The 143,341-nt window shown below is 40.2% G+C and overlaps 2 protein-coding genes across 3 annotated transcripts; one reads left to right on the top strand and one right to left on the bottom strand.

The window, feature by feature from the left end:
• Positions 1-74,268: 74,268 nt before the first annotated feature.
• On the top strand, positions 74,269-127,053 carry ptgs1.S (prostaglandin-endoperoxide synthase 1 S homeolog). Its single transcript, NM_001097920.1, is given in 11 exon segments — positions 74,269-74,316; positions 74,405-74,470; positions 98,487-98,603; positions 101,574-101,714; positions 104,280-104,423; positions 120,081-120,262; positions 122,576-122,659; positions 123,008-123,254; positions 124,260-124,546; positions 125,865-126,012; positions 126,663-127,053. Coding segments are annotated over 11 exon segments (1,764 nt in total). The 5' UTR covers positions 74,269-74,309; the 3' UTR covers positions 127,004-127,053.
• A 3,676-nt stretch (positions 127,054-130,729) lies between these two features.
• Positions 130,730-136,041, bottom strand: pdcl.S (phosducin like S homeolog). Of its 2 annotated transcripts, none has more exons than XM_018232889.2 (4): positions 135,858-136,041; positions 134,505-134,695; positions 133,798-133,979; positions 130,730-131,940 (listed from the first exon to the last, which is right to left on the bottom strand). In XM_018232889.2, the coding sequence occupies exons 2-4, from the start codon at positions 134,650-134,652 to the stop codon at positions 131,392-131,394; spliced, it is 879 nt and encodes a 292-aa protein (XP_018088378.1). In that variant the 5' UTR covers positions 134,653-134,695; positions 135,858-136,041; the 3' UTR covers positions 130,730-131,391. The 2 variants fall into 2 exon arrangements, with proteins under 2 accessions (XP_018088378.1, XP_018088379.1); XM_018232890.2 differs by having other exon boundaries at positions 135,744-136,020.
• Between the last annotated feature and the right edge of the window lie 7,300 nt (positions 136,042-143,341).

Below are 143,341 nucleotides of genomic sequence, written 5' to 3'. Positions count from 1 at the left end.
TTTTGCTATATTCTCTGGGGTTAAGGAATAACTTGGGAAGTTTATTCATTCCGCCATGTGCCCTAGGGGTATTAGGTATGAGTTTGGCAGTGTATTTATTCTGCCATGTGCCCTGGTGGTAGTATTTGTTAATGTTCCTTGGGGGCATAAGGTATGATTAGGGCAGTGCACTTATTTTTCCATCTTTCATTTATTATTGAAGACAAAAACCCTCCAAAGTCCTATTTAAGTAAACTAATTATCAGTAGAAACCACAATTAATCTTAAAACTATTTATTAATTAATGACCAATTAAGTTCTTCAACTTCTATACATAATTAATTCCAAAGTAAATTACAATTAATTTGATAAAACCTAAGCAGCACATTAGTTCATACCCCCTTTTGACTTCAGAAATGATTTTTAGTAATAGATAAGTTTGTTAGTTCATAAGGGGTACTAATACAAAAAGAGGTAGCCGGAGAGCACTTGTTTCTTTAGTTTAAAAGATCATTTCTTTATTTGCAGACATTTACTGCACAACATGTTTCGGCTTCACAGGCCTTCATCAGGTGCATGAAGGCCTGTGAAGCCGAAACATGTTGTGCAGTAAATGTCTGCAAATAAAGAAATGATCTTTTAAACTAAAGAAACAAGTGCTCTCCGTCTACCTCTTTTTGTATTAGTAACCTTTGGCACTCCAGCACGGGGATTGCAGCGCGTAGAGAAGCACACTCATATGGATGGATACATAAAGGACTCTTTTATAGTTGGATAGTTCATAAGGGGTGCTTAATAATTCATAAATTGGATCATTACCACACTGCAACCAAAAAAATATATACAGTTCACAAATTATCTCCAGTCTTGTGATTAGCGCATACGTGCCTTTGTAAGCCTTACTATGAACTCAAAGTTCCATGATTCGATGTTCAGTGCTATTTGTAGGTAATGTATTAATGCACTTCAGGCTGTGGCAGTCTTTTAATAAGATGCAATTATATACTGATGCTTCCGTGTATTAGTCCATGGCCTCAAAGTCTGATGATATACTCTGTTCGGTGGGGAAAAGGTGGATTTACTTTACCTCCAAGCTGCCAATAGTAAGGCTTACAAGGCTGGAAATAATTTGTGAACTGTATAAATTTTATGAGTGTGGTTTTGGGGGTGGTAACCCAGTTTATGAATTATTAAACAAGAACTTACGCACTTCTCAGTTACTTAGCACCTTTTAAGAGCTCAAAAGGGGTATTGTTCCACCTTATACCCTGAGGGTATTTAATATAACTTGGGACATATATTCATTCCGATCATGTGCCCTGGGGTACAGGCAGTCCCTGGGTTAAGTACGAGATAGGGTCTGTAGGTTTGCTCTTGCGTTGAATTTGTATGTAAGTTGAAACATATACATTTACTTATTAAATGCAACAAGACAGATGTTTCTCTTAACATAGTATTTATTGTTACCTTTCTGTGCTCTGCAGTAGACAACACACACCAGAGGGGGTTGAGGCAAGCGGTTTATTAAAGCTTAATGCTAATAAAGGTCAAGCAAACCACAGTACATTACTGTAATAGCCTCTGTCTGTAAGTATGAGTTGTATGGATGTCAGGTGGGTGTATGTAACTCGAGGACTCCCTGTATTAGATATTTGTTGGGTGGTATGTTTAATCTGCCATGTGCCCTGGGGGTATTGGGTATGAGTCGGGCAGAGTAATTATTCCGACATATTCCCTGGGGTATCAGCAGGTGTATTTACTTCACTTTGGGGCTATTAAAGTAAAGTCTAAAATAGAATAAGGCTAGAAATGCTGTATTTTGTATACTAAACATAAACATGAACTTATTGCACCACAAGCCTAATCAAACAAATGATTTATGCTTTCAAAGTTGGCCACAGGGGGTCACCATCATGTAACTTTGTTAAACATCTTTGCAAGATCAAGACTATGCACATTCTCAGTGTGGTCTGGGCTGCTTAGGGATCGTCATATATTATCAAAACAGCACAAGTCAAATAATATCTGCCAGAAGCTGATACAGCAAGACTGATTAATAATCAGAATAGGACTGCACTTGGTTCTGTGTTGTCATGTAATCTAATGTGGATTTTATAGTTTTTGTATTGTTTAATACAAGCTTTGCAGAACCAGTGGCTGCACCAAAATAATCCTCCAAATAGAATCCCAGTTTATCTGTTTAAATCTGGCTCCATGATCTTTGTCCCTGCAGTTGGAGTTGGAAACATAAAGGGGATGTAAAGGCAAAAATAAAATCCAATACAAATCTCTACACAGTCGCTGACTGCTCTACAGGGAAACAAACAAAGCTGCTTGAGTTCTGCATGGCTGGGATTAAGGCTGGGGCTCCCCCTGCTGTTCTTAGTATGATTGTTTTCCTGCACAGCAGTATGGGACAGTCTGACAATTCCTATCCACAGCAGTAAATGAACTTCACTGCATACAGTCAAGTTTCTTATTACACATTTACACATGTATAGAAAATAATTTAAGTATAATAGAGATTGGTTTCTTTTTCATTAAAGAAAGTAAAAATGGGATTTTATTTTTTGCCTTTACACGGCCTTTAAGTATGATTTGGAGTCTGTATTTATTCCAACGTGTACCCTGGGGTTATTAGCCATAACTTGGGAATAGTGTGTGAATTAGCCGAGGTTTAACCAAGATTAAACTTTGTCTCACCTGTATTTTTTACTTGCTGTACCAGTATCAGTCTATTTCATTTCTAGTTTTTACAGCTTATAACGGAACTAAAACTTAATTCACGAGGGTGTGAGTGTGATTGGTTTCACCTTTGGTTTGTTAGCTAAAAAGACACAGCATTGTTGCTAAGTGCAAGAGATGGACGGAGAAACTGAAGAACCATAACTAAACAGACAGTAGCATAACTAGGGGGGGGCGGGCCCTGGTGCGTGACGCGCAGCCGGGCCTGCCCCCTCCGTACCGCCCGCATTTTCAGTGGCGCGCGGGCTGCCGGGGGGCCCTGAGGGGGTGCGGGCCCTGGCCACTGTAAACAGACACTAAAGGAATAGTATATGTAGCACACCTGTGAGTGCACATTCACTGTGTTTATTGTAGTGTGTGAACAGGTCTACTGCTACTTGTAATGTGCCAATGATCCACATGTACCTGTGCAACTCCCTGTACCTTGTGTAGTTCCGTGCAGCAAAGGATCCAGTCACAGAGATGATTTCTTGCAGCAAAATCACTGGTTCATTTACAGTGAACAGGTGCAATGAAGTAGATTACAGGCACTTTGATGTCAAAGAGAATGATAACAGCAGGATCTCCTTTCAGAAGTGAAATAGCAAGAATAGGCTACCACGCTCCTGGGGCAAATCCTCCCATAAAGTAGAGCTCTTTGCACAAGGATACTCAGCCTGGGGTCTTGGATCTCAGCACCCTCACTGGTCCTCACCTCACCCACTGATTCCCTCTGCTAGTGGTGGACTCACCATTGGGTCCTAACCCCACTACTTCTCCTTGTTGGAGCAGAAATGTTCACTACATACCCTGTGCTTCTCTTTTGCTCCTAGAGCAACTATGACAGAAATTTACTAATCTTAGATATCTCTAAAGCTGGCCATAGACACAAAGATGTCATCGTACGAATCGAGGATTCGTACGTTTTTCGGAACGTGTGTGGAGAGTCCCGACATTTTTTGTCCGGCGGAGATCGGTCGTTTGGTCGATCGGACAGGTTAGAAAATTTCTGTCGGCTGCGGGTAATATCTCTGCGTGTATTGCCGATCGTATGATTTTCAGTGGGAGACTGTCACTAGCTTTGTCTATCGTACGATTCCTGTCAGGGGCAGAACATTGGCTGAACTACCAATTTTTAACTTAAACTACTTTATTTTGTCGGAATGGTAACACTTTGATCTGAAGGTTAGTGGCAGGTCGGGAGATAGGAAAGTCCGATCGTACATTGATTCGTACGATCAGATCTTTGCGTTTGTGGCCAGCTTAACTTTTACCACTAACAGACCTGGACCTGTAATAAATCACAGTGAGGTAAGGTCCCAGGAAAGACCCTTAGCACATGGTGCCATATCCTTTTAAATGCTGCAGTGATCCCCAACCAGTAGCTCGTGAGCAACATGTTGCTCTCCAACCCCTTGAATGTTGCTCTTAGTGTGCTTATTTTTGAATTCCAGGCTTGGAAGCAAGTTTTAATTGCATAAAAAAAAAGTATAGTGCCAAGTAGAGCCACCTGTAGGCTGCCAGTCCACATAGGGACAACCAAACAGCCAATCCCTTATTTGGCACCCCAGGAACATTTTTCATGCTTGTGTTGCTCCCCAACTCTTTTTACATTTGAATGTGGCTCACGGGTAAAAAAGGTTGGGGACCCCTGGCCTAGAGTAAATCCCAGTGGACCCATGATGGGAGACATAGCTGCCTGGGTATACTAAAGGACCACTTAGGCATCCACATACAAAGGAAGACTCTAAGTTACTATACCTAAAACTCAGGGTCCCAACATTTATATTATTGTAGAGGGAATGGTGAGGAACAGAAATTGTTCCAGAAACAAGCAGACTATATTCTATATGGAATGTCTTAACCTATCTGGAATGGGTTCCTGGTGTGGCAAGAAACCTTGGTTTGCCTAAAGTGAAGTTAATAGGGAACCTATTATGTTTTATTTTAAATATCATAGTCTTACCATTCTGTTACTATTTGAATAATCGGGCTAAAGTTTTGTCCATCTGGGGAAGTGTATATTTGGTCCAAAAAAAGTTTGCAGGGTGTATCTATTTTAAGTTCCATTTGTGCCTATTTAGACCAATAGACCAAAAGGCCAATATTAATCGAGAAATTATGCTGCAGTGTAATACTGCTCAAAGTCAGCAACTCCCAACCCTCACATTTTTTATTTATTCATTTTGATGGCAGCTATTTTCCCTTCCACAAGAGAGAGTACATTTTCCAAAATTGTAGCTCTGAGTACATTTTCTTAAACATGGATGGGTACCAACTCTGGACTGGCCATTGGGCCGTTTGTGCAAATGCTGGTGGGCCGCTCCATTTATGGGCCAGGAAGCAGGCTCTGATTTGTTGCAAGGCCAAAAAGGCCCGGCCTATGGTGGCAAGACTGTGGGAGGGCATGCCGCCCAACCATATTCTAAAAAGCACTAACTGCCAGCAGTCCAGGGTGCATGCATGAACGCCCTCCAGCGGGAAGGCAGGGGGTTGTGCATGAAAATTGTCAGGCGCTAGGATCCTGCGGTTCAACAACGGGCACTAGGACCCTTGGGCGCAACGTGGCCTCGGGCGCCGCAGAAAAGAATCTGGGCTTGCCAGGAAGTGTAGTTGCAGAATGGGAGTCAGGGCCAGAACTAGGGTTAGGTAGAAGAGGCATCTGCCTAGGATGCTATGAAGGGGGGGGGGGTCAGGGTAGGTGCCTCTTAAACTGCCTACCCTTAGTCCAGACTCTGTAGCTCTTGTTGCCACTCTCTGTGCTTGCTTGCTTGCTCACCCCCCCACAACATCAAAGCTCAGACGTAAGTACGTTTGGTCGCGTACACATGGGAGGCAAGGTGGCTGGGTTGCCTTGGGCTCCTTGGCTTGGCCTGCCTCTAATAGGGGCGGAAGCTGCTGATGGTTTTTTTGTTTTTTAAATCTCTGGCCAACGTTGGTATTTTTTTTCTTTTCAAACTTTTATAGGGGAGACCCCTGACCACCTGTCCCTGTTTGTTTTTGTTTTTTTAATGTAATGGGGGACCTTGGCCACCAAATGTTTTAATCATTTTATTAGGGGGACCCTGACCACCAATGTTCTTATTTAACTAGGGGGTAGGGGGATGGGGCTGGCCACCTATGTCGCACATTTATATGTGGCTGCTTTTACCTTTGCTCCATTAGGTTAATGATTCTCCTTAAATTGTCTCCTGCTCTGCAATTCTTAATAAACCCCAACGTGGTCCCATTCTATACATTTAGGGAGATTCATGAAGATTTTTATGTCAAAGTTGAGTAGTGCAGTTGGCCTGTAGTTTTTACATTTAGTATGGGCTTTGTCCTCTTTGGGTATAACCATTATATGAATGAACAAAAAGGTTGGTAGAATTGTGGCCTTCAGGGAGACTATCTTGCAAGTGATGTTATTTGTTTTATAATATATATTATGTATTATTATGTATTATGTAATAATATTTTGGGCATATCCTTCAATATGTATGCAATTTCCTTTTCTGTAACTGGAAGGATGCAAATTTTGTTTTGGAAATGGTGATTTAGTAAGAAATTGACACATTGGCACACCCATTTCATGGGTTGTTTGTATGTCCAGGTTAGGGTTTGTCAAGTAATATTGCATAAATTATTTTGCTATCTCTGTCGGCGATGTAACTGTTTTATTTTGGGAATGTAGTAGTTGTGTACTGAGTGCTCTTGGTAGTCTAAGATTTTGTGTGAATAAAGTATGGCCTTTGTTTTAGTGTTCATAGTAGTTTTATTTAGTCAAGTTAAGTGATTTTTCAGCATCTAATATTCTAGATCTTTAATCTTATTTATCAAATCTGTGACTTGAGCCAAGAGCTGTATTTTAGGGTAAAGCCTTACTATGTTTTTTACTTATTGTTTATTTTTGCTCCAATAGTTTACATTGGTAAAGTCTGTTTTTTGTGCATTGTAGATTGTAGGCTGGTAAAAAACCTAAAAGTTAATGTTATAGAATGGTAAATTCTTAGCAGTTTTTCAATTGGCCTTCATTTTTTGCTTTTTTATAGTTTTTGAATTATTTTCCACCTTCTGACTCTTACTGGGTTTTAAATTGGAGTCACTGAAAAATCTAAAAAAAAACAAATGCTATATAAGGCTGCACGTGTATTTTTATTGCTACTTTTTATTAGTCATGTTTCCATTCAGGCCTCTCCTGTTAATATTCCAGTCTTATTCACATCAGTGCATGGTTGCTAGGGTAATATGGGCCCTTAAATTGCAAACTGGAGAGCTGCTGAATAAAAAGCTAAATAATTATAAAAAAAAACAATAAAAAATGAAAACCAATTGTAAATTGTCTCATAATATCACTCTCTACATTATACTAAAAGGTATTGTAAAGATGAAAAACTTATTGTTGGAGTTGTACTTTTTTACAATTTATTTCCTAAAGTTTGGTAACTCCAACAATAATTCATTGTCTCCAGTGGTTTGGTTTAGAGCAGCCATGGTTTGGACCTTATATGATGCCCTCATTTGTAAAGACTATTGGGGGAGTGTAACAAAAGTCAGTAACTGAAAAAATATTAGCAATGTGAACATTTTCCCCAGTGTGCAGTGAGTGTAATTAAAGTTATGTTTGCTTTAAAAGATTACAACACCATCAAGCACTTCTTAAAAGTGTGCAATTAAAATGTGCAATGCAATAACAATTTAAGCAAGAATATTTCATTGCGAAATGCAAATTTTTATTATTTTTTGTGCAAATTGTTTTTCTCTTTGTAACTTTTACTACATTCCCCCATATGTCTGCATGGAGAGTTTTCAATTATTCTTTTAAATATATTTAGAGAGATGGGAGACGATGGTCTCTACCACAAAACTGTTTTAGGGTGCAAGTTTATTGTGATTGATGTTTCAGTTCCGGTGTGGACTCTGTATAAATAAATATTTATTAAAAAAGACCTTTAAAGAAGACCTTAGGGCATCCTCTGAGGTTAAAAGTAGCAAAGTTATGTTGGCAGCAGTGAGTATGTGTTCCCCCCCCACACACACACACACACCTTAGACAGTTGCAGTGGCAAATACAAATAACACGGATTTACATTGTGAGGCCAAGGGCACATGGAGCATTAAAGAAAAACTCCATTCGTGCGAATCAAATACAATTAGAATTTTCGGGTCTGATAGTCTGAAAAAACTTGCAGTTGCTTTTCATTTCTTATCTTTTTATTCAGCAGCTCTGCAGTTTGCAATTTAGCATTCTGGTTGCTAGGGCCCAAATGACCCTAGCAACCATGCATTGATTTTAATAAGAGACTGGATAATTTGCAGTTGATTTTCATTGTGGCTTTTGCATTATTAAGCTCTTTATTTTAGCGGCTCTCCAGTTTGCCATTTCAGCAATCTGGTTGCTAGGGTCCACAATACCCTAGCAACCATGGACTGATCTGTATAAGAGCCTGAAAAAATGAATAGTAGAGGGCAACTTCTTTAGATGCACATGTTTGTAGCAAAGCGCTATAATAAAGTGCTCTAGAATCTGAACTGTGCTTCACACAGTACTCTTCATATAATCCAAATGCCTTTATTCAGGGCCGGCTTTAGGCCTATTGGACCAATTGGGCCCAATAGGGCCCCGCACCTCTGGGGGCCCCGCACCACAGGGCAGCACAGATAATATTTCCCTCAGCAATGATGCTGCCTGGCCTGCCCCCAACTTTGAGAGTTCAGCCCATCCCCAAATCCATAGGTCCAGCCCACCCCCAACTCTGATAAGCCAGCCTATCCCCCAACTCCATAGGTCTAGCCTGCCCCCAACTCTGATAGGCCCAGCTTTCCTCCAACCTTGATAGGCCCTGGCTGCCCCCAATCCAACCAAGCCTGCTCCCAAGCTGAATCGGCCCAGCCTGCCCCAAACTAATTGGCCCAGTCCACTCTCCTATTTCCTCCCTCTCTCTCTTACCCTGTGTGCCCCTATTATGTGCCCCTATTTCATCCCTCTCACTCTCTTACCTTGTCTGCCCCTTTCCTTTCTATTTTGTGCCTGTATGCCCTTATTTTCCTAAATACTTGATGTGTCAGTAGCCAGCAACACTTTGTCTAGGGGCCCCGCCAACATGGTCCCAATTGGGCCCCACATTTGATAGGATCAGCCCTGTCTTTATTAGTTGGCACAGTCCAGCACAGTGACATTTCAGGTGATACAGCTTCTCACTACTATATAAACAATACCCTGTAGAAAAAAAACAAAATGGGGGTTATTATATTTATTAAAGTCCGAGTGCCAAAATGCTCGAAAAATTCTAGTTTTTTTTTACTATAAAATCCAAATTTTTAATGGAAAAAAAACTTGAATTTGTCGCGATTTAATATACACTAAGGATGGAAAATTCAGAATCCGAAAATCCGGCATCTCAGACCTGCCGAGGTTGTATATAAATCAATGGTACAAATGGTCAAAGTACCGAAGATATCCTGGTCTGCGCTGGGTTTTGTGCAAAAATCGGAAGATTTTGTGGTTTTCAGGTGGAAAATTTGTACGATTCGAATTTTCGTACAATTTTCACACAGATTGTATTGATAAATAAGGGGAAATAACCTGTCAGAGTATATTTCAGAAAATGAGATAAATTCTGATTTTGTTAAATAACCCCAATGACTACTGTGTTTGATGTATACATGGTCTTTAGGTGGCCATAGACACATATATCCGATCGTACGAATCGAGGATTCGTACGATTTTCGGATCGTGTGTGGCGTGTGCCGACATCTTTCGTCCGGCGGAGATCGGTCGTTTGGTCGATCGGTCAGGTTTGATTTTGACCCGACCGATCCCGCCGGAGCCCATGGCACATCGTAATCTGATCGTTCGGCCATAACAATCAGATTACCCCCGATATAGCCATGCCTGTTAATGGCATATCGGGGAAAGATCCGCTCGTTTGGCAACTACTACTGTGTTTGATGTATACATAGTCTTAATCTTTGTAACCAATTGTATCTGATGAGTAGCCACTAGAGGGTGGTGTGTTACACACTATAATTAGGAATAAGCAACATATGTTTATCTTGAAAATAGATCAAGGTAGACCTGAAACATTGATTGCTGCGCTGGTCTGTGCCAATTGACGAATAAAGGCATTTTAATTGTAGAAGACTACAATGTCGATTGATGTCCGGATTTTAAAGTTGGTTGATCCTGTGACGTGAACACAGAGGGACTTGAACACGGTAAAGAAATGAAGGTATTTGATGTGGTGCTGACATGTAGTAAAACTGTTGACCTACTCCTACACCTGAAATGTTCTTTCAACTTATTTGCATATTAGCCTCTGAACAAACTCATTAAGAGTGGTAGTGAACTTTGCTCACCTCCTTATAGCTCCATTTAGAGCCTGCATGCACAAGGTTATATGACTCAGTAGAACACATCATGGCAGGGCCGGAACTAGGGGTAGGCAGAGTAGGCACGTGCCTAGGGCGCAAAGCTTGGGGGGGGCACCCGGCACATACCTTTAACTGCTGCCTACCCCTGTCCAATCTGGCATTCTGTTCCTTGTGCGCATTCGCCTATCTGACAGCAGGGTGGCGTGTCATGTTCCATGTGCGTATATGCGCATGCGCCTATCTGACGGCAGGGTGGTGTGCGCAGTGAGGCTGTAGCCAGCGCGCATGCGCATGCTCACGTCTGCGCGCTCAGTGAAGGGGGCGACATAGCTGGCCATTTGCCTGGGGCGCCTGGGCACTCTGGCCCGGCACTGCATCATGGGATTCAGAAGCTGCGGATTAATCCAAGCCAGCGGCAAATTTTGAAATGAGACCTTAACAGACTGGTTTGGGCTGTGGATCATACCAGTTATAAGGTGCCTTGGTTAGTTCGCTCTGCATAGTGGACTACAGTGCATTATGGGACTTTGAGTCCAAAAATCGTGGATCGTGACAATTGGAATTGGCTCAACACAGTGGACTATAGTACATAATGGGGCTTTGAGTCCATAAAACACAGCCATAAAAAAATACAAATGCTCCATTAATTGAGCTGAAATTAATTGTAAAGTGTCATTATTTTTTAGCTGTGGCAATTTAAAAATAGGAATTATCTATGAATTAATGAGTATATCAATTACCAAGCACCATTTATGGACTTAACAGGGGTATGGAATTGTGCTGTTTTGGGTTTTATGAAAATGATTACAATGAATTGCCATTAATGATCAGTGATGGGCGAATTTGCGCCGTTTCGCTTCGCCGAAAAATTCGCGAATTTCGCGCGTTTTTGACGCCGGCGCCCGTTTTTTCGACGCCGGCGCACGTTTTTGACGCCGGCGTCCGTTTTTCGAAAAAAAAAAATTTGACGCCGGTGAATTTTTTCGGCGAATTTTCGCGGGCGTTTCGCGAATTTATTCGCTGGACGCGAATTGCGCAAATTCGTCGCGAATTCGTGACTGGCGAATAAATTCGCCCATCACTATTAATGATGGATTATGCTTAGAAGCTGATGAATTGTGGTTTTAAATTGAGAACAAATAAATTAATTGCTGTCATGATGTGATTGTGTTTTCCACTTATACTTTATTAATATGAGACTATGAATTGAGTGTGATTGTGGAGATTCTCTTTTTTACCTAATTAAAGGGGAACTAAAGTCTAAAACAGAGTAATGCTAGAAATGCTATATTTTGTATACTAAACATGAACTTACTGCAGGTCTGCTGCAGATTGCAACAAGCTGGTAACAGCAATTGGGCTCCCGACATCAGACTCCTGAGCCTCTATAAGCTAAAGCCCTGATAGAGGAAGGACTGTCTGCTGCATGCAGGCCCGGACTGGCAATGTCCCTGTTCGGGCGAATGCCCGAAGGGCTGCTCCACTAACTGCTGAAATGGGCCGCTTCTGTTGTTTAATGCAACAGACTACAGCACGCAAGGCAATTATTGCCTCTCCTTTGCTTCTCCCTTCACACGCAGTCATGCACTCAAACACATAGAGAGCAGCCTTGTGTTCCTCCCACCTCCTTTGATTGGCCATCAGTCAGGGAAAGGGGAAGATCACGCCCCTCTCATTGGCCAGCTGACTGGTTGTGGAGTTTCCGCCCTGTTTCTGTGAAACGAGAAGCTGGGGGAGGAGGTGTAGAGATAGAGAGTAATGAACAGCAGGGCAGGTTCCTTCCTGGTCAGAATGAAGCAGCTGGGAAGGTAGGCAGATGATATCCAATTAGTTGCTGAAAGTACCAGCAGAAATCTTCACTGCTGTTTGCTGCTTATTTTGAACTTTTTCAATTGATTGATTTGTCTATGAATAAATCCGTTGATAATGTAAAAAAATCAATTTTACAGTGTTTTTTCTTTCTTTACATTAGAAATATTGCCTAGTGTGTGTATGTGTGTGTGTGTGTATGTGTGTGTGTGTATATGTGTGTATATATATATATATATATATAAAAACGTGTAACCTGCTCTTGCTGTTGTGGGGTTGTGCAAAGGCAGCAGTACAAAGGGCAGCACCAATCCTTTCCACATGCTTCACAGGGGTTTCATTTTATGACAGAATCTAGAAAAAAGAACCTCTGAAACATATTTTTTAATGTAGTTGCTACCAAACAGCAGGATTCGTTTAGTAACCCTTTACCTCATCAAGAAGGTTGATTGTGCAGGATAAAGACCATGAGAAAAAGTATCTCTGAGTTGGTCCCCCCTCACTCTAAACCTTGCCTTCTGGTTGGTGCCTGCAGGTACTGCATATGACCAGCACACTCTAGCTTTCACTATGTTAAATAAAATGTTGTATTACATTTGTCCTATAAATCAAATTTTCAGCACAGATATGTGCATCATCTGTTATTCTGCATTGCTGTACAATACTGCATATATAAGTAGTGCCTGCATATTAGTGATTGTCTCCTAATTTAAGTGAATCCATAAAACCTCACACTCACGGCCAGACTGGCAATCTGTCTAAACGGGGCAAATGCCCAAAGGGCCACTCCATTTACTACTGAAATGGGCTGCTTCTGTTTTGTGTAGTTAAACTGTAGTCAATCTCCCCAGGGCCCACCAAAGCTACGACAGACTACAGCACACAGCTTCCAGTACAGGTATGGGACCTGTTATCCAGAATGCTCGGAACCTGGGGTTTTCCGGATAACCCATCTTTCCATAATTTGGATTTTCATACCTTAAGTCTACTAAAAATCATATGCGCTCTGTGTGTATAGCTTTTGGGCCTGTAGGATAGTGTATAGATGCTTTTTGAGATAACTTTTACTTTGATGTAGAGAGTGATATTCTGATACAATTTGCAATTGGTTTTTATTTTTTTGTTACTTGTAGTTTTTGAGTTATTTAGCTTTTTATTGAGCAACTCTCCAGTTTGCAATTTCAGTTCTGCCTATCCCCTGTCAGTGGTGTAATTATAAGGGGTGTGGGGGGGGGGGTTGGGGGTACCTAGGGCCCACAATCGGATCAACCCAAAATCGCTCACCTCAAGCCATTGATTTATTTATATAGGCAACTGCGCTGATGAATTATAGCATCTATAGCAGTATATCACAGTTATTTTGAGGATCATTTTTATCTGCATACACAAGAGGGTGAATAGACCTACGAGGTGCACACCAATATGCAAGTTTTAACCCAATATATAAGTGTGGCTGAGTACAAGAGCATTGTGTGTTTACATGTGGGCTGCTTTGATTTTTTTTGCCCGGGCTGCTTTTTACTCCCAGTCCGGCCCTGGCTGCATGTGAGCTGCACCTAAACATATATGTATATAGTTGGGGAAATTGACCAAGATGGTGGTCTGAACAATACCTTCTTCTGGTGCTTCGCACTCAGCTCAGCCTCCTGAATATATTCCAAGGCAACATTAGTCCCTGCCTCCGTCAAGAGACAACGCTGTACTCAAACATGGGGTCAGATCTAAATCTGAAAACAAAATGGACCAATATCTCCATGCCTCTCAAGACACTGACAGGGCTGCGGAGGATGGCCTGTCCTCTCCAGCCTCGGATTCCACTGCTTCCGACACCTGAACCGTCAAATGCTAGGTCACTATATTCTGGCAGCTATATAGTAATATAAACCTCCACAACCTACACACATTGGGCATCAAATACATGACATAGACATCATTTTTTTATATAGTTATCTTTGAACCTAAGGGCACTTGGGTGATAAAATATTGTAAAGTGAGACCGACAGGAATCATTCTGATAATATAATCTGTCTCTAAATCTAGTACAAAGTAGTGACCACTCCATATGTGTATAGAAACAATTTATTCCAGAATCCCTTTGCATCTCAATTTCTGATCTATTTCAATCTATAATCATGTTTACTGTATGAGAAGCGCAGGTATTAAAGGAGAAGGAAAAGCATCGGACACTTGGGGATGCCAAATGTTAGGCACCCCCAAGTGATTGTACTAACTTACCTGAAACCCCGCGCCAGTGCTGCTATCAGCATAAAACTGCACCGGCCAGGGGTTATACCAGTGAGCACCACGGAGCGTTCCACTTCCGTCTTCTTCTTTCTTCGGATTTCCCGGAGCAAACGCATGCGCAGTTTAGGGAAATAGCCAACCTTTTCTCTAAAGTTTGGCTTTTCATTTGCGCATGCACAGCTACACGAGGAAGATGGAAAAAGATCATTAGGGATAAATTATGAGGGTAGATTGTCACGGTTGGGGTTGTTTTCTCTGGGAAAAAAGGCGCTTGAAAAGGGGACATGATTACACTTTACAAGTACATTAAAGGACATTATAGACAAATACCAGGGGACCTTTTACCCATAAAGTGGATCAACGTACCAGAGGCCATCCCTTTAGACTTTTGAAGCAACGTAGAGGGTTCTTCATAGTGAGGTTGTGGAATGCCCTGTCGGGTGATGTTGTGAGTGCTGATTCCGTTAATGCTTTTAAGAATGACTTGGATGATTTATTGGACAAACATAATATTAAAGGCTATTGCGATACGAAACTCTATAGTTAGTATAGATATGGGTATGTAGGAGGGGTGTGTGTATGGATGCTGGGTTTTCATTTGTAGGAGTTGAACTTGATGGACTTTGTCTTTTTTCAACCCGATTTAACTAAGTAACTATAGGGGAGCCCTCATCACCAATTTTTTTTTTTAACTTGTAGGGGGGCCCTGACCACCAATGTTTTTTGTTTGTTTTTTTTTAAAAAACTTTTATGGGTGGCCATGAAGCCACAGTTTTTCTTTTTTTTTAACTTATAAGGGAGCCCTTAGGTCCAGAGTGTTGGATTTACAGCTACCGTTCCTAATCAGCCAGGGGCGTAACTACAGAGAAGGCACTGCGACTGCTGGGGGTGGGGGAGTGAAGGTATACGGAGCCCAATGAGACCCTAATTATTGAGCAATTTCAATATATATTGGTAAAACCAGACAACCTCTGGATATGTTGGGGGCCCTAAAAATAATCTGCTGTGGGACCCAGTAACATCTAGTTACAACACTGACCCTGGCCGTGGTTAGTTACATGGTTGTATTTATCATACAAAGCTTATGCTTTTTTTTTTTTATCCTGCTTTAAGATTAAAATAAAATGTGTTTTTTTTGTTTGTTTTTTAAGCTTTTAAAAAGGGATTTTGCATGAGCAGCTTGAAACTCTCGGGAGCAGATTGTGAAACTATTATCCTAGCAACCATGCACTGATTTGAGACTCGAATAGGAGAGGTCTGAATAGAAAGATGAGTAACAAAAAGCAGCAATAACCATTAGAAGTCAGAAGAAGGCAAGTGTTTCAAAAACAATTTAAAAAAAAGACCAATTGAAAAGTTGCTTAATAAAGTTGTTGATACTGGCACCAGAAATTAAATTATTTTTTACATTTATCATAATATTGGCTTTGAAAGCTACTTATAACTTTGTCATAAAGTATTTGTAGGATGATTTTATATCACCCCTGTATGAGGGGGCTGCCATATTTGTGCAGCAGGAGTCCGTTAGCATTAGAAACTTTAACTGACAGGCTGAGATGGGTCAGGTTGGCAAAACAGTCAGGTTAAGGAACTTCAACTAACAATAACTTACAAAAACAAACCTCTCAACAAAAAATGATCAACATGACCTATAGGTGATTTTTAATGTACATTCATATTTTAAAAATTCGTTTTTTAGTCTCAGTATCACTTTAAACTTGACCATTCTATAACATACTAAGAGTTAACCTATAGCTGAACCACCCTTTTAACATGTACAAATAAAGCACAACATTTTTTGAAGTGCTATAACCCATAGCAACCAATAAGATGTTATCTTGCAAACAGATAAATTAAAATGCTACTGCTGATTGGTTCCTATAGCAATCTGTGCACCTTTTATTACAAAAGTTCAAAGTTGAACTGAAGAAGCTGCTCGGATGAGTAGTGAAACGTCTTCATTGATCACTCAGCCAGTCCAGTTGTTTTTAGATTTACCTATACTAGATATACCATGACCTGGATGATTGATTCAACCTCTGTACTTTAAGGTCAAGTATACGGGTACACAGCCATATTCAGAAGTCTAGTTGATGCAGATGGGTGGGGGCAGTTCTGAATTGAAACAATAGAGATGTATTAAGATCATTTTCTACACTAATAGTGTTTACCTGGTTCAATAAATCACAGCAAAAAATTGCTGCTGCTACTGTTGCAAATTTTACTGAAAAATCAATTTTTTGGGGCTTTGGTTCATTTTATTGTGGCCTTTGTTCTGTATTGCTGTTCATAACTTGTTTTTGTCCTTAAAACCCTTGTTTTGCAGTGAGACTAGTTGATTGGGTTTTATCTAGCTGAGAAGCTTGGAGCAGTTTTTATTTTTTGTTTTTTTCAATTGCATATTTTGTAGCTCTTGATTATTGAGTGATTTGATTGCATGCTCCTTCTGGGGACTCCTAGGGTTTACCAGGAAACTTTCTGTGGAAGAAGCTTGTGCCGATGCCTCTGAATTTTGAAGATTTAAGAATATTGACTTGTACCTCAAAATCATGATAACCATGCAGGAGGACAGTAGATGTGGGGAATGTGGTCAAGCGTAAAACCATTTTTGTTAAAATGCTTGAACAGGAATATTCATAATGAAGGGAAAAACCATTGTGATTCATAATGTCTTTGATGGTGAAGAGATATGGGGAGATTGCTAGCAAAACATAATGTTCTTGCGAACGGAGCCAGAGTCCCAAACCTGAAACAATGGATCAGGGCAGCAAAATTGTCAGCTACTGTTTCTGATAAGCAGATGCTTTTGGCAGAGCTTGAATGACACAAAACAGGGAGGCACATTTATCAAGGGTCGAATTTCAAATTCATGAGTTTTGTTTTTTTTGTTTTTTTAAAACTCCCATAAACTCGAAATTCGACTAATAGAAATGTATTAATAAAATCTAATTTTCTCAGCTCAGACTAATTGAATCAACCCAGAAACTTGAATTGAATTCGATTTGAATTAGAAAAAACCTGAATCGAATTAAAAGAACTCGAGAAAAAAGCTTGAATGTCAGGAAGGCTGCAAACATCACCAAATTGATCCCATTGACTTATAAAGCAATTCGGCAGGTTTCATGTGGCGAATAGTCTAATTAGAATTCTTAAAGGGCCAGTGTATGATAAAGCTCGAAATTCAAATTTGAATTAAAACTCAAATCGAGTTTGAATAATTCAAAATTAATTTGCCCCTAAATATCCTTAAAATCGTTTACTAAGCATTCTGCATCAAGAGACCTCAATCTTGAAAAAAGCCAAACCATGCAGGACAGTGCTTTATTTTTGCATTAGCTGAAAAAGCTCATGCAAATGCAATGGTAACTACCACAGGTGGCTTTCAAGGTTTCAATATGTCACCAGCAATTCTCAAAAGAATGTGTCACTGCTCATTATGTGGAGCATGTTACCTTTTAATTTTGTGTTGCCCTGTATCATTCAGTTTATGTAATTACACCAACCTAATTGGGTACAAGCAGGGCCAGACTGGCAATCTGTCTATACGGGCAAATATCCAGTGTGCTGCTCAATTTTTTTGGTAGGAGGGCCAGGGAAGCCAGAAACCAAGGAGCTGCTGAATGGGAGCCAAAGCCACTGAAAAGAGCAGAGGAGGATGAAGAAGACTACCTGCCAAATTTTAAAGATAAATTTCCACTGAACACCATTTTTTTATTTTTCCTAATACCTGGCCACTAATGTCCTTTTCAACTTTTATGGGGGGAGAGCACTGTCCACAAATGGGACTCTGGTCACCAATGTTTTTGGGTTTGGGGGTTTTTTAACTGGGGGGGCTGGCCACATGTGTTTTTCTTTTTCTTTTTTTAGGTTTATGGGGTGCCCTGACCACAAGTGTTTTTTTTTGTTTGTTTTTTTGTGGGGGTGGGGGTGGCGGCCGGCTGCCACTGTCACACGTTTATATGTGGGCACATACATGTGCTTATAGGTGGGCTGCTTTTTATTCCTAGTCTACCCCTTGGTACAAGAAATTACTCATATTCGCAATGTAATATGGGAAATTTAGAAGAAAACGCCTTTCCTAAATCATCTTAATTCTGATTTGAGTTTATGGCTTTGGCATTATGCTGCTAAGGAAATTTATAAAAACACAGGCCATGTGTGGCATTAGCATAGTCCTTTAACATAGACATTATAGAACTATACCTAGAACATATAGACAGATGCACCAAAACACAAGCTGCCTGACAACACTGAAGGTTCAGTGGGAGCTCCTCTGGGTATAAGTGGCAGACAAAAATAATTAGAAGACAGTACGGTTACTGTTGTATTGGTATAAGCCAAGTTTAGGGACCATAAGCTGGTATATTCACAAATGCATCACATGAAAAACAAAATTATGCAATCAGTTCAAAGGCAACATTAATTAACATGTGTGTGTCCTCATGTTCCCAGAGCATTGCACTCTTTCAAGCTAAGCCAATTTTTCTAAAGTGTTTTCAAATTCAGTTAAAGATATTTGTTGTGTAAAGTACAGTGTGTTCAGCTGCAACAGTTTAAATGGCACAGCTATTTTTTTTATATTCTTGCAAACTTTTTTATTTAGATCCCTTTATTACGCTAAATAATAGGAAACGGTGAGTCTGTTCCTAAATCACATTTTAATATTTTTGGAATGTAACTATTTACATCAGACATAGCTGCTCATACATAGTTTGAGAAAAAATCTTCAGCAAAAAAAAAAAAACCCAGTTGCATCGATATATATGCAGTGTCGGACTGGCCCATCGGGATACCAGGAAAACTTCCGGTGGTCCCACCTGTTTCTAACTATATGGCCTGTTTCATGTTCATTACCTACTTCTCTATGGGAACAGAGAGGCTAAATAGATAGAATAATAATAGAATAGAAAGAAAAGAGACTTGAATAGAGGTTGATTGAGGTGAGAAAGAGGAGAAATCTTTTAGAGCAGTGCTGTCCAACTTCTGTGGTACCGAGGGCCGGAATTTTTCCGCCCTACGTAGTAGAGGGCCAATAATGGAAGCCAGTGTTGACAACTCTGTTTTCAAATGCTAACAAACCCCCAGAACAAATACAAGGCTTATGTTCCACAGGCAGAGCAGGGCAAATGCAGGCAGAGCAGGGCACACACAGACAGAGCAGGTCACAGGCAGATCAGGGCACACGCAGGCAGAGCAGGACACACACCGGCAGAGCAGGGCACACACAGGGAAGGCAGAACAGAGCAAGAGATGGGGAAACCCATCAGGACCACTCTAAGATGTACTACTACATACATTAAAATTACATCCAAGGTTAAAATGGAAATCGGAAGCCAATAAAACCAGCTCAAGACAAAATTGATCCCACTTGGGTTGCAGATGAAAATGCAGAACAAAGAGGAGGTGGTAAATGCATTTCAGAAAGAGACTTTTGAGCCCTTAAAAGGGTTGTTCGCCTTTGAATTAACTTTTATTATGATGTAGAGAGTGATATTCTGAGACAATTTGCGGTTTTTATTTTTTGGGTTTTTTGATTTATTTAGCTTTTTATTCAGCTGCTCTCCAGTTTGCAATTTCAGCAGTCTGGTTGCTAGGGTCCATATTATCCTAGCAACAACACACTGATTTCAATAAGAAGCTGAAATATGAATAGGAGAGACCTCAATAGAAAGATTAGTAATACAAAGTAGCAATAACAATACATTTGTAGCCTTACAGAGCATTTGTTTTTTAGATGGTGTCAGTGACCCTCCTTTGGAAGCTGGAAAGAGTCAGAAGAAGAAGGCAAATAATGCAAAAACTATAAAAAGAAAAAATGAAGGCGAATTGGAAAGTTGCTTAGAATTCGCCATTCTATAACATACTAAATGTGTGCGAAGATCCAAAGGTTAGGCAAAAGCAAGGTATTTGTAGACTGTGGTAGCGATATTTTATTACAGGCAATAAACATCCTCATCTGCCAATGCTCTAAGAAGTAGAAAATATTATAGCATCAAATTCCAAACAAATACGATAAAGAGAAACTGTCAAAGTGATAGATTGCAGTTGTTGGGTTTCCCAAGGTATTGGTATTAAGTTAAATTAGTGGGAACTGTCTGTATGGTTTTTATAAATAATCTTCTATTTTGTTTTAACTGTTTAGGGAATGAAGCCAACCAAGTGACAAGTGGGCAGAGACACAATAGAAAGAAGAGTGTCACTAGTACTAATATGGCTTTATTTTAACCTTCTAAAGTCAACAGTATACTACAGGTATGGGATCCGTTATCCAGAAACCCATTATCCAAAAAGTTCCGAATTACTCTAATTACGTCTCCCATAGACTCCATTTTATCCAAATAATCCAAATCCAATAATCCAATAATCCAAATTTCTAAAAATGATTTCCTTTTTCTCTGTAATAATACTTGATCCAGAAATGTAATTAATCCTTATTGGGTTTATTTAATGTTTAATATGATTTTCTAGAAGACTTAAGGTATGAAGATCCAAATTACAGAAAGATCAGTTATCTGGAAAACCCCAGGTTCCGAAACATTCTGAATAACAGGTCCCATAACCTGTAATACAATTATCTAATTTCAAATACGACTACGATATTCCGTTGCTCCAAACGGTTCTCTTTTACTCCACCTGCTCTGTTAAATAAATTTTGAAAAAGGTATTGTCCAGTTAACAACTAATGCTACGCTGGTATTAGACACTCTTGAAGAGCTGTGGGCTGAATCCAATGAGGCTACGAGTGAAACTAATAGTTATCTGATAGGCCATTCTAGTTTAAGACTGATTACATTATATTCTACTCCTGTAATCAGTTCCAGTTGTAAAAGCTTTTGTCACTGCTGTAGAAAATGTCATTAAGGCATTGGTTGTGCAACCAGTATATTAGGACAACTTGTTGAAGTAAAAAACTTATTTTAAAAGTTGTTGATAATGGTTGCAGTATGGTATTGATGGGTTACATCCTTCCAAAAAATACATAAAAACAGCATGGGATCCTCAAAGCAACTCTCAAAAGATCTGTAAGGAATGGAAGGCCACAGGCACAGTTGCTATAAAACCCAGGTCTGGCAGGCCAAGAAAGATACAGGAGCGGCATATGCGGAGGACTGTGAGAATGGGGAACGAGGCCTGCATAGGGCCGATGTGAGGTTAGGCAGGGTCCCTCCTCCCCCATAGATGTGGACGTGCAGTTTCGGTCCCTCTCAGCCCCCCACCCCCCTGCAGGGGGTAGAACAATGGCCAGGGACTTTCGGCGGGAAAAAAGTGGGAGGGTTGGAGGGCCGAGCCAGGGGGCTGGTAAGCCAGGAAGGGGTTCTTAAGGAGAGGCAAAGCAGCTGCAAGACAGATAACTTTTTCTTTTTCCCACCCTCCCATACCCGGTCAAAAGGAAGAAGTTTACGAAAGACAGTGCTCCAGGGTTCTCGCAACCGATCGCCTTGAAGGGGTCAGGAAGGAATTTTTCATCAGGCTGCTAATTGGATGAAAGCACCTGAGTTTTTTGCCTTCCTCTGTGGTAACATTATCTGTGTTGGTCAAATAGGTACTCCCATGACACAGCTGCGGGTCCTAGGTTTTGGCATCAGTGCGGCTCCAGGAAGATGGACGGTTTCAGTGAAGTGCAGGCCTACCCATGGGAAGTCACGAGTGTGGAGCAGAGTTTGGCTCGGTCTTATCTTGTCATGCGAGAGGCTGGGTTAGCGCCATTATTGCACATGATGGGGGAGCAGGAGGATGGGCTACTCGTTGTTCAACAGAGGGCGCTCTGCCCCATGATCCCTGCTCCCTTAAAACGATTGGTTACGGTATGGGCAGCAGTCCCATGTTTTCTATGAATATAGGAGCCGCAGCTGGTGGTCAGGGTGTTACCTAGTCCTTTAAATATAAGATTGTTAAATAAAAAATGTGGCCTTCGCAGATTTTGCCACCATAACAAGTCTCTGTGTTTTTATTAGGTTGGTGGTAAACACAATCGAAGGGGGTAGGGGGATACTTTGCCTATGATTACAGACAACCCAAAGATCACCTCCAAAGACCTGCAAGAACATCTTGCTGCAGATGGTGTATCTGTACATCGTTCGACAATTCAACACATTTGCACAAAGAACATCTGTATGGCAGGGTGATGGGAAAGAAGCCCTCTCTGCACTTTATCGGAGTGCCTACCTATTTTTGTTTTCAAATATGTGAAGACAGTGGGGACGCTGTGGACTGAGCACCCGGTCACTAATTTGAGATGGAGTATTGGACAGGGTCGGAACTACAAGAGCATCCCTCTGATGGTGGTTAAAGGCTCTGCCAACTGAGGAACTGGCAAGTGTATATACTGTACCAAAAAAAGTTGGCGTTCACAAGAAGCCACTACACCGCCTGGCAGTTCCCGTAATGTTCATGTCTTTTTACATTGTTTAAAAGTCTCAATGTTATCTTAAAGGGGCGCACCATCTGAAGTATAATCTGTTGGCTGGATTATATATATAACCAGTACCGAGGGAATTCTATACGTGCTATAGCCCGCACCAGGGGTCATAGTAAACTTTGGACATTATAATGAACATTAAGGACTTGGGATCTATTAATTATCCGCGCCAGCGACATCCACATTAACTGCATTCTCTTTTGTATGAACTTTTCTATATTGCCTGCAACATATACACAGCAGAGCAATTAATTATGGCAGGCAGCAGGACCGCAGAATCTGGGGAACCAATGAGGTTATGTGCCTTAGAAACATTGGAGGATCGGAAGCATAGATTTTCTAAATTTGAAATTATGCGGGGGGGGGGTTTGGCGACGGAGTATGAAGGAGTCAATACTTTGCATATATTGTTCAAAACATTGGAAAAACAGATGACATATGAACTATTATTATGTTGGGACTTTTTAACTCTTGAGAAATATATTTCCCTAAATTGGATACCTAGGGGATAAAGATTGAAAAAATACCCAACATTTGCCAGGGATGATTTGGAGTTTGCTAACAAAAGGAATAATGCCCTGTCTAAGTGCTCTATTGAACTAAAGGGCCTTATTATAAATCACAGAAGACAGGAACTCTCCAATATCAGGGATGGTATTAAAGAATCCCAAAATTGTCTAACTACACAAGGCAAGTCCCCTGACTTTGATAAGTTGGATTCTAAATTGAATGAACATTTGCAAAAATTGGAAAGCTCAGTTAGTACTCGTAATAAACGCAAACTGAAGAGGGACAGAATGGACAATAATATGGTCTATGCATGGAATAAACCTAAATCCATCCTAAGAAATAGGTCCAAAAAAAATAATCATAATAAATCTGTCTCTTTTTCAAGTATTTCAAGTGACTCAGGGGAGGAAACCTCCTTTTGTACAGAAGATATGGAAGCGACATCATTACGGACCACTAGAAGAAGCCAAACTGAAGACCTAAAGAGGCCAAAAAACTACTATGGCCAGGACACGCTTCCAAAACGCAAGAAAACGGAAAGAAAGGATTGGTCCAGACGGGGCCACCAGAGAGAGGACAAGGAGAGGAGGTAGATGGACACTACAGACTAAGGACAAACCCGAGAAGGAAGGACAGGGCTTACTGAATGTGGTTAATATATCATCAGTAACTCTCACTTGTTCACAGAAGAAAGTTTTGAGTAATGGGTTGTCATTTGCACCTACACACCATTTTAGTTTGTTTAACACTCTATTGGATGTTAATAAGTTTGTACAAAAATTAACCTTATGTAAGCATTTTGGCCATGTGGGGTTGGTGTGGATAGTAATGATTAAAACAAACAGAGGGAGTGCCACAGGGAAATAAATAGAGATGAGTCAAGGGGGTCACTAAACCTTTTTCAGGAACAGTGTTGTTTATCGGAGTGAAAGTTTACCTGAGGCCCATAACCAAAGAGATCTTGTAGACCATGTGTTTTTGTCCAAAAAAAATGTTTTCCAGCTTTAATCCTCTACAATCCAGATGTTCCTCGATGGACACTTTCCAGGACCTTGTGGAAAGTGATTTAACGAAACTTAGTCTGAATAGAGTTCAGAGATGTCCGGAGAACGTCTCCATCAAAGAAAAGATAGCTATAAAATCTTTGAGAACAGTGATCACTATTCGGCAGGCTGACAACGGAGGGTGTGTCGTGTTCATGGATACCACAGATTGTTTATCTGAGGCCAAAAGGCAGTTAAATGACCCCGACACATATTCAAAATTACCTTGTAATCCACAAAATGATTATATGGATATCATTGAAAAATTGGTGTCATATGGTGTCTATTGGTGGATTCTCGAGATAGAGACTATCTAGTGAGAGCACAGCCTATCATCCCTATTTTCCACCAACTCCCCAAGATACATAAATCACGGACTTCCCCTGAAGTGGCTAGTATAGGGTCTTTTGCACTTGGTTCCCCAATTGGAGACTCAGGACACTTGCTAAATAGATTGTCCACCATAAAATGGTTGGACACATACACATGGGTTACAATGGACGTCAAGTCGTTGTACTCCATGATACCACACAATTTGGGCTTATTAGCCATCACTAATATGATAAGTAGTACACAACTCTACACGGCGGACTACACACTTTTGTCTTTGGATTTTTTGCCGACACAATTTTTTCTACTTAAGTAAAAGGAACCTATAAATGTGGTGACACCACCTGTAAGACATGTATGGTCATATATATAGGGCCAAATTTTAAATCAAGTGTTACGGGAAAGTCATATCAAAATTTTTCTACAATTGTAATACTAAAAGAGTAATATACCTGCTAGAGTGCAAATGCTGTAATAAACAGTATGTGGGACGGACGACCCGTAGTTTAAAAGAAAGTATTAGGGAGCATATAAAGGCCATTGAGAAGAAAGATGAGAGGTCCCAGTGGCGAAACACTTTTTTTTATCATATTTATATCATATAAATGGACCTAAGGACACAGTAATGCAAGGATAGATAAATAAGCTAACTGAAATAGTGGGGAGAATAAGAAAATTATTTATGGAGAACAGTGCTCAAAGATGGATAAAATGTAAAATGATGTAAGAATATATTACACATTGGTTCCACAAAACAATAATTAGTTTTGTAGGGAAAAGATTTTTAACTAATATACCATATGGTTTTAATGATTCAAATAAATTGTGTTTTAACTGTGATATATACAGTTTTGTACATGTGTATAACATGCATGTATCATTGACTCTGTAAGCCTATGATTAAGGGATTTACTCCCGAAATGCATAAGGCGATTGCTATTTGCAGGACACTGCAATAAACCTGCTTTTTATCGGAGTGCCGTCCGATTTTTGTTTTTCGAATATTTGCAGACAGTTGGGACGCTGTGGACTGAGCACCTGGTCACTTATTTGAGAGCAGTAATGGGAGCTGCACTCACGCCACAAACAGTCATTTGTTGTATTCAAAAGCCCATTTATACAAGCCACAGTCATTTTGAAACAAAGTGCTTTGAACTGATGAGACAAAAATTTAGTTATTTGGTCATAAAAAAAAGCGCACACCGCTTTCCAAGAAGAACACCTGCTACCTACTGTCAAATTTGGTGGAAGTTCCATCATGCTATAGGGCTGTATGGCTAGTTAAGGGACTGGGGCCCTTGTTAAAGTCAAGAGTCGGATGAATTCAGTCCAATATCAACAAATTCTTCAGGATAATGTTCAATCATCAGTCACAAAGTTGAAGTTACGCAGGGGCTAGATATTCCAACAAGACAATGACCCTAAACACACTTGGAAATCTACAAAGGCATTTATGCAGAGGGAGAAGTACAATATTCTGAAATGGCTCTCACAGTCCCCCGACTTGAATATCATCGAAAATCTATGGGATTTTGTATGAACGAATAGTCAAAAATACCACCATCCAGAATCCAGACACTCATCAAAGGCTGTAGGAGGTATCTAGAGGCCGTTACATTTGCAAAAGGAGGCTCAACTAAGTATTGATGTAATATCTATGTTGGGATGCCCAAATGTATGCACCTGTCTAATTTTTTTATGATGCATATTTTCTGTTAATCAATAAACGGTGTCACATCTAAAATACTGCTGTTTCCATAAGGCATGTTACATATTAAAAGGAAGTTGCTACTTTGAAAGCTCAGCCAATGATAAACAAAACTCCAAAGAATTAAGAGGGGTTCCTAAACTTTTTCATATGACTGTATTGTTTTCCTAAAAAGACTATAGAAGCCACACAAAAATAGTTTAAAAAGAAAGACTACATGGGTGGCATATAAGTGAGTTGAAGTGCTTATAATCTAGATGAGAGTAGACAAGCCAAGTCTTGAATGCGTGTATGTGAATGATTGATCATTACGTTAATGGAGCCTACCCCCCCCCTCAGGGTCCCCCACCATCAACTTTGTTTCTTGCTCGCAGCAGCAACTGGGGACCGGAAGTTCTGAGAGTAACACTAATAGCAGATCTGGGCCACCGGGACCCACAATGGCCAGGGGCCCATTGGGTTTTTCCCTCAGTCTGTCTGATCCTGTCTATAACTATTTCCTTCTTGTTTCCTTCCTTTGAGCTGTTCCACCCTCTCTGGAACCAGTTGTTTACCGACCTCCTTCTGCCAAATCTTTTTTCTCTATGTTCTGACAGCCCTGCCATTACTGTGGGTGATTCAATTGTCATATTGATGACCCCTCTTGGTTGTAACACACACTGATAATATCCTTCCCCTGATCCTGATTCACTGGTAAATAGATCCAACTTTGTTCTGTCTGCTGCTATTGATACAACACAGTTGTGCCCACAATCCCCATCCCTGGATAAACTCTCAGACATGATTACTGTGCTCCTGTACACAATTACAAAATGCATGTCGAGGAAATCATGTACAAAAGTGGACTTCCTCCACTGTAAATTTCTTTCGACCTGCCCTGGTACTGTGTTGCACATAGGAAAATGAATTCAGAGTGTGAGGGTAGGGTAAGAGAGAAGTTATTCCATTTATTGCTGGGAGCTGAACGACAACAGGAATATTTTCTTAATCCTGCACATGGGAACTGGTGCATCAAGTAAGGTTTTGAAACTAAATAAACATATATACTTCTATACAAGCAATTCAGAAATAAAATTATGCTGCACTAACACTGTTCTGGAAATACAAATAGCAATCCTATAAATATACTAGTGTGGCTTTTATAAAACAGTATAACACAGGATCTGTAATCAGCATAAGCTACTGTGCAACATGTGTACTGATTCTGCAGGTGTAACTGTCTGTCTGCTTTAGTTCACTGCAGGCTGTGTGTGCTGTAGACAGTATAAAACTACTTTGCAGTGGCATATAAACAGTTTTTAACAAGTTTATAAAACATTAAACTAAGGATTACTACCTAAAAGACAACAGGAATATTTTCTTAATCCTGCACATGGGAACTGGTGCATCAAGAAAAAGTTCCTACCTTGGCTGTGCACATTAGTTCCCTCTGCGTAGCAGAACAGAAAGTGTTCCTGGAAAATGCAGTCTTACAGGACACAAATGTAAGTATTTGCTGAATTTGTTCTATTGCACAAATTTTATTAGCGGGTGTTTTACTTTATACCTCTTACACTCTCCCCCACAAAGTTCTGGTAGGGTCTTACCATTTGTCTGTGGAGCCTTGGGTCAGTATCAACTTATATTGAATTATAGAACAAACGATGAAGACGCGATGCCAATTCAATTGGAAAAAGAAAACCACACATTAAAGATTTGGAGGTACTCTAAGTACACCAATTGAATTGGCATCACGTCTTCATCGTTTGTTCTATAATTCAGGATATCACACTGAGTCACGTGACTGGGAGACACGCCTAGCCTTTACTTCACAAGTTATTCAAAGTATCGTGAGTGTATTTGAATATTCAACTTATATTGACACTTGAGGAAACATCCTCCTTGTGACATTTGCTCCATTATATATTTTGTCACAAGTTTACACTAGGCCCATTGCGCACTCTGGTGCGCCCAGTGAAGTATACTTGCAGTTTAATGCAAGGGGTAACCCTTTAACACAAGTTTTGTGCAGACTATAATACTTAGACCCAATGATGATGGAAACTAGGGAGCACATATGTGTTATCTCTGTGTTTCTTTTGTGTATGGCAGAATACTTATGCATAACATCCAAAAATATTATCTCCACCTACACCATATTAATATCGGCCTACTTAATCTTACCTAGCATCCTCAACATTCAAAATACTATGTCATATCAAAGAAAGTAATCATTTCAAATGCATATCAAACAATGCAATATAAACATTCTTATCTGTTCACATACAATTGTTAGTTCTATTACCACTGTCTAGAGTCCTCTGAAAAATAATAGGGTGATAGATACCACATTGGAGTGACCTTTGTCAACTTTTCACAGTCCATGCTCTGTATTTTGGTATCTCTGTATACAGTACTTGGTAGTCTTTGACTGTCTCCTGGTTCTATTGGGTTGTATCCTTCTTAGAGGTGTTGGATCACAAAAGTCATCACCTTCATCTTGGTCACTTTCAAGAGTTTCTGGTACCTCTTCAGGATTTATCTCTTCTTGCTGAGAGTTTTCTTCTATAACAGTCTCTGCTGGATCTTCTGTTCTTTCCATATCACAGGTGTAGAATTTAACTCTACTGTAACTTCAGGTGGTTGGTCATCCTGAGTTAGAGGAATCCGTGATCTCCATTGCTCTTGTTCTTCATCTGATTCACTGTCTGAATCTTGGTTTGATCTTTGAGCAAACTGCTTCTTATTCTGGACTTTGCGCTTTCTTGTTTTGCTGGGGTATTTCTTTGGTGTTACTTCATTATTTGACTCTGTTGGTAGAAAGTCACATGGTAGTAACAAATTACTGTGTAAAATTCTTGTTCTGCCTTTTTCAGTTTCTGGTTTGACTTCATAAACTGGGATGTCATCATAGATTGTTTCTTCCCAGTATGATCTTAGCTTTCCAGGACCTCCTTTTTCATTGAGATTACTTACTAACACTCTACTACCGGGTGTTACTTCAGCTCCATGAATTTTTCTATCATAATAGTCTTTACCTTTACTAGCTCCTTTTCTTGCAATTCTTGAAGCAAGTTCATAGGCCTCATTCAATCTATTTGTCCAAGTTTTTACATACTCTGGATAGTTGTCATACTTTCTGTTGCTGGGGTGTGTCGAACATATGGTCAACTGGGTGATCTCCCAAAAAGAAGAAAGAAGGGTGAAAATCCAGTAGCTTCACTTCTTGTGCAGTTATAGGCATGAACTACTTTTGCTAGTGAGCTTTTCCAATCCTTCTTTGATTCTGTTGAAAGAGTACGGAGCATTGACAGAAGTGTTTGATTGAACCTTTCAACTTGTCTATTTCCTTCTGGATGGTATGGAGTAGTATGAGAATTTTGGATGTGGCAATATTCTCCTAAAGCGGCAAAGAGTTGGTTCTCCAATTCCCTGCCCATGTCATGGTGAATCTGAGTTGGAAATCCAAATTTCAGTACAAAGTCGTTGAATATTTTGTCTGCAGCCGTCCTTGCTGACTTGTTCTTGGTTGCATAAGCCTGAGCAAATCTTGTAAAATGGTCTATAACAACCAAAATATATTCATAGCCTCCTTTACATGTTTCCAGGTGTAGAAAGTCTATTGAGTCTATCTTAAATGGATATGTTGTGACTATATTGTTCAGTGGTGCTCTGGTAGGCTTGTTTGGACGCTTGTCCTTCAAACGACACTGATGGGTAATATAGTGTTCTATATCATGCTGCATATGTGGCCAATAAAATCTATCTCTTGCCAAATCAACAGTTCTTTCCACTCCTAGGTGTCCCATTTCTTAATGAAGCTCTTTGTACACTAAGTTGTGGTACGCTGCAGGCAATACTAGTTGAGAACCTAAGGATGTTTCTTCTCAAAATCTCTTCAGAGTCTAGACACAGTTTATGCCATTGTCGCATAAGTGCAGAAATTTCCCGAGACTCTTCTTTTCTCTGATTTCTTGTTCGAAATCTGTTCTCCTTTTTACATTGCCATACTTTCCTTATTACTGAATCTTCCTTTTGTGCATTTCCTATGGTTTCCTTGGAAAACTGAGCCATTGTTGGAACAGACCACAAATCCACATTGGCTGTTGTGTTACATATTGTCAGTGGACACAAATATGGTATTCTTTCTTCTTGCTGCACTTGAATACCTTGTGCTGTACTGTGGATTACTTTGGGGTCAATTTCCTTACATCATTGTTCCATATACTTTTCAGAAATTAATGGCATGTGGGAAAGTACATCTGCATCAGTATTTATTTTACCTGGTTGGTATTTGATGGTGAAGTTGAAATCAGCAAGTTCTGCTACCCACCTATGGCCTGTTGCATTGAGTTTTGCTGTGGTGTAGGTTAGCGGATTGTTATCTGTGTACACCAGGAATGATGGACAGTAGTACAGATAGTCTGTGAATCTTTCACATATTGACCATTTCAATGCTAGGAATTCAAGCTTTCCTGCATATTGTAGTTTTTCTCAGCTGGTGTTAGTGTTTTTGAGCCATAAGCAATGGCCCTTAATTTCCCATCTTGTTCTTGATAAAGAACAGCACCTAGTCCATCTTGTGATGCATCACAATGAAGTACAAATGGTTTTGCAAAGTCTGGATAACTCATTACTGGTGGATGAGTCAATACTTCAATCAGCTGGTTTAACACTTCCTGGTGCTGGCCTGTCCATATGATGGGGTGATGGGAAGGTAACTGACCATTCTGTTTTGGTTTAGGTTGAGATGCTTTCCGTGATTTGTTCACAGACCTAGGACTGGATGTAGGTACTGAGTCTGCTGATATCAAGTCATATAGTGGTCTTGCAATTCTGGAGAAATCTTTACTATAGGGGCGATAATATGAAATATACCTCAGGATTCTTCTAAGTTCTCCAATATCCTTTGGCTTTTTCTCTTTTAGTGCTAAGACAGGTGCAATTTCAGCCGGATCCATAGAGTGACCATCTTTTGACACAACTTTTCCAAGATATCTGACATGGTCCTTAAAAAGTTCACACTTTTTGACAGTGAGTTTGACTCCAAGTTTCTGATAATGCTTTAATACTGCTCATACATCTTCCAATAACAACAATATATAGCTTACAAGAATGCAGCAAAATGAAAAAATGTCAGTCTCTTAGAATATTTCTTGCCGACCCCTTTCACAGTCTCTCAACTGTATATGAATCCACAATCGAATATATATATATACCCCCAGAGGGGATATGTATAGGAAGCGGTCAGCGCCTGTGGCAACAGAAATAAAAAACAGGCATAGCGCAATATGTTTAAAATATAAAATATCACCCTGTGCGTGCACTAGGATGTTGAATAGGTGTATTTTCCCCTTCTCCTTCGTGAAACTACTAGTGAGGGTATGAAATGACAATACAGGTGAGAGGAAAAGAGGTAAGTGCTTTCCCTGTATGGATGAGAAGATCTTTCCCAAGGAAAAAAATGCCTCCACCTTCTGTACAAAATGCCTACTTACAAACCACTGCCGTGGTATGGTGCATGTAACATGAAAACCCTTCTGGTTTTCTAGCCACATATAAAAATAACGATCAAGGGGGATCATGGGAAATGTAGTTCTCCCTGTTTTTTTGCAGATCCAAAATTTTTTCATTATACATGTATATATATGCAGAAGTACATGTTTTATAATAAAAAACAAGTATAAAAAAAGAGGAATAATGAAATAATAATAAAAAAAAAGTATAAAAAGGGGAAGAACATCAAAAATATAATTCATATTTTTTCAAAAGCCTTCATTTCGTGTGTTTTTTTGAAAATAAGGAGAACACTACAAGAATATTCTCATATTTTGATCATATATTTCTCAATTTTTTTCAATCTTTTAATTTGTTATAAAAAAGCTCTTAAATTTATATCTGCATTTAACCCTTGTGGTATGAAGGTATGCATTTTATAGATCCATTTGCTCTCTTCTTGCAGTGTTTTCCTTACCAAATCTCCCCCTCTCCAATCTCTTTGTACTATACTTACACCCCAAAATTTTAAATCTTTAGCTTTCTGATTGTGACACTCTTTAAAGTGTTTTGACACACTATGGGTTGTGACTCCCTTCTCTATGTTCCTTACATGTTCGTTGATCCTTTCTCTTAATTGCCGGTTAGTTTTGCCAATGTATTGGAGGCCACAGGGGCATTCCAAACAATATATCACATTTTGGGTTGTACATTTGATACATTGGTCAATGGTGTATTTTCTTTTTGTTGCATTTGATATAAATTGTGTCCCTTTTTTTCCATACCTACAGGCTTTACAGAGAGCACAAGGGAAGAAACCCTTCCATTCACCCTTCGGTTTCTTGATCTGTGTTCTCTCTGTGGGGATGAAATTACGTACTATCATTTGGCTTAGGTTATTTGCTCTTTTGTATATAACCTTTGGTTTTTGGGGAATTTTTCCTTTCAGATGTTCATCTCTCTCTAAGATGTTCCAATGTCGATTTAGGATCTTTTTTATTTCTTGTGCCCCAGGGGTATATGAGGTGATGAATGATAGACTTAAATGTTCATTGGTTAATTCTTTTTTCTTTTTTTCTTTTAATAAATCTGCTCTATCTATTTCTCTTAGTTGTTTTCTCGCTTTTTGGATGAGTTTGTTTTTATACCCCCTCTGTTTAAATCGTTCTGATACGTGATTCAACTGATTTTCTAACTCTATCGGATTGGAGCAGTCATACATCTTCCACATGGTCATAAAAAGATTTGCTATGAACCAAGTTGTCATCTAGATAGGGTTGACAAATCTCATCTCTTAGTCCTGTCAGACATTCTTACATGCTCCTTTGGAATTCTGCTGGTGCTGAGCTGAGGCAAAAGGGGTTACGAACCCATTCATACAACCCCCATAGTGTTATGAAAGCTGTTAAAGGTCAGCTGGATTCTTCTACAAAGCCTTGATGATAGTCCTTCCCTTGGTCAAGCACCGAGAACCACGAGTGTCCTCCCAAACTATCAAGCATATCTTGGATTCTTGGTATTGTGTGACGATGAGGGATTGACTTTTGGTTCAATTCTCTGTAGTCACAACAAATTCTTAAACGGCCATCCTTCTTTCTTACACATACAATGGGTGAAGAGTATGAGGATTTGGATGTTGTGATCCACCCAGTTTAGTAAGTCCTGCAGTTACTCCTTCACCTCCTTGTGCAGTGGCTTTGGGACTGACATATAAGTTCGCTTCACAGGAGTGTTATCCTTGAGCCAGATACTTAGCTGTAAAGAAGGGATACATCCAATGTCTGAATCATCTTTTGCAAAGGCATGACACTCCTCTCTTAACATCTGCCTCACAATGTCTTGTTGCTCTTTTGTTAAGTGCTCTAATGACACTGGTGGCTCCCACAACTCTTCAGTAGGGCTTGGTAGCCTAAAATTTAGTTTTCTGTCAGTAGGCTCTTTTGAGAGTACTGTAGAATGCCCAGTCTCCAGTCTCCTGACTTACTGAGGTGACTTGTACCACTGGACAACCTCCACTTCTGCAGGGTAAGCTGTCTTAATGTGTTGAACACTTCCAAGGCTAGTTTTGCCTTTTACGCAAACAATCTTACACCATGCATCCAATACGAGGAATCTGTAAGTTTTTCTATAAGCTCTATCCATTCAGTTCATCACACATTTCCCGTGCTTTCAATTAGCTCACCGTTATACTGTAGTGGTTTGGGTGCAATATGCCCCGAACCCTGCTCTTATTGGTGCCCCAAACTAAGGGGGAGAAAAATATTTCTTGCTTGTAAAGTTATACAGATAGGCTTACCCTTTCGGTAATGTGACCCGGGTGCTGCCGCCCCGAGTCCGTCGCTAAGGAGACAATCAGCCGTGTAGAATCCCAAAATGTGGGAGCGCACTTCCAGGGTCACAGATTGGTCGTTTCAATTTTTCAGTAAAAAATTACATTTATTTAAACATTGGTTAAAAAAGAATTATATCAGTTTATGGTCTGATATGCGCTCCCACATTTTGGGATTCTACACGGCTAGTTTTGCCTTTTAGGATGGTGTCATGTTTGCTTGAGTTCCACACTGGTATAGTCTGGAAAGGGTACCTCTGTGGAGAGAAGTCTGGAAAGGGTACCTCTGTGGAGAGAAATTAAAGTTTCACTTATGCAGAGCCCCTCAGGTAACTGAAACAAATCATGGAGTGTGAACAGCATAGTCTGGTTTTGCTGGGATGGTCCTGTGCGGAGAGTACATTTTATTCTGATGGCAGACTTTGCAGGTATCTTTTGGTCTCTGGTGCCAGTCTTTACCACTGAACCCATGGGTTCTTTACAGTTTGCTGTTACTAGTTTTAGGAAACTATCTGCCTTTACTTTGGGCAGAGAAAAGGACGTTCCTATAGTTTCCAATATACTTGGAACTGATTCAGCTATCTCTCTGGAGTCCTTTATGATTTCTTCAATCACATTGTATGCAATGATTGGCTGTTCAGCAACTTTTGGGTCTCCAGACACTAATATTGGCACTAACAATTGTTTGGTGCAGTTCACCTTTGAAATGAGCTGGAACTGGACTTCAATCCATCCTGTGAAAGGAATTTCTATTTTGTTTGCTGCTCTTCCACACAGGGTTACAGGTCCTAGTAGTTCCTCTATGGCTCTCACTTTGGTGTGTGGAAGGACTATTTTCTTCCAGGCATCATTGATTGTGGTAACTTGGGAGCCTGTGTCCCACAAAGCCTGAACAGGAATTCCATCCCTGTGGAAGTTCACAAGACGTCTTTTTCCAGTGAGTTGCAGAAGCTTGGATTGGTACTTGGGAACAATACAATTTACTTGACCTACTATACTAAACATTTCTCTTTTTGAGGGATTGTGAGCACTGGAGTGTTGCAGATCTGTACTCCTGGCTTTCTGGCTCCCCCCTGATGTACTGCTGTTTGCTGGTTGAATAGTGTTCTGGGACTTGGATGTTTGGCAGGCTACTGCATGTCCCTCTGCAGAAACCACCACCAGTTTCCCAAACGTTGCTTTGTTACTCTGCATCCTCTGGCTAGATGTCCACACTGGCCACATTTAAAGCAATGGTTACAATTTTGCTCCTGACTGACTGCAGGCTTCACAACTGTTTTGAAAGTTCTTTGCCTGGGTTCTAGGCATTTAGCTGTTTGTCCTATTGCCAACAGAATTTCTAATGAGTGACTTAATCTCTGCCATTTCTTTCTGTAGCTGTATGATTGTATTCTGCATGTCAGACTTGGTATCTTGATGCAACTGCATATGAGCACTAAAATTTTGCTTTCTGTTTGGCATTGCTGGAGCAACACTGGGAGCTGAACGTAAACCCATAGAACTGGATTGGGTAGTCACTTGGCACTTGTTTTTGCTGATTTGTTTGGAGGTGCTTTCTTCTGCTTTTGTTCCCTCTCCAACTCAATATTTGCTGCTTCGTTCATTTTCAGTAGCTCATCAGAAGCAGACAGGTTGTCCAAGTATGGCTTTAAGTGAAATTTAATATTGTCACTGATCAGTCCAGTTCTTACAGACCGTAGAAACTTTTTCTGTATGAGCTCAGTACTAAAATGCTCCTTTGCTCCAACCCCTTGGGATGCAAACAGTAGCCTATCCTTTAACTCAATAGCTCTGAACAGAAAGTCTTGAGGAGATTCTTTGCAGTCCTGTGCAATATTCACCAACTTGTGAAACAAATCAGAAGCACTCTCTTCCTTGTAGTGACTCTTTAAGATGATTTTCAGTTGTCCAAGGGTTAATTCACTTTTCATTTCAAGCATGCCTCTCAGAGCCGGGCCAACCCTGCCAGGCGCCCTAGGCAACCTGGCGGGCCACGGCGCTGGCTCAGTGCGCATGAAACTGTGCATGCGTGAAACTGTGCTCCAGCATGCATGCGCGAAACTGCGCTCCTGTGCGCATGCGCAAAAGCGCATTTTCCGAAAAATTACACTCGCCAGCTTGGGACCGGACACGGGGTAGGCGACAGAGCAGGTACATGCCTGGCACCCCCCCAGCTTTGCGCCCTAGGCACGTGCCTACTCTGCCTACCCCTAGTTCCGGCCCTGCTCTCAGACTTAGGCCTGGACTTATGGCTTTAACTACAGCCTCTACAATTTCAGATTCAGTATAGCCTCTTTGCAGTCCAATGTCAATCTGATGGATGAGGTTAGTATAGGACAGTTTCTCCTTCTGCCCTCTTTCACCTATCTGGCCACAAAGTCTTTCCGTATAGTGACTTCTGGTAACTTACTGTAAAGGGATATTCTGGGAGCTGTATCCGGTTCTCTTTGCTCCTGGTTGCTCCCTGTACACTTTACATTTTTGCTTTGTACCTTTATCTCCTCTTCAATTAATCTGGTTGCTTAGAAAATAATTTTGCAAAGTATGGTACTGGCTCTTTAAATTTTCAAGCTGCTGTTGTTCTGCTTGAAGATCACTATTTCAGTCACTGTGAGCTTCAGCTGGCAACTCTTTCTCTAAATCCATAATGAATTGCTTGGTTTGCTTTAGGAAGGACATTGCACTATCCTCTTCCTCTGTATCAACCACCGCATCTAGTACATTGTTAATCAGTCCCATGAAATGTCGGCCAGACTTCCTCTTTGCCATGCTCTCTTCTGTAACTTTGACAAACTGGCATGTCTTAATTAAGTCCTCCACTGCCATCTCAAATAGCAATTGACTGATTTCATTCTGCACTCTTTCTAACTCCATTTTGGATTTAATTGCTGAAAGCAGCTGATGTTTCTCTGGTTGCTCAGTTACCCTTGCAATACACACACTCTCTTGACTGTGGAATTTTACTTCTAGACTGAGTGAATTTCTCTCTATGATGCATCTTATTTTTCACCCAGTCCCTGTTCGGGCGTCATTTTTGTTGCACATATGAAAATGAATTCAGAGTGCGAGGGTAAGAGAGAAGTAATTCCATTTATTGCTGGGAGCTGAAAGACAACAGGAATATTTTCTTAATCCTGCACATGGGAACTGGTGCATCAAGCAAAAGTTTTTAAACTAAATAAACATATATACTTCTATACAAGCAATTCAGAATACATGTAATATAACATTATGCTGTACCAATACTGTTCTGGAAATACAAATAGCAATCCTATAAATATACTAGTGTGGCTTTTATAAAACATTATAACTAGGGTTGCCACCTTTATGTCGGGCTCAGACCGGGCGGGGGGCGGCCGCAGGTCCATGGCGTCAGTGGGCGCACCCGTGATGTCAGTGGGCGTTACTATGACGCGGCAATCAGCGATTGGCCGATCACCGTGTCAATCAAGGGAATCCCGCCGGTTTTCCTTATTTGGAAAACCGGGGCAGGAAGTATAGACCCGGGCAGCTCCTCAAAATACCGGGCTGTCCGGGTCAAAACCGGACAGGTGGCAAACCTAAGTATAACACTTTATATTAGGAAAAATACAGGATCTGTAATCAGCATAAACTACTGTGCAACATGTGCACTGATTCTGCAGGTGTGTCTGTCTGCTTTAGTTCACTGCAGGCTGTGTGTGCTGTAGACAGTATAAAACTACTTTGCAGTGGCATATAAACAGTTTCTAACATTAAACTAAGAATTACTACCCGAAAGACAACAGGAATATTTTCTTAATCCTGCACATGGGAACTGGTGCATCAAGTAAAAGTTCCTACCTTGGCTGTGCACATTAGTTCCCTCTGCAATAGCAGAGCAGGAAGTGTTCCCGGACAATGCAGTCTTATAGGAAACAAATGTAAGTTAGTGCTCAATTTGTTCAATTGCACAAATTTTATTAGGGGGTTCTTTACTTTATACCTCTTACAACTGCTCTATCCCAGGCTAAGCAAGAATCGCATAGTACACTCATAAATAATAATAAATCCAATCCACAATGCTTACGCCAACATGTACTTATATTTTCAATTCCTCGCTAACTTCTGGTACTTTCCCCACATCATTCAAACAAGTCTGTATCAAGCACATTCCTAAAAAGGCTAAATTAGCCCCATCCTGTTTATCTGTTAACACTATCCACTTAACTTCTTGAACATCTTGTGTTTTCTAGTACTATTAACTAGCTCTGAACACATTATCTGCTTGACCCTATGCAGTCTGCCTTTTGACTCCAATGAGACTGCCTTATGTAGATTTGCAGCGAATCTCCAGACTGCCGAGGCCAAAGCACATTCTTCTCATTCTCTTGGATTTATCTTCTTTTTTTGTTACTGTTGGCCATTCTGTTCTGATGCAAATTCGCCATTCACTTGGTATCCGTGATCAATTTGCATCATGGTTCTCTTCCTACCTTTATAATAGCTCCTTCTCTGTTACTTTTGCTAAGAGATCCTCTTCCTTCGTTAAGCTTAGTGTTGTGTTCCTCAATGTTCTGCACTCTGCCCTCTGCTGTTCTCTTTGTACACTCTCTTCAATAACCACTGATGATCAGCCTCAGACTGCTAACTTTCTCCTCCTTGATGAACCAACACCACCTCAAACTTAACCTGGCTAAAACTGAGCTCATGGTCTTTCCACCCAAGCCTAACCCATATCTTCCTATCACCATTACTATTGATGACATGACCAGAGACCTTGTTAATTCAGTACTCTGCCTAGGGGTCAACTTTGACCAGTCTCTCTTCTTCTCTAATCATATTAATACTAAAATACTGCCAAAACCTGCCGCTTTTTTGTCAGAAATATAGCCAAGATACACCCCTTTTTTCACAAATAGCCAAAACACTAATTCATCTGTTAATCCTATGCCATTTAGACTTTTGCATTCTCCTACTAACCAGTCTTCCTGACTCCGACCTCTCTCTCAATCAGCTTACAGAGGAGCCGGAAGATGGATGTTTGGAACTTTGCTGGAAGAATCTGCGCTGAGGGGCAAGTATGGAGTATGGGGCATCTCGCCAGGGGGGTAGTTAGCCTGGGGGGAGGAGGGAGGGCTACCTGGGGTGGGGGGTACTGGCTTTATTCCCCACAGGTTGATTTCTCCTTTAAATGGGCGGTTCACCTTTAAGTTAACTTTTAGTATGTTATAGAATGGTCTTCTCAGCAACTTTTCAGTTGGTCTTCATTATTTATTATAGTTTTAAATGATGAGCCTTCTTCTGACTCTTTCCAGCTTTCAAATGGGGGTCACTGGTCCCATCTAAAAAGCAAATACTCTGTAAGGCTTCACATGTATGGTTATTGCTACTATTGATCTTTCAATTCAGGCCTCTCCTATTTATATTCCAGTCTCGTATTCACTTCAATTCCTGGTTACTAGGGTAATTTGGACTCTAGCAACCAGATTGCTGAAACTGCAAACTGGAGAGCAGCTGAATAAAAATCTAAACTCAAAAAGCACAAATAATAAAAAATGAAAACCAATTGCAAATTGTCTCAAAATATCACGATCTACATGATACTAACAGTTAATTTAAAGGTGAACAACCCCTTTAATAGAATATTACAAGGTCCAGTATTCCAAGGGGCTTGATGGTAAGTATATTCACTCATTATCTTTAAACCCTTAGAATTACACAGAGATAGGACAGAATAATAGGTAAATATGCTTTTGACATGATTCTGTTAAAGTTTAAGTAACAAGAAATTACTGACAGAGAAACACATTTGTATTGGAAAAAATTCTTAAACATCCCATTGTTTCCAGTCCATTAAAAATAATTACATATTGCAGAGAAATTGAGGAAATGTAAAGTGTCATATTGAGGAGAGTATGTTCAACGACTACGAGCTGACCCCAGGAACTCAACCCTACCCGAGACGTTATCAGAGGGAGATGAAACCGAGAGAACAGGAAACCATTGAATGAGAATGGGACATCTCCACGAGTCGCGAGTGCCCAGACAGACTCTGAATCACTTCCCTCTTCAGCACCCTCATCTATTTTTTTTTTTTGTAATGCCTGGGCACAAAGAAAAAGATGGGGTAGAGAGAAACATCATAGGGTGCACATAGGAATGCTGAAGGCAACCAGGGTTGGACTGTGCCAAAAACATAGTGCATGTGTGCGCGGCAGTGAGGGGCCTTGATACAGCAGCCTCGGGACCCCCAGTCCGACCCTGGAGGCAACCCTAGTGGGAAATTGTTGCCATTTTGTTTGTTATATTCTTTTAAATAATAACCTTTGTTTTATTGAGATAAAGTGTGTGAAAAAGAAAAAATACAGGCTTGAAACATGAACTGCTAACCACAAACGGCTGAAAACCACAAGACATCCTGCTTGCTGACCAGGGTTAGCTGGCAGTAGATAACTGTAAGAATATAGCTTTAAATAATTAGGATGTTTTACCATTACTTTCTTTTTTTATACAGGATGAGGTCATGCTTAAAATGCCTTATGTATATAGGGGTGCAGCTTGTGCTTTTCTTGGCAGTGCATTGCGCTTAAAACCACTCATTAAAGTTACTTCTATCAAGATGCACTTTTTGTACTTCTGTATAGTTGCACTTGGTGCCGCCTGCCTTCCTTTCTGAGTCGGGCACTGTTGTACCTAATGACACAGGGGAAACCTGGTCAGGGGGTGGTAGATCCAGGGTTTCCTTAAGTGCTCATATGTTACTTGCCCTTAAGTGTTCATATGTTACTTGCCTGCCAAATACCAGAAATGACGGCAGGTAGAATATTCGTCAATTTTAACGAATCAGATGCAATTGCGTCAGACGCAAGTGCTGTCAAGAGAATCTCCAGGTTGCAGCCACAGCAACCCTGGGATTCTGGAGAAAAAACTCTTTTTATTGCGGAAAAAAACATGGCAATTGTGCCTGAAATTACACTTTGCACACTGTGTCAGGGTAAGTGAATGCGACCTCTGGGATCTTTGCAAATTATTATTTCACTTAGCTCCAGACATAACATTAACATCAAAGATCTGCACCAGTGATCCCCAACCAGTGGCTCAGGAGCAACATGTTACTCGCCAACCTCTTGGCTGTTGCTCCCAGTGACCTCAAACAGATGTTATTTTTTTAATTTCTGTCTTTGAGGCAAGTTTTAGTTATAATTAAAACCAGGTGTACTGCCAACCAGAACCTCCTGCAGGCTGCCGGTACGTATAGGGGCTACCAAATATCCAACCACAGCCTTTATTTGCCTACCCCAGAAACTATTTTCATGCTTGTGTTGCTCCTCAACTCTCTTTACAGTTGAATGTGGCTCATGAGTAGAAAAGGTGGGGGACTGCTGATCCTCACTATCCACTTGGGTGTTCAGTTGTAGCAAGTAATGTTTGTATGTGGAACCCTACTCATAGAGCCTATGAGTAAGTGCCCATCTCAGGCACGAAACGGGTCAGGCCTACATATGTCCTAATAAAGATTTTTTTACTTTTATAAAAATACCTAGGCTACTGCTTTACTGCTGGAGGACATCTTACTACAGCTGAATGCTTTGTCTCTAGATGCTAGTCAACGCTACAGCATGAGTTTCAGTAAACCAAGTACAGTAAATTTCTTTTTGTTTTGTGATGAATAGAAAATGCCTGCTATGCTTTAGAAGCACCTAAGAATATTCTGCCTGTACCCTAATTGAGGTAGGCCAAAAAGAATCGCTTTGCATTATATATATTGTTAGGGTGCAGCTAATTTAGAAGCTTTTTTGCACCAATTTATGATGCCTACCTGCTAGAGGGGTCTTTCCCACCATTGCAGGAGTGTGTTGAGTAGTGTGTGGAGGTGCAACTATTGATTTATTATTTTTTCATAGGAAGATTTTTTGATTTTCAAATATACAACATAGAAAACCAAAACATAGGGAAGGGAAAGACAATTTTAACATATTGTTGATGCATATACAAGTACAATGATGTTTACTAAGAGCAAACTGGTCTACTTTATTACATTGGACTGAGCAGCATTACAGACTGTTCACAATAAATAGTGCACTCATTATATGGTATCTTTATTTTATGTGTTTCCCAGACTTGCCTCCCACCAGGCACTCCATAGCTTATCAAAGTGTATGGTGTTTATACGAATGGCCTGTAGATGTCACTGTGCTCAAGACTTATACTGTGCATACTCTATACAGCTTGTGGTGTTAGAGTTGCTTTCTGTTGAAGTGTAATGACTGCATGAGCCTGCTAATAAAGCACTGTTATACTCCTCCTCAGCTACCAAAATATAACAAAGTGCTTGGAAGTCTCCTAGCTATCAGAGTTATTTGGATAAGTGAAAATGGTTGGTTAAACAGGGATAGCCATTGTTACCCTGTTGGGGGATTAGGTCCCTTCCATGATTTGGCAATGGGCTTCCTGATGTAAAATAGCTCTGTATCACTGCCTGGCATAACTGGTACTGGCTAACTCATCCACAGTGCTGAAAATGTACACTGGAGGAGTCAATATGTTAGGGAATTGTAGTTTTTCAGCCAACAGTGCATTGACACCTTTCCAAAAGATGGGCTACTGGTGGACATTGTCAGTCCATATGCATAAAATCTTCTCCTATGGTCTTACATCTGTGACCTGTAGTTTGTGGGTTTGCTCCATAGCTTTTTGCTCAACGGGTATAATATAGAACTGATGAAGCCACTTTTAAACCGAATCAATTTTTCTTTTATGGAAATAAGGTAATAATAGGCTCTATCGGTGGTTTCCTCCCAGCCCTTGCTTAAATCTGGAACAGTTTGCATCTGTTTATAGTAAGCTAATTGGAAAGGAGAGGGAGTAATTTGCAGGAGCATTTTATACAAAGTAGATGTTGGTTTGGGAAATTGTACCACCCATAATGCTTTTTTAAATTTTGTCTCAGTCAATGCAATCTTTAGCAAACCAAACTGCACCTAGAATGCTTGTTTCAGTGCTTGTTTCAGCTGAAAATATATAAATTGGGACAACTTGGGTTCTTTTGTTGGAGGTGAGACTATTTAATCCTGATGGCAATATAGAAAGGACGACATTACACTCCTTGACTTCCTGATATATCTTATTCTGTGCTTCTGTCAGACGGAGCCTAATTGCAGAAAGAGGTTTGCTCACCATGTTTAATTAGATACACATGGTAAATTAGCTTAGGCTCTCTTATCCATTGCTGGTAAAACTTTTAGTTTACCTCACCCACTGTCTCAATTACCTTTGCTAATTTGCTTTCTACAGTGGATACTAACACCAGTACTTTGTTCTCTGGCTAAAAGGAGCAAGCATTAGCTAACTAATATACACCATTCTGGGCTCCCTGTGTCTGCTGGAAGTGTATTTTGAAGACTGGCATTACAGCAGTGAATCCTGCTTAGGTGTAGTGTGTTCTGTTACAGTTTGGTAAAGAGTCGCCCTCTTGTTTCCATGTTTTTTGCAATAAGTGCCTCACAAGATGAAAACCAAGTAGTGGGTTGGGGACAAAACATTAAAGGAACAGTAACATCAAAAAATGAAAGTGTTTTTAAGTAATGAATTTATTGTTGCCCTGCACTGGTACAACTTGGGTATTTGCTTTAGAAAGATTATTATAGTTTATATAAACAAGCTGCTGTGTAGCAGGGGCAGTTATTCAAACACAAGACAAATAGTAGATCACAGATAAGCTATGTAGAATCACATTGTATACTACAGGGTATCAGCTGTGTATCCTGTGCCTTTTCTCCTTTTTCAACTTTGAATGGCTGCCTTCATGGCTACACATCAGCTTGTTCATATAAACTAGTTGTGTTTCTGAAGCAAACACATCCATTTTACCAGTGCAGGCTAACAGTGCATTATATTTTCGTTAATTGAATACACTTTCATTTGTTGGTGTTACTGTTCCTTTAAATAAGGTAACAACCAGCCCCACTCATTTCCATCTTTTTTACAGCCCTTTTTAACATGCATTTTTTGATTGATAGTGTGTGGCATAATTCATACTACTAAAATATATTGGTTTCCTTTACAGGTGACCCACAAAATCCATAACCTCTTTGATGAGCTGAGGTACCAGTGAGCTCTTAAAATGTAGCATAGAAGCAATTAACTGGGGTAAAACTCAGTAAAGTTTCAGTATATAGAGTACACATGGCCTGAAAGGCCTCTGTTAAATACATTCTTTGGTTTTTCTTATGGGTCATGTCTTCTGTGGAAAAATGTGGACATGTCAAATGTTAGCACAAGGAAATTCAAGGCCTCTGTTTAATACTTACTCACATAGGGCCATTAAAATGAGCAGAAACCTCTAAATCAGACATACAGTATACCCCCAGGGCCAGAATCGCTGCCTTTAGTTTAACATGAAATCCTGCTCCCTTAGGTCATAGTAGACCTTTTTAGGTTCAGCAGTTAGATATGGTAAATTAATATGTAAGGGGTTTGGTGCGCTCAGTCGATACTCTGTCCCCAATACCTAGATAAGAAAAAGGTATATAGTGCAGTACAGCCAATGTATCCTTATTAAAAAATGCTAATCGGAGCTACTCACAATTTTGAATTGGTTAATAGGCATTGGGTTGGCTCACTCGCGCTGGAATCAGTCTTTGGTTCACACCTGCGACAGACAACTATAATGGTGCAATATTGTTACAGTAACAAAGGTTTTTTTGGAGTTGGTAGTACTCACCGAGTGTCGGTTACGTATAAGCGTTTCTTAGGTGTGTGTTTACAGCGCAGAATGCCGTCTCGCACTAGGTGTCTAGCGCGCGGTGATGGAGTCTTCACTTTCCGCGTTGTTCCTTGGCGTTATGGATGTTAATAGCCGCAGTGCTCCGGTATAATCAGTGAGTGCAGATCGATAGCTCCAATTTAAAACTAGGCTGTCAGCACGATGAATGGTGCGTTCCTAGATGTCACTTACATGCGCCTCTGTAGCTGGGAGTCTTTCGGCGTGCTGGTGTAGATTCACCAGCGGTGTATTTGAAGCAGTGTATAAAAATTCTTAAGACTTCGAGGGGGATAGTAATCGACTTGGCTAGCAAATATAATAAAATTATTTATTTATTTCAACAAATAAAAGCCCAACGCGTTTCGTATATCATATACTTCTTCAGGGGTAGACGCCATGTTTTTTCTTGGTGTATAAGTAGCTTCCATGATTGCTCATTTGCCTAATTACATAATTGATTCAATGCAGCTGTAATGGTATTAACAAATTGCATATAAAATTGAATTAGATTTATACATTATTGAAAATAGTAAAAATGTTAAATATAGTAAAAATATAAAACTGTTGTAAACTTCAGATAATAAGTCAGTCAGTTAGAAAACATTTCAAATCGATGTCTATATTTAGACCTTGTGGTGTCAGTGTTTTTAATCTGTGTATCCACTGAGTTTCTTCTCTCGAAATTACATTAACAATGTCGCCTCCACGCCAGTGTGTTTTTTTCAAGGCGATTCCAATGAATTTTAATAACGAAGGGTCAGAGTTATGATGAACTTTGAAGTGTGCAGATACACTATGTGCCATTAGTCCTTTTTTAATATTATTCATATGTTCCCCAATTCGTATTTTTAAAAGTCTGTTTGTTCTCCCTATATACTGCAAATTGCAGGGACACTGTAGTAAGTATATAACATTGTTGCTGTTACAAGTAATTATATCTTTCATAGTGAATTCGACATTAGTTATATTTGATTTAAAATTAGTAACATTTCTTTCATTCACTTTACTCGTTTTACAACCTTTACATGTTCTACATGCAAAAAATCCATTTGATATTCCAGTTTTGAAGGGATCTGACAGTTGTTTTTGTTTTATTGTCGGTAAACAGCTTGGTACTAGTATTTGTTTAATTGTACGTGGTTTTTTGTAAATTATACATGGATTAGCAGATAGATGTTCCTGAAGATCCTTATCTTTAAGTAATATGTGCCAGTGTCTCTGAATTATTGTTTCCAATTCTTTGTTAGAATTATTATAAGTTGTAATGAATTGAATAGACTTATTATCCAGTGTAGTTCGTTTTTTCTCTTTTTTGTTTTTATTCTCTAACATTTCGTTTCTGTTTTTCTTGTCACATAATGTCTTAGCATGTTTTATAACATTATCTTCATATCCTTTTTCTTTGAATTGTTCGGTTAGAATTACACTTTCTTTTTCATAATCTATATTTTTACTACAGTTTCTCTTTAGCCTGTTAAATTGGCTATATGGTATATTTTTCAACCATTTTTTATGGTGACAGCTAGTTCGCAGGATATAGCCGTTGCAGTCGGTGGGTTTTCTATAAAGACTAGTTTCGAATTTGCCATTTTCTACAAAAATATTCAGATCTAAAAAGTTTACACTCACACTGCTGTAATTACTGGTAAGTCTAATATTTAAACTGTTGTTATTAAGATCCTCTAGAAATGTAATTAGCTCTTTTTCAGGGCCTTTCCAAATGAACAGGCAGTCATCGATATAACGTTTCGTTAAACAAAGAGTTAGATATGGTGCAACACTCCCTTCCCATTGCTGTTGTTTTCTGTCTCTAAAATTCTTTCAAACACCATTATGTTTGCTTTAATATCATCTGCAGATGTCATCTTCTAAGGCAAAGTCTGTACTGCAGCCAAGCAGTTATTGGTGCCTGTACTAGTACAATACCAGCCTCTTCTTTTTCAGACATGGGGGCATGTTTGCTGACATTGGAGATAAATATCTGGAGAGATTTCTGAAGATGTTGCTCATAGCAACCAATCAGATCTTTGCTTTTGTTTTATATTAACTTATATTTGGGTGTTTAAATCTAGTTGCTGATTGGTTGCCATAGCAACATCTCCAGAAATCTCTCCATATATTTATCGCCAATGTTAGTAAACATGCCCCATGGACTTCAATTTGTGTTGTAAATGTAGATATATACAGTATGTAAATCTATTGCAAATATATTAGATGGTATGCAGATGCAGTTTACAATTCATTTTTGAGTGGGAGGTGACACTCCACAGGAGTGAAATTAAACACATAACAAAAATGCAAGACAAAATTGCAACACTGATCCAAACCCATGCTGATCAACAAAGAATATACAACCCTAGTGCTCAAATGTGCATTTTATTACCAGTGTTCTGGTGATGAGAGGGAAAAATGCTTGCTACGGGTGATTAAGGAGTCCAATAGTGCCTGGCTCAGCCCAATTGTCCTTGTTCCCGAGCCAGACTTAATTAATGTAAGATTAATTCTGTGACCAAGTTTGACAACCTTAAGCTGACCATAGACCTGCAGATTTTAGCCTTGTATCTGACGAACGATCATACATTGCAATCTTCTGACCTGCCATATACCATTCAGATTAAATAAAGTAGTCAAAGAACAAATCAGACACTGTTCTGGCCGTCACAGCAATTGTACGAAAGTTATGCCCGACAAACAGTAGTGACAGTCAGTCATTGATATTGTCAGATAGACAATACATGCAGAGAAACTATTTTCAGCTGACAAATCTTCTAACCTGTTGGATCGACTCAACGACCGATCGACATGATAAAAATATAATGTTGGGACAGTCTGAAAATCGCAGGAACCTTCATTTCGTACAACTTTATCTTTGTGTCTATGGCCAGCTTAATCCCCATGGTAGACAAGCTCATACACAGATTAGCTACCACAAGGCCCGGACTGGCAATCTGTGGGTTCTGCTATAAGGTGCCATAGAAAGTCACTATTTAGTGGGCTGGTTGGGCCTCTGTGTGGGCTGGTTGGGCCTCTGTGTACCTGAAATGCCAGGGCCTATTTTGACTCTCAGTCCAGACCTGGGTACCACTCTGTATCTGTCAACACTGGATTTGACAACAGGGGTATTGAAAGATACCACTTAATAAAGAGTAAAGTGAAGACTGCTTTGTTTGGATGTATTATACGGAATGCTTGGGCCCAGGGGTTTCCCAGATCTTTCCGTAATTGGAATTGACATACCTTCAGTCTGCTAAAAACAATTTAAACATTAAATACACCTAGTAAGATTGTTTTGGCACCATTATTCATGTATACAGCTTAGTTACCATCAACTACAATGTACTGTATTATTACTTCAGAGAAAAAGTAAAAATTAGTATTACAGTAGAACCCCCATTTTACATCCCCTGATTTTAAGTTTTCCCTTGTTTTACATTGTTGTTTTGTGGTCCCACCTATATATTATGCATAATACATTTCCCTGATTTCACATTTTCCTGGATTTTACATACTTTTTTTTGGATCCCCCTGAAAAACGTAAAATGGGGGTTCTACTGTATTTGTTAAAAATAGAAGGGATATGGCCACTGTAGACCTATAATTTATATAGGTCCCTAGAGCCTTAGAAAGCCAGCAAGTTGTCTATAGCCTAGTTAGTGCTGGAAAGGAACAGAACAGGATATATAGCAGGAACTTAAAACAATACAAATGGAAATAAGAGTTGTTGAAAGGATAGGTGGTCTAAAACAGATACATTTGAATAGATTGGAATTTGGGAGCCAGTTACTTTACCACGTTGTCTTTAGCTAGAATTGAAGGGATACAGTTTGAAGTTTTTAGCAACTAACCATTTCACAAATCACTGTTTATACTGAATATACTTGCCTGGCTACATTAAAGTGATTCTGTCATGATTTTTATGGTCTAATTTTTATATCTAAATTATACTTTTTAAACTGCAAATAATTCACTCTACAATACGAAATTAAATTCCTGAACCAGTAAGTATATTTTTTATTTATTATATTGGTGTGTATGCAGCCATGTGCTTTTAGAAAGAGCCAGCACTTTAGGATGGAACTGCTTTCTGGTATGCTGTTGTTTCTCCTACTCAATGTAACAATGTGTCGCAATGGGACCTGGATTTTTACTATTGAGTGATGTTCTTAGATCTACAAGGGAGTTGTCTTGTGTTAGGGAGCTACTAATCTGGTTACCTACCCATTGTTCTGTTGTAAGGCTTCGGGGGGGAGGGTGATATCAACTTGCAATACAGTAAACAGTCCGCATGACTGGGGGCAGCTGGGAAACTGACAATATGTCTATCCCCATGTCAGATTTCAAAATTAAATATATAAAAATCTGTTTGCTCTTTTGAGAAACTGATTTCTGTGCATAATTGTGCTGGAGCGGCGCTATTAACTGTTTAAAAAAAATGTTTCCATTTAAGGCTATGGGCACACAGGCTGTTGGCTTTGGCTGTTGTCAGGCTGCGTACTTTTGCAGGCTGAGAGAAGCAGATCTGCTCAGTGCCCCTGCTCTATTGATTTGAGTCTGATCAGCCTGTGTGCTCACACTCTGGTGGAGGTGAGCCCAAATACTGACCTCAGCTTCAGCTCCACTGTGGCTGATCAGATTCAAGTCAATGGAGCAGAGGCACTGAGCAGATCTGCTTCTCTCAGCCTGCAAACTACACTGGAGCCAACAGCCTGTGTGCCCATAGCCTAACAAATCAGAAAAGGGAGAATTTTTTATACTTAATGCAATTCTCCTTTCCTGGCCACTCTCCATATCAGCATTACACCCGGGAGTCCCCTCCCATTCCTGCCCATAGACCAGACAGTCCCTCCCCCTCCAAACCTTTAAAGGTACCCCCAAGACTCACCCAGCTTGTCTAATACCAAGTTTGTCTACTAAGGGTAATAAATGTTGATATGGAGAGTGGCCAGGAAAGGAGAATTACGGTAAGTATGCTACAATTCTCCCTTTTCTTGGCCACTCCATATCAGCATTACACCTGGATCTACCAAGCCATACTAACTCTCGGGGTGGGCCAAAAATAATAAGTCAAAACACTCAATATGAATGCAATAGACTTTATTTCTAGATCTGAAAGTAAGGTGAGACCCTGCCGCAGAAGCATGACTACTGGATACAGCCACGTCCAGAGAATAATGTTTGATGAAGGTCAGAGCAGACCAAGAAGCATACTCGCAAATTTGTGAAGTCAGTACCTCCGCCAATGCTGCCTAGAATGCAGCAACAGCACTCAATTAATGAGCCCTCTGGAGCTAGCTTGCCTTGGGACTGGTAAGCTCTTGAGATGCATAAGAAAATCCATCAACTGATAGTAGAAGGGGAAGCTGCCTGCCCATTATTACAACCTGCTGGGACCACAAATAGCCCTTCCAATTTTCTGAAGAGGCTTGAAACTTCCAGGTAATGAGACAGACAACGTACTAGATCAATCTTGCGCAGCTCTTCCCCCCTCCCTCCTGATAATCTGACTTAAATACAGGAAGAACCACCTCTTCAAATGAAAGGATGACACTAATCATGCAGAAAGAGGAGAGAGCCTGGAACTCCCTAGTCTAGAAGCCGAGGCCATCGCCACAAGGAAGATAGTTTTGAGAGTCAGAAGCCATGCTGAAAAAGTCTCCAAAGGCTCAAAAGGATCCAAGGAAAGGGCCTTCAGCAATAGAGGAAGACTCCACACTTCAGGGGTATTTTTTACTGGAGGTCTTAGCTTGAGAGCGCCACAAAAAACTTCTGCCAGTCAGTCTGGGTCCTCTGCCAGTCAGGGCTGAAAGAGCGGACACATGTACCTTCAATGTCCTATACTGAGCCCCTTCTCCAGACCATCCTGTAGGAAACCTAGGACCTGAGATAGCGAAATATCCTCTCTTCCTTCATGTTGACCCTTCCACAACAGAAATCTCTCCCAGATTCTGTAATAAGTTGAAGATGTAGAAGGCTTACTGGCTCTTAGGAAAGCACCACTGCTTCTGATAAACCTAAGGCCAAAAGTCTCTTGCTCTCAACCTCCAGGCCTGAAGAGACAACGGGCCTTGTAACAATAGGCCTCTCCTTCTGGGAAGATGCCAAGGAGGTGCTATTGCCAGTCTGAGTAAAAACGGGTACCATAGACTATGTGGCGATTTTGGAGCAATCAAGATTAGATCGACTTTGTCCTGGATAACCTTTTGAAGCATCTAAAGAATGAGCGGAACTGGAGGAAAGGTAAAAGCCAGCCTGAAGGACCAGGTCTGAAGAAGAGCATCCAATGCCTTTGCCTTGGGACAAAATCTCCTGGAGAAGACCGGTTGCTGGGCGTTGAGATTTGATGCCATCAAATCGATCTCTGGTAACCCCCATCTCTATACCAACTTCTGAAAGACCTCCTGGTTCAAGGACCACTTGTGTACTGACAGCACATTCCAACTTAGGAAATCGGCCCTCAGACTCTCTACCCCGAAAGATACGATGCTTGATCAGCATCTTGACCAAGGAACCCTGCAGGACCCTGGCAAAGGAGGATTAAGCTAGTTTTGCTGCCCTTATCTCTATCACATTGGAAGGAACATTCTTCTGTTGAAAGGCCTATCTCATCCAAGCTCAGGTGTGCACCCCCCAACCCCATGTGGAGGCATCTGAGATCACTATCTCCCACTGAGGTTGAGCCAAGGGCAGACGCCTGCTCAGATTCTCCTCTGATAACCACTACCTGAGAGATAGCTTGAAGCCCTGAGAAAGCTGGATCTGCTGATTCCAATCTCTCCTCCTCCTGTCCCACTGATCCAAGAAGAGACATTAGGCAGGCCTCATATGCCACCTGGCCCACTTCGTGACCGAGATAGTTGCAGCCATGGAGTCTAAAGAGACATTAACTACTGGACTGAGACCCTCAATCTCTCCAACATTCTTGACAATTGCCTGACTAAAGCTTGAATCCTTTGAGGTGAAAGCGAGACTGTCTCCTTCAAGGTGTTGAACACTGCTCCCAGGTACAGCAGAGAATGATAGGGGGCAAGCTGGCTTTTCTCCCAGTTCACCAACCAACCGTGGGCCTACATGCATTCCAGAATTCTGCCCCAATAAGCCGCTCTTTGCTAACAACAGATAATGCCAAATGGAGATCCCTTCAAACCTCAGGGAACCAATCAGGGTTACCAGTACTTTGGAAAAGACCCTTGGTGAGGTTGAGAGGCCAAACAGAAGGCAACGGAATTGGAAATGCTTTCCTCCTAAGGAAAAGAGAAAAAGGCGCTGATGAGCCTCTATTACCAGAATATTTAGATAGGAGTCTTGTAGATCTATGGAGAGGAGCCAAACCACTGGACATACTGATCCAAAGCTCTCCTCTTTTCTCCCGAACCCAGGTAAGGGGACCCAAAAATCTGTCTCTCACTGGGACTAAATTGAACTATAGTCGATAGCCTCTTGTCAGGATGTTTAAAACCCACTGAACCGAAATGGTAGCATGCCAAACATGACAAAACTCATGATAAACCCCACTATACCTGATATCTGTCCTAAATGTTCCCAATCCCCAGCAAATGATATGCATCTAGTCTGGCACTGGCCCCTAATTGAAAAATTCTGGAAAAAAGTTTCAGAAGTAATTAGTAACACTCTAGCGCTTATTATCCCTTTAAGGCCTGAAGTTCTACTACTGAACCAGGTTGAGGAGACGGCCCCCACATCTGCTGAGCAAACCCTTCAAGGATATCTTTCACCCCTCGAACTTGTCATTACTTCTTGACATCGACTTTTCCACTGGATGGGACTTCCTGGAGATGCATCATAGAGTAAAGTCTCTGTAGCTTTGTGCCTGTCAAGCAGGCTGGCCTACTATTCTCGACCGAAATATATATACTGTTGATATCTCAACATAAAAGTACACGTAACAGGCTCAGTTTGAGTATATACACACTACAATAAATAAAATAAATAATACCAATATATTACCAATGTTAACCTTGTAATCCAAACATTAGATCATGTTCACATTTCTAATAAAATTGGTTTCATATCCTAATATATCAGCATGTAATTTAACATGGCAAAAAGCCTTTTTTATTACTGTTGTAGTAAAAAAGTTGAAGCCATAACGATCAGCTGTCCACCAAAAAGGTCAATAATGGAATAGAGACAGAATCTTGGGGTGCACGTTTGCTGTGACATTTGACACAGGATGCCATGGGACTACTGCAATAATCAAAGGGTCCCCTTGTATCAATGGGCCTACTAAACATAAAATGGAAAACAAAGGGACAACTTTTGGACCTTTAAAAAAATTACATTTATTTTCTGCAAATGACTGCAGCATATTTGTGAGACCAACCCTGCATGTACAAGGATATTGAGTTTAGGTTATGTGCTTTTAAATTTCTCTCCATTTTCTGGTGGCACCATATCCTGTCATTAGTAAGTTTCCTGTATATACAGTCTGTGCTGAGTAACATCACATATCCATCAAATGCAAGCTGTTGGGGTATACTGTATATTTGTGTCTAATTTAAGGTAAATCACAAGGTGAAAGGAATGTAAAGTGGCTAATTTAGTCGGACAATCTTCTTTTTTGGGGTGTAATGTTAATAGTGCAGAGGCAATTTATTTTGCATACAGATTATAACGAGATTATCAACATTATACCCGGGAGGCCCCTCCCATCCCTGCCCATAGACCAGACAGTCCCTCCCCCTCCAAAGCTTTAAAAGGTACCCCCAAGACTCACTCAGCTTGTCTTTTTTCCTTTCTGTTCTTGCTATAGACCTTGAGGGAGCTTGCCTAGTCTCAGATAAGTTCCCTGAATTGGTGAAGAGCTTTTTTACAGTTGAACACAAGGCAGAGTGGGGACCCATTCTCACTTCTGGGCAATGGATAAGAGCGGGCTGACTAGGGGCTATGTGGCTCATAGTCAAACTAAGTGGCCAATTTCCCTTTATCCCTAAGGAGGTGTGATATGTGGGTGACTTGAGAGGTTGCTCATATCAATGGGGATTCATGATGTGGCTGAGGTGCGGTTTCTCTATCTGATCGCTCCCACGGGTTAGACTACTTTAGGGCCTCTCTCAGGTGAGGTTTTACTTTTTTTTTTTCCAAAGTTGTTTTTTATTGAGATTTTCCATTTTGCTTACAACAACTTAAATAAACTAACAATACAATCTGCATCTGTTCAGCCATCATTCAAACATTATTATCAAGTACAAGGCATGCAGAGTGTAGTATAGTAGAACAGTTGCATTGACTAGCCTTTACGTATAAACTTAGATATTTAGGCAGCTGAGATGCAAACAAGAAAATAAATGTAATACCCATCTATTTATGTGTTTTGTTGTTATTTTCCCTGGCATTCTGGGAAAGGATAAGAAAGGAGGGGGGTTTAGGGGGGATTGCATAGCTTTGATTCAGAGTGAGGAGGTGCTCTGATACCCAGGGTGACCATATCTTATCAAATTTTTTAGGGCAACCTCTCTGTAAATAGAGTAATTGGTATGTAGGAACCGTGCTGTTGACCATTTGAATCCATTGTTTTTGCTTAGGGCGATTGTTTAGCTTCCATTGCATGGCAATAAGTCTTTTAGCCAGTATAAAAAGAAAATTGAGAAGGGGTTGTTCACCTTTGAGTAAAATTTTATGGAGCAATATTCTGAGGCAATTTGCAATTGGGTTTAATTTTTTTTATTATTTGTGGTTTTTAAGTTATTTTAGTTTTTTATTCAGCAGCTCTCCATTTTGCAGTGTCTGCAATGTGGTTGCTAGGGTCCAAATTACCTTAGCAACCATGCATTGGTTTGAATGAGAATATGAAATATTAATAGGGGAGGTTTAGAACAGAAACATTAGTAATAAAAAGTAGCAATAACAATAAATTTGTAGCTTTACAGAGCATTTGTTTTTAGATGGGGTCAATGACCCCCTTTTGAAAGCTAGAGTCAGGAGAAGAAGGCAAATAATTCATAAACTATATATATAAAAAAAAATAAAAAAAATAATGAAGACCAACTGAAAAGTTGCTTAGAATTGACCATTCTATAACATACTAAAAGTTAATCTGAAGGTGAACACCCCTTTAACATAAGCAGTTCTGAAAAGAAGCCAGCTGCTAAAGCATGGCCAAAAATGCTAGGTAAACCTAAACAAAGCCCCATACTGGTCAGATACACTGTCGGCAATGCAATGAACTCAGACATGGTTGTGATCTGTTCCCATTTCTACTAAATCAGGCCACACCCATTATATACACATCTTGCGTGTTCTGCCAATCTAAGAGATTAAGGAAATCTGTGTGAAATTAAAACAGAGGAATTCAGTGTTGCTCTACTCTGGCAGAATTGTATTTCATAGACATAGGGGTAATGTGTCTACAGGGTAATATGGACCATTTTCCCCTAGCTGTACATGTGGAGAGACTGATGAGCATAAGGCTGTTCCAATATGCCCAATTTAGAGGTTTTTTATATCATAATTTTGGGATTGTTGACAAGAGCCTGGGAAATTAATTGTTAACCCCAATTTGCTGGGGCTCAGAAAATATTGGCTATAAACCGTGGTTTTTCTGTGCCAAGTGGTTAACTTCATGGTGATGTAGCAGATCAGTTACTTTTACCTCAGCCCTATTGAAGAATGGTATTGGACATAGCACACAAATGGTGGGAGGGCAACTGGACTGAGGTTAAACCTAAAGTTCTCCATAGACGCAAAGATTTTTCTTGCCAAACGACCGATTTTAGCGAAGTCCGACCAATCCTTCGAAATTATCGTGCAGTTAGTGGGATTCGATCGATCGCACATATTACGATTTTTCGTCCGACATCTGTCAGAAAATTGATCGACCAGGTTAAAAAAATGTTATCGGTCCCAGTGCAATCTAGCCAGGGTCGGACTGGCCCACCGGGAAACCGGGAAATATCCCGGTGGGCCCCAGGCCTAGTGGGCCCCCACTGCCACTAGCCCACCCACCTCCAAACTTTACTGTCAGCCCTTCTGTCCCTTCTCTTTTTGTGCACACGATGATACTTATATCCCACAGATGTATGGGCCCTCTTCCCAGTCCTAATGGAACCCACTGCCACTACCCACCTGGCACTGTCACTACCTGAAACTGTCACTTCCTGTCACCTTTGTCCCATCGGTCCAATTATGCGCGAGTATTTAGCAGCCGTAAAAGAGTCTGACGTGCTCTTGTGATGATATTAGTGGCTGACGCGTCACGTGTTAATCAAATAGAAGAGAGTTAGGGAGGGATCGGGTGCTGCTCCAATCCTAGTGCTTATGTGATCCCTGTCTGTGGCTGAATTGCTGAATCGATATATGTGGATGACGATGTTTATCTGCCCTGCCTGGCTCCTATCTTGTGAGCAAACGATAACAATCTAGTCTTTGGGTTGACTGCACCCAGGAAGAGGAAGAAACTTGCCGGGAGTAGTTGGCAGGGAGGCACTTTGAGGATCCAGCAGGGGTCTAGCATTATATCTGGCAGTGGGAGCTATGCAATGTCCAGTGTGGGATAGAAGGAGCAACTGCAAAGGAGCATCAGGACAACTTAAAGACAGACTACCACTTTAATGAAAGAATTACAGCTGGTCATTATTTAGAAAATTGATTATATAGGTGGGCCCCTGAGGTCAGGTTCTCTGGTGGGCCCCATGTGCCCCAGTCCGACACTGAATCTATCTATGTCTGCAGGGCCAAGCAGGCAGCTACCCTTCAGTCTTGCTGGCAATATCGCCTGAAATGTTCTTTTTTAGTTGATGGACACATCGTACATTTAAACGATTGTTTCAAAATATTTGTGGTATCACGATAATGATTGGATCTTTTAAAAATATTTACATCTAAGAGCGCCATACGAATAGATTCCAAAGAGTTTTTTCTGACTCAGTGTACATACTGATGTTAAAATGTATTGTAAATCCTCCACCAGGTGTTCCTATGATATATTTTTCATTATCCCTAACCACAGAGGGTCCTTTTGAAAGAACAGTAATGGACTTAATTGGTCCATTAGTAAATCCTTTAGAGGACACCGATATATTTTGAAAGTTCTCAATTACGGTAACACTGGTATTCCCTAGCATTCCCAATAAATCCTTACTGACCATATATGCATATCGAATAGTCTTAAAGTAGTGCATCCCATAATTGTGCAAAATCAGGCACAAACAAAACCTATATAACTTATATAGCAAGAAGATGATCACTCCATGGTACTCGATGGAAGAATCCCGAGCCGGTGCAGTTTTTTCCTGATAGGAGCATGACTTTCCGTCTCCTTTAAGGAACTAAATCAATACCAGAACACATACTCAAACAATATTGCAACTTGAATCAGGAAGTAACCCACATGAAACTTCATACACTAGGGGGAAAGTCACAATAAAGGAGTAAACTTAAAGGAACCGTAACACTAAAAAATAACTGTTTTAAAGTAATGAAAATATCATGTACTATAGTTCATATATTCAAGCTGCTGTGTTGCCATGGCGGAAATGAAAAAAAAGACTATATGGCACATCTTAGATAGTTGATAACAGATAACCCAATTATGCTTTACAGAGCTTATCTGTTATCTACTGTGTATCATGAGCCTTTTCTGCTTTGAATGGCTGCCCCGATTGCTATACAGCAGCTTATTTATATAAACAATAGTAGTGTTTCTGAAGAAAACACGGCCGTTTTACCAGTGCAAGGCAACAATGCATTATTTTTTTATTACTTTAAACCACTTTAATTTTTTGATGTTACTGTTCATTTAAAGTGTGCAATGCTGTGCAAGTGAAATGGTAAAAGGGATGGAAGAATTAAACTGTGAGAAAAGACTATAAAAGTTGGGGTCGTTTTCTTAGACTACATTATAGACTGAAAGCGATGATCTTTTATCACAAAGAACCAGAGGCCACCCCTTTAGACTAGAGGAACAGAATTTTTATCTGAAGCAGTAAAAATGGTTCTTCGTGGTGGTAAGTGCAGTGAGGTTGTGAAATGTCCTGTTGAGTAATGTTATGATGGGAGATTCTATTAATTTCTTGAACAAGTATAATATTAAAGGCCACAGTAATATTAACATTTAAAGTTAGTATAGGTATGTGTATTTATAGTTTTATATATGAGTGTTTTGAAAGGTCTACATTGGTATGTTTCGATAATTTGGGTTGACAAAACTAAAATTATCCACAAAGTAACTATGCAACTGTAATTTGAGAATAAAAAGGGGGAGAATCTTGCCATGTTGCAAAGGGAAAAACATCAGTTCTAGCAGTGGCATTAATATTACTTGAGAAGGGTAGGGGCCGGTCAAAGATAACCCCCCCCCCAGACAGCATGCCATCAGCATGCCATCAGGAGTAATAGTACAAGAGGAGAAGGGCCAAGTGTGAGCTGAAAGTCTATGAGCTCTGATTTAGCTCTGCTCAGTTTATAGTGGTATTGATTCATCCAGAAGGAGCTAACATGGATTATAAATACAGCAGCAATTTCCTGTAAATAAACAAAAGAGAGAATGTGCAGTGCACATTGATGTATTTTGGAATGATTTACCCCGCACTGCTCCCCATTGTGCTGCTTTCCTCAAATTATGTCTTAAAAAATATTAAGACAGAAGCAGGCTGTTCTTGGACACCTTACTGGAAAATGAAGCTGACTGCAGCTAGTGTATATACATATTCATAATTTGGCATGTTTAGAAGCATTAATAAAGAAATTGCTCCTTTTTATGATTTTATTTCAAAACTTATTGGGTGGATATTGTATGCCTTTAATGGAGAAGGAAAGCACTATTTACTACTGGGTGCCAAAATGTTAGGCCAGGAGAAGAATGTGATGTAAGGTAAGTGGTGCTAGAGTTCATCCTTCCTGGCCGGTGCAAGAGCACAGGTTGTGCATAAAAACCTAGGTATTCTATTGTCAGGGAGCTGGGAGCTCCCTCCAGGGAGGTAGTCAGGATCAAGGAGGAAGCCCTCTTGAGGGTGCAAGGTCGTGGTATCCAAAGGGTTAAGCAAAATACAAGGTCGAAGTCCAGGCAAGAGTTCAATGGCAGGCAGATCAGGATCAAATAACAAGAGTCCAGGCAAGGGGTCAAAACCAAGGCAGGAGCAGGAATCAGGATAACAGGAAACCCAGGTTCAGGGTAGCAGAACCTATTCTTGGGCGCCCTTCTGGTGTCCTGGGTGCCCTTTTATAGTTGAATTTGGCGCCATAGTGACGTCACTGGCGTCCTTACGCCGGCGTGCTTGCGCCGGCGTGTTTGCGCATGCGCGTTTGCGCATGCGTCGGCGTTGCGGCGCTGGCGTCCCAGCGCCCACGTGGGCCGACTGGGCGCCGCCATCTTGGATTCTTCGCCGCCGGGAGCGGATGCGTCCCTTCATGCTCCCGGCGGCCTTGACAGTACCCCCCCCTCACGGGGGGCCTCAGGACCACCAAGACTTGGCTTCTGGGGAAACTTGGAATGGAAATCCCTAACCAGACGAGGAGCATGAACATCAGAGTGTCCTTCCCAGGAGCATTCTTCAGGGCCAGAGGCCTTCCACTTGATGAGATATTGAAGAGAGCCCCTGGAGATTCTGGAGTCAAGGATCCTTTCCACCTCATATTCTTGTTGACCATCCACAGAGATAGTAGGAGGGTGAGACTGGTCCATAGAAAAGCGGTTGGAAGTAGCGGGTTTCACCAAGGAGACATGAAACACGTTGGGAATTCGCATCTCAGGGGGAAGCTGAAGTCTGACAGCCACAGGATTGATCACTTCTGAGATGGAGAATGGACCCACAAACTTTGGACCCAATTTAGGAGATGGCACCTTCAATCGAATGTTCCTGGAAGACAACCAGACTTTATCACCAACCTTGTAGGGAGGAGAGGGTCTACGTCTTCGATCAGCGAAGGTCTTGTGCACAAGAGCACTTTTCTCCAAATTAGACTTGGTTGCAGCCCAAATAGCGGACATATGGGCCGCATGGTCATCAGCGGCTGGGACATCAGACAAAACAAAGTCTTGCGGAAAGGCTTGAGGATGTTGGCCATACACAGAAATGAATGGAGATCTTCCAGTGGATGAATGACAGGCGTTGTTATGGGCAAATTCCGCCCACGGGAGAAGGTCAGACCAATCATCTTGGCATAAGGAGACATGATTCCTCAGGAATTGTTCTAAGGATTGATTCACCCGTTCAGCTGCCCCATTAGTTTGGGGGTGATAGGCAGAAGAGAACTGGAGAGCAATACCCAAATCCTTGCATAAGGAACTGGGAACCTCTGTCAGAGACTATCTCCGCTGGGAATCCATGCAGACGGAAAATGAATTGAATGAACAATTGAGACAATTCCACCGCAGATGGAAGCTTCCGTAACGGGATGAAGTGGGCCATCTTGCTAAAGCGATCAATGACAACCCAGATGACAGTGTTCCCACTGGAGGGAGGAAGTTCGACTATGAAGTCCATTGCCAAATGAGTCCATGGACGAGAGAGGACAGGCAATGGCTGTAGTAACCCGCTAGGGCGAGAATGGCTAGGCTTGGAAGTGGCACAAACAGTACAAGCAGCAACAAAGTCTTTGACATCTTCACGAATAGTCGGCCACCAGACTAGACGCCGTAATAGTTCAAGAGTCTTAGCAGGACCAGGATGTCCAGCTTGCTTGGAGCTATGAGTCTGTTGCAGGATAGGCAGACGAAGTTCAGGAGGTACAAATGCCATTCCAATGGGGGTATCAGGAGGGGCAGAAGATTGACCGGCCAGGATTTGATCAGCAAATTGAGGGTACAAAGAAGCGATGATCTTGACAGGAGGGATAATTGGCTCTTGTCTTTCAGGAGAACGATCCACCGGAGTGAAACTTCGGGACAGAGCATCGGCTTTCCGATTCATGGAGCCTGGGCGATAAGTCAAGACAAAGTTAAATCGAGAGAAGAAGAGAGCCCACCTAGCTTGTCTGGGATTCAGCCTCTTGAGAGATTGAATGAACTCAAGATTCTTATGATCTGTGTAGATCGTGACTGGAATCAAGGAACCTTCAAGGAGGTGATGCCACTCTTCAAGAGTTCTCGATTCACTACGTCATAATTTTGTTCGGCAGGAGAGAACTTCTTAGAGAAATACGCACATGGGTGCAACTTTCCATCAGAGGAATGTCTTTGGGACAGGATAGCTCCAGCTCCAACTTCAGAAGCATCCACCTCGATGAAGAAAGGTGACCCCGGATCAGGATGGCGGAGAACCGAAGCAGAAGTGAAGGCATCCTTCAAGGATTGAAAAGCTTCAATAGCAGGTGGGGGCCATGAGCTGGGTTTACCCCCTTTTCGGATGAGGGCCAGGATAGGTGCAATACGGGAAGAGAACCCCTTAATGAATTGCCGGTAGTAATTGGCAAAACCAATGAATCTCTGGATTGCCTTGGTGCTCAGCGGTAGAGGCCACTCTTGGATAGCAGACACTTTCACAGGATCCATCTCGAAACCCTCTGGGGAGATGATATAGCCCAGAAAAGGAATCTTGGACACTTCAAACACGCATTTCTCCAACTTGGCAAAGAGGGAGTTCTTCCTCAAACGAGAGAGTACTTCCTTCACCTGGGAGCGATGGCTTGCAAGGTCCTTGGAGAAAATCAGGATGTCATCAAGGTACACGACCACAAACTTTCCCAAGAGATCCCGGAAAATGTCATTCACAAATTCTTGGAAGACAGCGGGGGCATTGCAGAGACCAAAGGGCATCACGAGGTATTCATAGTGCCCATCACGAGTGTTGAATGCTGTCTTCCATTCGTCACCCTCACGGATGCGGACAAGATTATACGCCCCACGGAGATCCAACTTAGTAAAGATTTTAGCCCCCTTCAGTTGGTCGAAAAGTTCTGCAATCAGAGGCAATGGATACCGGTTCTTAACTGTGATTTTATTAAGCCCCCGGTAGTCAACAGAAGGACGTAGGCCTCCATCCTTCTTCTCTACGAAGAAGAATCCAGCCCCTGCAGGAGAAGTAGAAGGGCGAATAAACCGCCGCTGGAGATTTTCTTGGATATATTCCTTCATGGCAGTGGTCTCGCCTGGGGAGAGAGAGGATAAGTGCGACCTCTAGGAGGCATGGTTCCAGGCAGGAGATCAACCGGACAATCGTAGAGACGATGAGGAGGGAGAAATTCTGCAGACTTTTTACAGAAGACATCAGAGAATTCCTTGTAAAAGGAGGGAAGCGTCTTCAAATCAGATGTAGAAATATTCACCCTCTGGATGGGTTCAGCAGGAAGGCAGTGCTGTTGGCAGTATGGACTCCAACGGGAAACCTTCCCCCGAGGACCAATCAATGATAGGGTTATGCAGGCGTAACCAGGGAAGCCCCAAGACGACTGGAACAAAAGGACAGGAAATAATCAGGAACGATAACTTTTCTTTATGTAAAGTCCCAACCTGCACAGGCAATTCCCCAGTCGTCATAGAGATAAACTCTGATTCAAGGGGTCGGTCATCAATAGCAGTTACTCGAAGTGGAGGAGTCAAAGGAAACAAGGTGTCAGTCCTCTGGTGCTGATGTTTGCCCTCGCGAGAGGTCGCGTCATTTTCGCGCATCGGCGCGTCCGCGTCGAGTTGGACGCACGCGCGCGCGAAGGTTCGCGGGCGCGCGCCCGTTTTTGACGCATGCGCACATCGCGTAAAAGGACGCCGAGGCCTGCAAATCACTGCGAAGTGATCTTGCCCTGACACTAAGCGTTCCTGAACTTTTGACTGTCTGATCTATTGGTTTCCTGAATATTTTGGCCTGTTTATCGACTCTTCTTTCGGATTCTCCCTCGGTACCGCAGATCCTGTTTCCTGACCTTGCCTGGCTTGACTACGTTTTCGTTTTACCCTATTCGGCTACTTCGACTCGGTTTCTACACAAGTGCTGCTGAACATCTATTACCGGCACCTCTGTTACTCTCTACCTGGACTTATTCCTGTCTCCATTCGGGCTCTAAGTTCCAGTAAGAGGCATAGGGGAGGCTATTAATTCGTCAGACCTACCACAGCGCCTGATAGTATCACTTCGCCAAGTATGGAGTCTGACGGTGATCAAGCCTCTAAGCCATTTGATGCCCTCGTGCAGCAAATCACTTCTCTCACCAAGGCGGTGCGAGACCTCCAAGGGGGTTATCAACAGATCCAGGTGCAGCTTCAAGATCTTGCTTCTCCTGCCAACCCTCCTCCAGCTCCCGCATCTCAAGCTCTACCTACCGCTTCTGCTCCTGTATTTTCTGAACCCAAGGTGGCGCTACCCGAAAAATTCGCTGGAGATAGAAAACTTTTCCGGGCTTTTTTCCATGGCTGCCGCCTGGTCTTCTCCTTAAAGCCACAGACCTATGCCTCCGAACAAGTCAAGGTGGGAGTGATTATTTCTCTACTGTCTGGGGAACCACAAGCTTGGGCACATCGCCTCATGGAGAGTCAAAGTCCACTCCTGAATGACTCTAGTACTTTTTTCCAGGCGTTGGGTCAAATCTATGATGACCCTAGACGTGACGTATCTGCTGAAGCAGCTATTCGCTGTCTTCGTCAAGAAAGACGACCCGTGGAAGAGTACATCTCAGACTTCCGTAGATACGCTGCAGACACGGAGTGGAATGATAAAGCTTTAAGACATCAATTCCGTATTGGTCTCTCTGATGCCTTAAGAGACGAATTGTCTCGTGTAGCAATGCCTACTGATCTGGAAGGCCTTATTGATCTGGTGATTCAGATGGATCAACGCCTAAGAGAAAGACGTGCTGAAAGATCTTCTTCCTGGCTTCTTCCCAAGGCTCCTTTGCTCCCTCGTTTTTCTTCTTCTTCATCTGCTGTGGAATCGGGTGAGCCCATGCAAATTGGTCTTTTGAGATCGGCCATTTCACCTGAAGAAAGACTTCGTAGACGCCAATTAAATCTCTGTCTATACTGCGGTTTGTCTGGCCATTTCTTGAAGGATTGTCCCACTCGTCCTTCAGGTAAAACAAGACTGTCTTTTTTGTCCGTTAACACTTCATCTAGGGGAATTTCACCATTAATTCTTCCCATTTCTCTACAGTGGCTCCAAGGAAGAATTAAAGCTTCTGCCATCATTGACTCTGGGGCTTGTGACTGTTTCCTTGACTCTGAGTTTGTTAAGAATCACGACATTCCCATTCGTCTCAAACAAGATCCCTTTTCTGTAAGAACAGCCGATGGGTCACCACTTTCTTCCGGGCCTGTGACACATGAGACGATTCCCCTGAATGTTTTGATTAACCCCTACTATTCAGAGTCTATTGTATTCAATGTCATTTTTTCTCCTTTGTTCCCCGTTATTTTTGGATTACCCTGGTTGAGACGTCACAATCCTTCAATAAATTGGTGCACTGGTGTTCTGCAATTCAACTCAAAGTTTGGTGTCACTCATTTAGCCACTGAGAGTTGTGAAAATACTTCCCTAGCCCTATATACACCCGGTGATGCTCGTCTGACAACAATACCTTCCTTTTTACGAGTTCCTAGACGTTTTTGATGAGAAGGGGGCTGACAAGCTTCCCCCTCATCGGGTTTATGATTGCCCGATTGATCTTCTTCCCGGAGCGGCTATTCCCTTCGGACGTATCTACCCTCTTTCAGAACCTGAACTATTGGTGTTAAAGAATTATATTGACGAGAATTTAAGAAAAGGATTCATTCGTCCGTCAACTTCGCCAGCTGGGGCTGGCATATTTTTGTAGAGAAGAAGGATCACTCTTTACGTCCATGCATTGACTATAGGCAGTTAAACCATATAACTGTCAAGAATCGTTATCCTCTTCCTCTTGTTCATGAACTATTTCAAAATCTTCGAGGTGCAAAGATATTCTCAAAGCTCGACCTACGAGGGGCCTACAATTTGGTGAGAATTCGGGAGGGCGATGAGTGGAAGACAGCATTTAGATCTCGCTATGGGCATTTCGAATACCTTGTCATGCCGTTTGGTCTCTGCAATGCCCCCGCGACGTTTCAGCACTTCGTCAATGATATTTTTAGAGACATCCTCGATCAATTTGTTATTGTCTATTTGGATGACATACTTATTTTTCTGCATCGTTAGAAGAGCATATTCAACATATGAAGAGGGTTTTCAACAGACTCCGGACCCATGGTCTTTTTGCTAAATTGGAAAAGTGCGAATTTAATAAATCTTCTATCGAATTCTTAGGCTTCATCATCTCTGACCAAGGAATATGTATGGACAAGAAGAAGGTTGCGACGATTCTTGAGTGGCCAACGCCGACAGTCGCAAAGCAGTTCAAAGATTTGTGGGTTTCGCCAATTTCTACAGAAAGTTTATTAAAGACTTTTCTAGAATCATTGCCCCCATTACAGATTTAACCAGCTCTTCTAGACATTTTTTCTGGACTCCTCAAGCTCAGTCTGCTTTTCAAAGATTGAAAGAATTATTTGTCTCGGCTCAGATTCTTAAACATGCAGATCCTGCTTTGCCTTTTGTCCTTGAAGTAGATGCTTCTGAGGTCGCAGTAGGGGCTATTCTTTCTCAAAGGTTTGGATCCCAAGGTTCTCTTTTTCCTGTAGCTTTTTTTTCCAAGAAACTTTCATCCTCTGAGAAGAATTATGATGTTTCCGACAGGGAACTCCTCGCAATTAAGGCTGCCTTTGAAGAGTGGAGACATTTGTTGGAAGGAGCTGCACATCCTGTTTTGATTTTCTCGGATCACAAGAATATGGAATATTTGCGTACAGCCAAACGTCTCAAGCCTCGACAGGCGAGGTGGGCCTTATTCTTCTCTCGTTTCAATTTTCACATTACTTACAGACCAGGAGCCAAGGATGGCAAGGCTGATGCCCTTTCCCGTATGTTTTCCGAAGAAGGTGAATGCCCTGAACAGACCCATACCATCCTCTTACCACAAAACTTCCTTTTGTTACAGTCTGAACTTATGTCCAGAGTCAAAGAAGCTTCTTCTGCCTCTGATATCGCCCCGGATCTAGAACCAAAGGGTGGTTTTCTCTTCTTCAAGAATAGAATTTTTGTTCCTGAGAAACTTCGTGTGGAGGTTCTTCAATTTGTTCATAATCATCCTTTGTCTGGGCATTTGGGAACAAAGAAAACCATTGACTTAGCTAAAAGACTTTTTTTTTGGCCAGGGATAAATAAGGATTGTAGGTTGTTTGTCCGTTCTTGTGAGACCTGTGCTCGTTTTAAATTCTCTCGTTCACGACCCATGGGACTTCTTCATCCTTTACCAGTCCCTGACAGGTTTTGGGGATCTCTTTCAGTGGACTTTATTGTGGAATTACCTCCCTCACAGGGTTTTAATACAATTTTTGTTGTGGTTGACCGTTTATCCAAGATGGCGCACTTTATTCCCCTCATGGGTATTCCTTCTGCTGCCTCTACGGCTGAGGTCTTCATTAAAGAAATCATCAGACTACATGGAGTTCCTGATGAGATCGTGTCCGACAGGGGAGTTCAATTCACATCCAAATTCTGGAGAGCACTCTGCCAGTCCCTGAAGATTAAACTTCTTTTTTCCACAGCTTTTCACCCTGAAACTAACGGGCAAACAGAACAAATCAAACCCTTGAGCAGTATCTTCGTTGTTTTACTTCCTTCCTACAAGATGATTGGTATCAACTTCTTCCATTTGCTGAATTTTCATACAATAACTCTGTGCACTCTTCTACCAAGGAGACTCCTTTCTTTGCCAATTACGGCTTTCATCCTCAGGTATTACCCAACCTACCCAGAGAAGTAACAGTACCCCTACTACAAGACCGACTTGCCTTTTTGTCAAATAACCTTCAAAAGATCCGGCAAGCTATGACTTTGTCACAGAGATCGTACAAGTTTTTTGCTGACAGAAAGAGAAGAGGAGGTCCAGAATTTAAAGTAGGGGATCAAGTATGGTTGTCCACTCAGCATGTTAAATTAGACTGCCCTTCCAAGAAGTTAGGACAGAAATTTCTTGGCCCATTTATCATCACTCAACAAATAAATAAAGTGGCTTTCAAGCTGAAGTTACCGGCATCCTTCAAGATCCATCCAGTATTTCATGTGTCTCTTTTCAAGCCAGTTGTCAAGAACACGTTTCCTGGTCGTTCTTCTTCTCCTCCAGTGCCAGTGTCTATCCAAGGGGTCGAGGAATTCGAAGTAGGTGCAATTCTGGATTCCAGGTACCGCAGAGGTCGGTTACAATATCTTATACATTGGAAGGGGTATTCTCCTGAAGAGAGGTCTTGGGAACCAACAAACAATGTTCATGCTCCTCAGCTTATTAAGCTGTTTCACAAACGCTATCCTGCTAAGCCTGGGCCCGTCCTGAGGCCGCGCCTTGAGGGGGGGCAATGTCAGTCCTCTGGTGCTGATGTTTGCCCTCGCGAGAGGTCGCGTCATTTTCGCGCATCGGCGCGTCCGCGTCGAGTTGGACGCGCGCGCGGGCGAAGGTTTGCGGGCGCGCGCCCGTTTTTGACGCATGCGCACAGCGCGTAAAAGGACGCCGAGGCCTGCAAATCACTGCGAAGTGATCTTGCCCTGACACTAAGCGTTCCTGAACTTTTGACTGTCGGATCTATTGGTTTCCTGAATATTTTGGCCTGTTTATCGACTCTTCTTTCGGATTCTCCCTCGGTACCGCAGATCCTGTTTCCTGACCTTGCCTGGCTTGACTACGTTTTCGTTTTACCCTATTCGGCTACTTCGACTCGGTTTCTACACAAGTGCTGCTGAACATCTATTACCGGCACCTCTGTTACTCTCTACCTGGACTAATTCCTGTCTCCATTCGGGCTCTAAGTTCCAGTAAGAGGCATAGGGGAGGCTATTAATTCGTCAGACCTACCACAGCGCCTGATACAAGGGAACATTCATATGCTTGGCAAAGAGAGCGTCCATGAAATTTCCGGCAGCTCCAGAGTCAATAAAATCTGAGCCAACAATGGTCTTAGAGGATAGACGGATCTGTAAAGGCAGAAGAAACCTGTGAGAGTTTTCTTGTGACTTCGGAGTAATACCCCCCTACATGAGTCTTTCCAAGGTTACCTTGAAGAGGGGAACTCTGAGGCTTCACTGGACAGGAGTTGGCAAAATGAGATTGACCCCCACAGTAGAGACAAAGTCCAGCCGTACGTCTCCGGAGTTTCTCCTGATCAGAGAGACGAGCTCTTCCGACTTGCATAGGTTCCTCTGGAGGAATAACAGAAGGCTGCTGGGGGGTAGGAGGTAATAGGGGTCTTTGAAAGCGAGGAGCCAGCATGGGTTGAAACTTCTTGACTCGGTCCCTATCAGCTTGATGTTCTCTCTGACGGGTGTCCACCTTGACAGACAAAGCAATGAGGTCTTCAACCTGTGTAGGTAATTCACGGGAGACCAGGTCATCTTTGAGGCGAAGAGAGAGACCATTGTAGAAGGCAGCATGATAGGCATCATTGTTCCAACGAGTCTCAGCAGCGAGAGTACGGAATTCAATGGCATATTCCACTACACTACGATTCCCTTGGCGGATCTGGAACAGACGAGAAGCAGCGGTCGCCACTCGACCGGGGGCATCGAACACAGTCCGGAATTCTTTCAGGAAGGCTTTAGCATCATCAATTAGAAGAGACTCCTTCTCCCAGTGTGGAGATGCCCATTCAAGAGCTTTCCCCGCCAGACGGGTGATCACGAAACCAACTTTTGCTCGCTCAGAATTAAATTCTGCAGGTTGTAGGGCGAACCGAATCTGGCACTGATTCACAAAACCACGACAGGCTTGAGGGTCGCCACTGTAGAGAGGCGGTGCAGGAATACGTGGACCAGAAGTGGAGGACTGTGTAGCCATATCGGCAACAACTAGCGTGGGCGTTGTCGGCGTTGGAGTAGTCGGCGTCAGCATAGATAATTTTTCTAGAATTTACTCCAGCGTGTGTCCAACATAATTTTGCCGAGCTTCGTACGCCTTCATGCGAGTATGCAGACCTCGAAAGGCCCTGCCGAAATCTGGCTGAGCTTCCTCAGTGGGATCCATGGCCCAAGAATAATATCAGGGAGCCGGGAGCTCCCTCCAGGGAGGTAGTCAGGATCAAGGAGGAAGCCCTCTTGAGGGTGCAAGGTCGTGGTATCCAAAGGGTTAAGCAAAATACAAGGTCGAAGTCCAGGCAAGAGTTCAATGGCAGGCAGATCAGGATCAAATAACAAGAGTCCAGGCAAGGGGTCAAAACCAAGGCAGGAGCAGGAATCAGGATAACAGGATAACAGGAAACCCAGGTTCAGGGTAGCAGAACCTATTCTTGGGCGCCCTTCTGGTGTCCTGGGTGCCCTTTTATAGTTGAATTTGGCGCCATAGTGACGTCACTGGCGTCCTTACGCCGGCGTGCTTGCGCCGGCGTGCTTGCGCCGGCATGTTTGCGCATGCGTCGGCGTTGCGGCGCTGGCGTCCCAGCGCCCACGTGGGCCGACTGGGCGCCGCCATCTTGGATTCTTCGCCGCCGGGAGCGGACGCGTCCCTTCATGCTCCCGGCGGCCTTGACATCTATTCACTGGGAAGTGCATAACATTTTAGCACCAGGTTGAATAGGGCTTTACTTGTCCTTAAATACATCTATAATATACTGTAAACTTGATGCACTTCTGGTGCCTTAACCAGACCCCAAAGGGCAAAATATCTTTTGGAGGGAGGAAAACTGAAACAGAAGGTAAGAAAACATTTCTTTGAAACAATGGGAATAATTCCACGGATTCGTTTTCCTGCATTGTTGAAGAGAATTATATCAATAGATACATGTAAAAGTTCATAGAACAGAATATGAAAGGACTTAAAATTGGACTTAAGTACTTAAAAGTGAAAAAGAGGGCCAGCTGGTACTTTTCTGCCATCATATGTTATGCTTCTATGTTTAATAATATTTCAAGCTGCTGACAAAATCATTTTTGATACAGTGTGAATGCTTTTAATCTCATCTACAGCTATATGTTGGGGTTCCAGCCAGAGCACTGCTAGGAGTTTACAGTATTTGTTTTTCCCAGGCTTGTCCCAAGGCACTGTGGGTTTTTTTCTGTCTTTACAAATTCAGGAAGGTTAAATGGCTGCTGATAAAATGACCATTGTTTATGAGTAATGATATTCGACTGAAATTCCTCTAGGCAGAAATAGACACATATGAATGTACTGCAGAATACAGTCATATGAAAAAGTTTGGGAACCCCTCTCAGCCTGCATAATAATTTTTCCAATTTCATCAAAGAAGATAACAGTGGTATGTCTTTCATTTCCCAGGAACATCTGAGTACTGGGGGGGTTTCTGAACAAAGATTTTTAGTGAAGAAGTATTTTTTGCACAGCCAGTTTTAAATCAAATGTGAAAAACTGGCTGTGCAAAAATGTGGGTACCCTTGTAATTTTGCTAATTTGAATGCATCTAACTGATCAATACTGATTACTGGCAACACCAAATTAGCCCGTTAAGTCTTGAACTTCATAGGCAGGTATGTCCAATCATGAGAAAAGGTATTTAAGGTGGCCACTTGCAAGTTGTCCTTCTGTTTGACTCTCCTCTGAAGAGTGACAGCATGGGATCCTCAAAGCAACTCTCAAAAGATCTGAAAACAAAGATTGTTCAGTATCATGGTTTAGGGGAAGGATACAAAAAGCTATCATTTTGGCCACAGTCATTTTGGAACAAAGTGTTTTGGACTGATGAGACAAAAACTGAGTTATTTGGTCATAACAAAAATTGCTTTGCATGGCAGAAGAAGAACACCGAATTTTAAGAAAAACACCTGCTACCTACTGTCAAATTTGGTGGAGGTTCCATCATGCTGTGGGGCTGTGTGACTTATTTGTGTGCTTATTTGAAGCAGGCTGTCCATGCTCGGCAGCCATCAAATTTAACTGAACTGGAGAGATTTTGTATGAACAAAATACTGCCATCCAGAATCCAGACACTCATCAAAGGCTATAGGAGGCGTCTAGAGGCTGTTAGATTTGCAAAAGGAAGCTCAACTAAGTATTGATGTAATAACTCTGTTGGGGTGCCCAAATGTATGCACCTGTCTAATTTTGTTATGATGCATATTGCATATTTTCTGTTAATCCAATAAACTTTGTCACTGCTGAAATATTACTGTTTCCATAAGGCATGTTATATATTAAAAGGAAGTTGCTACTTTTGAAAGCTCAGCCAATGATAAACAAAACTCCAAAGAATTAAGAAGGGTTCCCAAACTTTTCATATGACTGTATGTCAGCGGCAATTAATAAAGTATAATGATAAATAAAATGTTGAATGTTACAAAGCACAACATATTAGATATTTTAACTGCAAATAATATGTAAATATTTTACAGTATATCAAATTTGTAGCAAGAGCTACTAAGCAGAAAACACTGCTACTGACCAAGTAAAATGTAAAAGAAGTTTGTATCACCAGCCAGATACATTTTGCTTTTCATAGAAAACAACTTGCTTTTACCCCAAAACATATATAATAATAATGACATTTTGAGTGCTGTACTTCATGGGATTAATGACATTATGCTGATATACATTATATCAAATACTCATATTTTTCTCTCTGTGGACAGAGGTCTGTAGAATATGAAAATGTTAAAGGAGACAATTTGTATAAAAAATAAGAATGCATACCTCCCAATTGTCCCTTTTTAGGAGGGACAGTCCCTCTGTCAGGGATCAGCAGAACAGCTCCGGGTTGAGCTGACGTCTCCTTCTGAATCGGCCGGTGTCTCTGCGCCGGCGCCTGTTGTTGGCGCGGGTGTGTGTGCTGATGCGCGCGTGCGTTTTAACGCCTGATTGTCTACAGTGTATGACCCGGCTTGTTCCTGACTTCGTCTCTTCGTTTGCAAATAAGTGCTGAGTCCTTATTCACAAACTGTTATTTTCTGTGGGCTCCATCGGCACTCCTGCTATTCCTTATCTGGGACCGTCCTGTACCAACCCCCAGGGCGCAGCTCAGTGGGAAGTGTGGGGGAGGCTTATACCTTCAGACTCGCCCTGATACCTGACACCCTCTTTTGTCAGCTCAACCCAAAGTCCCTCATTTGTACTGGAAAGTCCCAATTTTCTCTGCACTGAACAGCCAGAAAAAGAAACAAAGTTTCTCACTTAATTGGCTTTTAGCAGAGAGCACAGAACAGCTAACAGGTGCAAATAAGATACTTTGTAACAATTTTGAGACACAAAAAAACAGTTTAGATAAGGAGAAATATTTTCAAACTTTCCTTACCTGCCAAATTTTGTAAAATCAACATGGTAATTATGGGGGGTGGCCACAGAAAGGGGCGTGCCCAAAAACTTTTTTTGTCCCTCTTTTTACTTCCAAAATGTTGGGAGGTATGCAAATGTACCAGAGACTTATACTCATTTAGATATAGAAGAATTGTGCTTAAAAAAATGTAGTGTTTCAGGCTGGTTAATTGAATATTTCTGCAAAAACCCTAATAATCCCTCCATCCTCTTCCACTTCCTGTTTCCTGAATTCCCAGGCTGTGCAGAGAAGCCGATGGCTCTCAGCTCACTGCACTGTAGGATAGGAACCAATCAGCAGCTAGCACGACCTGAAAGGGAATTGAAGCCTGTCTGTGCTTGTGTGACTGCAGGGCTGTGATTGGCTGTCTCCCTCCTACTGTGCTTCAGGTAGGGACTGTTAGGACACACACACCCTTCATTTGGAACACAGACACTGACTGTTACTGAATTTTGGGGAGCTCCAATAAAGGGGCTATTTTTAAACATAATATTAAAGATAATATTAATTTTTAGCACCATGTAAAAGCAACACCATATATTACTCATAATTGCCTACAAAATTAGGGTTTTTTACATTTATCCTATATGCCTCCTTCAAAATTCTGCTTCTTATACTAATACAGTAGAACCCCTATTTTAAATTTTTGAGGGGACCAGAATAAAATAGTGTAAAATCAGGAAAATGTATTATGCATAAAATATACTGTAGGTGGGACCACAAAACAACAATGTAAAATGAGGGAAAACTTGAAATCAGGGGATGTAAAATTGAGGTTCTACTGTATTTCTCATGCAATGGAAAAATCCATTATCCAGAAAACCCCAAGTTCCCCAATTCTGGATAATGTGTCTCATACTTGTTTATAAACACACACAATGAAATGTAAATCAGGGCCGCCCTGCGAGCTGGCTTGCACCCGAGCACACAGAAGACAGACTGGGGTAGACAGAAGACACTTTAACAGATACCTGCTCAGCGCCCCCTATCATTGCGCCCTAGGTAGGTGTCTCTTCTGCCTACCCCTAGCAGGACTGAACCTTGGGGTAGGCAGAAGAGGCACCTGCCTAGGGCGCAACGATAGAGGGTGCTAGGTCGGTACCTCTCAAATTGTCTCCTGCCTACGCCTAATTGCATTTTTGCAGCCCTCTTCATTTTTCGCCTCCATCCCTCTCTTACCCTTCCCTTCCGTCTCTCTGCCTTCCCTCTGTCACCCTCAACTCTGTTCCCTGTCCTGCCAGCTGCGGATGGAGTCACACGTGGGAGCAGGGTGGCTGACCAGCCGGGTTGCCTAGGCCCTGACCCCTAGTTCTGGCCTTGACGTGAATGCAATAAAATGCAACTCTTAATGCACATGAGTACAACCACGAAGAATAGAATGGAATCAAAAGGCCTTAAACCTGCATACCAAGCATGCATAAAATCACGCCTGTGTGTAAGAGCCTTAGGTTAGGGCCAAACAATAGAAGAATCCGCTCCACTGCTCCTGCCTGCACCCGAAAGCATAGTCTCCACTTGGGTGCAGGCCTGCACAGCATTGAGATTTTGCAACATTTTTCATTTCTTGCTGAAAATCCGCTCTGCCTACCGAAAAAGAAGGGGAGCAGCCGGGCAGTGGATTCTCCAACTGCAAGCAATATGCATTGTCTGGCCCTAGCCTAAAGGTGAATAAAATTGCCCCCTAACTGTGTCAACTCCTAACCCATATTAATGTAGACATCTGTAAATCTACATACATTTTATCCAGATCTAAAAACACATTCTTCATTCAAAACAAGAAAGGGATCTTAGTTAATTTCTTTCATGTTGACCAAGTGAGCTATGGAACAAATGTAAGCAGGAAACAAAGATTCCCACCTGCCCTTCATTTTCTTGTCATCTTGCTGCTCCCTCACCTTTTCTTCTGCTGCCTGAAAGGGTGGCTGGGGGGGAGGGAAGGACCCTGCTCACAGCCTACAGTGCTGCCTTTGGGGGATGGAGATCCCTCTGCCACAAAAAGTACATCAGCCCTAACATTTTAGTTATTGGTTTTAGATGTGTATTTTTTTCACCCAATCTGTGAACACTGCCAATATTTGCAGAATATAAACACAGTTGAGAAAATCATGCATTGCCATTTTTCCACCAGCATTGTGCAACCACATTTCCCAACTTTCAACTGCTAGTTTTTCCCTGTGTCAGATTAAGTTTAAAAGGCAGGAAATAGGAATCCTACCATGGGCTTTGCATATACAATGTGTTCTAACTTGTCTGGGCGTTTTTTCACTAAGTAACATTGGGCAGCACTTCCCTTGCAGTGAACACGGCTGCAGGCTAAACATTTCTGTAACCGTTATCCTTATTGGCTGCAGATAGGACCTGTAAGTGTGGGAGGGGAACATTCTAGGGCTCTTTATAAAATGTGAATAGGTTAGAAAGCAGCTTTCCATTGTAAGAAACCATAAGTAAACTTGGCAATATGGCTGGTAAGTGTGTGCATAGTCTCCGACAGACTGGCTTCAGATTACAAGTAAGGCGAAGCAAAATGTTCTTAACTATGTGCCTACATTTCAGGACTCTGTCTTACTATGCTGTTTATGATTGTCACCAGTTCATATTCCCTGGAAGTTTCAACTAAAGGTAAGTGTCCTCTTTTTTTTCAATTATATTTTTTTCTTTCATTTTATGCTACATTTCAGTTGCCTTAATTTCTTGCACGTGGAAAAAGTACAAAAACCTTTAATGAATGCATAAAAAGGGCACAGAGAAGAGGCATATTTTTATCCTCCTGTTAAGGAAAATGTCTTGGGGTGGGGGGACCTGCAGCAGTGTCATATCTGAAGTTTTTCACCCTGCAAAGAATCCAGGCGGTGCTCTCAGAGTCTTCCATTGATTTCAGTTATTTATAGAGGTGTACTTTTATCTTCTTTTGCCTTTGTTGAATGCTTGTAAAGTATATTAGATAACTTCAAGTTGTAACTTGCACACCGCACATCTGAAAAGTACTGTATAACAATGCTTTGAAAACAGCACAATGCAATACAATACTCTAAATCCTTTGTACAACAAGGGATAGAAAAGGCAACTTACTGTTAAAAACAGATGCTGGTATCTATTCCATATTGCAGTTTCTGATTTGATCAGCTTGCTTTGTTTTCCTTGAATTTTATGCTTTATACATTTTTTTACTTACTGTTAGGCAGATAAGGACTTTGCATCCTACACTGTAAAGCCAAACACATTGGTACTTATATCTAGGGCTTGTTTACAAAGCAAGTGCAGTGTGCAATCTGCCATGTTCTCTTACCCATAGTAACTGTGGAACCATAAAAAGAAGTTTGTGCCACAAGTAAATGCGTCCGCTGGTGAATTGCATAAATTGCTGATGATTTCTATATCAATAAAGAAGCAAATTGCATAATTTCTGGTTGATGTGCAAGACATTTCCTGGATTAGCATGCAATTCAATAGGTTTAGGTTACTTGTTTATGTTGGTGCAATATGGGAAGGGATCTCTGACAGTAACAATTTATCAAGGCAGTTGTTCCAGTACTTACTCATGTCTGGATTTCCAGTACAGGTATGGAACCTGCTATCTAGAATGCTCGGGAACTGGGGTTTTCCTGGATAACGGATCTTTCTGTAATTTGGATCTTCATACCTTAAGTCTGCTAGAAAATCATGTAAACATTAAATAAACCCAATAGGTTGGTTCTGCTTTCAGTAAGGATTAACTATATCTTAGTTTGGATCAAGTACAGGGTACTGTTTTATTATTACAGAGAAAAAAGAAATACTTTTTTAAAATTTGGATGGAGCTTATGGGAGACATCCGTTGCGTAATTTGGATAAGGGATCCCTTACCTGTACTTTGCTTGCACTTTATTCAATAAAATGAAAACATTTGGCACAAGGTCTGTGAACTGTATTTAAAGGACCAGAACAGTGCAGAATCGTCAAATACAGGTAGAATTTACCACCTGGGCTGATCGATGATGATATCTAATGATATCTTCTGCCAAAATCGGTCAGCTTGTCTTCTACCATACACACACCTAATATCGTACGAAAATTAGTTTCAAAGGATAATATCTGTACTTCTATGGCCACCTTAAGTCAATGGAGCTGTTGTGGAGTTTCACAGCATTTTGCAGCAAAACATCACTAAACATGTACTTTCAGACGAGGAGACTTGGTTTCAGGCTTTGTTGCCGCCTGTTTGGTTTATTTAAAAATGCTGAATACTAAAATTGCTTTAAACTATAGCAGTAGGCAATAGGGTATATTTATCAAAAAATTAAGTTAGAGATCGCCACAGTCCTCTAGAGGGAAATTCCACCACTTTCCATTTATTTCTATGGGATTTTTGAAAGATTATTTATTAATGGGTAAAAGTAATAGTTCATCTACCTTTAAAAAAAAAAGTGATAGTTCATCATTTGATAAATACGTCTTTCAAAATCCCATAGAAATTTAATGAGAGTGGCGTAATTTCAATCTAGCGGACTGTGGCGATCTCTAACTTCACTCTTTGATAAATATACCCATATGAGTGTACTATAGCATGAAATACCTAAAGCTTTCTCTTAGAGATGTGTTTGTAATAAAGGATCTTTTACTGATGACTGTCCATGGGATCTCTGAGTTTCTGCCATATATGCTCAGTATGGTTGATCTTTTTCAGATGTAGGTCTGTACTATGTGCAGTTTTCTACTGTTTTCTTAAGATCTAGAGTACATTAGTATAGAAATAGGAATCTATATAGTTATATATGTGAATATATATATATATATATATATATATATATATATATATATATATATATATATATATATATATATATATATATATATATATATATATATATATATATACTGAGGATTATTTGGAGGGGTTGAACTTCATGGACTTTGGTCTTTTATCAACCCAACTTAGCTATGTAACCAGTGGAGTAACTAGATATTACTGGGCCCCACAGCAAATTATTTTTCAGGCCTCCAAAATGTTTAGAGATTGACTTGTTTTACCAATATTTATTGAAACTGTATATGAATTAGGGCCTCATGGGGCCCTTATACTTCATGGCCCCCCTGCAGCCACAGGGTCTGCTTCCTCTATATTTATACCCCTGTATGTAACTATGTATATAGTAGCATAGTGTACTCAATGTAATTGTTAATCTTATAGATAAAAGTGCTGTCAACAGTTTAAAATTATCCAAGCTGCTCTCCTCTCCCAGAATTCTCAGACAGCCGTTGTCAGCTGTAGAGCTGAAAATTGAATAAGCTCCATAAACAAATTCTAAAACTAGTTCATCACTGTAATGAGACAAAGTAGCAAGCTGCTTCTTATTAATAAATGTTAGAGGGATTTGTAATATTAAACAGAACAGATGCTTCATGACCTGTGAAAGCCTGGTTAATAGGAGAGATGGAACAAATCCTAGTACGAATAAACACATCAGGAGACTCATACACAGAATGGCTGATAAAAGAAAAACCTGGGTAGGACAGCAGCCTATGGAATAAATATATATACACATACATGCAGGTATGGGATCCGTTATTTAGAAATGCATTATCCAGAAAGCTATGAAGTTCTGTTCCTCTAATCTATGGGGGGTGGCCTCTGGTACATTTTTCGTTTTTTATGGAAAAAAAGATCCCCTGCTATGTGTCTATAATACCCTCTAAAATAATTGTAAAAAGTAATATTGTTCCCATTGCAAGAGTCTTTTCTCCAGAGAAAACAACCCCAAGTTTAGCAGTCTCCGTTTAACCAGTGTAGTTGCACATCTCTGCACTCTCTCTGGCTCATTATTATACTTATTAAGGACTGGAGCCCAAAACTGCACTGCATACTCAAGGGGAGGCCTTACGTGAGACGGATCCTGCAAGGACCCGTGGGTTTGCCAGATAAATGATCTTCCTGTAATAGGGATCTCCATGCATTGTCAACTTGAAATTAAATATGAATTTAACCAATTAGAATTGTTTTGCCTCTAATAAGGATTAGTTCTATCTTAGTTGGAATCAAGTACAATGTACTGTTTTATTATTCCAGAAAAAAATTACATTTTAAAAAATCTGAATTATTTTAATAAAATAATTTGGAGCTTTTCTGGGTTACCGGGTAACAGATCCCATACTTGAACTGAAAATAGCAGTGTCTGGGTATAGGATTGTCCAATGTCATTTATAATAAATATATATATGCTGTTTTATGAAATATATTTTTATATATAAAACCTGCAATGTTCATGGGTTTTTCTTTAAGCAGTAGCCAGCAGTATTGCTGACATATGTTTGCTTTTTCTCAGGCAGAAGCAGAAACAATAGAAAACTGATGTATAAGCAAACTTCTGGTGTTACTGAAATAAAATAAAGTAGTAAAATGAGGAATAAAAAAATAAAGAAAAAAACTATTTATAGTTTGTTAGTTCTAAAGTTTTACGTTTCTCCTAATGTACAGGTATGGGATCAGTTATCCGAATTATGGAAAGGTAGTCTCCTATAGACTCCATGTTATCCAGATAATGTAAATTTTTAAAAATGATTTGAAAAATCATTTACATTTTGTCTCTAATAATAAAACAGTAGCTTGTACTTGCTCCCAACTGACATATAATAAAACCTAATTGGAGGCAAAACCAGAATATTGGGTTAACATGACATCTGTTATCCGAAAAAACCCAGGTCCTGAGCATTCTGGTCCCATACCTATAATTAACTTATATGCACACATGGGGAAAAAAAAAGTTAATTTGGTGACACCACTCAGAATTTAGGTGTGGGTGGAACTTGGAGCAATTACTGTCTGGGCTGAAAGCATAGAAAACTCTGAACATAAATAAGCAGCAATTATAGTCCAACTTCCCAGGTCTGGGAGGAAACTGCAAATGATGTCATCCCGCAGGGGCCCCATTCTGTTCCACTTCCACTAAAATTGTGAAGGATGTTTTCAAGAGTTATTCTCATGATTCAGTTGAGTAGGATACTTATATTTTGACATTGGCAAATAATATTATATAATTAGAGATAAGCCATTAGGCTCCCTGAATCTAAATAACATATAGTGGAGTATACATAGTATACATATACCTATCCTATACTACAGATGATTAAATTAAATGTATTCAAATAGCAGAGTATCTACATGATCTCACTTATGTAGTCATTTAAAAGTAATATGTTGCAGCTTAGACACCAATTTGTTGCAGATTTTCTTATTACGCTGCACATAAGCACTGAACACAGGTGGAATTGGTTGTTTAGTCCGGCGCTAAGGTAAGGTAAAGTTTGCTTTATTTAAAGAGGTGGTTATTCTCTAAGTAAAATTTTAGTATGTTATAAATTTTTTAGAATTTTAAGCAAAGTTTCAATTGGCTTTCATTTCATTCTCTAATGGGTGGGTCACTGACCCCATCTACAAAAACAAATGCTCTATAAGGCTACAAATGTATTGTTATTACTATGTTTTGTTATTCATATTCTAATCTCTTATTACAATGGAGTGTTGCAAGGAGAATGTGTACCATAGCAACCAGATTGCTGAACTTGCAAACCAAGGAGATGTGCTGAATAAAAAGCGAAATAACTCAAAAAACACAAATAATTAAAAAATGAAAAACGACAGAAATTGTCTCGGAATATCACTCTCTATTTCAAACTAAAAGTTAATTTAAAGGTGAACAACCCCTTTAAGGTTGCACCTTAGAGAGAGATTTCCAGTTTGCCATAGATATCATGGGAAAATGCAAGCAACTCAGCCTAGACCTCAGCAAACAAAATGATAGGCCTCCACATATTTCATATTAGGAACAATTTCCAAAATGCTCCTGACTGCTAAATAGACCATAATCTTTCTAAACAATTACTTTATGGACAAAAGAACTGAAAGGGAAGTTTTAAATGTCTTTAAAGGTGCTTAGTGAACCTGGCTTACTATTTCTGTGAAATTATGAGAAATGCCCACAGACTGGGACATTCATTGGGATAGTAGAGATTATGGCTATATATAATATTTCTTCATCATCTCAATTTTGTCATTTAATATAGATGTGGCATTCATAGAGCTAATGGGAAGTAAAGGTGGGCATATAGTCGTATAATAATTTTATATGTATATATTATATAGTGAATAAAGTATCCCCTCTTGTAAATTATAAGGATATTATAAGTTACCGGGGAGTTTCAAGACCATATAAAAACACAAGTGGTTTTATACAGGTCATGGAACTCCGAGGTAACTTCTAATATGCTCATATTTTGCAACTGGGGGTACTTTATTTATTATAATACACTGGTTTCAGTGAGTCATGTGACAGAAATGACATCAGAACTCACCGTTTATAACTGATGACATCAGAACTCACCGTTTATAAGGATATAATTTACAAGATATTCATGGCTTTTGTGTATATATATATATATATATATATATATATATATATATATATATATATATATATATATATATAATATATATTAAGAGAAACACTGGGAAATGGGTTAATGCAGTTTATCTTGCAATAGGGAAAAATCCAGTGTTTTATTTTCCTATTTTTCAGCTTAAGTAAAAGCTGGTTTATGGAGTCCCTGGAGTTAATGGTTTAGAGTGGGTGAGTAGGCAGCTCCAGGTATGTTGGGTTCCCAGACAGGTAGATGTATGGTGATTAGGCTGCAACAGTGCAGGCAGGGGTTGGTTCCCTAAGGAAAGGAGCCCTTGGTGAAATTTGGAGCTGCTGCTTTGTCTGATCTCACTGCCATGTAAGTCTGAAAAATGTATTTTTTGCATTTTGCTTTGTAAGGGATTGGGGCACAAAGCCCTTGTCCTGGGTTAGTTAAGGGAAAACAACTCTGTATAAGAGCTGGACAGGCTTAGGATTTTGGAAGAGCCTCCATTAAATTGGCTGATCCTAAACATTCTGGAAAACAGGTCCCATATGGTACAGGTATGGGATCCTTTATCCGGAAACCCATTATCCAGAAAGTTCTGAATTACAGAAAGGTTGTCTCCCATAGACTCCATTATAATCAAATAATCCAAACTTTTAAGAAGGATTTCCTTTTTTTCTTTAATAATGAAACAGTACCTTGAACTTAATTCAAACTAATATATAATTAATCCTTATTGGAAACAAACCCAGTCTATTGGGTTTCTTTAATGCTTAAACATTTTCTAGTAGACTTAAGGTATGAAGATCCAAATTATGGAAAGATCCATTAGCCGGAAACCCCCAGGTCCCAACCATTCTGGATAAAGGGTCCCATACCTGTACAACATTTCTGCCCTACAAGAGCTAATTTATAGTAGAGGAAAAACTTTTCCAGTTTAGCCACAGGACTAAGCATTCATCATAATCCCAGTTCATGGAGCATTGTTGGAAGAAGCCTAAAGAGATAAACAAATCTTCTTTACTGCATTAACCCACTATGGGAGACAAGGCAGCTCACTCTGACCCAGAACATACAGTTCTTAGGAATGTAAATGAGTTCAAAGACAGTACCAGACACCAAAGAAGATATAGGAGATAACACAAGCACCTCCACAAATATGCACACAGCTTACCCCAACAGCAGACCAGTGTCTTAAAGCACTATACTATTTTAGCCACCTGAGATCCCATTAGTGTCAATTTCAGAGTCACTTTTTGAGATGCTAGACAGACACTAAACATATTTTATTTTAATCTATGCCAGATTACTTTAACAGATGAACAGGGAATCCATAATATGGTGGACACTTCCACATATCCTCAGAAAATGGCATTACCACCATGGACAAACATCATTACAGTCACCAGTCTCAAGTTTGGGGGCAATCTTTTCATCTCTGACTTGTCAGGGAATATGGTCAAAAATGCAGATCAGTATTCTATAAACACTATTCTTGGACTCAGCAGCTGATACTACAGTCCGACAATGCTTCATAGTTACAGTAGTAGTAGTAGTAGTAGTGGAGCACAAATTTGGGAAGCAGACAATTTAAAGATTTAAAGGGCAGTACACACCTATAGATGGCCTTTAAATTCAAGTTAAGAGCAAATGGTTTTTTATTCATCCAGAAGACTACAGTCAAATTGTAGGCAGGCGGGGGCAGCCACACATAGAAATGTTAGCCTCCAGCAACCCAGTACCGAAGTATTGTGCCAGGTCACATGATCCAGAAGCCTCATACATAGATGTCTTGGTGATGGCTCAACAGTATTCACATTTTGATGGCTTGCTATACTTAAAGAGTAAAAAGGCAAAGTTATACTTATAGTACCAAATGGAAAACAAAAACATGTATCTTTAAACAGGCTATTGAGCAACAACTAATCTTAAGGTAGCCCACTAAAGCAATATCCAACTATAAGTCAGAGAGAGCATTCTGAGCATTCTTGGTAGGGTGCCATCAGACAGGTTCCATGTTGAATAGGGTTGCCCCAACAACTAAATGTAGCAAAGCCCGGTGGCTACAAGACTCTTAATCAAGCATACACATTAAAAAGGCCCTGCAATCCTTTCTCATTCCTCTGTTAAGAATGAAGTGGTTGCTGTATAAAACAGTATTGAAAAGAGAAAAAGACTGGCATGCATTGTGCAAAAATAAGTTGCCATGGGAAAAAAAGTTTGCGGTCACTGTGAAAAACGGCTTTTAACTTTAATTCACTTTGCTATTTTCGCTGCTTCGTGAATTAATTTGCACAGCCAAACGGGACAGATCCACCTATAAGATCAGATTTTCAGGGCAGCCACTTGGAGCTCCCATCTTTGTTCACTTTTGTAGATAACACATCTTCTACTCAGCTTCAGATGCTTTTGGCAGTAAGATGCTCATTGATAATCAGAAACATTTCACTAGAGCAGATGGTACCGAGGGTCGGAATTTTTCTGGCCTATATGGGGAGGGCTGATAATGGAAGCCAGTGTTAGCCACTCCCTATTTTTTTATATTTATATATTTTTATTTTCAAAGTGAAGGTTGACATCATTCGTGTGTGCTGACCGGGAACACCCCGGGGCACAGTTTTCATTGTCACAGATAGTGCTGATACATACATAAGGTAAACAAGAAAGCATATCCATCAAATTGTCAACCAAAAGGGAAAGGGAGTAAAAAATAAAAGGAAAAAAGGAAACATGAATGCAAGTTATAAGAGAAAAAGAGCTGTTGGTTAGAATGGCATGGCTCAACATCACAACCCGTAACAGAAAGGTCTAAGTTAACAAGCCTTGAGAAATTTGTCAGCAGGAGAGCCAGAGGGACCAGGTTTTCTTAAAAGCCTTGGATTGGCCGGTTTCGATGCTTGTTAGTCTTTCCATTAATAGTAGATTGTCCAATCTTTTTTTCACCTCTCGTATTTCCAGGGTGTTCGTTTTCCAGGCTTTTGCTATCGTTTGCTTGGCTGCGGAAAAGATATAAGTGATCATTCGTCTGGAGTATTTATTGCCACCCGGTATATGTTTGTTTAGTAGGGCTTCAGCCGGGTTTTTAGGGAGAGTGAGTCCCGTGACGCTGGTAATTAGAGTATATACCCAAATCCAGAAACGGGTTGCCACAGGGCAGTTCCACCATGTGTGGAGAAATGAGCCGGATTGGTTACAGGCTCTGAAGAATAACTTGGAGGATGTAGGATACCATCTCGCAATCTTCTCCGGGACCAGGTACCATTGGTGCAGCACCTTCTGGGAGGTCTCCTGTATTAGAACGTTGACTGAGCACTTGATGGTATTTTTAAAGATGTCTGACCAAGTATCCTCATCCAGACATTGCCTCAGATCCTTTTCCCAATATTGGACGAACTTCAATGTTTTTATAGGAGTGATATGGATCAAATTATCATATAGGTACGACAATGCTCCTTTGGTGGAGACCAAATGTAGGCAAAGTCTTTTGAAAGCCGTCGGAGGGGGGAAAGCATTTCCCCCTTGTTGAGATTTTATGAAGTGCTCGATCTGTTGGTATCGTAACCATTCCCCCTGAGGAGCCTTGTATGTTTTCTGAAGTTGGGAAAACGACAATATTTTGTTAGACCGTGTGAGGCAGTAGATTGTCGACAGATGAGACTGTTCCCACCAAGCGAAAGCTTTAGATGACTTACCAGGGGGGAAGTCAACATTGTTAAGAAAAGAGGTAGCCGGTTTATGCGGAGAGTATAGGCCGTAGGTGTTTTTCGTGTGGGCCCACACTTTCATGGAATGCGCCACTACAAGGTTATTCGGGACTTTGTTAGTAGAGTTTGTAATCCATAGTATATTCCGTAAATTAACCTCCTGGAGAGAGTGTTGTTCAATGTGAACCCACAACGGGGTATCGTATTGCTGATGCCAGGAGACTATTTGAGACATTGAGCAGCAAAAAAGTAACATTTCCAGTTCGGAATTCCAAGGCCCCCTTTGTACCGACTGCAGCAAGCTGTAGAGAAATTTAATCTGGCTCTCCTACCGTTCCATACAAACTTGTTAAAAGCCTTTTGTAACGTGTCAATCAAACCTCTTGGAGGGTAGGTTGGCAAAGTGTGGAAAACATACAACAGAAGTGGGAGAGCAGACATTTTCAAGGCCGTAACCCTCCCCAACCACGACAGGTTAAGTTTACACCAGGATGTTGTCATGGCTAATACTTTATGACCAATTTTAGTGTAATTGTCTGAGGCCAGAGTAGATAAGTGGGAAGATATCAGTGTCCCTAAATATTTAATGGTTTTTGGCTGCCATTGGAATTCAAAGTTTATTTCCAGGAGCTTCCTTTGATGGTCAGGGAGGCAGATGTTCAGTGCCTCTGATTTGGAGGAGTTCACCACTAGGCCGGACAGTTTAGCATATGTGGAAAGTGTATCATACAGAAAGGGCAGGGAAGTCATGGGCTTGGTCAGGGTCAAAATAATATCACCGGCATATAAGGCACATTTATTTTCTGTCTCCCCCACTGTCACCCCCGAAATTTTGTTATTAGCTCTAATGGCTTGTGCAAGCGGCTCAATCGCTAAGGTGAACAGCAGGGGAGACAAGGGACATCCCTGTCTAGTGCCTCTCAGTATAGGGAACTCTGTGGAACTGAAGCCCATATAGTTGACTCTTGAGCCACTCCCTATTTTTAAACCACATTCATGTTACCACAAGAACATGTCCACATTAATTGTGGTAGCACACCAAAAAAACAAATGGTTGGTGTTCACTGCAGGGATATCACTTATCACCCCTCTTAAAAGTGTCAGGGGACAGATAATTCTTTTGGGACTAAATACTACAATACTAAAGTGTTGTAAAGCAGCATTCAAGAAGGCAAAAAATGGAAACTTAAGAAATTGATACTAGTATCATTAGTAAAAAGGTGTGGGTTGAATCCATTTAAAAAAAATAGTAGATATCTTGGTAACGGGATTCTGAAAAAGCAAAGGTGCGTAATCTGTTATATTCCTCAACCCACACAATAAAGGACCAATTGTGTAAAGCACATATGACTCCGCTTTGGTTACAGGACATGGTACTTAACAGTTTAAGCAAAGTTAATGTGAGCAAGGGCCCAGTGTATCATAGAATAAACACTCAAGTACAGTTTTAGCCAGGCCATTTTTTTTAATTTCTCCAAAATTAAATTAAACTTTAATTTCTGATGTACTGTATTATCTGAAAATAACTAAACTGAAAAAAAGTTTAAAAGCTGAAGTCTTGCCATCGTAATACATTACAGCAGTCCCAACCAGTAACTCACAAGCAACATGTTGTTCACCAACCCCTAGGGTGTTGCTCTCTTTGTCTGTTAAAGCAGGACATTTTTTAATTTCCATCTTAGAGGCAACTTTTGGTTGCTTAAAACAAGTGTAATGCCAAACAGAGCCCCCTGTAGCCTGCTAGCCTCCACATAGGGGTTACCAGCAAATCACAGCCCTTACTGGGCACCTCCAGGGAACTTTTGCATGCTTGTGTTGCTCCCCAACTCTTTTTACTCTTGAATGTTGCTCACAGGTTAAAAAAAAAAAAAGGTTGGGGACCCACAGGGCATCCACTCATATTAGATAGGAGGTTTGATTTGATGATGAGAAATGTTTTTGCAAGAGAGTTTAGTTGTCTATTTAAAAAAGTTATAAAATAGAAAGTTATGGAAAGAGGTATACAAATATACAGAAAATGATCACATGGGGTTGTTTCTGGCTTTTATCTGTTAGGTAGGTTTCAGTTAGACAAATAGACAACTTGATTGACACATTTCTGTCTTCAACCTTTATTCATTATAAATATGTTATGGTAAAAGCCCATTTGGGGTGCTTACCCATGTTAGCATTGTTTCTTTAGATTGCAATTTACTTTGGAAGACCCTTAGGGGCAAATTTATTCAAATTAGAGTGGGTTTTCTAATTTTTCTGCAGATTTATTGATTTTCAGAATAAAGGTTTTTTAGAAATTCAATTTTAAAAAAAAGTCTATTAAACTCAACAGCAACAAAAACTTTGACAAAGTTTTATTTAAAAAAAAACATATTTGCAAAAAAGAAATCTGCCCCTAATGATAGATACCTAAACAGGAAGTACATAGGAAGAGCTTGGGTTCCCACCTGTTCGGTTTTGACCCAAACTACTTTATCTTTGGTTTTTAGCTTTGTGATACCTGAACAATAATCTGCCCAATAAATGAAAAACATTTAAATATTAAGATACTCAACTCAACAATCAATCAAAAATAAATTGTTTTTCTAATATAGTATTGCTGTATTTCAGAGCTTTCTGTATAACTAGTTACAGAAATTGGAATTTTTATAAAGAAATCAAAGGATTGGGCTTACTCCTCCAGCAGAATATAGATAGAAATAGGGCTGCCTCCCATGTGGTTTTGAGCTGGACATTTCAGTTTTTCAAAGGTTTGTCTGTTCAAAACGTTCTGTCCAGTTTAAAACATTGAGAAAACTGGAGAGAAATCCAGTCATTTGTATCTAAGTGATGCAGTAACCCTTCCCCCTACATCATAACTCCTTCAACATCATTGTACCCTTTTATGACATCATAATGCCCACCACAACATCTCTGCCCAATCCCATTTGTTTGGATTTAGCTGCTGGCAAATGTGGCAACCATAGAAAGAGCTAAAAGCCTTGTAATAGACGCATAAAAATGCCTATAACTGTATATTTGCCGAAATGCTCCGACTACTTTGAGTCATTCAGTCATGCATCAATTAATTTTTTTTTGGGTTTAGTTTGCCTTTAAGAAGGCATCCTATGTAATTCAATTCACTGGATAACTAGCGTGCATGTCTTTTTGCCCAAATAAATAACATTACATGCAGTCAGTGTTGTGTATCATTTGCCAGTTACTTCCCAATTATGGAACTTACTTTTTATGCACAAACTCGAGACAATACCATACTTCCAGGTGATTTATAAATATGTTTAAGCAGTGGACAATGTACAGACCTCCGATGCACTCTACTAACAATACTGATCTGTTCCATTTATCTGTGGAATCTAAGTTATTCCATGTATCTGTTCACCTCCTCATAGAAGGGAACATCGATAACATACAGTATGCTTTTACATACAAGAATTGCACACCCTGCTGCTTAATTGTTAATTTTTTTTATACTATCACTATATACTATCATTTGATATTTGCTTTACAATGCCCTTTTTATTCTGCTTTACTGATTGCTTGTTTTGCTAACCTCTTTGTACTTATATATATATGTTTTTGTTGGCTAAGTTCAACATTAAGTGCATATTTTTCAGTCTCAAAGCTAAAATTTATATTAAACCATAGGGTTTTTGTTTAGTCTTTACTTGTTTATATGATATAATGCAGGGATCCCCAACCTTTAGAACCCGTGAGCAACATTCAGAAGTAAAAGAAGTTGAGGAGCAACACTAGCATGAAAAATGTTCTTAGGATGCCAAATAAGTGCTGTGATTGGCCATTTAGTAGCCCCTATGTGGATTGTCAACCCACATTGAGGCTCTGTTTGACAGTATACTTGGTTTTTATACAACCAAAACTTGCCTCCAAGCCTGGAATTCAAAAATAAGCACCTGCTTTGAGGCCACTGGGAGCAACATCCAAGGGGTTGGAGAGCAACATGTTGCTCACGAGCTACTGGTTGGGGATCACTGATATAATGCATTGTCATAGTGATCATATCCTATGTTGATCTGTTTGACCTGTAAGCAAACTATATTAGGTCTAAGGTGTCTAGTTTTAAACTTGCAAACAATTTTAGTTTTTCAAAATTTGAATTACTACTGAAATGAGTGTGAGGTCTGTAGCCACTGAGGCAAGCAATTCTGATTCCAAGCTGAGACTGATGGCTATATATCTCTGCCGTTGCAGGTCGAGGGGAGGTTGTATTTGGATTCACTAATTTAGAGAGCTCAATTACCAGGTGCAGCTTTTTCCTGCCCCTGGTAATTTGCAGGCTGCTGAAGCCTAAGGCGAGTTTCTCGACTCTTCTCATTGGTGCAGCGCCCCTGTATCTCTGTTTTCAAGCTTCAATAGAAATAATTAAGCATGTTGTATTGTATGTCTTGTTTATGAGCTCTTTTGGTTAGCATATTTATTAATTTTTTTCAGCATTTTCAGGGAATACAAAAATTTCTACTTGAAGTTTAAGAAAGTTCTGGGCAGCAGTTTAACTAACTGGCGCCATGTTTTTTTCTCTGTCTTCGCCAATATGGCGGCCGTGCTTATTGCGTGCATACCACACACTTTCTTGTGCACTCTCGATCACTGGCGTAACTATAGAGGAAGCAGGGAGGGGGGTGGGTAAAAGGGGGGGCTCAGATCACAGGGTCGGATTCCTCTATAGTGTTGAAATCCCCCCTCCCAGATCGCCTCCTTTCCTGCCAGATATAGATACTAGCTTGGAGTTCTGCACATGTACTGGTTGCCTGCTAGATTCAAATGCGCAGATTTGTGGCCATGGTCTTGGTCCTGTCTGCTGCTTTATGGGTAAGCGGAAATTAACTAGTTGGTGCTATTTTTGGAAACCAGCTTGTAGTGCATGAAAATAAATGCAGTTACAGGTAACTCATGAGATCTTAAAGTAGAAGGAAAGCTTACTCCATATTCTTTGCAGGAAGTGTGCTGAATCAGTAAGGTATTTTTTGTTATAGGCATTTGTATAGTTAAAATCTACCTTCCTAAGTCTCTTAGTTCCATTCATCATGGGGCTGGAGTACTGGTAACCTGTTGCGCATGCGACTCCATAACATCATCAATCAAGGAAGCAAAGCAGCGCTTATAGGTGGAATGCGGCTGTGCTATAATGTTAGAACAGAAAATGCTGCCTCGGGCAATGGGAGGATGGAATGTAAAGAATTTGGTGACGTCAACCTAGTGCAGCCGGCAGGTTTTCAACAGAACAGCATACGGAGTGAAGGGAAGCACCAATAGGAGAAACAGTTAGTGATCTGAAAACTGTATATAGATGCAGTTAGAATGTACAACACTTTAATTTAACCTTTGCTTGTCCTTTAATAATGTATTGTAGCTAGGTTTTTCATTTAAGATATAATGTTTTTGGTCTTTCCTTGTCCTTTAAGGAGGTTTTGAGAGTCTTTCGAGAGCATTTTAAAAGCCCTAGTTAAACTATTGTGGAGCAGATTCCACTATGTTGGGATCGGAAAGGTGTTATGTACACCTTTGATGTTAGTATAGCACTAGTCTAGTATGCAAATTCAGGAGATGACTTTTGACACACCACAATGGTTTAAATCACTGTCTCCTGTCAGTGCAGCATCTGAGTATCTGATTTTTATTTTGGAAATTACATCATGTAGCTCATTTAATGCTCTACAGCAGGAATCCCCAACTTTTTTTTACCCATAAACCACATTCAAATGTAAAGATGGTAGGGGAGGAACACAAGCATGAAAATAGTTTCCGGGGTGCCAAATAAGGGCTATCAGGTAGCCTTATGGAATGGCAGCAAACAGGAGGATCTATTTTCAGATAAGTCTGTTTTTTATGTAACCAAACCTTGCCTCCAAGCCTGGAATTAAACAATAAGCTTTAAGGCCACTGGGAGCAACATCCAAGGGATTGTGAGCAACATGTTTCTTGCAAGCGACTGATTGGGGCTCTACAGTATGTTTTCAGTAATTATATTGGATTTCTAGAAGCTACTAATTGCCAATAACATCCTAAATTTTCACCCCTAGGAACTTTTTGCATGATTATGTTGCTCTCAACTTTTTAACATTTAAATGTGGCTCACAGCTAAAAAAGGTCCCCTGTGATAAATGCTTCTAAATATCCCATAGGAATGATCAGAAAGTGGGTGCATTTCAGTGGTGAGCTGTAATCTCACATACCATGATAATTCTGCCCCTTAGCTTTATATGGTCTTTACAAGCATAGGACTGAGCATATGATTAAAGGGGACCCGTCACCCAAGAAAATTATTCAAAATCCTATTTTATCACATTAGTCAAGCAAAATGAGCTTTAATTACACTTTATAAACTATTTGAATCATATTTCCTGGGAATTCATAATTATAGCAAGCAGACAGGAGCCATTTTGTGGACACTGTTATTAAGACAAGCCTTGCATCATCTCAGAATCTTGTTTGTGCACCAGAATGGGGGACCCGATGTCCATCCCCATGCACTGGCTAAACGGTGAAGAGAATGGGGGAATGTGTGGAGAGCACTAACATCTAGGAAGTGCTGAATGGAAAGTAATTGTCTGCCCCGCTTCTATGCCCAAGGCATAGAGGAGGGGAAGACAATATTTGATTGACAGCTGAGATTTTTTGAATGAGCTTACAACAGCTATGAATGCTTTAATAAAAAATAGAAACTGGATTTCATGTTCAATTTGAAAAGGATTTTTATTAAAACAGCTTTTTGTGTCTGGGTGACAAGTCCACTTTAAGTCCTGCTGTAGGACAAATCTGCTGTGCAGGTCTTTTAATTTGTTTCCAGGGATTGTACATTCGTTAGGAGAATTATAGACAGAGACAGTCTTCCCTTCCTAACCAGCTGCTTTGCCAGTTGTTAATCTACCTCGCCTACCTCTTTTTGTTTTACGATCATGAGTATGATTTTTTGTATTGTATGGGTGCAATCTGGAGTGGTGGACAATGTATATGTGGCAGCAAGAGCAGCAATCTGAAGTGGTATTATTTTTGGTGGTGACAGCTCTGTTGATAGGGGGATGATAAAGTCTGGGGTATCTAGCCTTTTACTATTGTCATCGGTGAAGATGATATCTGCGAAGTTGGGTGCAACTTGTTTACATAGGGCAGTCAGGTCCCTCTTCCACTATTCTATTTTTGCAGTTGCTGCCAGTATAATTGGCTGAAGTGGTAGTGACGTGAAGGGTAGTGTCACTCCTTTTGCAGTGACAATGTGAAAACTTCACAGGGGGTTGGTTTGGGCAGTGCCACCCCCCAGTATAAAGCGTGTTCTTGCTGACTGTACTGACCCATAAGGTGGCACAGAAGAGGAGAGTATCATTTGATCTTGTATGTGCTTGAAGATGGAATGGCCCACATACATCATGTACATCTTCCCCCATCAGTTGCCTGTTTAGCCATCTGCAAAATAAGGTTAGGACTGTTGAATCACCTTGCCCATTGGGGCCTTCTGTTGGATACAAGCCCCAGGCCAGAAGTGCCATCTTGGGGGAAAAACTCAGACTTTTTCTTAGAGCACTTCCATAACATGTAAATTAGTCTTGGCACTGTCAACCACTTCAAATAGCAACACATATTATACTTCTATTTGTGTTTGGATAATACCCACCTCCTTGGATTTTAATTTCTACTCTCATCTTTATTAACATCATTTAATGTAATTGCATTTTTGTATTTATATTTGATTATTGTATTAATTCCCATCCCATAAATGTATTGTTTTAAAATATAGTGTTGCATCGTGCTTTTTAAATTAAAAAAAAAATGCATATACACACTTGTAAACATTAGAGTGTTTTTCCCCTTTTGTACTCTATTTACATATGAAAAATAAGATTCAGTTCTGGATTCAGCCAAATTCTCCATGAAAGATTCGGGATTGGCACCCTATAGGCCAATCAGCATTAGCTGTGACTGGCACCATCACAATTCTGGGACAAATTGGTTCCTGTGATGGGCTGTCTGGAATGCAATGTGATTGGCCCAATCTGAAAGCTGCCATTGTGGTCAATTAAAACAAAGAGGGATTTACAATGTGTAGCTAGGGTTGCCAACTGTCTGGATTTGACACAGACATAGACAGCCCAGCTTTCAGAAGGGCTGCCTGGGTCAAAACAGTCTACCCGTTTTTCCAAAAAAAGAAAACCAGGCAGGATCTCCTCTGATATGACGATCAGCTTATTGCTGATCGCATGTCATAGCCCCACCCATGTGACATAGCACACTCCTTCTGCAACGTCGCTGACCCACCCAGTGATGTCATGGCATGCCCCCTGCCGGATCGTGAGCTGCACAAAGGTGGCAACCCTATGGGGCACATTTACTTAGCTCGAGTGAAGGATTAGAATGAAAAAAACTTTGAATTTCAAAGGTTTTTTTTGGCTACTTCGACCATCGAATTGGCTACTTCGACCTTCGACTACGACTTCGAACAATTCAAACTAAAAATCGTTTGACTATTCGACCATTCGATAGTCGAAATACTGTCTCTTTAAAAAAAACTTTGACTACCTACTTTGCCACCTAAAACCTACCGAGCACCAATGTTAGCCTATGGGGACCTTCCCCATAAGCTTTCCTAGCAATTTCTGATCGAAGGAAAATTGTTCGATCGATGGATTAAAATCCTTCGAATCGATTTTTCCTTCGATCGAACTAAATGCGGTAAATCCTTCGACTTCGATATTCGAAGTTGAAGGATTTTACTTTGATGGTCGAATATCGAGGGTTAATTAACCCTTTGATATTCAACCCTCAGTAAATGTGCCCCTAAGTGTAGCTCTGTGTGCAAAATGCCAAAAAAAAGGAGCAAACCATAATTTTTACAGTTTATACCCTGCATTGCACCCTGGGTACAGGTCTTTGGGTTCCAGTTTGCTTACCCCATGAATACATTGCTGCTTGCATTCAGAATTCATGAAGAGCACTGCAAATGTTATCATAAAAAATGCAAGCACTGAATATCATCACAAACTTAATTCCAACCAACCCAGTTTAAACCTTCTGGCTTTAAGTAACAATGTTATTCAATGCCCATTAAAACCTCTTTGCTTATGCTCCCCCAGCTGTGTTTAAAGATAATACAAAGGGGGCTGTTTATCTGCTCTCCCATTCATTCTCTTTATTTAATTTCTGCGGTAGGGAGACTGCTTTATCTAAATACACATTTAAACATAACCTCTTAAAAACCAGGACTTCCTTTTTCTAACTTCGCCTTCCCACCTCCCTTTTTCCAAAGGAATGTATAACCAAGACACTGACACTTAAATGTTACTTTAAACAAAAATATGTTTGTGGTGCCAGACTGTAATGGCCATCAATATCCAGTATCAGTGTAGGCAGCAATGCTTTAGCACACATAGCATAGACAAACTATATAGCCTTACTGCTTTATTAGTTTCAAGATTGGACAAACTTTCTTTGAAACTTCATTTTTGCAGTTACACAATGAAATGCTTTCAGTGATGTGCAAACCTATGTACTTTTGGTCAATATGCTCACGAAACATTTTAAGAACTCTTAGCAAATTCTGATCAACATTTTTTCATTCTGTGATTTAGAATGCACAGAGACCTCAACCCTCAGTATATTACACACTTCTGGAAGTGTTGGTGCTAATTCAGAAGACCACTGACCTGCAGAGTGGCCAATAATACAATAGAAAAAAATTCAGTAGCACACCAATTAATTGCAATGGTGCAAAAATGTTGTTTTATTTAGCCTATATACACATGCAACATTTTGGCTACCCCTGGGCCCTTTATCAAGCCTGATAAAACAACAAATAAAACAACGTTTTGCACCATTGCAATTAATTAGTGTGCTAGTGAAGTTCTCTCTGTAAGTAAGAATGTTACATATAGAAAAATTAATATTGGATATTTATGGATTCATCTATTTTTCTTATCTAATGGGGGCTGCTGTGCAGGGTATTAAATTTATCAGAAAGAAAACCTTAATTGATTACTGGTGAACTCGGAAATTACAATGTATTTAGTATCTACCTTTGCACCTTCCTAGTAAAAGTCTGTGTCCAGGCACAGAAACACCAGAAGAGCCTCAAGGGCAAAATAATTAAAGCATCACAAACTTTTCCAAAGACAATGCAACCAGCATGTAGGCCCCAGTCTATGAAAAACCAATGCATTGATAGCAATAGATTAAGCACACTAACCCTAGATCTGCTAGTAACATCACTGCAGATATAGACAATGAGCATATGAACCACAGGAACGTCTGTAAAATCATTGCAGAATGATATGCCAAGTAAGATCACTGCTTAAAATTCAAAGATCAAAAGCATTACCTAACCCAGAATTGTACAAGCAAAATCAAATTTTTCTCCTGCCGTCTTTCTGCTCTCATGCTGCTTGTCCCACATTTCCTCATTAATATCTGAAACATGAGCATAACAATTAAAGTTAGCAATGCGTTCCACAGAGGAATGCACAACCATCTTTACATTTATTTTCTGACTCCTTCCAAAGGAGAGAACGAGTTTAGAGACTGAGCGGAAAAAACAAAGCACCCAGGGGCATGAGCAGATGCTCTGGACAATTGCCCTGTAATCTGCCCTTCTAACTTACCGTATGCTGCCAAGCAACCTCCTGGTGGGAACCCAAACCACTCCTCTCCCTGCCCGGCAGATACTGACCCATAATGGGAAAAAACAAAGGAGCACCATCACGTTTCCAGGGCCACTGTACTTAAGTTTAATGAGCTAAAGCTTGACTTTAACATTATTTAACCTCAGAACCTAGGGGAACATACAAAGCACAGAAGTGCATACCTGACTTGGAGGACATGGAGGAACATGCCTGGAAGATTACTGCTTTAAAAGCCAAATCAGTTGATTTGGAAAATCGCCTGAGGCAGAACAATATCTGAATAGTGGGCATTCCTGAACAGGCAGAGGGCAAACACATGGAACTGTCTGTTGAAGGCTGTCTTATTCAATCATTTGGTAGGGATCCATTTTCTCCATGCTTCATGGTAGAGCAAGCTCACAAAGTTCCCAGTAAAACCCTGCCTATTGGTGCCCCACTGCCAGGGCCAGAACTAGGGGTAGGCAGAGTACTCACGTGCCTAGGGCTCAAAGCTGGGGGGGGCTTCAGGCACGCACCTTCTATGCCACCTACATAGCTGGACCCCTCTCTTCCCAACTGGCTGTCCTCTCTCCCAGTCATTTTGAGATTCCACTTTAATTTACACATGCACACACGGTAACCAACTCATGTTTTCGCCCAGTTGGCTGTGTGTCTGGCCAGGTTGCCTAGGGGGCCTGGCCCGGCTTTGTCCGCAGCATCTAATCATAGCAGGGAATCAGGAACATGTTCCAATCAATATGAAATCCACAGATGATCCATATTCCCAGATTCTTTTATGGAAGTGCACAACCAACAGCTCAAATTCTCTACCGTGAGCGAAAAGCTACAACTACCATATTCCATGCCCCTTTTCTGCCAACAGGTTGTGAAATTTTTTTCACTTCACCTGAAGCAATGTTCCCTCTCATTTTTTCTTGGCCGTGTACGAAAAAAGTTTTTAGAATAGTTAACACAAAAAACTGATGTGAGCACATCAAAATTGTGTTTTCACAGAAAATTCTTTGTGCGCACCACAAATTAATGTGTGCACTGGCCTCACAATTTGTGTGTGCAAACAGCTTAGAGGGAACAGTGACCTGAGGATACATTAAAAAATGTGTGGAAGCTAAAGGTGCACCTCCACCACCTCATCCACCAGGAAGGTCCAGTTCACCAAATGCCACCCAGAAAGGCACCTGACAGGGGGCACAGTATCCTTATGTCTGCCTTAATATAATGCAGAGCCAAGCAGCGTCCTTATAAAGAAACAGCAGCTTTTCAGCACACTGCAATTTACTTTATTTGCTACTACCTCTGAACCAATGAACTGATCTTGTTGACCCCTTATTCCCCTCCAACTGGACAAAAAACCCAGACAAATCTGCATGTCTCCCTATGTCACCCCTATTGTTTTCAAAAGTAATAGAACCTCTAGTTTCTCTTGAAACATAATAATTCAGACAGGGGTCTCCAACTAGGACCTATTACTGTAACAGTGACAATGTATGCTGATGACGCTGTCCGGTTTCTTGATAACCCTTACTTAGCCGTTGCATAATTAATAAACACAAAATATTATGGTGTATCATGCCTTCCTTCAATGGTCCCATACACTTAAATATCTGGGGGTCCATATTCATAAAGATCTTGAAAAATGACTAGATGTCAACCTCACACCTTTACAGACCCTAAATGAAAATAAGATTAGAGTAATATTTTCTGATATTGCTTGGTAGAATAAACTTATGTAAAATTATGCTACTTCTAAAATTGACATACTTGTTATGTCAAGTTCCTAATTTTACCCAGGGGATTCTTTCACAAATTCAACTCTCTGTTAACCACACTCTCTTGCTGCCAAGGACAGTGCTGGTAACATTACAACATCTCTGTGACATGGGAGGCTTGGCTGCCCCCAATCTGTTTTGGATTTTTTTTTCACTATCTTGCCACTAAATTGGTGAATGCCTGGCAGTGGGATACCACGTCCACCCAAAATGCAGCAACCAACCTAAAAACCCAGATAGCTGGTTAATATGAGGCCTTGTGGAATCTATTATATTGTGGTACTACTGAACAAACCTGGGGATCCTATCTTTCTTAAACTATATGAAAAATGCGTAAGGGACATAAACCTTATACATCTGAACAGCCCTGATGTTTGCCCAAAATGCACTTATTCAACCGTTTATAACATCCACCTAGTCTGGCAAAGCCCAACTATTATTCGGTTTTGGTCATGTACAACAGGGGAAATCAGCAATCTCCTCACACTTGTACCTCTAGACCAGTGGTCCCCAACCAGTGGCTCTTGAGCAACATGTTGTTCTCTGATCTCTTGGATGTTGCTCCCAGTGACCACAAAGCAGGTGCTTTTTTTCCCTAGCTTAAAGGCAAGTTTTAGTTGCATAAAAACCATCTGGAAGCCCCAGTAAATTTCTGCATGCTTATGTTGCTCTCCAACATTATTTTACACTTGAATGTGGCTCATAGGTAAAAAATGTTGGGGACTTCTGCTCTTGCCTGCCTTGTTACTAAACCAGGTAGAGGACACAGCTGCCACCACAGCCAAACACACTTTATTATGTTCGCTATGTATCCAAAAAAAGGCTGATAACCCTTAAATGGAAATTGGATCAACCACACCAAAAAAAGGCATTTGATCGATTGGTTCCCTCACCCCCCAACTAACATCTACTGTACGTAGAGGCTATCCAAATACTTTGGCAAAAATATGTTCCCCTTGGATAACAGAACATATTCCCTGCTTGGTGCCTCAAAATGTACTGAGCCCAATGAACAGCCCCAGATCTTCCCCTTAAAGGAGAAGGAAATTTTAAAACTAAGTAAGCCTTATCAGAAAGGCCCATCTAAATATACCAGTAAACCCCCAAAGTAATGCTGCTCTGAGTCCCCTGTAAAAAGAAACATCACATTTCTTTCCTTCTATTGTGTACTCATGGGCTTCTGTATCAGACTTCCTGTTTTCAGCTTAAACCTCATTGCCCTGGGCAAGAGCATGCTCAGTTTGCTCCTCTTCCCCCACCCCTCCCTTCTCTACTGTAATCTGAGCCCAGAGCAGGGAGACTCAGGCAGGAAGTGATGTCACACCATGTTAATACTGCAGCTCCTATTCTAAACAAACAGAGAGTTTCTAGAGCTTTTTACTCAGGTATGGTAAAACATTCTACAGAATAAATATAGCATTCTAGCTTGCACTATTGCAGCTAATCTATTGGCAATAAAATCCCTCCGTAGCTTTCCTTCTCCTTTAAACACCTCCCTCGGGAAATGACAGTTATACAAAAGAGACCGAACATGACACTCCTGAGGTCCGCTGCACTACTCTACAAATTTAGGTCAGTGCTGTTGGATGGGGCATGTATTCTTTTTGAACACTATGCGGGGTGGGAGGGCAATTGTAGAAGACAAACGGGGGCTTTTAGCTGTAAGGGGGTCGAGTTCTCTTTTAAGGTACTTTGTTTCACTACTATATAATGAAACCTTGTTGCATTACCTTGCACAAATACTTTCCCTGATTCTGTTGTATAATGTCAACTGCTGCATGTAGTTAAGTCTGATTGCTAATGATTGGGAGTAAATGTAAAACTCAATAAATAACCAGAACCAGCAGTGCAGATAGTAGCAAATTACAGGTACAGTAGATACTACTTTCAATAGCAATTGCATTTACAAATAACACAGAATAAATGTGCTTCTAATATGCCATATTGTTTGTGTTCTTTTCCCCATTTGTAATAAAAGACGCAACATTTGGCCAGGTGTGCTAAACACCATTTCCATTCTCCGGCTGTAGGAAAAAAGGAGGGCATGCGCGCAATTTTAGGGAATATTTCCGGGCCACATGAGTAGAAATCCAGCCCTGTAAATTGCTGATAACTCCTTGTTAGAATTATGAATATTTTACTATATGCCTTCTCTTCTGCTTTGCTGTAGTGAATCCATGCTGCTACTACCCCTGTCAGCACAAGGGTGTTTGTGTGAGGTTTGAAATGGAGGAATACCAATGCGACTGCACCCGGACAGGCTATTATGGTACCAACTGCACAATCCGTAAGTTTTATTACATCTCATTACATTACATGCACACTTTATATTAAAGGAAAACTACTCCCCAAAAATTAATACTTAAGTAACAAACAGTTTATATCATATTATGGGGGTGATTTATCAAGGTTCCAATTAGCTTTTGCCATGACTCAAATATCTGGTATTTATTAAGCAAAACATATTTTTTGCACAAAAAAATTTAAATTATATTTTCAACTTAAATATCTGGTATTTATTAAGCAAAAAAAAAACCTTCAAATGTAAAAGCTGACAAGTTCATTTAGAAGTCAATGGGAGTTGTCCTAAGCAAAATTCAAGCCATTTTTAAAATTCTACCTTGTAAACTCACAAGTTTGAATTTGTTTAAGACTATAAACTCAAAAAATTTTAATTTTTTAACAATTATATTTGATCTAGTTTTTTACATTCTGATGTTTTCATAAATAAACAAACTTTTGTTTTTTTTAAATTGTGAGTTTATTCGAAGTACAAGAAAAACGTCACAAACTCGATTTTTAAATAATAAGCCCATATGTGGCATACCTAAGAATCTTACCAAACTGGAATATATATTTAAGTAAATTCTGTGTTTATCTTTTTCCTTGAAACCCCACTATTATGGTCTGGGTGTTCCCTTTATAGATCATCATAATGCAGCCAGCCCCCCACCGCGTGTGTGTGCATTCATGAAAGTGCTGTTTTTTTCCCGTTGTCCCACTGGCCCAGTCCGACCCTGAAGCTTTAACTGTAACAGGAAGTAGTGTTAATTGTTAATAACATAAAATATTAAATTTAAAAAATATTTATTAAAATTAAATAACATTGTTATTTGGTTCATGTTACCTAACCTGTATTTTTTTGTGTGCACTGTGAATCATGGGATCCCAGGGGGCGGCCCTTAGTTCTTAAAATAGTTTCTATTTAGGCTTAGACAATTGCACATACTGCTAGAAAACTGTATTATTATGAAAATGGCTTATTTGCATGAAGCAGGATTTACATATGAGCTGTTTCATGCAATATATTTTTTTAGAGACCTCCATTGTCCAGGGGTATCGCTTTCCTTTAAGGGAAAAAAAAGTGAATTTAAAAAACAGTAAAATTTTGTAAAGCAGAAATACAGCTAATCTTTTTTATTTAAAATTTTTTTTTAATTATTTACTTAAAGTAGAACCTGTAAGAAAAGGTCTTCCTGTTATTTGAAACTTCATAACAATCTCCAATAATGTAAATCCCAGTGGGAAAACATATACGTTCAATCAGGGCGGGATTTACATAGCAGGCGCCGCTAAGCCTACTGTCGTTCATCACCCCTTCTCCTCCCCTTCCTTTGTGCACACATGCAAATTTTCAGCATCAGAGTACTGGGGATTGGTGCACTTAAAATTTTAAAAACTATTGTATCTACTGTGAATGCCCAGTGCTTCCTAACCAATGGTCGTATGATTGGGTGCCATGCCACCCCCTAAAATTCTGTCATCCTAGGCCCAGGCCTTTGTGGTCTTTCCACAAATTCAGGCCTGTGCTCAATGTTTCCTTGCAAGGCAACTTCGGGTGACATCATTAAATTATTTCCTTTTTTTTTCTGTAAAAATAAGACAGTACCTTATACTGGATTCCGAAGAAGATATAATTAATCCTTATTTGAGGCAGAACCAGCCTTTTGGGTTCATTTAGATTTTTCAGTAGACTTGCAAATTACGGAAACAACACTTATACTGAAAACTCCAGGCCCCAAGCATTATGGAAAACAAGTTCCATACCTGCATGTATATATGTGTGTATTGATATAAATGTAAATTTAAGGTTGTACCTATTGATATTAAGCTTATACTCAAATGCCTGTGGTAAGTTCAGTCCATGGCATTTTTAGGTTTTATATAGATATGAAAGATTGAACTCGATGGACTTGCGTCTTTTTTCAATAATGATTCACAATTATGTTTGAATATTAAAGGGGTTGCTCACCTTTGAGTTAGCTTTTACTATGATGTAGTGAGTGCTACTCTGAGACAATTTCCATTTGGTTTTCATGTATTATTATATGTGTTTTTTAGCTATTTAGGTTTTATTCAGCAGCTCTCCATTTTGAAATTTCAGCAATTTGATTGCTAGGGTCCAAATTACACTATGTAAGGGCCCGAAGGCACAGTAGGAGTGCGGACCAAGGAGGAGGCAGGTAACAGCCGAGTTCGAGGTAACAGAAGGATAAGGCAATAGAATAGTCGAAGTTCAGGCAAAAGGTTCAGTCCAGGCAGCAAAGGGTCAATCCGAATAACAGGCAAGGTAGGTACACAGGAAATCAGTCAATAATATCACACCCAGGAATTCACGAAGATAAACCTATACTTGGGCAATGTCTGTAGTGTCCAGAGGGCTTTATATAGGCCAGGTTTGGCGCCAAAGTTTGGGCGCAATGGCATCATGACGCTGGCGTCCTGGCGCTGACGCTCTGACGCCGGCGCCCATTCTGACGCCGGCGACCATTCCGTCGCCAGCGACCAATCGGCAGGCGGGAGGACGCAGGCGTCATAGTGCTGCGACCAGCAGGATCCACATGGTGGGGCCAGGAGTCGCCATCTTGGACGCCGTCGCCATCTTGGACGCCGTCGCCATCTTGGGAAGAAACCTCTATTTCCATTACACACTAGCAACTTTGCATTGATTTGAATAGGACAATGGAATATGAGTGGGCCTAGAAAGATGAGTCATATAAAGTAGCGATAACAAAACATTTTTAGCTTTACAGAGCATTTGTTTTTATAGATGTGGTCAGAAGAAGAAGGCAAATAATTAAAAAACTATTCAAAATAATGAGGATCATTTGAATGCTAATAAAACAAGCAAGTACATATTCCTCTCTACATTACAATGAAAGTTAAAGGTGAACTACCCCAAAGTTTACAAATGTTTATTATGTTTAATGTCTACTTAACGATCATTTCTATTTACACACTATTGCCTTCTTTCCAGCTGAATGGTGGACCAAATTTCGGGAATTAATTCGTCCAAGTCCTGCTTTTTATCACTACATTTTGACCAGATTTAAGTGGTTTTGGGATATAATCAATTCTACCTTCATACGTGATTTCATTGTGAGACTTGTTTTGACAGGTAAGGATGGATATTATATATTAGTTACATTACAGGCTACTTTAAACCAAAGCACTGATAGTATGGGATTTTCTACCACCCTCAAATTAAGGCTGCTGTCATATATACTGGAGAACTACAGATTTGCAGCTTCTAGAGAAATCTAAAATAGCTACACTACAAATGCTTTATGATAAGCGAGTTATTTCTGTTTGCTTATTGGCCAGGGAAAATTTATAGAGAAAGCATGTACAGGTACAATGCTTTCTACATATATTTTTTATGTAATTAGAAGGTATTTGTTTGGATCTTTTATTGTATTTGTATTGAATTTATATTTAAAGCAACACAGTTGCACACAGTTCTTTTCAAACACAAAAGTGGCTGCAGTTACAGTATTATATATAATAAAGTAAGACTAAAAACATAAGCTCTAAGAGTTTCAGTGAGGCCAAACAAAATCGGAAGGAGAAGTCAGGGCAGGGGGGAAGTCAGGACTGTTGCAGAGTTAGAATATTAAAATGCTTCCTCTAGGAACAGTAACGCCTAAGTGTTTTAAAGTAATGAAAATATAATGTAGTGCTGTACTGCACTTGTAAAACTGGTGTGTTTGCTTCAGAAAACACAACTGTAGTTTATATAAACAAGTTGATGTGTAGCCATGGGGGCAGCCATTCAAAGCTGGAATAGGAAAAAAATATACCGGAAACACTGCTGATGACAGATATTCTTTGTTGAATACAATGGGATTCTTCGGAACTTATCTGTGATCTACTGTGTATCCTGTGCTTGAATGGCTGCCCCATGGCGAATGATAGTTGTGTTTATAAAGCAAACACACCAGTTTTACCACTACATTATATTGTGATTCCTTTAAAACACTTTCATTTTTAGGTGTTACTGTTCCTGTAAGAAGGTTTGAGAATGGAGTTAGTGTGCCATTTTGTCTGATGCAAGATGGTAGAGCACTCCAGAAGTGTGGGCCAATTAGGTGGAATGATTTTATGTGTGATGTAGCTCTTGTGTGGAACTATATGGACAATAGAGTGTTCTGAACTTAAGGAATGGCAATGGGAGTTTGGGGAGATGAGGACAGATATGTAGCGAAAAGCCGAGGTATGCAGGGCTTTGAAGACGAGATGAACATTTTGTACTTTCTGTGCCACTTGACAGGGAGCAAGGAGAAAATTTAGTAATCAAAGGGAGGAGAAATGTTTCTATAAAGGTGAGACGGTGGGTAAGAATGGGTTGCACTGGGTAGCAATGGAATTCTGTGAGACCCAATAGTAAAAGCTCTGCAAATGGTTAAAGGGATGCTGTTCTTTGACTGAAGACTATTGGCCTGTTAGCTTGACATCAGTGGTAGGAAAGCTTTTGGAGAGAGGAATAATATACTGAATTCCAAACCACAATACTATGAGTTTGTGCCAGCATGGATTTAACTGCAATAGATCTTGCTAATTCAATTGCCTTTTTTTATGTGAAGGAGAGCAGGCATTGAGACCAGTACCACACAGAAGGTAACTGGTTAAATTAAAGGATTTTGGCCTTGAACATAATATTTGTACTTGGATAGAGAACTGTCTTAATAATAGATGGAGCTTTTTTTTAATTGGACCAGTGAATTTTGTCATCTCCCTTAGACTGCTTTTTAATAAAATAATTTAAAACATATATTTCCTTTTTTGTTCTGTAATAATAAAACAGTACATGGTCCTTGATCCTAAATAAGATATATTGTAATGAATGCTTATTGGAGGCAAAACAATTATACTGGGTTTAATTCATGTTTTGATTCTTTAGTAAATTTAATGTATGGTGACCCAAATAATGGAAGGATCTCTTATCTGGAATACCCCAGGTTCCCGAGCATTCTGGTTACAGGTCCCATGTCTACATTCGATGCAGGTTGTTGCTGCTTTGCAGAGGGTTTTGTAGAGACAGTGTATATTACTGTAGTCCTTTTTTAATACTTTAAAAACTTTGATTGGGTCTGGGGGACAGCAGATGCAGATGAATGGAAAATTTACCACAAGAGCAAAAGCAGGTTTTAAATAGGTCTGCAGTAGGATGCACAACAGCTGCACATGAATGGAGAAAAGAGGAAGAAGCATAAGTTCTAAGTGTCCAGTAGAATGTAAGGCCCAGTTGAAGGCAATAAGAAGAGGGCTTGAAAATGAAGGCCAGTGGACATAAATGGGTAGAAGTATGGGACCTGTTATCTAGAATCCTCGGGACCTGGGATTTCAGGATAACAAATCTTTTCTGTAGTTTGGATGTTCATACCTTGTCTACTAGAAAATCATGTAAACTTTAAATAAACCAATTAGGCTGGTTTTGCTTCCAATAAGAATTAATTATATCTTAGTTGGGATCAAGTACAAGCTACTGTTGTATTATAACAGAAAAAAAAGAAATCCTTTTTAAAAATGTGGATTTTATGGGAGATGGCCTTGCCATAATTCGGAGCTTTCTGGATAACCAGTTTCCAGATAACTGATCCCATACCTTTATAGAATAGTTCGAAATGAAACATGGCAATTTTAGAACTACAACTCTAACTCAATACTTCTGTTGTTTTCTTAGTGCGTTCAAATTTGATACCTAGCCCACCAACATACAATTCTGAGTATGGTTACATTAGCTGGGAGGCGTATTCTAACGTAAGCTACTTTACACGGGTTCTTCCTCCTGTGCCACATGATTGTCCTACTCCAATGGGAACAAAAGGTAAGTGGTCTAAGATGTTTAGTAATATTGTATTGCTTATATTGTTTGTTCTGGATCTCATATAGCCAGGTTGTGTCTTTTCTATTCATGGCAACAGACAAGTGATGCTGCACTGAATATGCCCCTAGTCATGACTTGTCACAGTCAGTGGAATCCTCCTGTTCGTCAGAACTGAGCACAGCCCACAGGGATTTTCCAAAATAATTTATTGCTCCTCTGGCGCTAAATTTAACTACTCTTCTGTGGGATAAAAACACACTGCTAAAAATGAGACGTTCTGCACTATAAACATAACTTATATTATCAAGACTCCGACAGGTTTGCATATTGCTTGTATGTTGTGCTAAGTTTTCGGGATCTGTAAAAGATCATTACTTTTATTTCTTTCTTGTTTTTGGTTTCATCTTTGCTGCTGGAGTGGGTAAATAAAATGGCTCATTTACAAATGCACCTGCAAGTGTCAGTAACTGGGGGAGCTGATATTGACTCAGTTAAAAGGGTTGGTTCACCTTTAATCTAACTTTTGGTTTGTTATAGAATGGACAATTCTAAGCAACTTTTCAGTCTTCATAGTTACATAGTTACATAGTTCAATTGGGTTGAAAAAAGACAAATTCCATCAAGTTCAACCCCTCCAAATGAAAACCCAGCATCCATACACACACCCCTCCCTACTTTCACATAAATTATATATACCCATACCTATACTAACTATAGAGCTTAGTATCACAATAGCCATTGATATTATGTCTGTCCAAAAAATCATCCAAGCCATTCTTAAAGGCATTAACTGAATCAGCCATCACAACAATACCCGGCAGTGCATTCCACAACCTCACTGTCCTGACTGTAAAGAACCCCATACATTGCTTCAAATGAAACTTATTTTCTTCTAGTCTAAAGGGGTGGCCTCTGGTACGGTGTTCCACTTTATGGGTAAAAATGTCCCCTGCCATTTGTATACAATGTCCTCTAATGTACTTGTAATCATGTCCCCTCGCAAGCGCCTTTTTTCCAGAGAAAACAACCCCAACCTTGACAGTCTACCCTCATCATTTAAGTCTTCCGTCCCTCTAACCAATTTAGTTGCACGTCTCTGCACTCTATCCAGCTCATTTATATCCCTCTTAAGGACTGGAGTCCAAAAATGCCCTGCATACTCCAGGTGAGGCCTCACCAGGGACCTATAAAGAGGCATAATTATGTTTTCATCTCTTGAGTTAATGCCCTTTTTATGCAAGACAGAACAATAAAGGAAAGAAGAAAGGAAGGAGAAGAGAGAGAGAGCTAAGTAGGGTGTGGAGTGAGGAGGGGGCGAGCATTAGACATGACTAGAATCTAGTGGTGCTAGCATATAGCAGTTTTTCAAAACTCATGTGGGCTATTAGTGTCAGAGTTCAAAACCCATAGCATCCATATAGCTATAAATTTGTCAGTGCATCCTCTAGACATATATACTGCTTTATAGTAAGGGAGGGCTTTATTAACAAGGTCCTTCCAGTCCTCCAACTTGGGTGCTTCCTTCTTATTCCATCGAAGAACAATCATTTTCCTAGCATAGAACATTAGCAGCTGGAGCAAAGTCCGACAGCCAACTGAGTCCACGTCACCACCCGTGTACCCAAGCAATGCTAAACTGGGCTGAGGCAGTATAGGGAGAACCAAAACTTTAGAGATAAAGGAGAAAATGTCAGTCCAATAGCGAGTCAATTTGGGGCATGTCCACACCATATGGAACCACGTTCCCGGGTGCAAGACAGAACTTTATTTGCTTTAGTAGCCACATAATGACACTGCCCAGAATTAGACAACTTGTTATCTACAAAAAATCCTAGATCCTTCTCATTTAAGGAAACTCCCAACACACTGCCATTTAGTATATAACTTGCATTTATATTATTTTTGCCAAAGTGCATAATCTTGCATTTATCTGCATTGAACCTCATTTTCCAGTTTGCTGACTAGTTTTCCAACTTAGACAGATCACTCTGCAAAGTGGCAGCATCCTGCATGGAACCTCTAGTTCTGCACAATTTAGTATCATCTGCAAAAACAGAAGCAGTACTTTCAATGCCCACCTCCAGATCATTAATAAACAAGTTGAAAAGCAAGGGACCTAGTACAGACCCCTGAGGTACTCCACTAACAACACTGGTCCATGATGATCTTTTAGCCGAGTTCTCTAGCCAGGTACAAATACTATGTTCCAGGCCAACATTCCTTAATTTAACCAGTAACCTTTTGTGTGGCACTGTATCAAATGTTTTAGGAATGTCTTAGTAAATCACATCCACTGCCATCCCAGAATCAAGATCCCTACTAACCTTCTCATAAAAAGAAATTAAGTTAGTCTGGCAAGATCTATTAGGCATAAAACCATGCTAGCACAAACTCATAGTATTGTGATTTGCTATGAAGTCCAGTATCGTATCCTTTATTAACCCTTTGAAAAGCTTTCCTACTACTGACGTCAGACTAACTGGCCTATAGTTTTAAGGCTGAAAATGGGATCCTTTTTTGAATAGAGGCACCACATTAGCAATTCGCCAGTCTCTTGGCACTATGCCAGACCTCAATAAATCCTAAAAAATTAAGTAAAGAGGTTTGGCAATCACAGAGCTAAGGTCGCTAAGTACCCTGGGATGAATACCATCTGGCCCCCGGACCTTTGTTAATCTTAACATGTTCTAGTCTCTTTTGAATTTCCTCATGTGTGAACCATGCATCATTAGTTGTATTACAAGAATTGGGACTATTAAGAAGGAAACCGTCACCTGGTTCCTCATTAGTGTAGACAGTTGAAAAATATGAGTTCAGAATCTGCGCTTTAATTTTATTTTCATTAACCAGCTGACCCCCCTCTGATTGTTAAGGTCCCAACCCTTCCTGCTTAATTTTTTTACTATTAACATATTTAAAAAATTATGATAGGTACCCCTAAGTGATTGTAGTTACTTGCCTGAATCCCTGGGCTGGTGCTCCTATCAGCAGAAAACTGCACTGGCCCGGGGTTACACTAGTGAGCACCACGGAGGGATCGTCTTCCTCCTTCTTGGTACTGCTGTGCATGCGCAGTAGAACGAAAAGTCAAACTTTAACTAAAAAGTAGGCTATTTCGTTCAACTGCACATGCGTTTGCCCCAAGAAATTTGAAGAGAGAAGAAGCCGGAAGAGGATCACTCTGTGGTGCTCACTGGTATAACCCAGGGCCGATACAGTTTTCTGCTGATAGGAGCACCGGCCCGGGGTTTTAGTGAAACAACACTTTCACATGTATTCGTAAACAATCCCAAATATCTGTAACTAGGAGTATCTTATTAGTTAGTTGGCACTGGTGAGCTTCCTTTGTCTCATACTAAAGTACTAAACCTGTGTCTAACCCCTGCTGATAAAGTGATGGAAAGGCCCCCCCAGCTTTGCTTGTACCTGTGTGATACCCTTAGTCCAATTATGTACAAATGTGTTGCTTTCATTTCATTCAGGTTTCTTTTTTGAATTCAACATGTATAAACTGTAAACGTACATTTGGAAAGAAGTGTAACTATGAAGTGTACCATGAAGAAAAAACTATTTATCATGTCATATCTCTGTGTTGCTTTAATCCCAGCCTGTGAATATGCAGGTACTTGAAGATTACATTCCACACTAAATTTTTCAGCAGTGGGAGTATAACATTAGAAAAAGAATGTAGATAAAGTCTCTGCAATGCCTACAATACATTTAGAAAGTAATGTAGCACGGGATTCTTAAAACTAAAGGGGCAAAAAGAAATGCTGCTATGATAAAAGCTAATATATATAAATATAATATATATAATCACGCTTTTATATGGTCACAGAACTCCTCGGTGACTTATAATGTCCTTATATTTTACAATAGGGGGTACTTTATTCACTATATTAAGAACTAAGATTGGAGTTGCTTCGGTTTCCCTGGTTTGTCCGGCCTACTTCAACAATAACAAAACCTGTACATTTTTTATCACTAAAACAACAGGCAAAAAGTATGTTTGGCACTAGTTCTATTCATTGGACTCATGTTGAAAAATGGGGTACACCGCTCTTTTAAAAGCATTAATGGAATCTGCCATTATAGCATTACCTGGCAGGCATTTCACCTCTTCATTGTCCAAGTTCTGCCTTTTGTGGGCAAAAAATTCTAATAGCTTTGTAATTTAAAAGTCACTTAAGCTGCGGGTGGGGATTGCCAGGTTACACTGAAGGTGGTCTCTATGCTTTTCGTAGTGGTATGACTTTAAAATGATTTTTCAAATATTTTATAATATTGTAGCGTAGCCAGTTAGGCTTATTGGCTCTTCTGTCCATTTTGCACTTGGGAGATGTCAGGTAAATGTTGGGAAAGGCTATATAAATGTAGTCCTCCGTTTAAAGCTATGTAGAAAAAACTTGATTGCAACTCCCTTTCAGGGCCGGGACTAAGGGTAGACAGAGTAGGCACGTGCCTAGGGCGCAACGCTGGGAGGGACCCAGGCACGTACCTTCTCTGCCTCATACTCATAGTGTGGTCCCCTCTTGCCGCTGTGGTCAGTGAGTGAGTTCTTTTTGCACATGTGCACACATCCTTCTTGATGCACGTGGGAGCCTATTGGGGTTTTCAAAGTACAAGTGGGTTTCCAAGGTACAAACTAGCCAATTTGGGGTAGATTTTGGAGCCTTGGCAGATTTTTACTTTAGAAACTAGCCAAAGTTTTTTTCCCCTAGTGTGCCATCCAAGTGCATATTGGGTAATATAGTTTTTATTTAGCAAATGCCTACAGCCAAGGTTAATGTGCAACTACAATACCCATAATGTAATGGGAGTAGAAAGTTGTAGTAAGCAACTCCCTTTTCTATTTCTATTTGCTGCAGTTCCAGCCTATCAGTCCCAAGCTGTAAGTACTATAGCCTGCACCCGGCTGCATCTGCTATGCGATAATCACATGTGCCATACAAACAGAATTATAGTTAGCTGCTTCTATATGCTTTTGTCATATTGATTGTTCAGTGTACAAATTGGGCAATTTTAAAATGGCTTTTGGGCAAAAATTTAAAATGTATTGGAGTCAATGGGTGTCAAAATTATTTTGCTGTGCAACAATTTTGAGTGACAATTTTTATGCATGCAACCAAATGCATAAAAGTTAATGGGCGTCCAAATAATTTTGACGTATGACAATTTTGACGATCGACAATTTTTTTGTCGCAAAAAATTTTACCACCGCTAATTTTTGCATCAGTTTCGTGAAAACATTTGCTGTTGTTGGAATCCGGAAATTTGCCGCAAATCCATGCCTGTCAAAAAAATTCGCCCATCACTAGAATCCAGTAACATAAATCCTCGTTACCACTATGATAAACTGCTTGGCTCGCAGTGGGTCAAAAAAGAACAATAATACCTAAAAAATTAAATGGAATGACAATATATATGTACTATATGTACTGTTGCCCTGCACTGGTACAACTGGTGTGTTTGCTTCAGAAACAAAACTATGGTTTATATAAACAAGCTGCTGTGTAGCCATGGGGGCAACCATTCAAGCACAGGATACACAGTAGATAACATATAAGGTCTGAAGAATCATATTGTATACTATAGAGCTTATCTGTTATCTGCTGTGTATCCTGTGCCTTTTCCAGCTTGAATGACTGTCCTCATGGTTACACAGCAGCTTGTTCTTTTGAACAAACTGTGAGTCAGCCGCCCTATCCTTCTGTCCACTACTTCCCCTCGTAACTGTAACAAACTTGCCTCCACTGCCCCTTATCCATCCCCCACTACACTGGCCCCTGCCAGTGGTTGCTCTGTGAGCCTCCTTTCCTCCCCCACGTTTGCCATTGCCCTCAGTGCTGCAAGTTTCCCCCTTAGAGTCTTAAATTCAGATTACAAGATGAAAACCCACATGTAAATACTGCATGGTACGGCTGTATTCCATTTCAAGGAAAAATTGTAAAGGCTACATTTTGTCTTTATTTATTGCTGTGTGGAAAGCATTTAAACAGTTTCTCGGGATAAATTAAACATATTTGTGGAGGGCATTAATTACAACATTTCTCTGTATATATATATTCCCTGGTTTTGTCATTCCACAGCAGGTTCAAAAGTTCAGGTTTTGCATTTAATGTTAAAAAATGCAGAATGTTTACAGTAGTTTGCCTGTAATATAAATGTATTCCGTCTCTTACCTCTCCCTTATTAACATGTTTATATATTTTAAAAGGCGTAATATAATCAAACCTGAAGCTAGTCTAAGAAGGAATGGGGATTTTAAAATTAAATAATAAGCCTTGTACCCAATAAAAGAAATCTGTTTGAGTAACAAAAAACAGCACAGGGGGTATAGGTCACAGGGCAGGTGGTAAGTTCAGGAGTCTGTTGCAGCCTGTGTCGACTGCCAGTCCCTAACTTTCATGTCTGAATGATGCACACGTTTGGGGTGAAAGGGGGACACCTACCTGTCTTGATCCAAGGTCTGTACTGGGAGTCAAAATAGGCCCTACCATTTCAAGTACATAGAAGACAGCCCTCAACCAGCCCACTAAATAGTGACTTTCTATGGCATCTTACAGCAGCCCCGATGGCATTTGCCAGAACCCACAGATTGCCAGTCCGGGCCTGCGCATAAAATAGCAACATCAAGATGCCTTTGATTGTCCTGTCCAGATAAAAAAAGGTTTATGGTAAAAGGGAGGGCATTGGCAGGTGGGAATAAAAGGGAATGTGTGTTTAACAATCTGTAGAATTCTTACATATATAACATAAAGTATGGGAACTGTATTAAGGTTTAAGACAATGAATGGGAGAACAAAAAATCACTTGGTGCTTTTGTAGTTTCTCTTTTTACATGGGAATTCAGTTAATTTTCCTATGCCTCTTTTGATGTTTTTGTGCCCTGCCTCCCGAGGTATAGCAATATGGTGTGTTTAACTAAAAAGGAAAGCATAGTCCACTTCAACGTACTGTAGCCAGCCATTTCTTTAAATAAATAGTTGTGCTTGTCTTTTAGGATACTTGCAAGTTTTTCATTCACAAGGAACCAGTTCACTTGGTTTAAAAACTCTTGTATTAAAAGCAGTGGCGTAACTAAAGAGGAGCCAGGACCCCCCCCCCCATACACACACACAATTTTTTTTGCCTGGGCTCCCACTCTCTGACCCATGACATGCAAAAACTCACAGATCAGGGGTAATGATTCCTCCTAAAGTCAAACAAACATCAGAAATTAACTAAACTCCTCTAAGCTTCTAAAGAAGCTACTAGAGTGCAGGAGTTTAGTTGCCCAGAGAAGCAGTGAATTATCGCTAGTGATTAATCTCCTGGTGTGCCATTGCCCTTAGGTAAAGATATCCAAAGATGAACTTACTCCCCAAACTCTTATATTTATATAGAGCTCTGCCTGTGCCTGCACCAAAAAAAGATCTTGAGAAATTACAGCAACAAATGCTAGATTTCATATGGCAACACAAGAGACATAGAATAAATAAACAAATATGCTATCAGCCAACTACAAGAGGGGGATTGGGCTTTCCACACTTGGAAAGTTATAGGAAAGCAGCTGTACTAGCCCAAATTGTTAAGTGGCACTCAAATACTGGCAACGACAGATGGGTAGAACTCAAAAATTAATTAACTGCTCCTTATAAATCTGTGGACCTACTATGGCAAGAACACAAACATAGATCCAGGAAAAGTATGAACAACATGATCATTAAGTACTCAGTGTCAGAATGGGATAAAGTAAAGTCTTCCTTGTATTCCCAAAAATCATCTTTCCCACTCACACCACTATTCCACAATCCTGCTCTTCATCATTCTTGTGGTGGACAACTAATGGAATCAATAACATTCCAGATATGTTCAAAGATTCTAAATTACTAACATGGATTAATTTACATGTAAAATATCAGATACCATAAAAAAAAACACTATAGATTTCAACAAATCACCCACTACATAAGCTGACGGGTCATTTGCATCAAGATGCCTCACCATTTGAATATTTATGCAACAATCCTAATCGCAGGCACAAAATCAGCCTTCTATACTCTTAAATACTTGAGTCCACAAAAGTAAAGGTGGCCATACACGGGCCGATAAAAGCTGCCGACAGACCAAGTCGGCAGCTTATTGGCCCGTGTATGGGGGCCCCTGACGGGCTTCCCCGATCGAGATCTGGCCGAAAGTCGGCCAGATCTCGATCGGATGGGGTTAAAAATCCCGTCGGATCGCGGCCGCATCTGTTCGTTGATGCGGTCCCGCGATCCGACCGCCCGTTTGGCGAACGCTAGGATCCGATCCGATCCGATCGGATCAGCCCGATATTGCCCACCTCAAGGTGGGCATATCGGAGGGAGATCCGCTCGTTTGGTGACATCGCCAAACGAGCGGATCTATCCGTGTATGGCCACCTTAAGAGAGAAAACAAAAGCAATGCTCAAGTGGAAACAAAGACTCGGTGAATCACTATAGGAGGAAGAATGAGAGAAAATACATAGAACTATGGCAAAAGCCTCCATTAACACTTGCATAAAAGAAAATGCATATAAAGTATACCATGACTGGTATTACACACCCAAAAAACTTCAGAAATGGTTCCATACGTCAGACATATGTCCAAGAGGATGTGGAGAGATAACAGATAAAATGCACATGTGGTGGAAATGCCCTATGATTAACCAACTCTGGAAAGAGGTATTCAAAACAATACATGAAACTTTATCTACAAAATTACAACTTGATCCATGGCTAGCCCTTTTATTACGAAAACCAGATCAGATATCCACCAATGAACATAAACTATGTATACAAATCTGCTTAACCACACAAGGATTGATAGCTAAAAGGTGGAAAGGTAGAAAGAATGTGTAACAAAACTGTTCTCTATTTAATGTTATGACAAAAGTAAAATGCATATTGTCATGCATGTGTGAAATTTCAATAAACAGAAAGTTAAAAAAAAAAAAAATCACAGATCACCCGCATCTTACAAAAACTCAGGGATGACCCACTGTTTTACATGATTTTTGGTTCATCCTGGGCTTCCTCTGTAGTTACTCCATGATTTGTCCATAGTTAGATTTGCTGGAGAAAATTTGGGTAATAAGAATCTAGAATATTTGTTTATATTTGTAATTTATTTCCTATCAGTGCTGCTTTTGTTTTTTGTTGCAAACTGGTATTGGTTACAGAATAAATCAGTTCATATACTCTAATCTAGAATCGCCTAAACCATACCCTTCTCTGCTTTAACTGATCCCATTTTATTATACCAATAACCGTTGTACAGGTATGGGACCTGTTATCCAAAATGCTCAGTACTTGGGGTTTTACAGATAACACATCTTTATGTAAATTTGGATCTTCATACTTTATCTACTAAAAATTCAAGTAAACATTAAATAAACCCAATAAACTGGTTTTGCTTCCAATAAGAGTTAATTATATATTAGTTTGGCTCAAGTACAAGGTACTGTTTTATTCATACAGAGAACATTTTTAAAAATTTGTATTATTTGGATCAAATGTTTTATTGATTTTCATTGTACATGAAATGGGTATTCAGGTACCCTGTTATCAATGGGAGGAGGGGCTGCTAGTGCACGCTGTAGAGCAGGACGTAGGAAAGTGAAAGTAATTGCTTCCCTGCAAACCATGTGACCGCTCTCCTCCAAACATCACACGCATGGGCAGAGAGGGGAGGGGGAGTGTACAGCTAGATTCTCATGTTGTAGTGCGACTTGGCTTTTCATTACAGAGTGGCTGCCTCCAAGCACACAGGTAATGCTGTGCCTGCTGTTAGAGCAGCACAGGATGAATGTGTAATGAGCAGAAATGGAAGCCCCCATGACAAAATACAAACTAAAATAACTTATGCATGGATTTGTGGATTAACATTTTATTTGCCAGACAGTGTTTATGGATGTGTGTTTTTTATAAAAATGCAAAAAAAAAAAGTTTAAAATGACGACAGATTCCCTTTAAATAAGCCAAATTTTTAAAAATGTTCTCTGTATTAATAAAACAGTACCTTGTACTGATAGCTAAAAGGGAGACGGCTTACCGTAATTCTGAGATTTCTGGATAATGGGTTTCCGGATAACAGATGTTTTCAATAAAAAAGGAATGATCTAACTTCAGATATATAAAATTGACTAAAATAACAGATGTTTTGTCACACTGTTTTGTCATAAATATGGATTAATTATATCTTTATCTGGGTTTTTTCATTTTACAGAGAATATGGAAATCATTTACAGCTTTACGCCCTGGGCACGTGCCTACTCTGCTTACTCCTAGTTCTGGCCCTCCCTGTTGTGGCGAGAAAATAATGTATGTTTCACAGTTGTGTGGAAATGCCTTAGTGAGGTTTCTCTTTAATTATGCTCTACAGGGATACTTTTATCATAAATGAAGCAGTAAGAATAAGTACGTAACTTCTGGGAGTTTCAACACAGTTGGAATGAGGTCTTTCCTGAAAGACCTTACAATCTCTGAGGAAGAGATGACAGACAGAAACAAAATAGGGAGGAGAACAAGCACATGAGATAAGCCAGGGATGCATTGTTGCAGAGGAAGTCTATTGACTGTAATGCTTCCTTTAGAAAGTGTTTTCTAAGGAGTTTTGAGAGAAGAATTAGTATGTAAGCTTGCCTGATGGAAAATGGAAGAACACAGGCATGGGACAAGCAATTCTTAGAATTACATTTTCTGCCTCATACCTCTAGTCTGGACTCCTCTCTCCTCACTGCTGGGTGTGTGGGTTTATTCGATGCGCACTCCTATTTGCACACATTTGTCTGTGTGCGCGCTGCGATTGCTGCGGTTGCAACCTGGGCTACTGACCAGTCTGGCCCGGCGCTGCCCTACACTTAAAAAAGTGCATATAAAACTTTCTTGGCTGGCATTTCAGCTTCTGCTAAGTCAGCACACTGTGTGTGTCATAAGCCTCCACCCCCCAATTCTAAAGTGCACATGTTGTTGAATCCACCATGTGTAAATATTTGTACTTTTCTGTCAATGCTTTTCTGTTCTCTAGAACTCTTTCCTGTGCCTCCACCATTCTCATCTTTACAACACTTCACAATCTTCTTCTTCTTCAATGTGCTCTTTATTCTTGTGCTTTTTAAGGTCTTTGTTTTACATTCCCATTAAACTGTAGGAAGTTAAAAAATGCAGGTGCTGCAGGTGATATATTTTAAAGCGTTCTGAAGTGTAGAGGAGGAAAAGAACAGTTTGTTAATACATTAATAGAAAGGTTAATACAAACCCAAGAGCCGAAATTTGTAAGGGTAGTAATAAGCACACTGTTATTTCCCTTATTATTTCTCCAGGACAAAGCTTCCAAACTCTAAAAACAATTGTCTCAACATTTCCCATGTTTTATAACAGCAAGGGTGTGTCAACGGAAGACGAAAGTGATTAAAGGAATTTTAAAGGAGGCAAGCAGTTAAATAAGAACTGGAGACAGTCTCTTAGCAAATTCTGAATCTTGGAGTGTTATTAGTGATATCAGTAGTGAAGCCAAAGAAACCATTACAGTTTCATTGTCAGTGGAATCCTTCTTAAAACATAATTATTCAAATACCTCATGCTATACACCAGGGCTGGACTGGGGGATAAAAAAGCAGCCCTGGCACAAAAATATCAAAACAGCCTACTTCAGGTATGGGATTTGTTATCTGGAAACCCATTATCTAGAAAGTTCCAAAGTACAGGAAGTCCATCTCCCATAGACTCCATTTTAATCAAACAATCCAAATGTTTAAAATTGATTTCATTTTCTCTGTAATAATAAAACAGAACTTTGTACTTGAGCCAAACAAGATATAATTAGTCTTTATTGGGATTATTTAATATTTACATAATTTTCTAGTAGACTTAAAGCATGAAGATCCAAATTTTAGAAAGATCCATTATCCAGAAAACCCCAGGTCTCAAGCATTCTGGATAACAGGTCCATACCTGTATAAATGTGTGACATTGGCGACCAAGCTCCCCAACCCACACAAGCTAAAAATAAAACATTGGTGGTCAGGGCCTCCGATAAAAAGTATAGAAAAAATTAGATGACCACCCCCCCCCAGTTTAAAATTATTGGTGGCCCCGCTCCCTCGAAGTTAAAACAAACACTGGTAACCAGCCCCCCCCCCACAAGTAAAAAAAAAACATTTGTGGCCAGGGTTCCCCATTAAAATTTAAAAAAATACATTGTTGGTCAGGGCTTTAAAAAAAAAAAAAAAGATCATTGGTGTTCAGTGAAACTTTTAAAATTTGACAGGTTCCAGAAGTGCAGACACCTAGCGGTTACTTTGAAGAACTGCACAGGAGCTGCAGTCACTTGAGAAATAAGAGACATCTAGTGGTGTTTGTCAGCAACAGCAGCCTCATTACATCTATAGTATAGAAACAGCAGGCTGTGCAAAGAGGCCCGTGCTGCACACACAAATAGATGTTTCCTTGAGCTCATGGCAGTACACATCCAGGGAAGGTGCTGCTTTGTCAGACCTTTTAAACTGTACCCTCTCAAGTGGGGTTAAGGGCCCATAGACTTAATTGCTTCAACAACTGATACAAACGTGTCCTTTTTGCTTGGGTTCCAAGGAGATTAGACAGTTTACAGACATTCTAGCCTAGGAATACACTGAATGCTAGATTTAGTTTTGGCAAGATTCTGTTTTGGTCAAATCCAAGAGCCTGACCAAACCAAATCCGAACCCTATATGATTGAAAAAAATTGGCTTTGTGCGTATTTGATTTTTCTGCTTGTGCATCTGCATATCCAGTGCCATAGAAGGGTTCAGATATCAGTTCAGTATTCTGTCCCTGGATTTGGGGATTCGGCCAAATCCAAAAGTGCCGGTCTTCGTTGCATCTCTAGTCTGGTCTGTAACTTTTATGGTGTGGTTTTTCTTCTTATTGTGACCAATTACCAGGAGCCTTTGTTGAGCCATTCAAATCCAGAGGTTTGGACTTTGACAGCCTGATCTTTAAAAGCAAATCTTGAAAGAGAGTTTAGTTACCCAAGACGCAAGGAAGGTGATTACAGTGTAGAAGAGAGATAATTTGGTTCAGCGAATACATTTGATCTTAAACATTCAAATAGTTAGTCAGAGCTGCAATGTGCTGGGTTATTATGCACCTAATCCTGAATTCCTAAGATTATTTCAAGATGTCAAAAGATGGAAGACTATTTCTTGACCTGCAGCATTCAGTCCACAGAGCTGCTCCTGCCAAAAGGGAAAGTGAGGCGGCATGCAGCGGGCAATTACCAGGGGAGGCCGAATTTCCAGGTACCAGCCGAATTTCCATTTTTTAAGACGGAAATTCGGCTCTGCTAGGGCAACGAGCGCAATATCGCTCACTGCACTAGCGATGCGCCCCCCCATGGACCCGCTCAGATGCTAAAAATTGAAAGCACGGAGTGGGAGGCGGGGTGGCATCGGGGCTGCTGCCTTTAAAATTAATTTGCTGGCTTTAACCTCAGCTAGAATTAGAGTTACATGTGTTGTCAACATTATATTAAAATAAAATTCTACAGATAAAAACTACAGATAAATTCTTACCCCATTTAACATCTGTTTTATGAAAGCCAAGACCTGAAGGATGATTTATGACAGTGTAAAGTTCAACATGTTTTATACTGAGAATGCAGTGTTCTTCCACAGATTTCCATTGCCGATGCAAAGGAGAGTTGCATCCGTAGCAAATGCAGCTAACGTGTCATAGCCTCCACAAATGCACTGTTATGACTTAATTCTGAAGATTTAGGCCAATGCATCAACACTTGCACCCAATTTGGAGCAGAATGGACACAGGTATAAAGGAGCTTTGGATGCAAGTACCTTTAAAGGGGTGGTTCACCTTTAAGTTAACTTTTGGTATGTTATAGAATGGCTAATTTTAAGCAACCTATCATTTGGCCTTCATTATTTTTTTTTAATAGTATTTAAAATATTTGCTGCCTTCTTCTGATTATTTCCAGTTTTCAAATGGAGGGGTGGTGGTGGTGGATTTACTGACCCCATCTAAAAAAACAAAAGCTCTGTAAGGCTACAAATATATTGTTATTGATACTTTTTATTACTAGTCTTTCTGTAATAAAGTCACCTGACAGGTGGTGGGCCAATACTGGAACATCAGAGTTAGTTCTGGTTTAGGTATACTGTACTTACACTTTCTAATTCTAAATATTTCAAAGTTAACTTTTAGTAAGATGTAAAGAGTGATACTCTGGGACAATTTGCAGTTGGTTTTAATTTTTTCTATTATTTGGAGTTTTAGAGTTATTTAGCTTTTTATTCAGCAGCTCTCCAGTCTGCAATTTCAGCAATCTGTTGGCGATGGTCCAAATTACCTTAGTAACTATGCATTGATTTGAATAAGAGACTGGAATATAAATAGGAGAGGGTCTGAATAGAAAGATGAGTAGTAAACCAGCAATAACAATTAATTTGTAGCCTTACAGCAAGCATTGGGTTAGTGACCCCCAGTGCCGGGCCAAGTTGGCCAGGCGCTCTAGGTAATGTGGCTGACTACGTCGTCCTTGCCTCATGCGCACGTACAAGCGAGCATGTGCATGCTCAGAATAGCGTGTGTGCTGTAGATGCACCTATGGTGGGGAACTTAAGGGAACTAGGGAACTGCAGCAGAAGAGGTACATGCCTAACTTTTATGCTCTACGTATGTGCCTCTTCCACCAGAGGCCCCAAGTTCCACCATATCTTTCATCTTTTAATAGCTTAATGTACTTCAGAGGTCCCCAAACTTTTTTTTTTTTTTTACCCGTGAGCCACATTCAATTGTGGAGCAGCACAGGCATGAATGTCCCTGGGGTTGCCAAATAAGGCCTGTGATTGGATATTTGCTAACCCTTGTGTGGACTGGCAGCCTACAGGCGGCTCTGTTTGGCAGTACATCTATTTTATGCAAAACTTGCTTTCAAGCCTGGAATTCAAAAATAAGCACCCTTTTGTAGACCACTGGGAGCAAGATCCAAGGGGTTGTTGAGCAACATGTTTCTCACGAGACACTGGTTGGGGATCACAAGTTCTATCTTCCTACCTATACAAGCCATATGCTCCAAGATTCTGTCCTACTAATCCGTTTTGTATTGTATTGTATTGTTGTATATATACTGTGAGTTGCTGTTTAAGCTCAGTTAACTGGAAGCTAAATAGATCAGAAGAATAGAGGATGGGGAGCTACTTGGGGTATCTTTGGAGGCACAGAACTTTCCTTCTTAAAAGGCAAGTACAGAAGCGAAAAACTTAGCATTTGGAGTCCAATTATTTGCTGGGATTTAGTTCCTCTTTAAAGTGTTCATTGTGTCATCTTCTGTGGCATGTATTTGGCTGTCCCTTACAGAGATTTACAGCTCTCAAAAACCCCCAAGAAGTCAATGGCATATAGGCCTTTCTTGTTGTTAGTGTAATCATCTCATTGCTCACTGCCTTATTTTTCATGCGATAAAACAATGGTAGGGACAGCAAGCCTATAGAAAGGCATTTTGGGTGTTTTGTTGCATTACCACAACCTTGAAATGCTGGCAACTAAAAATGAAAATAAAAAAATGTTTACACATCAGTGGAACACCTTTGATTTATGGCATGATGCAGGATAACCTGATGTTTTTCATTCATGTTCACTCTTTATCTTGTTTAGGAAAAAAGGAACTCCCAGATGCAACTTTTCTTGTGGAGACATTTCTGAAAAGAGAAAAATTCATCCCTGACCCACAAGGCACAAACCTCCTCTTTGCCTTCTTTGCCCAGCATTTTACACATCAGTTTTTCAAGACATATGGCAGGATGGGACGGGGTTTCATTAAAGGATTTGGCCATGGTGTAAGTTGTACAATTGCCTTGTTTCACAAACAGGATTAAAGGACCAAGCACAAAATATTGAGGCTTGAATGAAGCTTATATAAATAAACTTCTACTGTATACAGTATATTCATGGGCGCAGTTGTGAGGGCTAACCTGAAGCCCATGGGTCAGGAGGGTTTGGAACGATTTCCACACAAAGTTTGCCGGCCACAGGCAGGTGTGCGACCTTCTAGTGTCCCTTTTTCACTTTTTTATATACTTGTATATATGTATATAATTAGGATTGTGCAGTGTGTTGGGGGCGGGTCAGGTTTTTTTTTTTTTTTTAATGGCAGGTATTTAGCATCATTTCAAAATGAGGTCTGTGGCCAATTATTTAGGTTCACTTTCTTTGGGTGTTTTAATGGAGCACCCTTTGGGAATGGTGCTGCCACCTTTGAAAATAATTTATGCAACTGACAGGGAGCTAGTAAATCTTGAGTTTATAATCACAGCTAGGGAAGTTGCTGATCAGATTCCAACTACAGATAGTTTTCACCCCTATTAGGGCTCCTCCACATAGAGTAGGGGTTCTGTTCAGTGTAAGGCTGGGCCAGTTTGACAACGGGGAAAAACCCATAGGCCCTTGAGGTGACAGCCCCCAGTTGGCCCCAGCCCAACATTGGTTCTAAAGCCATGAAAATGGGCCCAAAGGAAAAGCATTTTGGGTGAATGGAACCACCTGTGTTTGATAAGCATATTCACTTTTTTAAGCTCACTATTATTATAAACAAAACTGTGTATGTACAGTATGTATATGTGTATATATAATAGTGTGGAGGAAATAAAAACTGTTCATATGAATCAATGGAAAAACTGAGTGTATGGGACAACATCATACAGTGTCCTTTGATTTTGGCCTTGGTCGTCCAATATAAATCTGTCCTTCAACCTCAAATTCAAGGCAGACAGGAAATCCATGTTCAAAGGCTACCAATTGGTTTCTCTAAGAGAAAGTCCTATTGCCCCCAAAGGTCAGAGTGCCTGATGTCTCTCCTGAGCAAATATTTCCTTATTTGATTTCCAGCTTAAAGTATGCATAGATGGCCAATGGTAGTGATGAGCGAATCTGTCCTGCTTTACCAGAAAATTTACGAAATGGCGAAGATATCAAAGTATCTGGGTGACATTTTTGTTGCGGCGACTTTTTTTGTAGCAAAATACAATAGTCTATGGGTGACTTTTTTGTCGCACACATGACATTTTTGTTGTACGCAAAACTTACCACATGGTGACTTTGTGGCATTGTTCTGCAAAATGTTTGACTTTTCCTTGATGAACTGCACCCAGGTGCATTTACCATTTAATCATGATTGCGGACTTCTTTATGTGTTTTCTCTATATATACATATATGTTTTATTTATTTGTCAAAGACCTGTGGGTTCAGAACTTTTTTTGCTTATTTTTGGTTTTTCTTGCACCCGGGCAGCTGTTTTTTATATCTGAGGTGGCATGATGTGACGCTACATTATTAACCAGCATCAGACTGGCTTTATGACAATAAGATCATAGCATTCCTTGTTGTCTCTATTATTTAGATAGCTCAACGGCTTCACATATTTGGGTAGTGCATATAAGTCTTTCCAAACATTCACATATTTATTTTTTTTTAACAATTTCCGGAACATTTGTTTTCTTTGGATAGAGAGAAACTATGGTGATTTCATCTGTGTCAAAATAATGTAGCCCAGATGGATCATGCTTGGCCTTAAATGTCTGGATATTTTTACAAAGAATGTAAGAAGAATAAGTGTATAATGGAATCATATAATAATCTTTCTGTAAAGATTTATTTATCAGTAGATCCTTCCAGCTGACACGAGGACACCCATTCGAATTAAGAAGGAGGTTCCATAGAAAGATATAGCCTAAAGAAGGGGTTGGATGTTAGCACGTAAAGGGAATACATTGTTATGGAATATGGGCTTATAGTACAAGTTGATCCAGGAACTAGTCTGATTGCCATCTTGGAGTCCGGAAGGAATATTTTTGCCCACTGAGGCAAATTGGAGAGGCTTCAAATTGGGTTTTTTGCCTTCCTCTGGATCAACTAGCAGTTAGGCAGGTTATATACAAATCTAGAAGGTTGAACTTGATGGACGTTTGTCTTTTTTCAACCTAACTTACTCTGTTACTGTAATACATATATAAAATGTGGACTTGGATTTACATTTGACAAAAAACTTGTACTTGATTGGGTTTACTGAAGAAATATTTTACTGATCCTTCAAGTGTCCCTGCTATGCACAAGTTGTTTTTTGTTCAAATAACTTCGTCATTCTCTTCTGTAGGTTGATCTTAGTCATATTTATGGAGACAGTTTGGAACGCCAGCATATTCTTCGCCTCTTCAAAGATGGAAAACTCAAATATCAGGTGTGTTTTGTATCCCCTTTAGAATCCATGTGACAAGGTTCATGAATCCATGTATAATAAAGGCCATCCTGGTCTGTAAACAACATATGACTCCTATACTGACTGCTATCCCAATGTCCCTTTTATCACCTTCCTGGTACATCAATCAATGTACCTTTCTGTAAAAGTCACATATATTATGTTATGGAATTTGGCTACAAGCTGCCACCACACCAGCCTTCAATATAACCTACAATAGAGGCAGGTTTACCCCATAGGCATATGTTGTTATATGTGCATTACCTCCTACAGTTCCTGTGAAATTAATATCAATATTAAGATAAAGCCATAAACTTATTTGTGTTTTAGATAATAAATGGGGAAACATATCCTCCAACAGTAGTTGAAGCTCCAGTCCATATGATTTATCCAGAAAATGTCCCCAAGGAGAAGCAATTCGCAGTAGGGCAGGAGGTATTTGGACTCCTCCCTGGATTGATGATGTATGCAACCCTTTGGCTCCGCGAACACAATAGGGTTTGTGATGTTCTGAAGAAGGAGCACCCTACTTGGGATGATGAGCAGCTGTTTCAAACTACAAGACTAATTCTTATAGGTAAGTAATGCAACACAATTTATTTTGCAAATTGCTTAGCCCACTGATTACAAATAAATGTAAGAAAGGTAAACAGGTCAAAAGTTAGCTATTGCCATTTTGTACTCGCACACTAATAGCATTTGGAGTATTGATATGTAGGCTGGCCTAGTATATTTATACATAGTTATCATATCACCCCTTAAACACCTCTTCTCCAGAGCGAACAATCTAGTGATGTGCGGGCAGGCCCGATAAACCCATGAACCACCTTGCACTTGCAGCTTCCGACTTCCGGTTTTATAGCTGCGCACCTGTTTGCTCCGCCCCTTTTCTGATATCATCGGCGGGGCGGGTCTATAAAAGGAAGCCGGAAGTCAGGCGCAGGTGGAGGGAGGGCAGGTGCTGGTTTTACCCGACCCGCACATCACTGGAACAATCCCAATTTGTCTTTCCTCATAGCTAAGATTTTACATACCTTTTACCAGCTTATCTGCCCTTCTATGCATTTTCTCTATTTCATTAATGTCCTGTTTGAGCACTGGAGACCAAAACTGTACGGCATATTCTAGATGGGGCCTTACCAGTGCTCTATACAGTGGAAGAATCTATGCCCCTATTAATACAGCTCAAGATTTTATATGCCCTTGATGCTGCTGACTGGCATTTCTTGCTACAGCCAAGCTTATTATCTACAAGGACTCCAAGGTTCTTTTGCATTATGGATTTGCCTAGTGCAGTCCCATTAAGGGTATAAGTGGCTTGGATATTTTTACATCCCAGATGCATAAATGTTGAACTTGAAAGACATAGCTATAAATGGATATGAAATACATTATTGGCAGGGTTTATTATCCCTTTTACACAGGACCCATATTAATTCAGTGAATCAGTTGCAACCCAGAAACTAGTTTAAAACTAGTTAAACTATTTTAAGTTAGTTTGACCTAGACATGAGTCGCAATTAAAGCAAACTACAGTTGTGGGCTTGCACTTTTGTGTAACCATTCGTTGTCCTATACACAGGGGAGACTATAAAGATCGTCATTGAAGACTATGTTCAGCATCTAAGTGGATATTATTTGAAACTAAAATTTGATCCAGAATTACTGTTTGGCGTGCAGTTCCAGTACAGGAATCGGATTGCTGTTGAGTTCAACCAGTTATATCACTGGCATCCTCTTATGCCGGAGAAATTTAAAATTATCGAAGATGAATTCGGCTATAGCAGCTTCATCTACAATACTTCCATTATTTTAGACTATGGCGTTGAGGCTCTGGTGGAATCCTTCACAAAACAAATTGCTGGCAAGGTAATGAAAATGTCTAGACTTTCATTTAGTGTGAAACTATAGTAACTTACACATATAGTTGTTCATACAAAAAAAGAAAGAAAAGTGATGTTGGATTATACTTTTTTTGAAGGCAATACAGCAATTACATAAGGTGTCAGCATTCATGTTGAAAGTTAGAAAGCAAAAGATTTGCTTTCTAAGCAATGGGCAGCATTGCTGGTGACATTTGTCTTCAATGTTTTACACAATAGACCCCTAACTGTACTTAAGGTAGAGTCCTGCTTCTGGTACCTGCAGGTACCCACAGAATACCCATAATGTGATCAGGTCTCAGCCAGATTAAACCTCATGTGCCCACTGTGCGGGAGGATTTGGGTATTTTATCCACTGCAGGTAGGCATTCTAGGGGCAACAGAGAATATTCTAAGCTTTCTAATGGAAAAAAAGATCAACACAACTTCACTTGCAGGCAATATGACATCCTTTCCAGTTGGCACTGCAATCACTGCAGGGAGCGGGTTGGATGGACATCAGTGGCTCTGAGAAGGCGGGTAAGTGGGTCCAGGTCAGGCTTAGGGTAAGCGGGTATGGTTTGGGTGCAGGTCTCTAATTTAAGGTGCAGGTATAGGATCCGTTATACGGAAACCATTTACGGAAAGGCCATCTTGCCATAGACTCCATTATAATCAAATAATGCATATTTGCATGTAAGTGCACCTATTAATGAAGTTCCTGCTACCCTAAGGGCTCTTACAGATGAGCGTTTTTAGCTGTGCTCCCCTGCGTTTCAGTTTCATGCATTCAGCCGCAGGGGAGCACAGGAGAAGACGCACTGCATTCTTTTCAATGGGGCTGTACTCACACAGACGCATGTAAGAGCTGAATGCAGCATGTTGCATTTTTTCTGCATTTGGCGCTTACATGCGTCTTTGTGAGTACAGCACCATTGAAAAGCATTCAGTGCGTAGCTAAAAACGCACGTCTAAATGTGGTGGAAATACCAGAGTTCCTAGTGAGGCTGTGTCAATATCGACAGACTTGACTGATTGATGTTTGACCACAATTGCATCTGATGTGTAAAAATATGTAAATGAAAATCTGCATGTGACTGCAATTAAGTGGGAAACATCACAGCATTATGGTTAAGAAAACATTGTGAAATAAGTCTAATTGCGCTTTACACACTTCAGATGCATTTGTGGTTGACCCCGAATTTATATAAAAAATTCAATGTTATGAGCTTCCTGGAAGACCAGAAATGGAACTTTCTTATCAACTTCGCAGATAAAGAAAACAGTTGGAAATAAAACTAACAATTGTGTCTTTTTTTATATAGATTGGTGGCGGAAAGAATCATCCACCTAGTCTGTTGAAGGTGGCTGCAGGTGTTATTGAAGAATCCCGAAACCTCAGACTACAACCTTTCAACGAATATCGAAAGAGATTTGGATTGAAGGCTTATAAATCATTCAGAGATTTAACAGGTTTACTCATTATTTAGTGTTTTTAAGTTTTACATAATTAAATAGCATGCCCAATGTGGCCCACAAGGTTTCAAAGTCACGGTGTGCCCCCCCACAGTATTTTACTATTGGCACAGTTTGACCCCTTAGTGTTTCACAACAGTTTCTATGTGGATCCCACAGTTTCAAAAGCAAAGTGTGCCTCCCAGAGTTTCACTATTGGCATAAATTGGATCCTCCCATTCTTTCACAGTTGACATAGCTTGGACCCTCCCAGTGTTTCACTATTGCCATAGATTGGACCCTCCCAGTGTTTCACAATAAGCAGTGTGGCTCTTCAGTGTAGCACCCAAGTTTTCAAAGGCACAATATGCCCCCCCAGTGTTTCATTACTGGCACAATGAGGCACCTCAGTGTTTCACAACAGGCCCGGGCACAATGTGGCCCCTAAAGTTTCAAAGCACAGAGTAAATGCACGGATTCATTATTTCTTAGTTTGGACCAAGTACAAGCTACTGTTTTATTAATACAGAGATAAAGCAGATTTATTTGAATAAAATAGAGTCTATGGGAGATGGCCTTTCCGTAATTCTGAGCTTTCTGGATAACTGGTTTTCGGATAATGGATCATATACCTGTATAATATTTTAATATATATTTTTGTTTTTTAGGAGAAGAAAAAATGGCAGCACAATTGGAAGAGTTTTATGGAGACATAGATGCACTTGAATTTTACGTGGGGTTACTTTTGGAAAAACCCAATCCAAATTCAATATTTGGAGAAAGTATGGTGGAAATAGGTGCACCGTTCTCTCTTAAAGGACTACTGGGGAACCCAATTTGCTCTCCAGAATACTGGAAGCCCAGTACCTTTGGGGGAGAAACTGGGTTTAATATTGTAAAGACTGCCTCTATTCAGAAGCTTGTGTGTCTCAATGTAAAAACATGCCCATTTGTTGCATTCCATGTGCCAGATGTATTACCTACATTAAAAAAATCTGATGAGCTTTAATTTTGCTGAAAAGATGCATCAATTAAAAGGTATTTTTCTTTTAATGAAAACAGTTTAGAACTTTTTTTCATCATAAACTTTTACCCATTTTAATATATATTTTCAAAATGTATCAAAAGCTGATAACATTCAATATATGCTCCCATGAGAACATATACATGTGGTTTGGTATAATAAATACATACTGTAAGAGCAAGTGAATCCGCACGACTCAGGTCTTAGTGTGAAACATATTGTTTTTTTATTGTGGAGACTGACGTTTTGGACTGCACTCGGGCAAGTCAATAAACCCAGCAAACTGGGCCAAAAAAAATTAAGTGGTGGCAAAGAAATATGACACACTTGTGATGACATCAGCAAACATCATTACCATAAGGAAAATGACACATAGAGCTACCAGTAGCAGCTACTTGTCATAATACCGCCCAACATTTTGGAAATAGAAAGAACAAAAAGATTTGCCCCAGGGAGCGTGGTGAAATTTTTGACCACGCCTGTTTTGTGGCCACACCCCCTATTTACCATGTCCATTTTACAAAATTTGGCAGGTTATGAAAGTTTGAACACATTTCTGTGGTTTTTATTGTTGTTATAGTTTTGCTAATAAAAGTTAATTGCCCTTTATACTTCTCCAAAGAGATCTGCTTATATCATATTGTTACAAAAGTATCTATTCTAGGCTCTGTGCCAAAAGTTACTTAAGTTAGAAACTTTGTATCTTTTTATGGCTGTTCAGTGCAAGAGATCAAAGAGAAAGGCGGGACATTTTAGCAACAAACCCAGGACTGCAGGTTGGGCTGTCAAAATCGGTCCCGGCGAATGGGAGGTAGTTGGAAGGTATGCGTCATGGCTACAAAATGCCAGAAAATAATCTGACATAGACAATACTGAGAATTGTCTCAATTTAAACACACATAGGGGCAGATTTAAGGGACGAATAGTAAATTGGTGTCAGAATTCAGACATTTGATTTTTAATCCCCCAATTTGAATGTAAATTAGACTGTGAGATTTATCACACCTCGAGCATGCAAATGAATTTGCATATTCACCACCTAAAACCTGCCGAGTTCATTTACAAGTCAATGTAATCAATTTAAAGATGTTAATTGCCTTCGGAGGGAAAACTCGATTTGAACTTTCAGGTCGGGGCTATTTGATCTAATATTAGACAATTGCATTTTTTCTTAAATAACCACCCATAGTGTCTAAGCAGAGACAATTATCAGCATTGTCTATTTTGTAGCTGCGACAAGTAGTTGGCGAAAAGTAGCTACATGCATGATTGACCTGAAAAAAAAGTATGTAGTTCATTACCATATCTCATTAACTGACCCCATTAGTTATGCTAATTTTCTGGGATATACAAGGTGATAAACTGTTAAGGATTCTTTTAAATGTATCTTTTAGTAATCTGACTTTTTAATTATTGCTTTATCTCCATTGATAAGTGGCAGGATCCAACAGATAAGGTGGAAATATAGTAGTAGATCCTGTAAAAGTAAGAAAAATAGCCAAGACTAAGTAAAGAAATAGTGGCAGGACAGAGATTAGTTGTGTGATGTTAAACATGAAAAACCCAATATGATGGTCTAACAGGGATTCATGCAACTTAGTTAAAGGGATACTGTCACAGGGAAAACATGTTCTTTTCAAAATGCATCAGTGCTACTCCAGCAGACTTCTGCACTGAAATCAAGTTTTTCAAAAGAGCAACCTGATTTCTTTATATTTCATTTTGAAATCTGACATGGGGCTAGATATATTTTCAGTTTGCTCTGATAAACTTCAGTCACTCTTTACTGCAAGTTGGGGTGATATCACCCGCCACCAGCAGCCTAACAACAGAACAATGGGTAGGTAACAGCTCCCTGGCAGATCTAAAAACTGTACACTATAGTAAAAATCCAGGTCCCACTGAGACACCTTCAGTTACATTGAGTAGGAGAAACAGCAGCCTGGCAGAAAGCAGTTCCATCCTAAAATGCTGGCTCTTTCTGAAAGCACATGACAGGCAAAATGACCTGAGATGGCTGCCCACACACCAAAATTGCAACAACAAAAAAAAAACACTTGTTGGTTCAGGAATTACGGTAGAGTGAATTTGCAGTGTAAACAGTGTAATTTAGAAATAAAAACGACACCATAAAAATCATGTCAGAATCCCTTTAACAAGTACAAGGTACTGTTTGATTATTATACAGAAAAAGAAAATCATTAAAAATAATTATCTGCTCTGGAGTCTGTCCATCATGGGAAAAGGGAGACAAAGAATTGTGTGTACTTTGTTTATACAAAGGGGGAGTCCTGTTAACTGCTTATACATTTTTAAAGGTGTAAAAAAGAAAAAAAGGCCATGGCACACCACTGCAATATACAGATAGCTGTATAGAAAATAAACTTTCAGGACATTGGACTGGTTTTCTAAACATCATCTACAACTCTATCTATAATATGTATTGATGCTTAAAGGGCATTAAACAAGTACAGCAAACCAATTCAATATGCAGGATCAAAAAGGTGTTCTAGGTGTTGCATTGCTAAGAAATGTGTGAGGTCAGTGGTCATTTAAAATTCCGCATAACCTTCATATGGTGATGACTTAAGGTCACACTGGCCGATAAAAGCTGCTGATTCAGTCCTTCTGCTGATGCTATCCTTCCCTGATAGCATGCATTGGCAGCAATTATAATAGCAATATTGAACAGACAGCAAAAAGACTGGGAAAAGATGTTTATTTGGTGACCTCACCAAAAGAGCGGATATTTAGGTGTATGGCCGGCTTAAGAACAGTACTTAAGGATGATGGCAGATGTTGCTATTCGGGGGAGATTAGTTTCCCAGCGACAAATCTCCTTTTCTTTGGGTAACTAATCTCCCCAAATGCCTTGCTGCCGGCAAGAATTTGAATCGCCGCCGGGATGGCATATGTATTGCTTCGTTTTCCAGTCGCATGAACTTGCCTCACAAGGAAACTTTGGAAAACCGAAGTGATCCATAGGCCATCCCACTGGAGATTAGCATTCTTGCCAGTGGGAAGGTATTTCGGGGAGATTCGCTGGGAGATTAATCTCCCGGAATCGCCACATATGCCACCGCCCTTAAAGTACTTGAGAAAAATACTTAAGCCTGTTTTTAAAGTGTTTGAGAGATAACGATCTGAACCACAAAAGCTTTGTTGTTTCTCTTTCATTAAGTTTATTTCTGTGATGTTAGTTTTGATAATATGACTCCCTATTTTCAACTGTATCCAATTTGCAACAAAGTGCAAAAACACATTTTGGTGTATTGGATGCAACTGTAAAAGACAGTGAAATTTTGTGAAGAGAATCACCTGGTTGTGCCCACGTTACCCCCGAATTCTGGGGGAAAACCTGCATTGTGGGAAGTTGTGCTCGAAAGTGAATGAACCTAGAACAGGGGTCCCCAACCTTTTTTACCGGTGAGCCACATTCAAATATAAAAAGAGTTGGGGAGCAACACAAGCACGACAAAGTCCTTTGGGGTGCCAAATAAGGGCTGTGATTGGCTATTTTGTAGCCCCTATGTGGACTGCTTTCAAACTCGGAATTCAAAAATAATCACCTGCTTTGAGGACCCTGAGAGCAACATCCAAGGGGTTGGAGAGCAACATGTTGCTCACGAGCTACTGATTGGGGATCACTGACCTAGAACTTCGAATTTACAATATCTTTCACATGGGACAGACACAAATTACTGCTTTGTATGCAAGAAAATGCATTTATTTAATTTAGAAGCTAAAACAGGTTCCATTACTTTTTTTTCAAGCTTGTGTCAAAAATCAGAGTACTTTCTTTAGTATGATAAAAAGAAGGTAAGTGGGTAAAAAGAAGGTAAGTGACAGCACATTCCCCAGCTTTGTCAGCTGGTCTAGGAGACTAACAACAAATTCTTCCAATACTTAAGCACAAATTACCTACAGGTGTACGTACAACAACATTAAATGTACACAGCTATGCTAAATAGTGTCTTTGTCCTCAGCCTTAAGATCAGTTTTCCCAGGCAGGGTGGGTTCTGAGCCTACTCTCTATTTGGAATGGCTTTGCCATCAATACATGTTTGCTTGTAGCTACTGCTGGAAATGTTTCTCTTTTTCACCTTTGTTATAAAACTGCTCCCTAATTTCATTCTATTCTGAAAGTCAGATATAGTTAGTCTAGCAGGAATCAGTCTCTTACAGCATCATTGCCATCAAAGATACTTGTCATCCAGCTCGATAAGAGGATGCAATGAACCATGTTTCATGTTTGCTAATGGTGACTATTCTTGTTTTCTCAAATAAACCATGTACTTTTTATATTTCAAACCTACAAAAAGATTCCTGCATCCCTTATTTTGCCAAAAGGTCTATACTACAATAAATATGTTTTAGTCTATATCTAGATCACTATCTGAACTATACACTTGAATAGACGGATTACAGATTGAAGTCGGTACAATATCCTTTTCTGGTAACAACCCACACTCATGCAAAAATGCTTCCAGGTCAACAGCAAAAAAATCCACTCCAAGTTGGTCGGTTATCCTCACAAAATTGCCAATTAGTTCCCCTGCTTTATATACAAGCAGGGCTGGCAGGGCATAATTGGTGAATTTTGCACTGGTCCCTAAGAGGGAGCTTTTCACCCGACAAAACTTGACGCCAGGGTACTCTGATGCCAGACAAATTATGCTGCCATTTGCAGCCTCAGACCCTGGAACTTCATCCTCATAAATCAGAATTAAAACACGTGTTTTCATATGTTCTTTGTCCACAGTGTCCAGAAATTCTTCTCCACTAGCAATGTCAAACACTTTTTTAAATAACTGTGGTTGAGAAAGTTGTTTTTTCATCTCTTCTATTCTTTGTTTCCGATACTTCTGTAGAAATTCATCATCCTCTTCATCATTCGGCATTTTGTATTCCTGCATGGCCATCTGCAAAAGTAATATGTCAGAACACATTTTACAGGCCCATGTTCAATTCCTGTGTAACTGCTCGGTTTGAAACTTGACTGCAACATTTAATTTTGTTAACTGATGAGGATTAACATTTCAGATGGACTTAATATTTCAATTATATTCAGAGACATGCAGCCAATATACAAAGGCTCAGTGAGTTCAGGGATGTTACATGTGCCTCCACTGTAAACATAGGATATGTTGCCTGTAGCCTGGCATCTGGTCAGAACACAGTAATATGCATAGTATTAATGCAATTTACTCTTACGTTAATGCTATTCTTTTGACCAGAGATAGAGATATTACTGCTGAAGAACAGGCCTTTGCAGATAGTGTAAAAGGATTGCTACCTGCAACAAAGAGTCTGAGAATTACAAGCAAAAAAGGGGAAGAAATAAGTAGGAAAGTATGGCTATTTCCTTTTAAAGGAGAGAACTAAATCATAAAAATGAATATGGTTAAAAATGTCATTTTATATAGTGAATTTATTGCACCAGCCTAAAGTTTTAGATGATACAGGACATCAAACTTGTCACAGGAGGTCACCATCTTGCAAAGTGTCAAGATGTGACACTCGCATGCTTGGTGTGCTCCGAGCAGCTGTTGAGAAGCTAAATTTAGGGGTTATCGCAAATTATCAAGCAGAGAATAAGGTTGGCCTCTTATATTAGCTGATGCTACAAGGCGGATTATTAAATTGTGATGCTAATTGCACTGGTTTCCATGTAGTAATTATCTATATCGGCCCCTAAGCTCAGTAAGTGACAGCAGCACAGAGCATGTGATGTGAATCAGCAGAAAAGAAGATGGAGAGATACTGGGGCATCTTTGGAGACAGATCTTTACTGCTAAAGGGATGTGGCTGGTACAGAAGTATAAAACATATTGTACAACATTTCTAGCCTACTTCTTAAGTTAGGTTTTAATTCTACTTTAGCATTAGGTTACAGATGGTAGCCCAATAAATGGTGGAAGGCACTGTACTGCTGTCAAAGTATATTTAAGAATTTCATGTGAAGCCAATATTAAAAAGTAAAATGTATTTTAATTTCTGCTTTATCCGTACAGAACAAAAAAAATATTATCAGTTATCTATTAGAAAAACATAGAGTTAATAGTGAATGGAGGCACACCAAATCTTTCAAAAAGTAATCAGAGGTGCAGAGACAAATGTTACCCCTACTTAAGGTAACCTATAACAATGTACTTTATCCGTATGTTCGCACACTCAAAACAAATACAATTTAGAGAATAAGGGTGGTTCAAAAAGAATTGGTTTTACTTTTATGCAGGAATTTTTTTTTTTTTTTTACATGAACAACGCCATAAAACACATGGCATAATTTATACAATATTAAAAACAGTATACAATATCAACTACCCATAGATTATACATGGCAAGCGAGATATCAACAAGGAGCGGATACACCTACCAGCAAAATGAGAATGGCCCCAACGTTTAGGCAACAAGGCCTTTGTCCTGCATAAAAGTAAAACCAATTCTTTTTGAACCACCCTTATTCTCTAAATTGTGTTTGTTTTGAGTGAGCGAACATACGGATAAAATCTATTAGAAAAACGCAAAGAAAATGCATTGCAGAACCAAAAGCACTTACATTTCCTGCATAATTATACTTCAAACAAAGGAAACTTTTAAAAACAAAGGAGACTTGTGAAAACAAAATATCACTAATCACAGTAATACGCAACCCTAGGAGACTTCATCAGGTGTAGCTACTGTATAATTACAGGCAACTAAAAAATGCAGTGCTCTCCTTCCTTTTCCAGAACTGATTATATTCACTGTGTTTTATATACTAAAGTGAACATCACCTTTCCACGTAGCATTTCTTCAAGCTCCTTATTTTTCTGTTTGTCCTTCTCTTCATCAAGGTGAGATTTACAGGTCATAGATAACCTCTTTATGAGCTGTTGCATTTCCCGTCTTTGATCCTCACTTTGTTCTGTCTCAAGCTGCTTATAACGACGCCAGTCATTTATGACCCCTTTGGGACCTAAAAGAAGAAAATATTTATTAAGTGTAACATAGCCAGGTTGAAAAAAAAGAGCGCCCTCATAAAATATGATAATTCTTTTAAAAATAATAATTTCCTTGCTTCACCTCAATGACATGCACTGTGCTGAACGAACGAACACTGCTGTACTCCTCTAGAGAGAGAGAGAAGGTAAGGTAGAAACACCCCTGCTTGACTGAACGCATTGACCAAACTATTTTGCGTTGTATGAGCCTGCATTATCACATCTGCAAAAAGTTGGCAAGAGTCCCCACATGAGCTACTGCATTCATATAAAAACACAGGTTTGAATCTTTATTTCATCCCCATACTAGAATGCTGATAGACCAAGATACCCAGACAATATTTTTCGAGCATGCATACTTGCTGCAGACAAATTTTGGACTATTTGTTTATTTTGGCTCTTGGGTTGGCAGCGAAGCAGTCCTCACTTAACCTACTTATTTAAGTCAAGGTACGAAAGCATAGATCTCTAAAGCAAATAAAGATTATCCTTAAAAATACCTGTATTGACAACACCTCCTTCTTTTCCACCATCCTGTTCTCTACGGCACTTAATTGTTTTATCTTGCTCACTGTCCTCGTCATCACTGCTGCTGCTGTAGTAGTACTGCCCTTTTTCTCCCAGTAGCTTGTCATCGAGGGTGGTCATTATATCTCAGAACAAGTGAGATCTGTATTTCGATTATTAAGGTCTGAAATTAGAAAGAAAAAAAAAAAAAAAGAAATTATGACATAGCTTTACATACATTTAAGTAAACATTCTTGGGTGGGGGGTGCAATCACTGCTCTCCCCAAAGGGGTTAACTAATAAGCAGCCAGGTGGTTTTGGTAGGGGATTATTGGTTGCAGGTGTGGGGGGTATAAATACCGGAGTCCGGCAGGTTCATGTCCTCTTGGGACCTGCATGACCTGGAAGGTGTTTCCACCACCCAATGTTACAGTGTTATGATTTTTAAAAAAAAAAAGTTATGTATTTTATTGTTGCTACTATTTAGGCGGTGATTGCAATGGTAGGTCATAGGCTTTATGGTAAGGAGAAATGGTACATGGTTATAATATAATGGCTCAGTATAGTGAATTAATGGTTGAATGTTAATGTTATGTATAAACCCCTAAATAAAGAACAGCAACCTTTACACTACATTCTTGCGCTGGTCTGTTTATTTCTGGTTTGTATGATAGTATTGAATTGCCTCCTACAATCTCATGGAGATAATGAAAAAAATCTGATTGAAAGCAAATTCTTCTATCACATCACAGCACAAATCCCAAAATTAATAAAACAGTAGCATAAATATCCGGTTGATTTTTGCAGGGATGTGGTCAAGCAGGTGCCTTGGAGGCCCCATACAAGGCCCAATAATCTCCTGACATGGTGCGGATGGACCAAATCTGAAGCTTTTATACATTATAATGTAATGCAAATGAAAGACTAATTTTTTGCGGTGAATGGTTGAAGTTGAAGATAAGGGGGGTTGCTTTTACCTCTGCCCATGCAGGCAGCACTCTAATGGGCCAAATGCAGGTACCTGAGACATTTGCTGCTGCTGCGTGAAAGGTGGTACAAAAAATGGCAGATTGTGTGTAAATGACCCAAATATGAAGAGTAATAATTAAAGCGGGACGTGATCTCGGACCAGTCCCCTCTACACTTAAAACCCTCTACACTTGAAACATTCATTTTAGAGAGGGTGGGTATCAGAGCCGGATTAAGGATTAAGCGCCTGAGCAATGGCCTACCAGGTTTACAATTCGGAAGTGAAGGCGGCTGCTACGTTGCCAGCATTTTACACATCTTTCTGTACAGTTAGCGTTATCGCAGGTCCAGGTAAAACCGTACGAGGATTAGCTCACCCTCTAACCCAAGTAAATGCACAGCTCCCGTTTTTCCGAACACAGACCACAGCTCCGGATCGCTACTTGCACCTTCTGCACAGCTGATATCTGTAAGCTTCCGCCTCCTGTCTTTCAGAAAATCTCAACCCTGGAAATCTCATCACGCGAGACTAGCGTCACAACCGCACGTAATCGCAGTGATGCGACACTTAATCTGCTGTGTGAGAGTTAGGCGGAGGAACGGCGTAAAAAAATAAACTACGAAATAAACATTTTCATTCGTGTTATTTGAATGCTATGCCACTTTTGCTACCAATGTTTCCTCAGAAGTCATTTATAATCTTTGCTTAGAGCTCCAAATTGTAGCCGGAAATATAGAAAACACACTTTGGTGGTTGGAAACTGTTGTATTTGCCGCCTCAGAGCTTAGCCTTTCAATTTGTCAAAAAAAGTATTTTTTTTTTTACATAAACATAGGCCCGGTGAAATGAAGTCTTTTTTTTTTAAGTGGTTTTGGGCTAATATTTTTTTGCAAACAAAGCTGGTCAGAACAAGGGCTAATTTAGGAGCCAACAATGGATGAAATGGACTAAAAATAATCTTTTACTCTGTTTCATTGGGTCCCAACTCTGATGTGTGCAGGTTCACTGTCAGTTCCGCAGTAGAATGTTCTGTGGCCCCAAAGGGGGTGGCCCTAAAGACTTACGGAGGAGTTTGTCACTGAAGGCTACCCATAATCTGTTATTCTGAATTCCAGTCCAGTGTTTTATGTAAAGTCAAGGACAATATTTGTAACAGTTGAGGAACTATGGGCTAATTTAGGAGAATCTAATGGGTACCAACATGTATCTTTGTTTTCAAGCTCTTTTTTGAAAGTGCAGTCAGTGGTTCCCAGATATTTTGCAGGTTGTCAACAGTGCTTGCCACCGTCAGAGCCTCTTCTCCAAACTTGCCCTTAAAGCAGGTATGTCCAAATTTCAAATTTACACCGGCCCATAGCCTAGGGTTGCCACCTTTATGTCTGACTGAGACCAGGCGGGGCCGGGTCCATGACATCAGTGGGCGTGTCTGTGCCGTCAGTGGGTGGGCTATGGCATCAGTGGGCGGATCCGTGTTGTCAGTGGGTGGTGCTATGACGCAGCGATTGGCCGATCGCCGTGTCAATCAAGGGAATCCCACCTGGTTTTCCTTATTTGGAAAACCGGGCAGGAAGTATAGACCCGGGCAGCCCCTCAAAATACCAGGCTGTTCAGGTCAAAACCGGACAGGTGGCAACCCTACCAATAATATTGTGGCCCGCCAGAACTATGTGTGAGTGGAGCGTCGCTACGTGCCAGTACGTGTCTATTTCTAACACCTTCAGCACACAGGCAGCAGTATAGACCAAGTAAATATTACTGTTCCTATAACCAGACAAAATATGAACGTTCCTAACTGTTCTTTTTTGAAATCTCCTTTTTACTTTACCTCAGGCCCAATATTGTATTAGAGCATTATTATCTCCTGCTAATACACAGACTAACCAACCAATACCTTTTTCAATCAAACAAATCTTTTTGGTATTTGTAAATATTGTATGGGGAAAAATGTTCATAATGTTGAACATTTCTTTTTATCCTTTGATAAGTAGATCCAGTTAGGACTATCACATATGATTTACCCAAGTTTCAGCAAAGCCAATTACATTATATTTTATCTCTATTGCCATTATCTCTAACTCTTCCATTTTAGCTGCCAAATTCTTGCATTGTAAACCTGTGTATATACAACTTCTGGTCCTTCATCCCTATTCAAATATCCACCCCCATTTCCCCCTATTATGGCCAAATTCCCATCTAACTTGCCTTTCACAGAATTGCACACTGCTCCCTGCCTTCCTTGCTTAGTTTAAAATCTCCTCCAACCTTCTAGCCATCCATTAGCCTAGTACTCCCCCATCTAATCTAGCTGCGCATTAATATCTTTAAGATTCTGCCGCCTTTCTAACATAGCATATAACACAGCATATAACATAGCATCTTCTCTATTATAAAGGGAATTAAGAAACATATTTTTTATTATCTAAAAGCTTAATCCACTACTTTTTTCGCATTTGGATGCCATGGACCCCTCTGTAAACCAAAACAGAATGAAACTACCCATATGGATTTTATTACATATATATTATATATATATTATATATATATTTAAACAGTTGCTGAAATGGTAACATTTAAAGCACATGAATACCATTGATGATTTTTAAAATGAAGTGAGCATTACAATGAGGTATTATACTGTACATTTGTATACAGTAATATTTATACTGTCCTGCCACTGGATGTCACAATTGTCCCACAAACTGAATTTTCAAATTGAATCCAATACAACATTTTACTAAAGAGCAGGAACAAATGTGGATTACTGGGGGCTGCTGTAAGAGGCCATATAAGCTATTTATCACTATTTAGTAGGCCTGTGAGGCTGTTTGGGCCTTTTTGTACTTCAAATGCCAGGGGCTATTTTGAATCCCAGTCTGGCTAAAACAATGGTTCAGGACTTCTGTGTCACTGACTTTTTTGTACATGTTTTTAAAGTGTGTATGTTTTTTAATGTTGTTATAATAAAGTTAGCTTTTTTGATAACAGTATACTTGTGTGAGCCCTCAGTACAGGGATTCTTCAGTTCTAACACTGTTTTCTGTACTTAATTGGAATCCCAGCCTAGGCCTGCTCTGGAGAAGGATCTTGAGATGTAATAGGATTACACAGTAAAGGGCATTTCAGACAGAGAGCGGGAGATTTTTTTTCACATAGAAAAGAACAAAAGGCCTCCCCATTAGATTTGAGGAATATAATCTCCACATGAAGCAATGCAAATAAAGGTATGGGATCCATTATCCGGAAACCCATTATCCAGAAAGGATTACAGAAAGGCCTTCTACCATGGACACCATCAAAATTTAGGAATAATTAATCCTTATTGGAAGCAAAACCAGCCTATTGGGTTTATTTAATGTTTACACGATTTTCTAGTAGACTTAAGGTATGAAAAGTTATGGAATGACCTGCCAGGTAATGTTTGATGGCAGATTTTGTTAATGCAATTAAGAGTGGCTTAAAAACAATATCTAGGGCTATTGTAATTTCTATAGTAAAATCTACAGTTAAGACAGATATTAGTGAGGTTGCATAAATCTTCCAGGGCAGTTAGGGTTCGTGAGATGCTGTACAAGCTTACTACCCGATAGTACTACGTACTGACGAAATTGCATAGGCTTTTCCCAGGTACCTCTCAACTATGTTGGAGGTGTAACTCAGACTCAGGTTCTTTTAAACACATTTGGTTTACCTGCCCTTCCATTACCTCCTTCTGGGAAACGGTATGTTCAACAATTCATATTATTACGGGGACAAATTTGCATCACCTAGATATACCCCTCTTACTGTTTGGTATTGATCTCCACAATCAAACTTGGATGACCGATAAGCTCTCTCGATATCTGGTTCAAGCAGCATTAGCTTTAATCCCAAAAAACTGGAAATCGCCAACTTCCCCTTCAGTAGTAGAGTGGCTGAACTTATCAGAAGAAACCAGGAAAATGGAGGAAATAACTAGCCTACTTAATAATACCACTGATCAATATAAAAAGGTATGGGAGCCCTGGGTGACACATTTGGGGAGAACTGGATAATGAGTCCCCGAATAGACTTCTCTGGGAACATTTAGTGTCTTGTTTTAGAGCGTCCTACATGTATTGTATACTTTGGTTTATATAAGGTCTACTGCTCTCATTTTATTTGTACTCAGTTCACTCGGTCCTAATATTGAGATGTAACTTGCTATTTACCCTGTACTGATTGTATTGGATATGACAATAATGATTTACCCTTCCCTGGTCCCCCCCTTCTTTCTTCTTTCTGTATCCTTTTCCCCCCACTTTTTGAAAATCAATAAACAAAGATTTTAAAAAAAAAAAATCTACAGTTAAGAGTACTTTTAGATATGTGTACATATACTGTATGTTACATAGTTGGGTTGAAAAAAAAACAAAGTACATCAAGTTCAACCCCTAAAAATTAACCCCAGTATACACACTTATAATGACCTCTATACACCCATAGCTATACTAATTGTAGATTTTAGTATCACAACATCATTGGATATTATGTCTGTCCATGAAATCATCCAAGTCACTCTTAAAGGCATTAACAGAATCAGCCATCACAACATCATCCGGCAGTCCATTCCACATCCTCACTGTCCTCACTGTGAAGAACCACCTACACTTTTTCAAATGAAAATTCTGTTCCCTTTAATCAAAAGGAGTGGCCTTTGTGCAGTCATAATTTTTATAGGAAAAAAGATGCTCCTCTATCTGTCTATAATTCTCTCTAATGTACATATAAAGAATAATCATGTCCCCATAATGTCTCTCCAGCATATTGATATCCTTTTTAAAGGGGTTGTTCATGTTCCAAACACTTTTTTCAGTTCAATTGTTTTCATATTGTTCCCCCAAAATAATTACTTTTTTCAATTACTTTCCATTTTAGATTTTTTATTGATTTTCAAAATCTAAGTTTAATGTTTAAGGTTCCGGTCTCTGGTGTTTCAGTCTGGCAGCTCAGTATTCAGGTGCACAGTCTAAATGGTTAAAATTTAGCAAAATTTAGTTCATACATTACTCAGCAGCATCTGTGGGATATTAACAACTATTGTTTTTATTCTAACAACTGCCTTTAATGGAATTCAGGGATTCTGCTCAGCAGGGACATGTATCAACGAAATGTATCAGCGACCCCCCTCCCAGAGCTGCTTTATAAGATGAAAAATTAAACTTTATACTTCAATATTAGAAAAACAGTCACAAATACAATATACAAAGTAATTGGAAAAAGTCTTTATTGGTGGTGAACTGTCTGAAATCAACTGAACTGAAAAAAATGTTGGAAGATGAACAATCCCTTTAAGGAAAAATTCATCCACTTTCTGTTTATTCCTATTGGATCAATGGGTGAAATTTGAGTTTGATTATTCAACTGCAAAAGCACACCCTGGCCCTCCTGGAACTTGAGTCCCTGGTGCCCAGCAAAACAGGGGATCGGCAACCCCTCAAAAATGCAAAGAACGAAGTTCACTGGCACACAGGCAATACTAGCAGGGTGAGACCCTTGCTTTAAATTTATTTAGTGCGGCATTTGAGTTCACCATTTGATATATATGCTTTTAAAATGAAAAGAAAGTGTATGAATTTTTCTGTTGGAAACTCTAATCTCATATTTTGATAAATCTGCCTGACAATCGGGCCTGAACTCTCAGTTATATTTGGTGCACCACAGGGGTAAATAAATCCTGTAACTGTATTGCTTTGTTCTTTACTATAATTCTTTGTATTTGTTCTTTTATGGTTTTGATATCCATGTTCTTGTAAAACAGAGAGTGCCGTATTACATTATAAATATAGCACGTGTCAAAGCTGAAAAAGGAGAAGAGGAACAGTATACACAGCAGATAACAGATAAGCCCTGTAGTATACTATGCAATTATTCTGTTTCAGCTGCTGTAGCTATGTAATTACTGATCCCTAGACTATCCCAAGTACCAATGGAATGGCAATAACTTACATAAGGGCAGTATCCACAGGCGACTCAATGGAAGACACAGATAAAGATTTCGAAGAGGTTTAATCTTGCAGTGTAAATCTTAGTGACAAACTCCATAGAGTCGCCTATCTGTGGATACTGCCCTTATGTAAGTTATTGCCATTCCATTGGGACTTGGGATAGTCTAGGGATCAGTAATTACATAGCTACAGCAGCTGAAAAAGAATAGTCAAAACGAAGTAGCTTTACCAGGTACAGAGAGATAGATGCAGCGCATGCTTACAGATACTTGTCTGCAGGAATACTGACTATGGGAGGGGTGGCTACCTGGGCAGAACCAAACTACAGAGAAGAGAGAGGAACAAACTAGCTACAGGCAAACTTAGCTGATGAACATCATAACACATGCATGTGGGACACAACACTCCCCACCTAAAATCTTTAGATTTCACTAATATTATAGCAACATTAGTCTAATGTTAAGTTCATAGCTCAACAAATTAGTCTTTAGAAACCTGGAAATGAAACAAACAACAATAAACATAGCAATTATGTGTGCTTGAAGAAGTCTCAGTAGGTTCTCTTGACAGAAGTTCTTGTAACACAACAAAGAACACCCCATCTTCAAGTCAGAGAGGCCACAATATGTCAAACCTCAGCTGACTCACAATTGTAATCCAAGAGATAAATAGTTTTCAGGAGTCTCAGATCTTGCTTTGACCTAAATACACTGTAGTGTTCTTCACGAGGTAGAAGCAGCACCACCTCGGTAACAGGTCTGAAGAAGATTTTAGTTGTACCTCCTTTATTAATCTTAACTTCGACCTTCTTCACCTTCCCATCTTCAGTGGGAATGGCTTTGACAATAAGTCCAGTTGGCCAGTCATTGCGAGAAACTTCTTTATCTCTCAGTAGCACAAGGTCTCCTTCTTGAAGATTTGGCTTAGTCTCTTGCCATTTATGGCGGCTTTGAAGGGTATGCAGATATTCCTTCCTCCAACGGCTCCAGAATAAATTGGCCAGATGTTGAACCTGCTTCCACTGACGTCTGTGAATATTAGAGCAGTCCAAGTCCACAGGTGGTAGTGGGATGTTGCCAACCTTCTGGGTGAGAAGAGTTGCAGGAGTCAATATTTGATCTGAGGACACTGGTACAAGTGGTCTTGCATTAATTATTGCAGAAACTTCAGCTAGAATAGTAGTCAATGTCTCATGGGTAAGTCGAGAACCTCAGTCTAACATCATGGAATTTAAGATTCGCCTTGCAATTCCAATCATGCGTTCCCAGGAACCTCCCATGTGGGAAGAGTGAGGAGCGTTAAAAACCCATGAGCATCCACTGTTTTTCAAGAAATTATCAAGTTGCAGTTCCTTGCAGGCTCCAACAAAGTTGGTTCCACAGTCAGATCTGAGTTGCTTGACAGGACCTCTAATGGCGAAAAATCTGCGAAGTGCATTGATGAAACAGGAGGAGTCCATAGATTCAATTACCTCAATATGCACAGCTCGTACACTTAAGCAAGTAAACAGTACTGCCCAGCGTTTGTTGTTAGCCATGCCACCACGGGTCTTGCGTGCACAGACTGACCATGAGCCAAAGACATCTACACCAACGTAGGTAAAAGGTGGGTCAGTGCTCAATCTGTCTATTGGGAGATTAGCCATTTGCTGATGATGATGAGTTCCTCTCAACCTACGACACTTAACACACTTGTGAATCACTGAAGAAATGCATCTTTTCATGCCGGTGATCCACAGACCTGCTGATCTGACAACACCTTCGGTGAACTGTCGGCCTTGGTGCTTCACTTGTTCATGGTAATGCTGAACTAAAAGAACAGCTACATGGTGACTGCCAGGAACAATGACTGGATTTTGCTCCTTGCTGGAAAGGTTGGATTTCCCAATCCGACCTCC

This window comes from Xenopus laevis, chromosome 8S (assembly GCF_017654675.1).
Source record: "Xenopus laevis strain J_2021 chromosome 8S, Xenopus_laevis_v10.1, whole genome shotgun sequence".
Taxonomy (NCBI): domain Eukaryota; kingdom Metazoa; phylum Chordata; class Amphibia; order Anura; family Pipidae; genus Xenopus; species Xenopus laevis.
Note: the sequence above shows the minus strand (reverse complement) of the source record. Positions and strands in the feature narration are given on the sequence as shown.

Excerpts from the sequence above, each read along its gene's own strand:
- pdcl.S (XM_018232889.2), bottom strand. The coding sequence starts at position 134,652 with ATGACCACCCTCGATGACAAGCTACTGGGAGAAAAAGGGCAGTACTAC. Across the intron at positions 133,980-134,504 it reads AGGAGGTGTTGTCAATACAG|GTCCCAAAGGGGTCATAAAT; the intron begins GTATTTTTAAGG and ends TTCTTCTTTTAG. Across the intron at positions 131,941-133,797 it reads AAGAAATGCTACGTGGAAAG|ATGGCCATGCAGGAATACAA; the intron begins GTGATGTTCACT and ends TTACTTTTGCAG.